Source organism: Myripristis murdjan, chromosome 7 (genome assembly GCF_902150065.1).
Source record: "Myripristis murdjan chromosome 7, fMyrMur1.1, whole genome shotgun sequence".
NCBI lineage: Eukaryota > Metazoa > Chordata > Actinopteri > Holocentriformes > Holocentridae > Myripristis > Myripristis murdjan.
The window spans coordinates 24,982,224-25,104,119 of record NC_043986.1 but is presented as its reverse complement, the minus strand read 5'-3'; the positions used below and the strand labels follow the sequence as shown (position 1 = coordinate 25,104,119).

Genomic DNA, 121,896 nt, shown 5'->3' with positions numbered 1-121,896 from the left:
CAGCCAACCCTGTTGATGTGGTTACGTTGGCCCTAAAGGTTGGATATGGATCCCACATGATTCCATAGTATCATTTGTATCACCCACTCAAGTCAGGACCCCGTGACAGTTTGCGGTGTATTCTGTTGCACATTAGCGAGTCTCCCTCTCTTTCTCTTGCACTGTTCCACTGGGAGCAGCGTGCTAGTTGTTTCCAAGCTGGAAACAAATTCTTGTCTTGAAGTGCCAACGATAAAATGCACTGACCTTGGGATCATTAGGCAGCATATGTTATGCAAGTCCCAGCTGTGATCTGCTTTATTTTAAAGTTTAAAAAACCAAAACCTAGTAAAATGCACAGTAAAATTCAAAATTTACTCAGACTTGCGCTCTCGCCCTTTGAATGATTGGATTGTGGATTTGGCAGTGAACCAGCGGGGGCTCCAGGAGACGATTCAAAGCAGGGAAGAAAGACCACGGAAGCGAAGGTTAGGAGGCAGGTCTGTTGATTCTGGAGTGGAATTTCACTTTTCATGGGACTGTTTAAGTTAAATGGTTTCTTTTAATGGTATAACCTACGCACTTGGGCAATGGAACAAGAGAAAAAAAAAAAACTTGCATGCAGAGTTTTAATGTGAACATCCAGAAGTGTGATGCTTGACTACATTTTTTTTTCTTAAAATGATTTTATGACTGCAAAGCAAGTCCAACTAAAACCACCTCTGGCATGAATAGACCATCTGAGATTCAACACTTTTCCAAAGTTGTGTACGGGCAGTTAACAAACTTCCTTCCTTTAAATGAAACTATCTGTGACTATTTATTAAAAAAAAAAAAAAAAAAAAAAAAGAGAGAGAGAGAAGAAAAATGCTGCTTTCCATACAAATGAAGTACATGGTGTTATATTATTCAGCTCTGTTGATTTCTAATGATATCATTTCACTGTGCTTGATACTGTGGATATCTTGAACCACAGAAAGTGAGATTTGTTGGCCTGGGGAGATGTGATTGCAACGGAGGCGTCTCCAAGCATCAGGGACTCCCTCATCTGGTGAGAGAGTGCCAAACACTGCCTTTCAAACCCAGATATGCAGCTCACTCGCAGAGGACTGAGGTCTTATTTTAATAAACAGCATAACTCACACCATATTAGCAACTTAAGATCTCAAAAACAACCATAACAATAGTTTTTGCCCTTCAAGTTGAAGTTGAAGTTGAATAGTTTTTACCCATACTCAAACTGTGGATAATAATTTCAGCCCATACACATTATCCGTTTTTGAGGAGGCAAGGAAAAATGGCACCGGAAAAGAAAACAACATGAAATTTATTCATCATTTTCATCATCATCACAATATTAACAATGACACAATCCTCCCTTTGTTCTGCTAATCCAAGTGCAATTAATACCATAAAATGAAAAGGTTAATAAATTAAAAAATAAAAGGTTATTTACAAGCAACCAAATGATCAACATTTTTTTTTTTTTTTTTTTTTTTTTGCAACCGCCATTTTTGTTTTGCAATTCCACAATGTGACAAAAAAGAGAAACTCATTGGTTGTACAAAAGAAAATTCTGTGCAAAAAGCTTGTTAAATTCCATAATTAAGACTTCAATTGAAACATGTGAACCATGATTACTTATGGCACCCTGCACACTCAGTCTGACACGTTAGAATTCACCGAGTCACATCAACACAGCGACCTTTTCAAGATGTCATGACCCAAAAAAACAAAAACAAAACAACCAAAAAAAAACAAAAACAAAACAGGGACATTGTTACTAGTAACTCCTACTTATTTACAGCATCGCCATCATTGCACCAATATTGAAGTGAATTATGAGGAATGGAGTTTTTTTTTCTCTTTCAAATGTGCAGTAATACTTGCTGACAGTATTCACATTGTATCTGAGCTGTGATTTGATCTCTTTTTCTCTCACAGTTGGTTCTGTGGGGGTTAGTAGTCGCAGAGGTGGGTTAGAGAACAAGACAGTGGGAATCTGGACATCGGTCAGTGGGATATTTTCAGTTATGGCTTTAGGTCACTACAACGGTGAGTCATCATGCAATGCTAAAGTGCGGTCAGTGCTGGCCTCCGGAGCGGCCACATGAGAGGGCGCACATTCTCCTGTGAGCACACAGCCTGTCAGGAGACCCGGTGGAAGGATTGGCTGCAAATAACCAATACTCCTTGGTGGCTGGCTTGACCAAACACTAACAACTTGACCATTCAGGGTTCATACAAAAAGACAAAGACGGATTTAACTTCAGAGAGCATGGGTCATGCTAAAACAAACAACCACACCACCTCCGTCATGTTGGGCTGCAGCACTGGAGTGACGCATAAACAAGTACACAATTTACAGACATGTGTTTTATGCAAAGTCTGGCCAGTAAACTGTTTCACCATATAATTCTCAAACTCCATTTAGAAATTGCTGTTTAAGGAGAGTGTGAATCAAGTCCTGAGAAAATGCTACGCCGATTTAGGTCTTAAGATAAAATAATAAAAAAGAAAAAAAAAAAAAGAAAAAGGTTTTGCTATTTAAGAACTTGAGAAAAGTAAGAAAATGTAATGTTTCAAGCCCAAAGACTGATTACACATTTGCTTTACCGGGTGAGAAACAAGTCAAATCAACCCGACTTTTCCAGTTACTTTTCTTAGTGTTTAAATTACAAAAAACCCTGAAGGATTTATTTAATCCGGTTAGTGGCTTTCTTCAGTAAAACAGGCCAAAACAGCCACGTGTCACTCCATTATGGCACCTACATGTTTACATCCCACTGCTGAAATGGTGAAATGCCCATAATGTCAACACAATACAGACTTTTTGCTTATCCAACCCACAGTCCTCATTCCAGAGCAGCCATCAGCCATTGCATCAAACACATGTAGCAAGAAACACTGATTTTAAACTAATGGAAAACACTCCCTGTTAACATACAAACTCTCTCCTCCGACAAAATGCACCTTTGCCTTTGAGTTTTGCAAGTGGAATCTTTCAGAATAAATTAAAGGGGAAGCGCTCCCACGGGAAACAAGGCCGAGGGTCTGTCCTCTCGCTTCCTAAGAGGTCAGCTTGGAGTAGTTGGGGGGAGAAAAGCGTCTCCGCAGGTACTTGAGGATGTAGAGGGGCAGACAGCTCACCAAGGTGATGACAGTCACCTTCCACAGGAATGATACTGTGGTGATGAAGTAGACATCTGGCACAGACACAGAATCAGGGTCAGAGTCAGGTTGTGGGACACAGACATGCACTTACAAGCATCATTAAACTGCTGAACTGTCTGCCTTCTGAAGTTACTGACGTCAAAGAAGGAATAACGTCATTCCTTGTCAGGCGACAGTTTTGTTATTGTGGCAGTTCATGTAATTTCAAGTTTTTTTCAGATGTTGCTGCAGGCGTCTTGTCTCTCATGTGGTATGGACAAGTACGATCGGATATTTGAAAGCTTTCAGATACAAAAACCGATGCAACAAATTTTTGATGTCTTTGATTGTTTGCCTGGTCATGCTCGACATATTTGCTAAAATTTGTAGCCCACAAAATGGGTCATAACTTCATGGTAGTTTACATTTTACATTTATCACATTTGGCACATATATATGACGGTGTACTACAAGATGATAATGCATGTTAAGTGTCATCTGCTGTTACAGGGAGCCACAAATGCAAAAAATAGATTTTGCAGAATCTGACTAACCAAATGTTGGGAATTTTTTTGTATGTGGCCAAGTTTTGTTTGATTTGATTTGTTGAAGGTTACTTGTGGGGTTCCACAAAGGTCAGTGCTGGGCCTGTTTTATTTGTTTTATTTACTGATGACACAAGTTTATTTTGTTCCAGGAAAGATTTGAAGCGTCTTCTGGATACAGCTGAGAAGGAATTGAAAACCCTAAAGAAATGGTTTGATATTAATAAGTTAAGCAAAATTAAATTTATAACATTTAGTTAACTGGAAAATCAATAACCAAGTAAAAATTATGACAAGTAATGTAATAGAAAACCGTGTATGAAAAACTTATGGGTGTGATTACAGATCATAAACTATGCTGGAAACCACACACAAATTATGTAAAATCCAAAGTAAATGCATTTCAATACTGCACAAAACTCAAGATATCTCCAGTCAGAACTCAGTGTGTGTATTGTTTCATAGATTAGCCGCTGTGTGGAGGCACGAGGAAGCACCAAGAAAACCAACACAAATACAGTTTTCATACCACAGCAGAGAGCTACACAAACTGCAGTAGAAACCAACCAACACACTATTAACTATTAACAATTAACTATGATCACATGCTTTAAAATTTAGAGATGTGGTTGACTTTAAAATTTCACAAATACTGTACTAAGTGAAATTCGAGTATGAATTTAGGGGAAATATGTTTGTTGAAAAAAAAAACAAGGGTTAGGATTAATGTAAAAAGAGTATATACATAGTACATAGAGTATATAAGCATTTACAGTAGTTTATAGGTGTAGAATTAGGTGATAAGGTTTATAAATCAGGACTTACATATACCATTACTATACCTTTTCGATCAATATTGAGTTTCCCTTTTAATTCATTTTACTTTAATTTAATGCCTTATTGTTCTTTAATAATTTATATATGCATTCATTCTCTGGAAAATTGTTTTTGTGGTTAGTAAGGAGTACAATAAATGACTACCACTACTGCTACATGTATCTCTGCGATACTGATGCAACAATTCATGTACTTTCAGCTAGCCCACACAGTTTCATGTTAGTCATGTATGTCTGCAGTTAATATGATATTGCACAGCATTGTCTGAACTGTCAAGCATATTATCCCTCTCAGGACTTGCTGACAGACATTCATGTCTACGGTTGAAACCTTAACAATTTACAGGACTCTGAATATAGGATGTAGGCTGGATGAATGAACCTCAACTACTTTGATATAAATTTACTTGGGGAAAATGCTGAAATGTGTGTGTGAGAATTACATGCCCAGGAATAGTGGTGTTAAAAATATACTGTAGTCCAAAAAAGAGTACATTTGACCACATTCCAGCCATGACACTCAGTGGTCTAGATTGCAGGCTGAAAATGGAACTCCACACCCCGTATAAAGCCAAAAATACACGTTTTGGAAAGCTCCAGTTGAAAATTGTGTGTGTCACAAGTCTCAATATGGCGAAACTAAAGTTGGTTTTTTTTTTTTTTTTTTTTTTAGCCAGGTCAAGTAAATAAATGGTCGATAGCCTGGTAACAAGCAGACTACAGTGGAATATTATGAACACCATGAACATTATGCTCAACTGTTTTGGACTTTTAATGGCTGTATTCCTATCCAGTTTGTGTTACCTTGGCGGTTGGTGGCAGGCACAGGGAATGAACAGGGGCCACTGGCATTTCCTCTTTGATACTATGGTATGCCTGTGCCTGCTCCACGCCAGGATAAATTGTCACTGTGCTCACCTTTAGACTTCCTAATGCCCAGCATGCCAGGGCTTACTGTACACAAGAGGCACAATGTGAATGAACAAATCCTCATTATTGCTGAGTGCTGACGTAGTATCTCAAGGTCAGGAAAAGAACAATGTCATCAATCAGGCAAAGGCCACACTGAAACACATTCAGGCCGCATTTGTTTCCTCGTCTCTATGAAACACACCGCAGCGAACTCAGTTTCAGGACACCAAAGCCCCACCTTCTGTGAGGGTGGAGCCTCTGTGAGTGCATGTGCATGTGTGTTTGTTTCCTCACCTATGAACTCGTGCAGGAACACCAGGGAGGCGATGTAACAAGCCAAGCTCAGGAGCTCGGCCACTATCATGAGCCAGTGCCAGGTCTGAATGGTCAGAGCCACCATGAGCAGCTCCGTGAGGATCAGGGAGGTGAAGGAAATGGCAACGATGTGGACGAATTCTGACTCGAAGAGCAGCAGCGCCCCGTACATGATGATACTCCCTGCAGAGCAAAGAGAGAGCACAACGTGGAAATAAAAATATCTCCTGCGGTTCACAAGTTTGAACATTTAAAGCTGCCGTCTGTAGCGTGATTTGGGCTTTACACTCAAACTGAACTTTCCCCTGCTCACTGTGTTATGCCGCTTTTCGCCAGTGTCAGCGAAATCCGAACAAAGCATAAGGGAGTGAATGAAATACAATATTGCATGTCAACAAATTAGAAATAGATCCACGTCTTTTGGATGTAAAAAAAGTAATAAGATCCACGTCCAGTTTTCCCTCAGAGGAAGGGGAAGTTTTTCCACTTTCGCACATTTGTGATTTTTTTCCCCCCTCACCACGTCTTTCAGATTGTTATTGTGACCTTTTTAAGCCAGTGCACGCAACACTTCCTCAAACTGTTCGTGTATTTGATAACAGAGTATGTTATTTTTTAAAAAAAGAAAAAAAAAACAAGTATTATCTCTATGTAGTTATGGGGAAGTATATTATTTAGTCACCACAAATGCACTTCCAAGAATGCAAAAAGAAGGTAGAGGGAATTGTTATGGAACTGATACCAACAAACACATTAGTGGTCTGGAAACCAGGCCCAGTGATTTGGAAATAGAGCCAAGGATCAGACATAAAGTGGAATATCCATGCTTTGATGGAAACGGGCTGGGAGCGAGCTATACACAAAAGGCTGAGGGGTGGAGCTTTGGATGCCCCTGGAAACGCCTTTCCACTACAAATGGCCCATGTCGGCAAGCTACCTCAAGTTTTTGAATATACACAATCCCCACAGACGCAAATAAACAATTAAGAAGAAAGTGTGTGGGCTGTTAGGGAGTGTTGCATGTCACGAAGCAGAGAGGGATAGCTTCTGTCTATACTTTGGTGAGGGCGGTTTAGGACACCATTTGTCTTTCTGCATAAATAAAACATATATTCATCTTAACATCTTGTAAGTTATGCATTTATATATCTATATCTATATCTATATCTATATCTATAGTTATCTATCTATGCACTGAATGTGATGTCTTGTTGTCCTTTAAATGTGTTGTGATGTTAAATAAGTCCTGCAAACAATGGTTTGTACTTGAAGAAAATTATGACTCTGATCAGTGTTTTGTATAAATTATCTCTTACCTTGGTAAATACTTATTAAGACCCATATTAGAAATGTCTTGAAAGACAGCGGACGGCCCTGTGAGGACAAAAAACAGATGTTTGAGGTAAAAAAAAAAAAAAAAAAATCCATGTTTCTTAACTATACAGCTCTTGCAGATGCTGCAGAGATTACATTATGTGGACATATTCAGTGCTGCGCTGCAACATTCAGGACACGGCGGTTAAATGTATACCTTCAAGAGATCTTTGTATAATTCTGGGTACAGCATGGCAACCTCTGACTTAACATCTTTGTCCAGGACCAGGGAGAACACAGGGAACATGGTGTAGATGGTGGAGTAGCTGAAAGACATGATTCTCAGTGAGCTGAACTGTCCTAAACACAGGCTTCAAATAAATGGCACAAGGGGAAGGAGTTTCACACATTTCATTGTCGAGTGCAGCACTTAAGTGAATTACTGCAGTTGATAAATACTTTCATATTTTCCACATCTCACAATTCAACAGCGTTTTAACACAAGGGGAATGCCAGAGCAACAAGGCAGCCAAATACTATCTTGATAAGTCATCGCTATTCAGTAGCGGCTCACCCGATAATCAGGAATCCTTGGTAGAGCGGGACTGAAGCAAAGTAGAAAACAGAGGAGAAAACAGCCTGAGGGGGGGAGAGGAACAGAAGAACAGAGAAAATAAATGAGTCATCATTTTTTCAGCTCATATCAATCCTCTGATGGCATATGAGATAGTAATGGGAAAGTGGCAAAAGTGTGGGTCATGCTTAAAATAAGAAATCAAAAATCAGAGAAATAGAAGCAATGCCACTCATCTGCACAGTAACATTGATTCACTCTGCAGAAGTCAACCGCACTTGACTAATCAATTAGTGAAATGCCACGTACATAAAAGTTAAAGCATTACAATAACCATTATTCTACCACAACACCGCTACTGCAGGGAGGCAAACCTCACTGACCGATACAAGCATGATCCCTCGACATATGGACAGTGCAAACAGTGAGCTGTCGAACTCGTCAGCCGAGCAGCCAGGCGGCCCCATACCAGACAGGTCGCAGCTGTGGTTGTGGTCGGTGTTAATGCAAGACATGTGGAGGAGGGCCTCCCTAAACCCCAAGGTCCACGGCCAAGTGAGTCACAGGCTCTCTGCGGCGGGGGCTGAGGCTGGACTCGGACATGGGACTTAGACAAGGACTGGGGGTGGGGATGGGTCACCCAGAAGGGCACCAGAAGCCCACTCCTCTGACTCACCATGGACCCCACCCTTCCATGACCCTCCCCAAAACGTCTCCCTGTCTTACCCCTGTCATTTCCTCCTTGTATTCAGCTCTCTTGCGTCTCCATCACCTTATTGTTCTGTGTCTGGAATACACCGTTTTGCTTGTACAGACCCTGACCCTCTTGACCCCTGCTGACCTGTCCCACCTCGGCCCTGCCTACCTGCATGGTGCTGATGCACAGGCTCCTGTGGATGACGAACTGGCTGAGGGCCGCAGACCTCTTGTAGCTGTTCCGCCCATGGACCATGAGGAGACGGCCCAAGTGTTTGAACTGAGTCACAGAGAAGTCGGCGGCCAAGGAGGCCTGCTTTCCTTCCTGTCGAACACACAGCAGAGAGGAAAGTGAGCAAATGTTACAAAAGGTCTTTGCTAACCTTAAACGACCTGTTATTGTGTGTGGACATAATGAATAGGTTGAAACACTTATTGTCTTAGGGTGACAGAAATGTAGCTCAATTATTTTGGAAATAAAAAAGTAAAAGGCAAACACTCTATTTAGCTCTTGTGAAATATATAAAATTCATGAAACCTCCAAGTATTACACATAATTTTTTTTTTGGTGCAATAATAATAAAAAATAAAATAATCATAATTATGACAACTGAAATCACAAAACTGACTTCGATTCAACTTAGAAAAACATGCAATAAGCACATAATTAAAAAGCTATTTATATTCGAGCTTCTCACCAACACACTGTGTGTGTGTCCTTGAGGCCTAATAAACATATCAAGTGCTTTTCAAAAGGCATTAGCCAAGATTTATTTTGGAAAATTTTGAAAGCTGCATTGTTTATGTGTGTAATATGTCACCCCCTTGCTTATGATGCATTGGAGGAACATAAACAAAACAGCAAACCATGTCAACTCAACCATTAAATACATAATTATTACATGTTTTTTTGTCAGATGAGTCTAGGTGGCCCTCACTTAAATTGGCCCACAGTAATTTTCATTACAGCAGCTTTAAATAAATCAGTCAAATACAAAAACTCTGTTACAGCACCTTATTGACTTGATTATACCCACACAAACTAGGGATGTCAGCTGCCATCACTGCAGCTCTTCTACCAAGATCTCCATTTCATTTCCACAACATAAACAATAAGTCGCAGAGATACTACATGTGCCGATGCAGCCATCTTGATGGGAAACTCCCAGACAGAACTGTGAGAAGCGCAAGAAGCCGACTGGTGAGAGACTCTTACTTTTTACTGAGGCACAATACCATTCTGTCATCTTTGCTTCCTCTGTGCGCACGACAGACTGTCACAGAAGGAAAGAGGGATCATCTGTGTGCAAGTCCCTCTACATCTCTGTGAACGTGACAACCATCTTGACAGGAAACGCGAGGCAACAACTGTGAGAGAGACACTGCAATGTGAGGCGGTGAGATGGAGAGAGTCTTACTTTGCCCTCCACTCCCACGCCACAGTCGGCTTCCTGGATCATGCTGACATCGTTTCCTCCGTCCCCTAAGAGAAAACAAAAGCCATGGAAGTGTCAGGATTCACATCACTGACTCACCATGCAGGCTGTCAGAGAGTGTGTTGTTGTGTATTGTGAGTGTGTGTGCTTGGCAACAGTCCCTTAATGTGCTCTGAACAAGAGACCGATAACAGACAAATTGCAATGTGCCAGACAAAAAAAGAATTGCATCCTCTAACAGATATACAGCACGTTAGCATTAATACACAATTAATTATCAGTAGGGCTGTCAGATATATGGCCAAATCAAATTATCACATCGATATTGTACTGATATTGCAGGGATGACTTGTGGGTCTTTTCATAACATGTTTACACACAAGAGATTTTTCATAAACAGTCATAAGTAATGTGGATATATTGACCTAGCAAAATCCCTTTACTGTAATGTAGCCTTTAAAATCATGAAAAGAAAACAGTTATGCTGTATCATTATATTATGATATCTAAAATCACAGATGATAACTGTGTTTTGGTATTAGTAAGGACCTCATTGTGCAATATATATCAAGAGACAGGGTCACAATGCAATCTGTATCACGATACATTGCAACACTATACTGAATTGACTGAAAATGAATACATAGGGCTTTTAATATAACCTCTTGCATTACACCTGGGTAGAAAGTAGATGAAATATTTTATAATAAATCTGGTGTCAAAACAGTTTGACTCAAAATTATCATTCCCATTTATTAAAATTAAAACAGAATTACCACAATGTACTTAACACCGTGCACTAAAATGTAGATGTCATAACATCCTATTAAAATGTAGTGTGTACACAATACATATTCATACAAGGGGCTAGAGAATTTGCAAAAAAATAATATCTAATCTATGTAATATCAATATGTGACCCAGCCATTGCAATTATATATTAGCAATTATTATTCTCGAGATTGTCATCATCACGATATATCGGCTTATACTAGATTATGGTATATATCATATAATAATGGATTACTATGTTATGTCATATTATATCATATGATGCTATACTATATTGCTATATTGTGCTATATCACGTCATAATGTGTTGTATCAGCTTGGATTATATTACATTATCTTATAATATTATGCCGCATTATATTAAGCTAAAGTACATTACATTATATTACATTAAGATATGCCATATTATATTGCATTCATGTATGTATGTTTAAGTATGTATATATATACTTTTTTTTCTTCCTCTTTTCTCTTTTTTTTTTTATTAATTAATTAATTAATTAATTTATTTATTCTTTATACTTTATTTATTCATCTATTTTCATTATATTAGCTATACCATATTGGACGCAATAATACCATACCCTCTGTCTTTTCATGAAGCACATGCACACACACACACACACACACACACTCACACACACCTATATACACACCAATACAACTCTATGTTGTTGTCTGTTGTGGTTTGTATTGTATGTCCATCGTCTGTACCTTACGTTCATTTGGTGCAATTTATTTGTCCCCCATTGTCCCCTTGCTTATGTCACCTTGTCTGTTGTCACTAAATTTCACCAATAAAAAAAAAAAAAAATAAAATAAAAATAAAATATGTGACCCAGCCGTGCAGGTGAACCATAGAGATTAGTGGGTGACAAAATGTAATGTTTTGGTGTGTTCCTACAGGCTGTGGAGGGGGAAAGAGATCCTCAAAATAGTAAACACCCTGCACAAAGCGAGAGAGCGGAAACATTTGAAGCCTCAGGTGGTACGGGGGAAATCCTTCCTTTAAAAAAAAAAAAAAAAAAGATGTTGCACAGGTGAGATGCACCGTTTGCGGTTGTTTCGATACTACGCACCTACAGCACAGGTGAGTTTGCCCGTGCGCTCCTGCAGCAGCCGGACGATCTGAGCCTTCTGAGTGGGAGCGCATCTGCAGCACACCACGGCAGGACACTGGCACGCCAGCTCCATGAACTCATACTCATAGAACTTCAGACAAACCTACAAGAGAATCGTATGTGGGTGAGCAATGTGGGATGCACCACGCAACTTATCTCAGCTGTGTATCTTCATCAACGCGACTTACAGTTAAACTCCTACTGCGGTTTACTCAGTAATGCTAACCACTGATACCACTTCCAGAGATCTTTGAGTGGCAGCCACATTATCGTAGTTCACAGAGAAGAGATGTCAGAGTTTCATAAGGAGGAAGAAGTGGGAGGGGAAAGGGTTTAGACACGCTAACACTTTTTTTTCAATACCTCAAGTGAGTCCCCGGATATCACCAGCGCACAGTCGTGTTTTCTCCTGAAAGCGTTGAGCTCCAGGTGGGCTTCTCCTCGTGTTGTCACCTATGGCGATGCAACCGCATTTTTGCAAATGCGCGCAGACATGCAAGCAGACGCACACAGACACACACACACAAATCCTCAGGGTTACAATCAGTCAGTCTGGCCTGCTGATAGCTATCAAACCCACACTGTTAAAAAAAGCCTGCACAATTCTCTTTCGATTGCGGTGCAGTGAAAAGAAGAGTTAGACGGAGGCCTACAGTAACTGTCAATTACTTTAGAGTGCAAAATCAGCTACTGAATATTTGAGCTGAGTTATTCTTTTGAAATCCTTGAGTGGGAAGCTTCAGAAAAATATACAATATAGACCAACTGAGGGTTTCAACAACCGCGTCAGCTTCAAATATAGACTTAAAAATTCTCCAAATATGTGGTTCTGACATGGCACATCATTAATCTGTCAACATGTGTTATGCTCTGGTATGAATATCCTTCAACCATTGACTATTCATACGTCAATCTAGATCGTGCCATTGGTGGCAACCAGGAAACTAATCCAGATGTATGTGTTGCAGGCCCAGTCAGCACTCCCCCTGTCCACTGGGACAGAGGTTTTCAAGCCGTGCCAACCATTGTTATCCTCTTCCAGTAACCACAGTTGTACGCAAGTTGTAACCTTCCTATATGGCAGGCTCTCCTTCTGCTCTGGCGCAGATCCAGAGGGGAAGGCGAAGGGGACTATCAAAGCAGTCAGAGAACCCAAAACCTGCAAAACAAATTAGGAAGTGAGCCCTCTGCGTGTTCCCTCTGGGAGTGGTTCAGCTGGTTTCTCCTCTGTGTTTGAGCGAAGGCCTGTTTGTTCTCTTTGACAGTGGCTTGGATGCTTGCGCTGGTGGGAGGTGATTTATTCAGCTGTGGATCCTGGCTGGACTGCCTGCGTAGTTGTGTGGGGCCGTATGACCACTAGTAAATGGGCCTTGGCCGCGCAGAGGATGGATGCCCGTGGGTCGACACAGTCAGGAAACTGTGAGTGCCCTGTTGAACTGGGATGAACCTTGCGGCACTAAAATCAACTATTAGCCACTTCATATGCGTGTAAAAGGAAGAGGGGGTCTCCTGCTGCACTTACGGGTCTGAAGATGTGGATGTCCTGGTTGCGGGTGACCAGATGCGCATTTTTGGCAGTGCAGGTGGCCGTCTCAAGCTTGTCTCCTGTCAGCATCCACACCTGAGTGGAAATCAGAGAATAATATTTAGATTTATAGCTTGGAAGCCATTGGGTTTTTGCCATGTGCATGCATCTTTAGAGGGGAATTCCAACCTGGAACAGAAAGCACACGTGCTGTTTCCAGTGTGGCAAATAATCAGTTAATAACAAGATAAAATGCAGAGACTTTTACTCATCAGTGATGTTGTCAAGACTCTTACTGGAACCACATTTTAGAATTCAGTGAGCTTTATTTTGTAAACGGGTTCATGCTTCAACCAGGGAATGCACCAAAAATCTCAAGATAAATCAAATAGTGCGCCATCATTATCCAAAGTCTGTCTCCCATTTAGTATCTCCAGATGTTGCCTGGCTAAGTCACACGATTAGAGCGCAGAACTAATGTGAGCAGAAACTGCATACCATCTTTTTACATGGTGATTAATCAGCTTTGTTTAGTCTCCTGCACAAAATTACTGCTCAGTTCATTTCAAAACAGCAGTTCATTACAGGTATCACAAATTAAATTCAATGCTTTTGAAGATAATTTTTTAAAATGAAATTCAAGACTATTTTTGAAATGATCTTTTTCGTATTCAAATAAGCACTTCAGGTAAGTAAATTTTAGGTAGGAATATGGAAGGTTATTCAGTAGATGATTCTATGAACTGTTGTTATACGTTTCTTTTTTCTGCAGAGTTTGGGGGAGGTTAGTACAAGAAATATCTTGAATTCTTGGATGTTGACTCTGATGAAATAGAACTCAATTAATTCTGACAAAAAGAAATTTAAGACTGTTTAATGACTTCACAGGCCTTTATCAAGTTGAATGTGACGTATTTAATGAGGTGCAGACACCCTGTTACATCAGTCGTCCATGATTTGAATGAGCATGCCCATTCTGTCCAGTCGAATTATGTGTCCAACAGTCTGGGCTTCTGCACCGCGCTTTCAGAGAGACTTATTCATGAATGCAAATCTGGACTACGCTGTTCAAGTTAAGACGAAAAACATATGTGAATCGTATTTATTTATTTTTTTTCTCATTTGCTTTGACATCTTGTTCATATTTTTTGTTTATTAGTTTGTTGCTGCTGTACGCTGTGAGGCCGTCTGCCCCCCAGACCTTGATGCCTGCATTGCGGAGGATCTCCAGGGTGGGCCTGACATCAGCCTGGAGCTGGTCCTCCACCCCGGTCAGACACAGCAGCTCCATCTCCATCTCCAGACTCTCAATCACCGTGGCCACCTTCAGAGAGCGGTCATGGACACTTAGCTTGGCCTGGACGTACCGCGCCTGGGGAGCAGAGGGGGGTGGGTGGTTGGCAAAGGCAGGGGCGGGGAAGGTTGGCGAGGGAGGAGATGAAATAAATATAAATAATGTAAAACCATTAAACGACCACACAAGGAAAACAAGGAGGAATAGAGGGAGAAAATATCAATATGGCCACCAGCTATGGAGGACAAGACCTGTGTGTGTGTGTGTGTGTGTGTGTGTGTGCGAGAGAGGGTGGTAGCAAGTTACATAACTTCACGAGTTACATAATAATATTATTATTCAACTGAGTAATGGAGTAATGTAATGAGTTACTGTTTTAAATGGAGTAATACATCATTGTAGTTACTGCTGTAGGTAACATGCATTACTGGTAATATTTAACCAGTAATTCAAAGCATGGAAGATTCAAAGAGTGACAAAAACATTCTTTGATCATTAAAATCAGATTTTTAAATATTTGGTTCCATTTTTAAATCATTTTAAAGACAGATATAGAAATTAGTTTATGTCTGTATCTATGATTTTCAGTTGCCTGCCATTTGAACTGGACTTTTGCCATTAATAAAAGTATTATTTAAGTAATATAATGCGTAATATAACAAGTTACTCTGCGCAGAAAGTAATAATGCTACACAATAACACAGTAATGTGCAATACATTACATTTTTTTAATGATCTCAACTGAGTTACTCTGAAATGAGTAAATGAGTAATCCAAAGTCCCTGTCAATGACCTTCTCAATATATGAAACTACTTGTGTCAGTTCTGATATAGAAATCATGATCTCATTATATTACATATGCATGTGCTGTATATTTGTACTGTGCATTAATATGCAAGTATACAATATGCAGGGCCATTTTGTTTCTGATTTATAATATATGATGTATTGCATTCTGTATATAGAATGCAATACATCATATATTAATACTATATGGTGGTATTGTTTATATGTTATGAAATGTATACATCTAATTTTTCTCTCTGTCTCTTTTTTATGTTTTTTTTCTCACACTACAGATAAAAACATAGAGGATTTTTTTCCATCTCCAGTTAGGAAATACAACTAAACTGTCACTGAGGAAGGGAAAAAGTAAGTATAATCCCAAAGAGGTTAAATGTTTTGATTGGGTTTTTCACCTAAAAATCCCAATAACACATACAACAGTAATACTACATTTTGAAAGTAACTTCCTCAACAATAGACATAACACAAACATTACACTGAGCACAACATGAATGAATGCCCTTATTTGGCACTGGGTAAGGCACACTAACCCTTCAGTGTTATGTTTTTGATAGTTGCTTGGGTGCAAAACGTAAAAGGTAGCATGTTTTAGAAAACTGGAAACACACCACAGACGTGATCAGTGGGTTAACGCCCATCTCCAGCGCTCCAGCTCCAGGGCAATTTTCGAGTGAGATAAAGCGAAAACAATCTGAGCGTGAGTCATACAGGAACACAAACTCTGTGTGTGACTCAGTGGGTGAGTCACTGCTGCCCACCAGTTCAGCTCAGCCCAACTCGGCTCACACAATCATACACTTCAGTAATGGCCCTGGGACTGAGGACTGCAGGGGAGACGCTGCCTTGCCCTGCCCCAACAATGGGAGGCAATATGTGTGTGCGAGTCGAGCAGCTGTGGGGTATGGGTGTGTGCGTGGGAGGGTGGGGTGCATGGGGTAAATCCAATTACTGAACAGCGCACTTTGACATTTTAAAACGCTGAAAATATGTGCAAGAAAAAAACATTTTATCTTTCTGCAAGTTTTGCTGCAAGGCAGATTTTCAGCAGAATTCGGGCATAAACCAGATATTGCATTGCAAGTGCTTAAACATAACTCCAATCATAATGGCTTCACCAAACAGTCAAAAGCAGGAGAATCTTCAAGGCTGCTTATTGACTCAGCCAGTGATAAGGGAGTCAAGCTATACTTCATGAAGACTGCCTTGTAGCCTTGTAGGATGTATCCCTCGACTCGGTCTCAGATCCCTGGGGATCGACCAGATGAAAGTGCGCTCACCTCAAAGTCCTGGTACTGCTCCTCTGTCAGGGATTTTTTGGAGACCACAAGGACTCTCAGGCCTTCCCTCGCCATATTCCCACACTAGGAAAAAGAGTCAGTGACATCAGCATTCAGTGTTAGCAGTGAGGTTTGTGTAGCCTGTCATTTAAACCAGAGATTTTCAAAGTGGGGACAAGGGATTCTTGAGGGGCTTCCGGAGGGTTCCTCAAAGTGAGAAATAGTTTAATTTCACTATAACTTAATTGAATAGAAATTGTTGTGATACAAAAACAAATGTATGACTGATTATTTAAGCATAATGTGTCAATTTTGCCACTTCAATTTTAAAGGAAGCACAAACTACAATCTCTTTTCATATCACTTCTAATGGGGGCCCACAGCTTAATAAAATTCAACTTGGGGGTCAAATGTTACAAATCCATAGTAAGATAATAGAGGATTTCTGTTCAGATTGAGAAAAGATAGTTACATATGGTAACTGTAGGTCTATGCTCATGTTCTTATTGGATATAAAAACAAACCATCCCCCAAATACACAGACGATAGATCAACAATTTGATGAATAATCAATTAATCAATTAAATAAAAGAAAATGAGCTATGCCCAACAAATCTACCTCTTCTTCCAGCCAGTCATTATACTGGACAATGCCGGCCATCACCACATCAGCGCCTTTCATGTAGAACGTGATTTCTCCAGTAGATTCGTCCTGGAGAACAATGACCCGTTACAGATTTCAGTTCATATATGGGTTATACAAACCAAACACATCATGCATCAAACGCCACCGCAGCCTGTGCTTTACCCAGAAGGGATTTCCAGTCTGAGCCCACGTGAGCCAAGGTGCACATGCACTATTTTGTGATTGTCTGTTGCCTAGAAAAGAATAACTTATTTTGGTATTCACATGGGATCTAAAGAGAGTCTGAAAATATTATTATGAGGAAGCCAAGTTTCAGTCCCAGGCTTCCTGAGTTCCAGCAGAGTCTAGCAAAGCCAACAGAAATATTGTTAGTCATCAGACTTAGTCAGAGTTCATTACCGGGTGACATTTTTCCTCAGATAACTGTTATAGATTATTTATTTATTTGTCTTTTGTGAAAGGTGATATCCTGAAGTGATTCCCAGAGTCTATGGTGGCAACAGCTAATGATCCCCAACAATCAAAAATAAGGAAAAACATTCTCAGCTGTCAGTAAGTGAGGCGGGTCTGAAACCTAAAGCGTATAAAAATATTATGCAGCAGTCAGAAGACGACGATCAATATCATCTCATCACTCACTCGAACGATGATGCCCATCCTCTTGCTCTCATAGGTGAAGGGGAACATCTGCAGGATGGTGAAGTTCAGGATTTGGCCACTAGGTGTCCGCAGCTGCATGGAGGACTGGTCCCTTCCCACCAGCGTCAGTCCAACACTCTCAGTCCACTGCACCAGCGACACCTATCAGACCCAAACAGTAAAAGGCTTAGCGGGTGCTCACTGAAATACATAACTGAATATACCAACAAAAAAGGTGAACAGGCTGCAGTGTTGATCTAATAGCATATTTGTTTCTTTTCAACATCAGCAAAAATCAATAATCATCAAAGCCCATTACCATTAGGCACACACAGCAAAATAGGCCATTAAAATACAGATAATTGGATTGCTTGGGTTCTGCTTTGTTTTGTTTTTTTATTCTGATGGTAAGCCATCATGTCAACATGATGTACCATTCTATGAATTCACAAGCAAAACACTGAAGGACACTTTGGATAAAGCAGCTTGTCAAAGAGCACAGTAACCATTCAGCCTTAATCAATAGCTAAAGCATTTTCAGCACTCAAGATTATTGATTGAAATGCGAGGGAGATGCACATTTTTAAATTTCCATTGAATTTTCCCATTTTCTGCCCGATCCTTTCTGAAGGACACAACAGAAGACATCAATTAATGTATTGTTAATAGTGTGTGTGTGTGTCTGTGTCTGTGTGTCTGTGTGTCTGTGTGTGGAGAGAGAGAGCAATAAACAGAGGACATGACATTGCCCAATAACTTCCAGACCAGAGATTAGAACAAGATCACAAACGCAATCCATCATTCATTCTCTGACATGAGACTAATGACAGATGTCAGAGCAGACAGATGGATGTAAAAGGGGGAAGGGAGGGGGGGGTTTGTGGCAAAAAAGACTGCCACACTCCAACCAGACCAACTCCAAACCAAAACTTTCATGGTTCCAAAATGACTTATTTTGGCACTACATGACTGTGTAGTCTGGCAATGCCTGGCCAGGAGCACTTCAACGTCAGCAAAGCTCTGACTACCATCATGTTTGTCATCCAGGTTGGGAAATATGAAGATTGTGCCTTAGTCACAGTCTAGAAATATTCACAGAGGAGGCACGCTTGTTACTGGCGTCCACACCACAACAGCACCAAACTATAATGGCAGCGTCTGGCTCTGCTGCTGATCGCTGCTGGACCGAATAATCCTGGGACCAGGTGGCTTGACTCACAGCCGCCACATGGCCGGTACATTTTTATGTTTTATGAGAAATGGTTGAAAAGTCAACTGATTCAGATATCAAAAATCTTTGGTGAATCAGTCGCAATCAATATGATTCATCCTACAATTTTTTTTTTTTAAATCACATGTGATTGAAATTATCTTAACATTGTGAGTAAAATGTAGAAATACACTCTAATTGACATGTGGCTACAATTAACCAAGCTGTTAGACCAAACTGTGTTTCACAGCAATCACACCGATCAACAAACACCATTACAAAAAACAGCTCTTACAGCAGTGCATCCCATACTAAAACCATGCATGCAACAGTCACTGGCACTGTGACCATGGCACTCACAACCAAAACCATATCTATATTGAGACTTCCTGAAAAGCCGTAGAAAAGCAAACTGAATTTTGGCCTAGACTGCATCCATCTGATAAGATGCAGCTTTTACAGCAGAGCAACTCACAACAAAGAGGAAATTGCAAACCCAACATCTAAGTAAAGAATCTGCATTATTGCAAAGAGGAAAGACTCAACAATTGTTTGTTGTGTTAGATTTTCACATAATCCTCCTGGCTAAAAAGTAAAGTTTCTACTGCATGAAACCACAAATTTAGATTATCTTTTAGGTGTTTAGCTAAAGAGCAACTTACAATGTGCAACAGAATAACCTTCAATCCCCAAAAACAATGCAAGCAACCAGTCAGTTCTATATCACAATAAAGTGACAGCTGTAGTGGTGTGCATTAAAATATGTATTATCAAGGAGGAAATTCAAAGGGGGATTAGTGCTGTGAGCTGGGGAGCACATTAAGGAAATCCGTATTTACACCGCAGGAAATGGATCAAGTCAAATTCCGCAGCCCTTTTCCTGACGTTCAAAGGATTCATACTGATCAAGGACATAAATGTGGAATGCCGTTTGTCTTCTCAAGGTTCCCCTTTAAGGAGGAAAGCAGTGATGACACTCAAGATAATGGCCGTTTGCTGACAAAAACCAAGAACTCTCCATCTGAAAAAAGGAAATCTGCACTTCTGTCAAACTTGCAGTGTTTGGCCTTGAGAAAATTACCTTACAGTAGATTGAGGGTCAAGTTCCTGACAGGTCAATCTGAAATATACTGTACTGGTATTTGTGTGCATGCTGGATGCAGCTTTTTGTATACAATCAGAGTAAAGTAAATGTGGGAACCGGAAACATATGCTTGCATGTACACAATACATCAGATTTAAAATAAATAAATAAATAAATAAATAAATAAAAAACAGGACAATTTGTCACTGTTGTCAGGTAAAAATCTCATATCTCCAAAATGTCAGCCCTCCAGGGAGTTAAAGACAGAACAGATGATCGTGTCTTTTACTTACTTTATCTACTTGGTTTTGAGAAGTCTTCATAAACCTGAAGGTTATGGAATCTTTTCACCCCATAAAGAAGCATCACTCAAAAAAAAACTCCAAAAACTCTCTAAAAAGGATGAAATCTCATGTGAGTATAGATAAAAAGATCCAGATGATGACCGAATATGATACCTTTATTAAAGCACGGCTCCGTCCTATCCTTCCACATTCAATGCCAATCCAGTAGCAGGCCAGGATTTGGCAAGAAACAGGGTCCTGCCCAGCGGCCAGGGCCCATTCCGGCTCCCTCCCCTCACCCAATAAAAATAAAAAATAAACAAATCCAGCCATCAAATAATCCCTGAGCATAATTTCCATATCCTACAAGGTTCATTCTGGTTGTGCCATGTTCTGTCTCTCCATTGTCCTGCAGATACACACCTGGACACACTGTAAATACTCTTCACTTGTGGCGTAATAAAGGGTGTAAAAATGTTTAAAAAGCACAGCCAGATCACCAAATTTGGATCCCCATGGTTTTCACCTGTACATGGTCCTGCATACCTCATCTGGGCTGGCAGCCTGGTACACTCTGCAGGTGTCTTCATAATGCTGCTCTGCCTCGGCCTGGTCCGTCACACCGTTGGCCTCGTACACCGGCGTCACGTTGTGCACCAGGGCGATGGCCTTTACTGCCTCGTGCACTCTGCTGCTGATGGTCTTACGTACCTTGGTGGCTGCAGGAGCTCTGGAGGCTGGAAGGTCGTGTGTGGGCTGTGGGCGATTATGAAAAGGGAACTGATCAGAAAAAGGACAACGCGAATCTGAAAAAAAAAAAACTGTATCAGACATTTTCCTCTATGGTCAAGGTTTTTCTCGGGAGGGCAGCCATTGTTCCAGCTAAATGGAAATGAAAATCTATACTGTCTCATAGAAAACTGTATTCGTGTGTGTGTGTGTGTGTATATATATATATAAATATATATATATATATATATATATACACACACACATAAAGACAACAAAACAAGGATAAAACATACAAAGACACATGACCAATTTGGGAAAAAAAGAGTAAAAGCTGGAGATGTGCAGATTTGTGAAATAAGCAGCCGTTTTTCTAGTCACTATTTATGTGTTAGTGGCATGTAAGCATAACCAGATGTCTAAAGAAAATATGAATGATTAGCTTTTGCATTGTGGCCCTGCTATTTTTGGAGTCGGTGCGTTCCAGGGGTTAATGGTAGCGTCATTAAAGAAGTCCGGTCAGTGCTTCGCTAGTGGGCTAATCCTGTTTCCTGCTTCACTAACCTCTGGTGTCAAAGGGACAAAGAGTGTCATCTGAGGTCAGGAAGCATTCAACCAAACAATAATCACAAACTGATACGATTCTTAAAACAATGCCCCGGACTGTTTGCTTTAGCCTTTCCCAAGCGTTTGGAATTTGAATCTTTTCTTTTTCAGTTCTTTTATTAGCCATTCTGATTTTTTCCTCAGTCCGCACTGATTTCTTCTCTCGCCCGTGACAGACACAGAGCAGCGCGTGCTTTCAGGTGTGTACTATACCTGTGTGTAGGCACTGAACACATGGCTTTGTACTTCATCCATCGAGTCCATCCCGTATGCCACAGTCCCAAGATGGAGCCGCCTGAACACCATTTCATTTTGTGTGAGAGTCCCTGAAAAAAAAAAAAAATGTAATAAATAAATATCTATATCTATCTATCTATACATGTCTCAACATCCTGTCAACCATCTGCTATATAAAACATAATAAACCAGGATGTTTAATAGTCAAATTAAACAAGAATAAACAAAAGAATAACAGTCAAATTTTGTTTTGGTTGACAAAAAATGATTTTTCCAAATTGAATAAACAATTTGGAAATTAACTTCCAGTGTAAAAGGTCATATGTATTTTAAGTGAATGTGTGCTTTTGTGGGTTTGGACTCATAAACATCAATCATTGTTGAAACCAGATTTAAATGTCTCATTAAGGTCTCATTTGATGATTGCCAAAAAAATACTGGCCACATTATACATGCCCGCTATAACCTCACACTCACTTTAAAAGCAGCTTCCGCCAGTATATCAAAATGACCTCAGGGGCCCCACACATACATTAGCCTGACCTACAACCCCGCACTGCCCTTGCGACGCTCTGGATGGGAGAGCGGCTTATCATTTATTGGCCATGAGGGCTGTAAATCTGACGGGTGACACTTTGCTCCCGGGGAAGTGCACGACTGAAGGTGTTGTACTCTGAGGGTGCGTATTGATGGGAGGCTTTGGGGCTTTTTTTTGATTTAGGGGAGCAATAAGTAGCTGCAGCATGTCTCCAGGAGTGGCACAAAGTACCCCCCCACCTCCACCCTCAGGGAAGGAAAAGACTTAACTCAGTCCTACAGGATACTTCCCTGGCAAATCCTAAATGCCAACAGCTCTTATTATAGCAGTACACGTTTATCTCACTGCTTCTCTGGAAATGCAGCCAAATATGAGAACATGTATAAATATAAAACTCATTTGCGATGGATAAAGAAATGGGAATCCAGGATATGAACATATGATATCCAGACTCTCAGGACACCGAGACATGGAGCCCATTCCTGGACCGTATTGCTCATATATGTACATTATTTATTTGTTTATTTATTTATTTATTTGTGTGTAAGAACGCTACAAAATCTTTTTCGTACTGCTGCTTATTATCAATATTGTTGGTATCATTTAGCAAATAGAGTGTGGTCGTTGTGGGGGGTTGACAGTATGAAAATTATTTGGGCAATGTCTTATATTGTTCATATTACAATAAAGTGTAGGATACAAATATCAACATAAAGAAAAGGAAATCCACTAGTTACATCATGTAAGTTTACTCTTCTGTAATTTCCTCAAGTCTCACCTGTTTTGTCGGTCAGCAGGTAAGAGATGCGTCCAAGCTGCTCGGGTATGGTGCTCGCCCTCACCACGGTCCCGGGGATCTTTGAGTCTTTTCTGATCATCCAACTGAAAACCATCTTCCCCATGTCGAGATTAACACGCAAACTGGATCAGAGAAAACAGGACACAAATGTTTTTTTGGGTGGAATTTAGAGTGGATATTCTAACTATTTACATGCATTTCACTTTAAAATGTGCTATCTGAAAATGTCTGCGGACAGGAGTGAGAGCGTCTCGTGTCCCACCTGATGGGCACGATGTTAGAGAAGAGCAGCAGGAAGCGGAAGATCTGCAGGTACCAACGCCCGGCAAAGTGCTGCAGGGCCACCATGACCAGCGACACCACCACCAGCGCCCCAAACAGGATCTTGGTCAAACAGTTCACTTCCAGGTCAAACAACCCCACCTGGCATGAGCCACAAAGGACATTTTTTTTTTTTTTTTTTCAGTAAAAAGGTCACTGTTTTCAGAGAGGAAAACTCTTAATGTCAAACTTTTGAAACTTCTGAATAATGAGAAGCAGATTTTCAGGCTCTGGTTCAGACTACTGTACCTTGTGCTTTGGATTGGAGGTGTTCATGACACTGCGCAGCTCCTTGCCTGTGTAAATCACAACCCCCACCACAGTGCCTAGAGAGGGAGGGAGAGAGAGAGAGAGAGAGAGAGAGATTAAATTGATTAAGGATAACATCATAAAGAAACAGTATAAAGCATAGTATGTCAAGAAGATGTTTCCCAGACTTATAATCTTCACATGAAAAGACTTTTTTCAAATGCAGAATGACAGTTGAAATATAAGATGCAGATTGCCAATTACTTAATAGCTAACATCTGCTACACAGGTTAAAGTGCATTCACTCTACTATGGAAGAAGGACGCTTTCTTCACCATTGTGGTTCGCTGCCCCAGAGCTATTTATAAATGCCCGAATGTCTGATTGCCTCTTTCTGTTCATGTGTGTGTGTGTGTGTGTGTTTAAAAAGACGAGGCATCAGCAGATCAATTGTGAAGGAAGTAATGCTTCATCGCAGCCCCGTGAGCTGAGAGAGAAGTCTGGTCCTGGTTACTTCCTGGTTATTAGCTGCTTCACCGGCGGAGCTGCACCACCGCGTCAGCCACATATTTACCAGAGGCGATGACAGTGCTGGCCCACAGCGTGTTCTCAATGCTCAGACTTTCGTTGACTGGAGGGTCTCCATCTTCCTGTAAGAGATAACAACATGCAAATATACTGAGTGGCACAGTATTAAAATGTAATTAAAACCTATGAAACAATAGAAAATAGCTATTATTCTCTGAGGGATCCAAAAAAATAAAGCAGGGGCACAAAATGATGTAAAGACTCACCCGGGTGAAAGTTCCAATAAAGTTATGGATGTCAATGTTTGGTTCCTCTGCGTACACATATGACCTGATTTGGAGAAGGTCCTGAAAGGCAGCAACAATAAAGCTTCGAGATAATTGCACAGGAAAAAGCAATAAAGGCAGTCTGTCATAAAAGTTAAAAAAAAAAAAAAAAAAAAAGGCATACAAACAAACTGCTGCTAAACCTGTCTTTGCTCATCAGACATCACACATTTTTTTTCCACAAACCAATTCTTCATTTACATTCCCAATATTTCATTTTCACAACATATCAAAACTGTCCCTAGCTCTGAAATAAATTTCATTGGTTTTGGTTTCAATGCCACATGATGTTCTAACTGCTTTTTAAGGGCTTGTAATGTCTTTGTATGAAAAGCTAAATATTAGTATTAATACTGGCCTTCAAAAACCATATGCATAACAGTGGACTATTTTTTTTTTTTTCTCAAGGCCACTTCTAAAGGGTTTGGGGATGTTGCGACCCTCTAGTCAGAAAATCCATTTAAATGGTTACACTGCCCTTACAACTGATTAGTGTTTATTTTTTATTCTTAAGTAACTGCACTGCAAAATGTCATTTTCAGTGCTGTGCTGGCTGCTCCTCAGCCCTGTGACTCACAGCAGCTGTGGGCAGCCTCTGTGTGCAGGCCACTGGGAGGCGCAGTTTCCAGTCAGTCTCTCCATCCAGCTGGTCAGTCCGCAGGAAACAGGAGCCTGGGAGAGGAGGAGAAGAGTGGGCGACTGATGTGAGACGGAGATGCATTTGCCTCTAGGGGGCACCACTAGACAGGCTTTTCAGCTGAGTAAAAGGACAACACCATCTCTCTCCTATACAGGATAGAAATAATTCTGTGCATGATTCAACACATCAAACACAGAAGATAACTTCTACTGTTGCTTGTTTCAACTTTTGTCATCTGTTCTGATGCTCATTCATTTTCAAATTTTCACTTTGAATAAATCCATAAAATGAGATTGTTCATCCACCAAATTTCAGCAAGCAGCTACACATGTTACAGCAGCTTTTCTAAAAAGGGTCTCAGACCAAGCAGGGATAAAAGTAGAGCCATCCACCCTCGCCCATCCCCCCTCGGCCTGCATGCGTCATCCTGCCCACTCCTGGCCTAGGCTCTTCATAACTGACCTAATGGCCTCCACATGGAAGGGAGATAACCGAGCTCTATTTCCAGTAAAACAAACCTGTTGTTTTTCTTCCCCTAACAGGAAGACGCAACAACAACATGCATCTAGTTTCTCTTACAGCTCCTGATTGGGTTTCTAGAAGCCTTCAACAAAACATTATGTCTCTGTGATGACCACCTTTTCATGTGCTGTCCCTCAATCTTGTTGTCAAAGGCTGTTATTTCAAAAGGTCTCGTGTGTCTTTTGTTTCTGTGTAAATAAACAATGCAGTGCAGTTCAATAGGTTTGTGTGATCGCTGACAAATCTTGCACTGCGCATTTGACTATTCAGATCAGGCATCTTCATGGTCTCCTGTTTTCTCTTTGCATTTTATATTTTGTTTTCATGCGCCTCGATTGTCCTTTTCATTATCTTATTTGAAAGACAAAATTAGGCTGAGGGGGATGTCATAGACAAAGACAAAGAAAGGACACGTCTTTTCCCCTGCCATCATCAGAATGAAATAAAACAGCAGCTTGCCTGCACGCTGCACTGAGAGCGATAGTTTTAGTACTGGACCCAATTACAATTTAGACATTGTAGGACTTCCTGTCCTGGCTCAGGGCTAATCCATGCACCTCAGCGCCTTTTTAAACAAGCCATTTCCCCAGCCAGCCCACTAGCCTGTTGTGGAGCACTGGATGAATGACCAGCAGATGTTTACCATTTCTTTCAGAGGTCCTTAAAAAGATCATGTCAGCAGGAACACGCTGGTTCTACAAAGAAAGACAGAAAAGAAAAACATGACTTCAACATCACTTCCTGATACTGCACCTCTCCTCCTCCTCCTGTGCTCCTTAAGTGTAGGAAAAGTAAGACTGCTGCTTTTCATGTGCCACGTTACCGGCAGTCAGTCAGTCAGTCAAAATAATAAGCCCTCCAGCAAATCATCCTGCCTTGGCCTGAACAGGACCCTGAGCAGATTTTACACTCTGCTTGACCCGCCGCTATACTACAGTTACTGCAAGATGAATTCCCCACTCGATTCACCTTGACAGATTTTCAAATACTGAACTGTGCGTGGACTATTGTTAAGTGATGGTCTAATAAAGACGCATTACAGCCCTTTACATTAGTTAACATCCAAATTCCAGCGTTTCTTTTTGCCAAGCTTTTGTTTGAGCTCTACAGGAGGAGTTTGGATTTTATCATCTTTATATGCCAAGCTTTAAATCACTCAGTCATATTACGTAGAACAACATGTGTGACCTTTCCTTCAGCTGTCTTGAAGTGAGTGATTCAAAAAGAAGCCCCCAGTTGGAAACTGAAGACAGGAGTCACTTCTCATATTTCATGTACAAAGACTTTAGACTTTAAAGAATCCACTCTGTCCACAAGAAGAGCAAAAGACAGATCGCTCAAACCAACTGCCCAAGAAATGGAACTCACTTGGATATTTAAACTACATACCATTAATGGCGTTTCAAGATAAAAAAAAAAAAAAAAAAAAGTATCAATAAATAGTACTTCATTCAATTTGTGTTTGAGATCAAATTAAGGGCATTTTAAGTTCATGTCTGTCATGTGTGCATTGAGTTTGACAGGCTGAAGCTCAGCATTGATCACAAGATTACAAAATCTTTACTAACCCCTTTCACCTCAGTCACCAGTCTGGCATAGAAGATTAACAACCCGCTCATTATTCTTTGTCATCTAAATGGAAACTTGACAATCTGAAAAAGCAAGCCTATACACAGATGCACAAGAGACAATATTTAATACATTTCTGCTAGACAATGTACAAACCTTTTCCACAATTATAAGGTCGCCGACTTGAATTCCACTGCTTTTAACCTTCACTGTGCCTGAAAAGATAAAATGAATGCTTATGAGCCATTCACTATCCCCGAGCTACATTCTGTGCATTAAAGAGGGAAAGAGAATTGAAATGTAAAGGTGCCAATCATTGCCTGATCTTGACTGAATGCAGCCAAACAAAGTAAAAATCTGACCTGTCCATGTAAACATTCAGCAGGGATTTTACAGGATTTATGGCAGTGAGACATCCTGTTACCATTAATGCCATTGAAAGATACAATTTTAAAAAAAACACACCCTATCTATACTTCTCAGTTCTTTTGGCTATACAAATAAATCAACAAAAATGCCTTCTTTGTATCTATGCAAGAGGTGAACTGTTGATCTGCGTGCCCCACCAGTCACCCCACTGAATTTGGGAAAGTAATTTTCCGTGCAGATCTGAAAGAATGCTGGGGGAGTTGAGCCTTTTCTCTCATTCCTTTTGGAATGAACAGGCAAAATTGTTTGGAGGGGGTCGCTGACCCATGACCTCTGCCGTGACCTCTGGGTTTTGCATATGTAAGACATTAAAGCACATTAATATTGCTATGCATTAGGTTCATGGGACTTCACATTGTGCTCTGTTCCATTTACACAATAAAATGCTAGGGGGTACTTTACAAGAGACAGGAGGCAACAGTTTGACGTCTTTCAGAGACAAAATATGAGAAAGGTCCCGCTTGGTGTAAAATGATAGGACACCAAGACTTGGTGCATATTTGCTGCTCTGTTCCAACTGATCTAACAAATCGTCATCACGACTTTAACAAAAACAAAGGATAATAAGTTTCTTCCTGCGCTCAAAACACAGCATCTCACACCATTAAGTTTCCATAAACCACAGCTCCCCGTGCACTGAGATATGCACTGGGGCTGCTATCATGGAGGCAAGCAGTCACTGTGTTTATGGGAAAAGCAAGCTGCCACATCAAAGGGGAAAAGTGATGGAAACCACAAGAGGTCTCCTGCATTTTATTGCTGGTAGCACTTTATTCCAAGGCCTCTTATGTACACTTTTACATCTCTGCTTTGAATTAAACCACCATTTCCCCTAGCCCCAATAAGTTTTAATAGGACCAACCTCCTACAGTTAATAGACGCTGATGCTGAAAAATAAACAGCACCGTTCAGATATCGGCTCAAACAAAGTGTAACTAACGCAGCCCAAGCTTCAGATTCTTACCTCTTGTTGAAAGCTTGCTATAAATCTGCGAGTTAACTTCTTTGTCCCGGAGGTAACATCTAATCTCTTCAACTGCCTCTCTAATCATGGTAATAATCAGCACGATGCCCTGGAGGGAGAAATGTGACAATTAGCAGCTTCATTTCTCAAAGTAAATTATTCTACATTTCCAACGATATGAAATGAACACAGATTTGATACAGGGTGTGCAATTTATTAATCAGTATAATGAACAGTCACAGGGACCAAAGCTTTGTCAAATGCTGCTTACCAAAGGCACCCAGTAGGTGTAGAGGGCACCTAACCGCAGCTCATTCACAAACTGAGAGCAGGCCAGGAGCAGAAAGTACAAGTTGAAGAAGTACTTGAACTGATTGAACAGCACCTGTGAACACAAACAGTCACATCTAGAAATGGAGCACAGTGAACACCGACGTTTTTGTTTTTTTTTTTTTCACCTCAATAAACTACTGTGCTAATCAATTTCCATTTATTATGAGGGATGACTTCCAAAGACAGAATTTATAGAGAATGTGTAGATTATAATATTGCTCTTCCTACAACCGGACAGTTTTACCTATGATCAAAATTACACAGAAGATGCATAATCTAATACCATGCATTCCATATGTATATGTAAAACACTGCGTGGTGCAGTGTGTTCATAACTGAGCTGTTAGTGTCAGAGCCGGCTGATTTCAGCACAAAATAAATACACTTAGAGATCTGGCAAAGTGTGCAAACACATAGCTTTTCTTGCACCACTGTCAAGTTTAGATGTAACACTTATGCTCAATTTCATTACCACCAATGTGCAACATTACCATGAAGGAAAACATGTGCCCTCTTACAGCTACAGTGTGTTATTTCCCAAACTATTAAAAACAGAAGTTAAGCACAGGCAAACACACACACACACACACACACACACACACACACAGTCCAATAGGATGTAGAGACCTTGTCCGCAGAGCTTCTTGTCGTTGTGAGGATAAGAAAATCAAAAGCATTACCACTTTGCAATGCAAAAATGCTATAGACTTGTCTTTGGCTTTCTAAACAAATATGGCCTACTTTTAATGTCTGATTTCATATACAAAAAAGGCACTAGATCTTAAGACGACTGAATGTCTGGAAACAAATGCACATGTAAATCAGGCCTGGAAATACGAGAGCCGAAAACGCACCACCGAGTAACCACTGTCAGTACTGTCAGTATAAACCTGAAGCTGAGTCTGCAACCTCAGCTGCATCCGCTGCTGCCAAGCTCTTCTTAGATTGTGATTATAATAATCTGATATTATGAGACCACAATAGCTTGAAAAAGTCTCTTATGTGCCTCTTGTCACTGCCTTTCAACATCTTCATTTCAATACAGATAAAGAAAAAGGGGACACCACCACTGCTGACATTACAGTAAAACTTACTATTGAATATTACTGATGTTAACAGGGCTCTATCTTGAGTTTGTTACCTGCAAAATTTAATATTTCAAAAGGATGTCATCAAGTGTTGTTTAAATATAGGGCAATCATGTCAACATCAGGTCACACTGCATTTACCAAATTTGCTGTGGTGGTTGGAGATCAGACCTGCAGCAGTCCCAACAAAAATGTCTTCTGGTATGTCATTTCAGTGACAAGTGCAACCAAAATCTGTGTGTCCAGAGTAAAGGTCTGCAAGCCAGCCTGAGCCTGATGTGCCCCAAGGAAAAATGCTGGGCTCTGGTCATGTACGACTTTTTTCCACCTGTGGCATCGGGCCTAGACGGCCATGGGCCTTATTTATTTATTTTTGCCTTTTTTAGTTTATTTATTTGTCACATGAATAGCCCCATAAACTACAGTATTAATTCTTAGTATGTAAATTACTTCTGTGCTAATCTGTGTCTCTGTGTGTTTGTGTTTGCATCTGTGTGTGTAGTTGTACCCTTATAAAAATTTTAATTCAGGTTTGGGTCTCAAAATTCATGGGACCTGCTGGGCCTGATTGGGTAGGACCTTAAAGCGGACAGGTACAGTAAGGACTGGGCCAAAGCTCCAGCTCGATGCTGACCTCTCGACCATAGGTATGTTAACAAACTCTCATAGCATACTCTGGTTATAAACAAACAAGACTTGAGCATTTACAGGCTAATTTATGGAGAGGTAAAACTAAAATGTCAGGCATTTATCTGATCCTCTTGCTTAGAGCAGATTTAAATGAGGGGAATGGTACCATGAAATTAAATTCCATAATTACCAAATTACACACAATCTTTCAAGGTGAAAGCCATTTTGTCCAGAGAGTTCCCATGTTATGAATCTTTGCCTGGATAAACCAGGCCTCTAAGGTGGCAGTGAATGAGGATCAGGCTGCAAGAGGTGAGTGGTAGTGACGGTGGCAGTGGTGACCTCTGACACTCACCCCAGGCAGGAAGGTGAAGAAGTTGTACTTCTGGTTGTTAATGACATTCCTGGGGTACCTCTGCTCCCTCTTTTCTGGGTGGCCGAGCCACACCGTGCGGGGACGGAAGTCACCCATGCCACAGCACCGCGACCACGGACAGCACCTGTGCAAAAACAAGCAGAGGAAGTGAAATAAATTCACAGAATCTCAGAATGTATTTCCTAGTAAGACATTCTTGGAAACTGTTATGTGAATATCAAATTTAAATCCAACCGAGATGTATGATAAATTGATAACATAATTGCTGATTTGTCTGTTTTAGTCACAACTCTATGTTGAGTTGAGTGAAAAAGCTCTAAAGATATTTCCTCTATTTCTGCACAGTTTCCTGAGACATCTCTCGGTTAATGTGTTCCTCACAGCAACTATAAGCCTGAGCACAGGGGCCATGACAACACACTGAACAGATTAGGCCTTACAAAATAAATATTAACTTCATCTGCAGTGCAATAGACTGGCCACTCCCTTTGACCAAACAACGCATTCCAGTCAGTTAACCAAGAGGCCAGTGACTGCATATGATCGATAACTGCCCTACTTCATAAGTAAACAAAATAAAGACATAAGTAGGTCTACTTTCATAGTTTGCCATTTGTAATGCTATCACTCAAGCTGATGGAGGCGGCTGGTTTAGGCCATTACCGGTTGCCAACTAAATGTTTCTATTCAGCGATATGCATGCAGTTTTTTAATGATGGAAACGTCACATTTGAAAGAGATGAGTCATTGTGTCTGTATTCCATTATCATGACTAATACAGAAGCTAATTCTTGCAGTTTGTTTCTCACTGCTCAAGAAACTGCATGCCAGGCCCATGAAATGGTTATCGATGGCATCTGATTTTTAAAACATGCTGTATGACTGCCTCATGCTCTGTTCGCATACTCCAGATCAGGACTGCCTATATGTGCTCATGTCAAGGACACCCACATACAGTATAGACACATCAGGCCACAGATCCCCATTTAACAAAATTTTATTCCAGGAACCCCCATCTGAGATGATTATGGGAATAGGGAGCCATCTCAGAATATCCATGCTTGTATTCTGTAATCTCACTGGATTACCTCTAGTAAACAAACCAATAACAAAAAAAAAAATAATAATAATAATCATATTTCAGTGTGTGATGCCTGATAGCCTCTCAGGCACGTGTAAGATCTAGTGCAAACCATGTGTATTCATTTATTAAATTAAAGCTAGAGCCTAAACTATATCGCACAGAACAGCATGTCATTGTTTCTCTAGCAGGGCTACTGCACCATTAGCTGAGACCAGCCCTGGACAGGTGAACAGGATGAAGGCCTATCGCACCAACACCTAGCATCAGACTTTAACTGTTGTCTTATTCACTGCAGAAAAAACAGTCATCCTATATTAATGTGTGCACACTGTGTGTTATTTTGCAGTTTGGAGCGCTTTGCGTGAGAACAAGCGTAGGCCTTTAATATTAGAGGTGACATCATCTGTGATGCCTGTGACAGCCCGCCGAGCCCCACAGGCTTCTGCAGGCTAGCGATGCCCATCATCTCTCAAGAGGATGAGGCCTGCCCCTGTGCTCGTGTAATGCTACAACACAACATTTAGCCTTAACGTGAATTGTGGATGCACTGCTGGAAATCACAGCCACCGTTTCTGTGTGCTTTCGGTGCTTGGACAGTGTAGTCAGCGGAGTTAATATGACTATGGGCGTCATATGCACTTGCTACAGCAGCACCCGGAACAAGGATGTGTCCTGCCCGGCGCCCCCGCTCTTTCTCCAATACATACTGGATGGTCACATCACTCCTATATCACCAGGCCTATGCAATTCTCTCCAAACCGAGCATCTTATTTTACACCTGCAAAAAAAAAACAAAGAGACCTAACTAACGCCTCCGCTCCGAGCCAGAGACGATGTCGACTAATACGCCGCGATTCTGTAAACAATTAGCACTGACATCAGCAGCAGCCGCCGAGCCGACAACATAAAGAAACTGCTTGGTTTTTAGATTTCGGTGCCGTTCAACGCCCTTACCCATTCTTGTGTTTATTGTCGTGTCTTTTCTGGCGTCGCACGGGTTGTAGGGGGATATTGTCCGTCATTCCGGCAGCCTCTGCTCGGAGCTGTAGGCAGTCAGCCGGGCTGTCTCCGTGTGTCCTGGGCGGAGGCTTCCCAGCTGCCACTCATGGGACCGCTCAGCTCCAGTCAGTGGGACAGCGCTGCGCTCAGCTGGACTACATCAGGGCCAGGGTCCCTAGTGTTATCATGGCAAGCGTCCCAAATAAACCATGGATCCCAATTTGACTGTATTTCCTCCCAACCACAGACATCTAGTACAGAAACATAATGAGATAAACTACTCAACACCACTCTTTGTCCTATTTTCAAGTGAAGTAAAAATGAAATTATATAGGTTTTTTATTTTGCTGGAGATCCCACAGTACCCCTTTGGGTTTCATCCTCACACTTAAAGAACCCCCCGTGCAAGACCCATCACTGGTTTTATGATATTTTATGACTGGACACAGATCACCAGCAATTATCCTATCCTCAGTTTAGAATAGGCGCTACTGCTTTTCCAGTACCTCCAGCCTCCTATGGATCTATATTTCTTGTTTTGTGCACCTATACCCTGCATGTAGAGTCTGCAAAGGCATGCATTATCTTGTAATTGTGGTGAAAGAAAGGGCCACTAGAGTTGACCTCAACTGGAATTGTAGAAAGAGATGAATGGAGAGCATGCTTTAATTGTGGATGCAAATCTTTTTTTGTTGAGGATGCAAAATGATGATGGTGTAATGGTCTGAGTGGGTCATTAGAGGAGCTACTGCTGGTTCAAGAGGCCACAAAAGATGTATGGTCATCTGAAGGTGACTGTATGGAAATTAGAGATTTTGATGCAAATTAGAAGCAATGTAATATTTCAATAAGATACACATCAGTGGCCAGGGCAACTCTCCAGCTCGTCTCTCAAGACTAGTGAACCAGCCTATGAGGTGTGGAACAGGGTTCTCATCTTTTGAGTGTAAACTTGAAATTACACTAGGAATCAAGTTCTGCAACTATTTCCTCTGTAGTGGAATAACAGACCAAAAATCTTGAAAAGTCACCCTGATTTTATTTTTCAAAATATCAGAAATCAACATTTAGGTGAAGGAAACAACTGAAAACAAGAAAACATTTACATTGTAAACAGGCCAAATTGGCACAACATTGAATTGTAGAGACAACTTCAAAGCAGTTTTGACATGGTTTGCTTTTCGTAAAGGAAGGCACAACTTGGCAAATGCATATCAATGGGGAATGTACAGCAGGAGCCTACAACCATTCTGACCATTCTGAGTTGTGTAAAGTGTCCACTCATACATTCATTACTGTTCAACTCAGCAGGTTGAGAATGAAAGAATATAGCATACTCAAGAATGTATCGGAAAATGTACAGAGCACTGCATTGAGATTAGGGGGACATGGAGGAAAACTAAAATCTAAACGAGGTAGAAATTAACCCCTAAGCTCAAGCATTATGTAGTATAAATTATATTTTAAAAAGTAACAGTTGATACAAGAACACACACACAAAAAAAAAAAAAAAAAAAAAAAAATCAAAGTCTGAGAAGTATGCAACTAGGAGAGCTCAAGAAGGAAAAAAACAAATATTGAACAAAATGGTTTCTTGGGATATAGTAGGAGCAGATGACAATTGTTGATTTGCCTTTTGCCAGTATAACCATTATGGTTATGCCAAGCCATGACTTGAAATGTAACCATTAAATGTAACAAAGTTTGAAATATAAAGTGCAGGCATGAGAGCATGAAGAATTTCACAGCCTTCAGGTCTCAGCCAACTAAAATAAGTTTGCAGATCTACAAGTGGAATATGAAGACAAGAACACTTCTACATTTTTGTAAACTGATGAAAACTTAGTAACAACATACTGGTGTTATCAGTCTAACTGGGCCTTCATTACAACCTTATGGTGCATTAAAACTACATCTAGCCAACAAGTACAATTCAGGTTAGGCACTTGGCAAAAAGTTTGAGTCACACTAACTATTGTATGTCAGCGTCCATTAAACACTTGCAAAACCAGTTTTAACCTACAGGGATCAAAAATTGATGACTGAATAAGCAGACCTTGACTTAAAGTGACAGGATGCTGGAACAACTTGTCAACACTTTAAGTCTCCAAACTGATCAAAAGCCTTTCTTCAAAAAGAAACATGCCAATGACACTTACCACTACAAAACTGTACAATTTCATAAAATCTATGGCACACAAGAGGAAAGAAAGTAGTCATGTAGGAATATGGTTGAGCACACCAATTAGTCCCGAGAACACCAAGATGCAGTGTCCATAATCAGTCATGCCCTGAAACTTGTCCAACTATCATCACAATCCTTCAAAAATGTGTCAGGGAGACATTTTAAATAAAGCAGTTTCAAGTAATTCATACATTCAACATCTGGATACACCAAAAAAAGGTCAGAAAAAAATACCCGCATATGTATAAAAAAAATTAACAGTAAATACAACTACAGTAGTTACATCAAGTTCAACTAAAAATAACACTTGTGAATTGTTCAGATCAGGAGAAGAAGAGAACTAATGAAGTTACTGGGGAAAAAACAAACAATTTAAGCAGAATTATACTCAATAAGGTTTACTTGAAATATTGATTGTACCTGTAATTGAGGAAAAGGTGAGCAGTTAACGCTGTCACCTTTAACATTCAAAAACAATTTAGACAAGACAAGCTGATTGACGCTCGGAAGCTTAATTAACTGCAATTTTACCCTCCTCCATGAAATGTGGGAATTGTGATTTTGGCACGCTGTCGGAGCTGTTCTTCTCAATTTCAGCCATGGTAGCAGGCAACCCTGAGTGAGACCCATCCATCTTCATGAGGCCTCCAGTTGATCCAACCAGAGGCCCACCAGCAAGGCTCCCAGGGAGTGGGATCCCACCACCCTGGATGACAGAAATTTCATTGGTCTTCATGGTCAGGCCACCACTGAAGGCAGCAGCATACTGGTTCCACAGGGAGGGGTCAAAGTTCATTGGTGGAGCACCCAGTTCTTTGGAGGCCTGCATCATCTCCGGCAACATTTTAGCTTCTGAGCTCATTGCCATCAGTGCCATGGGGTTATCCAGAGACAGACGCTGGCCACGCCTCGAGTTGTTGTTCCACATGTGGGTTCCAACATGCACCTAAAACAAACATGCACACAATCAATTAGAATACCATCAAAAGGCTTTAGTTGCTGAACACTTTAAACACTAACAGAAACCAGCATGAGTCAAAATTACACAATAAAATGATCAATATGGGCCTATATTAACAACTTTGCAAGTCATCTTCAAATGGATGTGAATCACACTGAGATGATGTACCTTCAGATTTCCCTTGGTGGTGAAAGCCCTGCCACAGATAGTGCAGGCAAAAGGCTTCTCCCCTGTGTGAGTGCGCTCATGGATCTGCAAGGCACTGGCAGAGGAGAAGTTCTTGCCACAGACATTACAAAGATGCTGCTTGGTTGATCGGCGTGGTGCACTGGTGGTGGATGAGGACATGCCTGTTCCCTGAGGCATCTGGGAGCTAAACAAACCATGCTGGCCCAAGGGATTCTCTGGAGGAATCTTCATTTCCAGACTGGCCAGACTTGGAGGTATCCTCATGAAAGGCATGTGACTAGGAGCTGTAGACACAGATGAGCAACTAATTAGCTATAAGCACTCAACATGACAAGACTTGTAATAATTAATTAATAATTAACTCACCATAGTCTCCATTACTGAAGGGCAAACCAGGTTCTTCCTTAATTGCTTTAGGGGTAAAGCTGCTGGGTGCTGTAAGGTCAAGGGCTCCGCTTGACTCATTGCCATCTTGAGTGCCACTATCAGAGTCTGGCCTTGATCCACTGCGGGCATAATCATCAGCCATGGCAGATTCAGGAGACTTGCTACTGCCCATATGGTTGTTCAAAGGGGAAGAGGAGTGGAATGACATGGCTGAATCAGAGATGGCAGGACTACGGCCATTCTGATATTCCTGCTCCCGAGGAACTGAGGGGGATTCTTTGGGTGTTCCCTCACTCTCTGAAGCTGTGCTACTCTGGCGTTTCAATGCAAGAGCTGAGGTGAGATTCTTCAAAACATCTAGGCTGGAAAACATGGCGGGGGGACCATGCTGCTGTGGCTGTTCCTCAGAGGTAGATGGGAGAGAATCTGACGTGTCATTTGGCTTCTCCTGGGAGTCAAGCTCTGTTTCATGGTCTTCCATGCTTGCATCAAAACCATTGGTATCCACAGACTTCTCATCTGGTAAAGAGGAGTCCATTGCCTCAGCAGCTTCAAACTGGTTTTCTGGCATGGGGGTGTTTGGGATCTGCCCTCCCATGTGCATGCGAATGTGCTGCTGCAGAACCACAGCATTTGTGAACTTCTTCTGACAGATGGGACATGAGTGCTGCATTTTAAGAGGGGTGTTTGCCCTGTGCACTCCATAATGGGCCTTGAGGTTGCCCTTTGTGGAGAAAGCACGACCACAGATTTTGCACTTGTAGGGCCTCTCACCTGTGTGTGTACGATAATGCATCTTGAGAGAGCTCTGGCAGCTGAGCACCCTATGGCAGATGACACACTCGTTGGGGTCATTGGTCCTCTTCTCCAAACCATCTACCATCTGCTGAAGTTTGGCTGTTCCAGAGCTTTGCTCTCCTGAGATAGCATTACCATTCATATGATGCAGAGCTCCAATCAATTCCTTAGAATCCTGGTTCTGATCCAACCCTGTTTCTTGGCCAAACACATTTGAGGAAACTGATGCAACATCACTTGCTGATGGGGAAGGTCTCTGGGAAAATGTGTCCCCTCCAAACCCCTCAAATGTTGTCTTGAACCCTGGTATGGATGATGGGTGAAAACCAGCAGCTGAATGGCCTAACATAGGTTTCATTTCAGCCATGCTGGACTCTTCAATGGGCATGGACATGCCATAGGGAATGCCACTACTGGTGGGAACATTGTCGAGGTGCTCTGGCACAGGATGAGGATTCATCTTGATGTTGGGATACTTGTCTTTATGCCTTTGGAAATGTACTTTGAGGTTTCCTTTGGTTGTGAAACGGTTTCCACAGATGTTACATTTGAAGGGCCTCTCTCCAGTGTGAGAACGCAAGTGAATCTGAAGAGCACTGTCATTCCCAAAGGTCTTCCCGCAGTACTTACACTTGTGCTTGTATAATGAATCACCATTCTTTGATTCAGGTGGAAGGTTCAGTATCTTGCCTTTCCCTTTTTTAGAGGGGTCAATCCCTGCTTGGATTCCAGTGAAGGCGCCGGGGAAAGCCATGACCCCTGAGGACTGTGGCAGTAATGCTGGCAGTCGGCTAGCCAGGTCTGGAATGCCCTTCAAAATGTCTGTTTTAGAAGCCATTGTCCCAAGTCCTCCAGCCAGAGAGGTGGCCATGCCAGTGGTATGAGGTAGTTTACCTTGCTTCATGGTTTCCATGGAAAGGCTTTGACTTCCTGTTCTTTTGCCTATCAGAGCTGCTGCAGCAGAAAGCTGCTGAGAGAGGTGAGCACCGAGGGCTTTCAGAGGGTCCACTGCTGCTCCTACTGATGACTGAAGACCCTGTGGTGCCATCATGGCTACTTGGATTCTAATTTGTTCAGTCAACTGGATTTGCTGTAGCTGCTGTTGCTGGAGGCACACCAACTGTTCCAGGATCATCGGGATAGCCTGCAGGGCATCCTGAGGTGAGGGAGAAGATGTATTGTTTGAAGACTGAGTGACAGCCACATTAGTGGCAGCCATGGATTCCAGAGTGACATTTGTATCTGGCATTTTGGGTGAGGCCTGGAAAGACATCTCCGGGCTAGCAGACATCTCTGCCTGTTCCTGCTGACCCATGTCCTCTGCATTCATTTTGGTCTCTTCCTCTGTTCTGTCCAGCGATTCTATATTGACATTTGATGGGGAATGACTGCTGGACCGGCCGTCATCATGGTCACTATTGAGGCCATCAGGAGAACCTTGTGAATATTCCTCAGGCACCTCATTGCCGTCACCATGTTTCATGATGACAACCTGGTGATTTTTAGTGCAGTTCTTCTCATGTTCAATAAATTCAGCTTCATCAAAGAACTCAGCACAACACTTGTTGCAGACCCTTGTCTTCTCCATTCTGAACCGCTTCACTTCATTCCCAGTCTCATCAGCTTGACCATCTGGAATAATTCCTAAAACAAAATTAACAGACGTTTAAAACCTACAACATTCATACTGTAATGAGGGCATTATTAACACACACAAAAATATTGCTTGATATACACCTTCACTTGGATGACAGAAAGAAGCCAACAGTGTTGGTGTTGTTGTAGAGAATGATATTGATGTTGTGTCAAAACCTGTTCATACACTCATTTGATTGTCAAAGGATCTTGGATTTGTCTTTTGTCCACAGGGCCAGCAGAGGGCAACCATCTACCTTAACATTACCAAAAAGCAAACATCCAGAGAGACAATAGAACCAAGGATATTAAATTGCTTCCCCACTCCAAAATGTAAAACCCTTCCTGGCTTAGTGATTTACTCTGCTCTTTAAGAGCATAACTTGTGTGTGATAATATTTTTACAGTAAGGGACTAAAGCCATATTGAAATCCTACAAAACTTAAGTTGGATAATGAATGTGAATACAATGTGAGAGCATGTAACAATCTGTGTGGAAGAAAAAAAAGCAGAACTACAAAAACACTAAACTGTCAAACACTTGGACAAAAAAAAAAAAAAAAAAAAAAAAAAAACACACATCTGGCATGAGGAAAAGTAACTTTTAATATTTTGTAACAACACGTGAAATCCTGATAAGTGCTCCAAGTGGGGGGTTTAATTTGTCTGCTAACCAAGAGGCCATTTCACAAGTGGGTGCATTGTCAAATGCTAATGCATCACAGAGAGGGGGTAGACCACCTGTTTGCATTCGCCCAGCGAAACTGTTGAGACTTGTTAATTGCTCAGCAGGCAACATGAAGCGGCGCCAAAAAGTTGCAAATTGCACTGTATTCAGAGTCATCTCATTGTCAAACAAGTCAGCGATGGGTGCATTGGTGTGAAAGAGAAGGCATGCTCTATTATAGCGCAATCGAGGGAAATTTTTGTCCTGTTGGTCCTCGGTGAAGCTGATACGATTTGCCCATGAATCGGCAAATGGAGTCCAGCTCAAACTCCCAAATATAAGATGCGCACCGGCCTCTGTCGACCATCAGGTGAATATTGAAAAGGCAACGCGACTAGTGCAGACCACCACTTGATGGCGCCTGACCTGAATCTGATCACCTTTCCTAAGGTTCATGACACGAGGCGAGACTAAACATTCAATTCACTAAACGGGCACAAGTCTGGAGAAACAAATTAGCCATTTTTCAGAAATCAGACACTCTACTATAGCAAGTCCGAATTAACAACCCCCTGCGTCTCACTGAAAATGTGCCCTGGCTTCACAATCATTAGGTGAGGGCCATGGCACTGCTGGGGTTTGCATTTGGTAACGCCAAAACGCACCCCCACCCAGTCTCCACAAAAAGACCACTGCTCCATCCCCCACCTCTCCACATATGTACGAAAGGAAACAGTCATGCATTAAACTGGGGGATTTATTGCCTTTAGGTCAGCTTACTCCCGAGTCACATTTCATACACAGTTGTTGGGCACCTTTGTTTAAAAGTCCATCAATTACGCACGACTTTTTACTAATAAACTTGTGAAAACTTAACAGACCACAGCAAATCTCTGAAAAAAAGTTAGAAACAGTCAAATAGTGATAATCGAAATTATGCAAAAAAGGACAATACCCAGACGTAACATCAAGTTTAAAAAAAAAAAAAAAAACAGCCTCACAATCAAGAGAATTATGTTTGAAAGAAGTACAGATGAATCTTTGTTTGAATGAAAACTTGTACACGGGAAAGACGTCTAACTCAACCATATCGATCTCAGATTATATACAGTTTAGTTTTCCCCAAAACAACAGACAACTCCGTAAACTACAATGTAAATTCACCAAAATCCAACAGGTAGGAGGCACACCGCTCAAAAAGCCACTGAAGTTGAATGGGAGTAACGTTCAATACTTTAACAAAAGCCAAAAAGAGAAAACACAGTATCTAATAAAATTAATTACTTGGAGTTAGACCACTTGAAAATATTCGAGTTAAAGTTGTGGGTCGGTCGTAATTTCGTTTGGCAAAACGTGAGAAAAGTAACAGTGGAAAAAGTTCACAGTGATATGTTGGATAAAGCAGAGCTCACGAAACACCTGTATTGGAGTTTTTTTTTTTTTTCCAACAGCATGAGTGAATATGAATTTATCGTTTAACGCGAAAGTTAAGTTTTATCCCTGTCCAGTTCCAAGGGTCAGCAAACAGGTCAAAGTGTGAGCAGGGCGATACGAAGCTTAGTCTCTAACTTTGTGATAAAGTCCCAGCAGTTTGCAACATGCTACGGCGAGCTTAAAACCGTGGAGTTTCTCCTGTCGTGTCCGTGTAAACTTACCATTTTCTGCCGAGCCGGGCTCGTCGGAGTTGATGTGCTGCGGCTTGGCTTGCTTGCGCCTCGACATGGTGCAAACATCAGCAGCAAATAGTTACCGACAATTTCCTCCCCTTCTTTTACAAATTCTTCGGCTTGAAAAATTAGCCCCTCAAGTAGAAATGCGCATGTCAACGTAATTATTATTATCAATAATGCATTGCGATTTATCACGGTGCTCTGACAGCTGATTGGCTCCAGTCCAAGAGCTCACACATTATTCAAATGGGCTCCCTATTGATGAGCGGAGCGCAGTGCCAGGAGGGGGCGGGAGGAGCCCTGCGAGTGGATGGACTGCCGGATGGAGGGAGGGTTAATAACACCCAACTCATCGCTCCTTCCTTGTTCATGAAAAATATTGTCCGCACCAGAGACAAGCTCGGAGGAGATTCTCACAGACTCCAGGCTACACCATGGCCTAGGAAGAAGAAGAAGAAAAAAAATCACTGCAATATTGTGCTAATATTCCTGTAGGGACTTACAGTTGTAATCTACAGTGAAGTTATGGTGACCTTGTCTTTCTTTGTGGTGTTTATTTTATTTTATTTCCTGTGGGATGACCATAATATTCCAATAGAGACTTTATGGTAGTTATGTTATTTTTTAGATCTTATATGGCATCACTAAAATATTCTGATATTCCTACTAGGTTTGTATTGTGTTTGTGGTGGGAGTTTATAGATACCTTATCTTATTGTATGGTATCTTTATGTCCTATGGCTTCTTTAAGATATACTTGGTTACAATAAGGAATGACATTGTGTCTGTGGTAAAGAAAAGTGAGTGTACAGTAATTGTGTAGCACTGTATGTTTTTTTTTTTGTTTGTTTGTTTTGTCTCCCACAGCATCACTATAATGTTCTTATAATATCCCAACACAGATTTATAGACTCACAGTGATATGTTATACTTGGCTATACTAAGATGTATTATAGGATTACAATAATTTTTTCAGGTAAGAGTGTAACCACGAGCTTCACTGTTTATTAAACATCTCATAGATTCAACAATCAGAGCATAAGACCGGGGATATAGGAGAGGATACGCACACCTTGACTCCATGAGGATATTATAAGAAGAGAAAAAATAGCGTAATGAATGCTTCTCTAAAAATTTCTTGCCTTATGGCTGACTGGAGGTAAAATTGTATCCACCTATTTACTGCATAAATCTGTCTGTGCCTAATAATTTATGCACCTGCTCAGTAGATGAGGATTTTGAAGACAGAGATCAACAAGACTTTTGAGAAAATATATAAAGGTCTGTGCACAAAGTAACGGGAGAGGCACAACATAATATCCCCTCATGGTGATGGCCTGTGGGATCTTTGCTTGTGTGAGGGGAATTTTATGCAACAGCTTTGGTCCACCCCAGACTTAAAAGTCAAGAGATTCAGATGATCAGCATGACCTCTGGCTAAAGTCACACTTTTGAACACACTTGTTTAAGGCTATTTTCACTCTTGACCAGCCGGCTTCAGCACTGAAAAAAACGCATTATGAGATGAAAATAGTGAAATTAGTTTTGTTATGATGACAATGATTGGCTTTAACATTCACCTTTTAGCTATAGATGTACCAAAGCATACCAGGAAGTACACTACCCACTACTGCAAAGACTTCACATTGAACATGGGAAGAATTTATACTAATTTATTGACTATTGTCCATAACCTTTTGTGACTTCATACTGATCCTCCCTGGAATGTTTACAGTAAAACCTGTGATCAAAGCAAAGTGATGGAGACAGGTATATATACACTAAAATTTTGAATTCATAAAATGATTTAATGAATTATCACTCACAAAACAACCAATAATCACAGCTCTTGCCAATAATAAAATGACTCTGAAAAATTATGTTTTATTTGTCAATTCTGTTTACATGAATGAAAGGTCTGTTTAATATAATCCTTGAAGGTCAAGACCCTCACATGTTCAGTAAATGCACAAGTTGTGTATGATCCTGACGTAAATAATTCATCTGGGGCTTTTAAAACTTGTAATCCAAGGGGCTTGTGATCATATGATTGAACAGGGGGTAAATCTATTATGTCTTTTTGAAGCTGTGTACAGTATAAGTCATTTGACCAGGAGTCAAGCCCATGCCTCCAACTATAACAACATAGGTGTTCGGAGTAACCCGATATTAAATTTGCCTATAGTTATGTTGTAAATATAAACTGCTTTGCTTGTAACTCTCACATTCTCTCAGATTACCATTTGCAGACAAGAATTTATTTTTGGACGCTGACATGCCGATGACATACCAAGCTGTATACAACTGTACCGGCTCTGAGGGGGGCATTAGAGGTCGTAAATCTTAAAGAATAGATGCCCAGTCACACAGTAAATTAAGAGCTTGCCAAATGTCAGCTGTAAAAGAAATCTCTATTTGTATGTGAAAAGATATGTTTGTCTGAAATATGAAATATAGAAGAAGACGGAGAGGGGCAGAATTCCCCAAAAGTGCAAAGACTTGAGGGACAAGGCTCCTTTCAGTGTTTATTAACAGCTCAATGCACTGATTCTTGTGAACAGATGTTCTCTTGAATACAGTGCATTTTGGAGTGAATTCTGGTAATATTTTAAGAAGGATCAGAAAAGAAAGGAAAGAGTACAAAGATACCAAGAGCAAGAAATAATTTTCAGTCACCACAGGCCTCCATAAAGTAAGACATTATGAAAAAGCAAACAAAGCAGAGTCAAAAGATCACAGTGAAGTATTTATAGGGGTCTGTGGCAATTTAAGCTGTCACAGAGGGATTAATTTTTGTATCTATTGTATAGATGAACCAAGGACAAGTCTACACACTGACATACATAGTTCAGTAACCCTTTTTTTCATATGTGTGATATTTGGTCTTTCTATCATTCACTCTGCCGTGTTTCAGTGTGAAAGAGTGGAGCTTTATGATGCCACAGCTGATAATTGTGAGACAAAGACGAGCCAATATATTCAGAAAAACAAATGCCCTTTAAGGGGCTGGCTGAAGGTGAAAAAGAAGGGAGTGTTGTCTAGACGGTTTATTGCCCCAATAAGAAACTATGCTTGAATACACTGTTTCTGCTGCGTTCAATCTAAACAATTCAAACTGTGTGCAGTCGTGCCATAAAACCGTCCTTGTGGGAACCAGGGGGGACATCACCTACATGGCCTTTGCTTTTGACAATTAAGTAATGTGCCTCATACAATACGTGTAAAGCAATAGGGAAATATAGCTGTTCAGTAAAAAAAAAAAAAAAAAAAAAAAAAAAAAAAAAATGAATTGAGAACAATTTTCACATTAATTGGTGCACATTTTCCATAGAGGCAGGACACTTGCAAATGAATAGAATTCAAACTCGCTGCTCCATAAGAAGTGCCGCTCGGTAGAGACAGCTTGATCCTCGTCTTTTTCCTGTGTTTTGTTGAAGTGATGGGTGTTTGTTGCCACGGTCTATTGTAATATTTTGTATTGGTCAATGTCACTTATGTTATTTTGATAAAAAAAAAAAGGAGACTGTTTAAGAGCTGCAATGTTCTGTGGCAACAAAGAAAGCAAAGAAAACATAATAAAAATGAGTTGAGGAACCTTGACCTCGTCCTGTGTGTAACAATAGTTAGTCTACATAGCTCACTGATGAAAGACTTCATCAATGGTCAACTCTGCAGTCTGAAAACAGCCTTTTGACAGTTGCTATTCAATAAATATTTTCTATATCCCGACCTTTTCTGATGCCCTTTTGAGTCGAATCTCAGGATGGAACAAGAAGAGTCGCGCGCATTTCACACAAGTGGCAAGAAAATGTTCCACGATGGGAGCGAGGGGAAGTTTCTCAGCTGTGTTATTCAACAAACCTTTACGATGACCTTGTAGTGGACAAACAATAACAGTCTAACACTTGCTGAGGAGTTGTGAACCAAACATGTGTCTTTTAGGGCTCAGTAAAAGATGAAAGGCAGAAAAACAGCTTAGGAAGGATGAGATATTTCACGTCGGTGTGATAATCCTTAAAAACTCACCGGGAATCAGCACCATAATAAATGTTGTCAAAAAAAAACAACAACTATTGTTAAGAAATAATCTCTTTTTCTTTGTCGTTATATTTGTGTTAAAATACACTTAAATAAGTATCTTCCTTCATCACATGGCCTTTTATTTCATCATGGAGTTGGGATGACCATGTTTCTCTTAGAATAAAACAAAAAAAAAACATTGATATGAACTCAACTGGATTACAATCAAAACACATTGGGGAACACATTTCTAACTTAATCCCCTTTACAAAGAGTGACATTTGGGAAGGTTCAGTCGCTTCATCCTGTCATTCTCCGTGATATTCCCGGAGTGACACTGACAATGGCATTTGTGGCATTTCAGAAATCCCACCTTTATGATCAGGCTACCTAGAATTTCATCCCAGCTCCTTGCACTGAGCTGTGTGTGTTTCAGTGGCCGTAGCGATGAGTTCAATCACACACTTTGCTGAGTGATTGATTACAGAGAATAACCTGCAAGAGGAGAGGGCATGTTCCTGAAGAGGGACCCGAGCCAGCCATGACTTGCCTCATTTCTGACCATGTTCAACTTTGTCAAGTTTTTTTTTTTCTTCCTGTTTGAGAGCAGGAGGATGCCCTACAACTCCACTCTATAGGCCTTTTAATGGTTGCCTAGGCACTTACTCCTCGACTTCAGGATTTTGTGCCATAGCCTGGATCCCCTTTTTATTATTTTCTCCTCTTTGTAGGTTGTCTTCAGGTGCCCCTGGAACGTTTCCTCTCTTGTAGCCATAAATAACGTCATTAAACCCACACAAAGGACAAAGGGAGAAGTTTTTCATGCAAGAGTTGATTCCCATGGAAAGAGCAAGGCAGTGGCGCGAACACGCAGGCGCAAACAGAGCATTTTGAGTCACTTGGACTTCCTTCCTCACATTTTCTTCGATTATATCGGACAAATCACATTACAAGGCGTGATTGTAAGTGATCAATGCATTTTTTTTCACCCTCCCGTCAAAGCAGGCTATGTGCAAGTAATTTTCCTTTCAGTTTGACTCCCACACTTTGTTTTCTGTGATAGTACAATCATCTAAGCACAGCATTATCTAGCAAATACAAGTGCCGAGGCTCAAAGCAATCACTGCCATAGTGTTAGACTGTTTTCATTATTGATCAGCAAACACCCCTTTCAAATGTTCTCCTTTTCATGAACACATGTATTTAGTGCTTTTGTTTGGTAACATCAGCCTAGAATGGAGATGGAGGGCATTGAGGTGAAAGGTATTGGATGTTTTTTTGTAGTTCTGATATTGTGACCCCCCCACCCTCACCCACCCCCACCCCCCACCCCTCACCCCACCATCCCCCCTCTCCATTGAATGATGTTACTGTTTTGAAAAGCATTACACAAATATGAATCATACAGCATGTCACTGCCACACACTGCACACCAGCCAACTAGGCATAGGTGTAAACAGGTATAAATATACTCAACCTCCGTATGCCAAGATAAATATTTCAAAATAAAATCCGACATAGACGAAATAACATTGACTGGGTCTGTTTGCATGTTGCCGCTGGAGTGCAGGCCCGCCATCTTGCAGAATACAGAAATGCTCGTAACACCTGGGTGAAACAAAGTCAGTTGAGGACACAGGAAGTATAAATGACTCTGGTCTTCAAACCAGAGATGTGAGCCTTTAGAGATAACAAGACGACTGCTTATTTGTCTCACGCCGTTGAGTGGGGGGCCGGGGGTTGGGCTGGGGGAAATTATGTGGCACAGCATTCCACAAACAACTGAACCTTTTTCGCTCTGGTCATGGGCTCTTTGAATTTAGCTATGGGTAATAATTCTGATGTGCAAAGAAAAAAGTTTTGAAAAAGCAGAACTGCTGTTGGTTTGGCATGTTTTTTTTTTTTTTTTTTTTTTTTGCAGTTGTACTTCATTTAGAAAGTTGTGATATCACAAAAGAAAGTCCTTGTAATTCTCACTCCCTTGATGGTAAGAATCAACAAATATCCTGCCTGGCCATGGGCGTGTGATAGTGTGTGTGTGTGTGTGTGTGTGTATGTGTATGTGTTACAGAGGGGGCTAGCGGGTGAGGGGAGAGATCAGTGGCCCACACATGGCTGTAATTTAATGGAGAATTGCCCAACGGTTCCTGTGCAGAGGTAAACACACCAATAGTCAGGCTTTTGTTATTTCATGACGATGACAACTGCTTCTATCAACAAACAATAAAGAGTTGGGGGAACAAGGACTCACTGTATGGAGAGAACCCCACTGTGTCCACTTCTCACTCCCAGTCAGCCACACACTGGCAAGAGGTCGTGTATGATGAGCCTGCGTGACCCACCGGCAAAGCATGACACCAACTAAAACTCTCTCAGAGATGATCCATACAGTCCCTTCGCTGCTGAGCTGAAAAGACATTGATCAACACGTTTCTGAGATGTAATAATCAGTGGTACTTTTGGGAATGAGGGAAATGAGGAAAAAAATCAAGCTTATAGGAGCTCTGAGATACAAGCAACGGAAAAAAGAGAGCTTGGCAGTCACCATCAAACTGAGAGTCGACAGGGGGCCGATCCTTCAATCCTTCAAATCTTAAACTCGTTATCAGTCTCGGGTGAGTCTGTCACAAGTGGACAGAGCTAAGTACGAGCGGAAACGGGGTCCAGTTGTGTTCGAGTTGCTTTGTAGAAGGAAGGATCATTTCATAGAGTGGACCGATGAAATATAAATATAGATGAAGTTTGTTTAGTTGATGGCATCGCAGAGATTTGGCACATCTCTGAGAGGGTGGGTTGTCAAGTCTGCCCAACAATAAATAAAAGTCTCTCATGATTTGTCATTGTGTTTTGAGTAGATCAGAAATATGAAACAGGGCTGGGAACAGTGTGGAGATATAGTGATGACATGGAAAATCTCTCACAAAATGTGGTAGATACACATATGCTGGAAATGTATTGAGATGCACGACGATGCCAGCAGTGAGGAGCAGTTTGACTGGGCTGTCCATTTGTGACTGCGTGTTTATGCCAGGATGCAGCCTGGGTGGGCAGAGCTGGGAAGAGTGACTGTCCCACCTCTAATTATCTAACGAGAGCCCAGCAAGTACACAACAGCAGTAACAATTGATTTACAGGCATCCCTTTTTGATTTTCACAAGCATGCTTGCTTTAGCCAGGTTGTAGTGTGTATATAATGTTTTTTTTTTTTTTCTTTTCTTTTGTTGTGGACATTCTGAAAGTTCTTTGACACATAAAATACTGACAATTTCAATTTTGGAACTGATTAAATCTTGTCTCATCATTTTGTTTTTTAAACAAATGTAACCTAGTTAGTTTATGATCCAGGCCACATGTTAAGATCATTTTCACTGATGGATTAAGTTATGGGAAGTGTGGGCAGATGGCAAAATGACCAAAGTAAAGTACAGTGAGAATGAAGTACTGATGATTGTAACACACCCTGTGTTAATATGGTCTCATGCTGACACGTTCATACATGTAAGTGCACACACACACACATACACACACAAAGCAAAGCAAAAAATATTTCTGGAATATTGACTCTTCATATGTCCATTCTGATTTTTGGGCTACAAATATTTGTGCTGGTTAATTGCCTCTGAAATAAATACAAATGTAACCTAAACAGCAATGGAGTCCAGGGTTTTTTTGGGGGGGGGGGGGGGGGGGGGGGGGGGGTGAAATCAGTCTGCCTGACCCTCATAAGCAAAATAAGTTTATACTGAAATTAAAATGAACATAAAAACATAAATTGTGCCATACAATAGCATTCTGTCATGTTTCAGCTATGCACTAATAAATTAGGTGCTTTGAAAACATTTGTTTGCCTGGTTTAAATTCAAACTATTGTTTTATTGTCCAGTTGAGAGACAGAAGACATTATATATTAAAGACACACACCTGCATCATATAGATAATTTTTGAACAGATGCTATGGATTCGGACACGCGACAATTTCATCGTTCTTTTCATGACTAAAGTGACAGACCCCCCCCCCCCCCAAAACCGGATGATTAAAATAATGTTAATGCCATTTTTGAATGCTGTATTTAGGATAAAGAGGAGTGCCATTGGGTGGAGATGGGGGGGAAAGCTGTGCTGAGCACAAAAGAAACACACAGCATAAAGCACTTGACAATGAATGTGGTCGTTCTTGTGGCGCTCAGAGACTATAAGACACCTGGTGGGTTTTCAGGGTCTTCAATGTAGTTTTACAACGGCCATTGAGAGAGACACCCCTGAACTCTGGAGGTACGGCCTGCCTTCTGCGGCCGCTGAATAGAAACCCGAGGCCCCGCGGTCACTCACTACTGTATTGAACATTATTCCCTCTCAGGCACTTCAAACGTATTTAGATTTCCTATAAATTGAGTTAAAGATCATGGGGTACTAGATGGTCTTGAGAAAAATTTGCTTTATTGTCCCAAAATGAATAGTAAAATGTGAGTAGTAAAATATGTGTAAAATGCTTTTTTGCTGCAGACACGTATATTCTTCATTTGAAAAAGAAAAAAAAATGAAGTCAGAAAAGAAGTTATTTGTGTTTGTCATTTGGCCTCTTGCCACGTCAGTAAGTTCAAAGCGTCAGAGCTCATATTCTCATGTGCCCTGCACGGGGACATAGATAAAAGTGTATTATTGTTGTCATAGCAACCACAGAAATGGCTCCTGTGCTGAACAATGGTCAGATGGGCCTTGGGGAGGCCCGGTGGCAACCCCCCTCCACATCCACATCTGCTGCTCCCCATTCAGACTTATGGGATGTTCTGCTGATTATTTTCTGTCCTGCTTCCCCCTTTCAAAACTGACAGGCTGAGAGAATAAGAATGAAATTAGGAATTCTGCCAACATCTGTCTCAGAGCTGTGATTCAATTCGCTCTGCTCGCACAGTTTGGAGAGGGACTGAGGGGGGAAAAAAAGGAGAGAGAGAGAGAGAGAGAGAGAGAGAGAGAAATTCAAGGGCCTGTGAAAGTTATTCAGCTCAACAGGCCAAAGAGTGTGTGACAAAAGTACTTATATGCTTTCATGGGTTTATATTGACAAAAACCGTGCTGGAGGAAGCGCCGGAACCATCCACGTGTGTAAGCTTTAAATCAAAACAGGACGTAGCAACCAGAAAGGTATGCAGAGGTGGGATATGGATGCTGTGATCTGTACCACATTAATGCCTCACTGCTTTGGCTTGTGACACAGCCTGGTTCTCAAAGCGGGGTGCGCGGACCTACAGGGGCCATTGGAAGACTTCCTGAAGGTTAAATTATTAAATTAAACTAAATTATTTCACGTCAACTTGTTATGATTTTTTTCCTCACCATTTTAAATCTCTTTGTCAATCCTCAAACAAAATATTGTTTCATATCAAACTCCTGAGAGCAAAATCACTTCATTTGGGGGATCTGTCGCCCAATGAAAGTCAACTTGGGGATCTGGAACAAGAAGTCGAAGTTGATTTTTCTTTTTAGTTTCAGTAAACATAGCAATTAAATCAATGTCAAGGGTTGTAAAGAGCATGACAATAACTTTACTCAAAGGTTAGTTCCTCTCCTCAGCTGGACAAAAACTGAGACAAAGAGAGAGAGAAAGAGAGATGTGTTTGTGTATGTGTGTGTGAGGTTTACTTTATGACACACCAAACTGAAAAGTGCAAGTTACACACACAAAAGCCATCATGCACACTACTACCGCTTTCATGACAGAGAAACAGTTTTATTTCTTTTTTCTTTTTATTTATGCATTTATTGTGTGAAGCTGAGTGTGTCTAATACATTTCCACATAAGACATTAAATGTGAATGATTTTTACAGTACATTTTCCCCACACAAACCAATGCCAGATCAGTAAAAAGCCCAAATTTGTTAATATTAACTGGGAAAACATTTGTCTCACTGATCGCTTTAACAAAAGAGTTTTCAGTGAAAGAGAGGACAGCGACCTCATGGAAGGCGTTGTTCCCTTCATTTTTTAAAAGTTAAGTTTAAGTTGGTCAAACTTGTCTTACTTGTTTGAATCCCAGTGCTTGTTTGGCAAGTCTTCTGCTGATCGATAACTTTTTTCCTCTCAGGTATACACACACACACAATCTCACATACACACACACACACACACAAACCAAATCTGAGTTTGACTAATCTGTAGTGACCGCTGATGCATACACAGACAAAAAAAGAGATAAAGCAAGAAAGAAAACAGTGCACAGGAGGTATCCAAACCCCCACATCCATATTGATTAAACAAATTTGCCACAAATCATTTTACAAATGCCTGGTGGGGGGCTTTAGAGGCTGGTGGAAATGCCCCATTCAGGCGCCGTCCTCCCCCGCAGGGCCGTAGCCCCGACTCTTGGCTCGTTTAAGCGTGCTGACAGCCTCTGATCCTCCAGCCATCTGCAGGGTGGGCTGGCCTGCAATGAGTGGCCTTTGTGTCCCAAATGTTAGGAGATGTTAGTGGGCAAGAGAAAAAAGTCCCAGAGTCTCATATCTGTGGCTGTAGCTCACAAATCAAAGTCTGCAGTTTAGTCAACAGGTGTAAAAGGCCAGGGCCACAGGGCAAAAGAGCCTCCTCACATCATACAGATAAACATTTTTATTATAAATATCTTCAGTCAGGAGCATCTATCAGACACATATCAGAGTAAGTGGAGAGAGCACTGGATCTTTACTCTGCACAGTGACAATATCATGACACGGCGTCGTGACTTTCACTGCGGCACAGTTGCCTGATGTGCTCTTTTCAGTGACACATACAAATTTGGGTCAGCATTAGCTCCACCCCCCCGACCATGCTTCTCTTTGTGAATGAAAGTGGGAGGAGACAGCTATCTTATGTGTGTGTGAGAGAGTGTTTTTGGAAGCGGGCGCGTGTGTGCATGTGTGTGTACATGTGCTGAGCCTCAGCAGTAGCCCCACTGGGGGAAAGTAAACAGGAAGGCTGGACTGACTTTAGCACGTACATGCGCTCAGCAGCCTCAGCCTCAGCAAAATGGCTATTGCTATACATAATATATCTATATCTATCTATCTATATCTATATCTACATACTGATTAATAATTTCAAAATTTCATATGTTGTACTGTCTTTAGTTGCCCTACTTTCAGTTTTATTTTACACTTTACTGTGCATTATCCAGTTTTTGTCATTCACTGACTGTTAACTGACAGTTTTGGAGTTAGTTAATCATAATATGTTTTTGCATATGTCCACATACAAACTCATGCAGAATACACACACACACACCCACATGTATGTTGATACACGTTTTGTGACCACCCCCATGTAAAACTCAAATTCCATGAATGCAAAGACAATATTTCTTACCTGTCACTCCCAGAAATGGAGTAGCCTACCATGTTGTGTTTATCTTCTCCAGTGTAACCTGTTTAGTTCCACTTTACAATAACACTACCCTTTTAAAAGGTTTATGAATAGTTACGTTATTAATTGGGCTCTAAATACTTAGCCATGAATAAACAATTAGAGACAAATTATAATGAAGTTTTCACACATCAAATGTAGGTTCACTATTTGGCATGATCAAGTAAAGCAAGCTAAGCAGCTAGTAACATCTGAGAAGAACAGATGCTGTGCAGCAGTAACTTGATCTTGCCAAATAGTTAGCCTTCATCTATTTATGAAAACTGTGTCATGACTTGATTATAACTGTTTAGCACTGACTTAGAACCTAACTAATTATAAACCATTCAAAAAACCTTAATAATGTCAGTCTTACTGTAACAGTGTATCCTGTTTAATAAAATGTCCATGACACAATGGAGGTCAATAGATGGAATACAGTCAAAACAAAAACAGTAAGACCATATTTTGAGACGCATATTGCCCACTGTAACTGATGGCATGTATTATTAATCATTCATGTATTTTATCATATAATCTCCATGTTCTTAAAATGTGAAAGTAAACTGCAGTAGTTGCCATTGTGGCTGTTTGGGCTCTGTGCAAAGGGGGGCCATCCCTCCCCTTCTTATAACCTCAAACACATGGTCAGCTCCTATTATTTTAACTGCTTCCAGTAACTTCAGATCTCGCTCGACCTTTGAGTGCAATCAAGAGAAGGAATGGCCACATTAAAACAACTAGGCCGGGGACAGCTTAGGTTACCCCAGTTATGATGAGTGCAGAAAACAAGCTAAATATAACCTGAACAGCCACAAAAGCTCATGAGTAATTTATCTGTGTGCTTTCATTATCACAGAGTCGCTCTTGAATGGTTATGAATAAAAAAATAAGTTTTGTTATTGAGCTTAATTTTTTTTTTTTTTTTACTCAAATGCTACTTTCACAACTGAAAGTCAAAAATGTGATGGATTCCTCTCCTTTCTTTTGATTTCTTTCACACATGCACATGATGAATCCGGTGCTAGAGAAACCTTAAACTCTCCCTTCACTCACACTGGAAGACATGTCTGGAAATTATCTTGTTCTTGTTCATACAGAAGTCAAAAAGGATGATGAGTGGGCTCCCAGGGAGCAGCTGAGCCGCTTTCTGAGGAGAACAGCAAACGGTTAATGCTTACAGCAGCTGTATGTGTATGCATGTGTGTGTGTGTGTGTGTGTATTAGAAGGCAGCTACTTCCTGCTGAGCGGGGCGTTCACCAACATGACTTCACAGATAAAGTCACTTTGTTGTCATTAGCTCATAACATGTGCACAAAGGCAGAATCAAGCATGCGGCACAATGTAAATATATGTGACTTATATGCACAAGAAATGTGCATTGAAGCTCCATCCACACTTAAAATAACAGTGTCTGGGATCTTTCACTTATTCATGTGTTGCTGTGTTTATAGACTGGGCCAGGAATGAATGCTTCCCCAGAAACCTAATCCAACAAAACAGCCCATCGCTCATAAAGACGCCACATGAGTGATGTGAGCAGAGCGAGTTATAGTGACCCTGGGACATACAACTCTTCCCTTTCCCAAACACACGCAAATTCCACTGATTTGCGCTCATCTGCAATCTCGGGCTCGACTGTCACCTCAGTTTAAGGGTGGCGTTTATTCATCTTTTCCGTAAACCGGGTTTATGCCGCTCATAAAAACGGCAGGGTTTGTTTGCAGACAGAGAAGGAAGAGCCTCGTTCAAGCAAGGCACTGTAAAAGTCGCTCATTTCATTCCATCTTCAAATTGCAACTATTGATGAGCAGCGCTTCTTGAGTTGAAAAGACATAAGATCAATATCCTTACTTGTTTGCTGATGCTTTCAGTGTCAACTGGGAAAGCAAGACAGAGTCAATAGCAAGCTGCAGATAATGGAGACACAATGTGAATTTTTTTCTCTGAAGATAGCCTACTAATACAGAGCATAATGCAAAATATCTTGCACTTTTGTTATACTGTAATATCTGGTCGTGTTTATGGTGAAGATGAAGAAAAATAAGAGCAAAAGATGAAACGTTGTGATCAGTATATTGCATAAAGCGCCTGTTTTGCCTGTAATGTTAGACTGAAGCTGTAACTGTTTATGAAAAAATTGTTACTTTTAGGCAACATTTGGTAGCAGTGAGCACGTGGAGACACACACACACACACTCACACCCATTTATGTTTCCAATTCTCTTTCTCCCCACTGAGTCGGAAGTTACAGAGGCTTCGTCCTCCACACAATGAGATAAATATACTACTCCACTCTTGCCTGCAGATTTTTCTCATAAAAAACCCTTTGATAGTTTAGCCATCTGGCCGGAGCCGAAAAAAGTCCTCATAAAAGAGGCCCAAATAAGGTCAGGGGTCACTCCCTCCCTAGGTCAGGGGCCCTGGAAGGTTGTTATAGTGGACTTTACTAAAGTTGTCAGCTCAGATCCCCTTGACAAATTAAAGCACATTCTTCTCTTTTTAACAAGTATTCCATTACAGTCAGCCATCTCTAATGGAAATGTTGTTCATTCTTACTGGATTGTGTGGAAAGTAGTAGAGTAGAGTGCGAGGTGATACTGATAGGTGCTTTCTATGGTGGAGTCAGATGGAAGAATAAATTAATTTCAAGCCAAGAGCACTAATAAACATTTTTCCTGTAGTTTCCTGTAGTTTTGCCTTGTACTCACTTATCATATTCCTTTAAGAATGTAATCTTTGATGTATCTTTTTTTGCTTCACCATATAAAGCCATTATCCATACGGGTGAGTGGTAAATGGCCTTTAATCAACACATAGTACATTAAAGGTGCAATGACAGGCTGTCATTAACCCTGACCTGTCTGTGTCTCTGTCCAAACATCCAGAGGATGAAAGGCCTGGGCTGGACTTATCACACAGACACATTTAGCTGCTCGCTCCCTGTGTCAGTGCATAGAAACGGCCTCCTAACACAATACAGACACTGTGACGTTTGTTATGAAACACAGGCATGTGTATTTTGTGTAAAGTCACATGTTTAAAACTCATCTCTCATATTTCACTCTTTGAAATGGCGAACAGGTCCACATTGTGAGCTCTCCAGGGATCTAATCAATGAGTCCAATCAATGGTTCCTTACATTAAATGACCTGAATGGATTACTCTGCTAACGCTTTAGGTTGAAGCCAAATAACGTAAAGGATTAAAAGAGAAAACATCTTTTATAAACCAGTTTCACATTGTGCCAGGGCAGAACACTACTTGGCCCTTTCTTACAATGGAATTAAACACAATCACATTGATTACACTACTAATTTTAGTGTTTTAATTGTTTTATTTAACTGTTGTTAATGTGATTTATTAGTGTGTTGTATTGCTTAGATACATTTTTATTGCGTTTTATTGTTTTTCTTACTTTATTATTAATTTTTTTGTTGTATTTTCTTGTTTTTTGTATCTTCTTTTGTATTATGTGATGCTCTGTGTATCCAGGGTGTCCTTGCTCTCAAGGGCCATCCCTGATTAAATAAAGGTCAGAATGAATGAAAGAATGAATGAGTGAATGAATGAATGAAGAAAGGAAGGGAAAAGGGTTGCATGGGAACCAGTGATTTTGATTACAATACCACAACTCTATGTAGAAACTTCTAGTCGATGCCCTCCGACACAGTCAGAGTTAGAGAGGAAAATGGGAAATGGGAGCTGAGTAATGCTACAGTTGTCTTCATACCCTGCCTGCTCTTTTCGACTGACTGTCCACACATGTAAGAATGTGTTTTGTTCCACCCTACATGCTCTCAAAAACCCATCTAAAACAGTCAAACAAACGCTCGGCGCATGACAGCCCCTATAACACTGCGGGAAGGATGGGACAAAGGCGAGTGTTTTCCACCACACAGCTGGTCAGTTGGAAATTTGTCTTGGGCTCATTGTCTTACTCTTAAAGGAGGTGTTAAAGCCCTCGCTCCATGCTCCAGTCACTTCCTAAGAAAAGGTGCCGCTGGATGATACATGGGCAGAAGTGTCCAGTTTCAGGGGAAATGGTGAGAGAATTGGCAGAGGACGATGAGCTTCATTAAACACCACTGAAGAAGTGGACCCCACGCGACTCCTGAGAGCAATCAATAGTGCACAGGCTACAGGTGGGCTATGAAAAGTGAGGCCACACAGTGTTAAAGTTGCATATCTTTTGTCATACCAGAGTGGTGTGGTGGATATTATTTCCCCCACATATGCCTCTAGGAGGAAGTGATGCTGGGTGGAGTCGGATGGTGTTAAATCACCAGAAATATCTATGATATCACACAGAAGATCAACTCAATCACTATGCCGTTTAATGCAGTCAATAAGAATGGCCAGCTTTTAAGAAATTATAAAACCAAATATTTCATCCAGTCAGTTTTGAAAAAAAAATAAAAATAAAAATAAAAATAATTTAATCTTAAAAATCTTTTACAAAATTCTTAAAACAAGTGAAAAAATTGGCACTGGATGTTAATCTTATCATCTATCCCAAAGGAGGTTGCTGTTACTGGAACTTTTTTAGGAACAGCTATAAATATGTTGAAAAAATGCAGATCAGGTCATTATCAGGAAAAAAAACACTTGCTTATCATTGGAAACTAGTGAAAACCAGTTGATTTGTTCACTCCTTAAGAGAAAAAACATGATTTTAACATTGAATCTGAGACTAAATGATTTGTTAAGATGATGATTTTTTTGCAGTGAGTATTTTTTTTTTTTTAGCATGAAACATACATAAGTAGCAGGCAATCATTCTTGTCTAAACCTACACATGTGCCTTCTTTTGTTCTATTTCCAATGAATTGATGATGAAAAGTGATGGAGGGAAAAAAAAAAAAACTCCATACAGGGAAGAATGCAACGTCTCCAGTTTCATATAATCAGCATGACTATGAAGGCCGAAAACAAACAAACACTTTTTTTTCTCACAGAACTTTGCCTGGGGGGAGGCTGTACGAGGAGGGGCTTCATCACAGCACACCGTTATTAATCTTTGTTAATTGCAGGCTTCTCCATTCAAACATCCCACAGCTGTATTTTTCATCATTAAGCTTGTGTTTATGGTGCCAGGAAACTGAGTAATAACATAAATGACCAATAAGCAAATCACTAAAACGTCGAGGAACATCCTGACCATGGAACACACACATTTGCTTTTGCTAAACGGTAATAGAGTGTGTGGTCAGCCATTTGTTTATAATAGTAAACATGTGTCTCTTATGATATAGTACATTCTGTATCTAGACCAACAACCTCTGATTACACTATATATCATGCAAACTAGGAAAATATACTCTGCCTATATAATATTATAAGTATATGTAAGATATAAGTTTATACTATATAAAACTGTTGCTTTTCCCTGGTAATTTGTGAATATGTGCAGCAGGAAGTATCTAAAGTGCAATTTAGACTTTACAGAAAGTTTTGACATGCTTGCACATGTATTTTTTCATAATTTGGTTTTGAGCAATGGCATACATAATGTCGCTGTGGACACCTGTTTTGGCCTTTTGATGCGTATCTTCACTTTTTGTGCGCACTATCGGGATGTTGACATGCCTCGAACGCCCATAACACAGCTTGCATTCCATGTGTTGCACAGTGATGGTATCCTCTTTTGAAAAGGAATGCATCATGGTGGAATAATTGCCCTTACTGCTAGCTGGCCACTTAGTTAAAAGGGATTCAGATGGTTTGCGATGGTTTGCGATCTCTCTGCAGCACCCCTTCTCCCCCGATCTCCCTGCCCCCCCGATCTCCCTGCCCCCATGGGGCAGGGAGAGGAGGAGAGAACACGAGGGGGAAGGGTGTATTTGACTTGGGAAAGCTGAATTTGGAAGGGGGTGGGGGCATCTACATAAAAGACCAAACTAAAAAAAGTTTTTTTTTTCAGTCTCTGCTCATGGTGTATCCATAGTGAGTCACTGTTTGGCAAACATTGTTCTAAAATACAGCTTGGTGTGGTCCCTGATCAAAACTAGAGCCTTATCAGACATGGAGGAACCTCAGGTTTGGGTGGCATTCCACAGAGACTCCCTGAATGGAGTTTAGAAAAGAGACCTGCAGAAGAGACATGGATATTGGATTATAGTGGCATTTTAGAGGTCACATGATCCTCTTGGATCACATAACGACTCGGCTTCTTGTCACCTCTTGTTGGCAGGGCTGGCTGGCTGTTGGGAGGTCCAAGTGGTCCGTGCTAGATGTTTGGTGGAGAGGCAAGCAATTGCTTGCAGCTATGGCTTATCTACCAGCACACATGCATGTTCACACACAGATAGAAACACATGCATAAACAGCTACACACAAAAACACACACACACCTCAGCACAGTACTCCCAGTCCTGTTTTTCAGTGTGGCCAAACTCTGGCTTTGCCCATGGGATTTTAAGTTGAACCAAAAATGCAGTGCAAAGAAATGTGTCACATTGCATTTGTTTAGTGAGGGAGAATGGGCCAGCCAGAATAACAGGTTTCAAAGTTTTGCAATCAGTGCTACAAGTGACAGATGGGGGGGAAATGAGTATTTTTGGATTCATTGTCTAGTTATGTGTTTTATGGCAGGTATGTCAGTGATGAAATATTTACTATTGACCCCATACATTCCTTGCTGGCAGAGGATTCAATTCCACTGCAACAGCACTGCTGCTGGAATGAGATGCACACTACAATCCTCTGCATCAAACTTTTACACCTTCTGGCTAATCAAAGGCTAATCAAAACGATGTTCAGGAGAATTCCTTTCGTATGATGACATAAATTAATATTTGAAAGTGTTTGCTCTTGTGGTGTTAAAAATGGCAATATTTTAGCTCTGATTTTAAAAAGTATTCATAATGTTGATCTTGCATGACATCTGAGGACCAAGTTTGGACCAACTCATTCAAAATGAGTTAAAAAAGGCTTCACTGAATCTGGATCTATTTTAATGTGATGCATTTTGCGTTTGAAACGCGTGTCTCCCACCTCCAGGCCTGTGGTATCATGCCCCTGTGATTTTGACAATCCTATTGAGGCAGTCTTATGTTTGCAACCCCACCCCCGCTGTGGGGCTAATTAAAACAATTTCAAGGACAAAGGAGGGGAGCCCATTGTATCACGCTACCAGCAGTGCAACGGATATGGTGCCAGAGGGGCACAGTTGTCAAGGATTAGCGCCCCTTGATAGGCGCAGATGGATATATCAGCCTCCCACCACCACTGATTGTGTCTGAGTGGGACAACAGCCTCCAATGAGCTTTTAACAGGAGTGCAGATGTAGTTTAAGCACGGTATTCCAGTTAGGTAGAGCATGTTGGCCGGATGATAGTAGAGGCCCTGATGCAATACACACCTACAGAGATTTCTGTCAGGGTCAGTTTATGGTGCGCTTGTTGCTGTGTTATTGCTGGGATTAGACGTTGCATAAGAATTGTTGAACAACAGGTATTTTCAAATGCAAAGCTAATCAAACAAACCTTGGGAACTTCATCTAAACCTTATTAAATTAACTAAGATTAAAGGCCAATATTTGCATGCTAGGTTGTACCACTTCCCAGAATCCACATGATCAACTGGTGTTATCCATGAAAAAAAAAAAAAAAAAAAAAAAAGGTTCCCAACACTCAGGTCTTTTTTTAACATTCCTGAGTTGTGTAGAGACAACCCCCCTCCCAAAAGAGGCAGATCTGCTGGTGACAAATCTTCCTCCCAACTTCCTCTCTTTCCTTTCAACTCAAGTAATGGACCAATGAACTGGATTCTCCATGTCCTGACTCACATCCTCCCATGCCATAATATTTATGCTGCCCATTCAAGGCCTGCCCTCATCAGATTGCTGCTTGAATCAGCCCATAGTAGTCCTGCCAGCAGTTCATCACACCCTGACTAACAGTCTGAGCATTAGTCAGCGATAAAACTGATTTTGGAAACAATGTTTTGCCTGCTGGGGCGGTCCAGGTGCAATGAGACAATATACAGCACTAATTTCATTTTTTTTTTTTTTTTTTAATCCAAAAGTATAGGCTTTTACAATCCTGTTCCTTAACAATCTTGGTATTTATGATGCCATCATCTAAATTTAAGCAAGTAACCTTCATTTTCTTCCACTAAGATGACCACAGCTGCTTAAGGCTAAAATGAGCTGGCACATTAATCTAGTGGGAATCCTCCAAACCGAGGTGTTGACACTGTATGTCTCATCTGTGCTTTTAAGGCATTGTTGTTATCTCTGTGACCAGGGCCATACTTATCTAACAGAAAGGAACTGTATGTGACCAGAAACAATAGGCATGATTGAGTGCATTCCCCCATAGGTGTTAGGTTACGCTGGACAGGCCTATTTAATAGATTATATCTGTTGAAGAGGCTCTTTATCAGTTCGAGCTTTGGCAAAATGGTGCATCCCTCATAAACTAATTAATTATCTCATGAGAAGTTGTGCTGGCAGGAAGCACCCTAAGGCCAATATTGGAGAGGAGCAGTTTAAGATTATCATTTTTTGATAATTCCTTTTTCAACTGTTTTTTCCCAGGTAAAATTTTTAATGAAACTGGAAAAAAAAAAAAAATCAGTCAAAAACATGCTGTGTGTCCACAATGAATACTACTTCATTTCAATACAAAAAAAACCCCTCATTCTTAACTGATTGTACATTCATACATGCATCCCTCCTATGGGATTTTAAAGGACCACAATAATGTCATTAGCCTAACAAAGAAAATGGTAATCCATGAGCCAGTATGAGTGTATGGGTGGGATGCATTTGTAATGAGCTGAGGATGACTCTGAGGAATTTTCACACCAATAAGCTCCAGGAGAGCCAGACCAAAAGTTTGCAGAGTCACACACACACACACACACACACACACACTCGTACACCTCTAACCTCCATGCATTGCAACTGAAAATCCTTGCTTGTGCTTAACCAAATCCTCTGCCTCACTTTGTTCACTTTGTTACATATTATTTTAAACTTTCACCTATGCTCGATCTAATTATGGACCACTAGCGCTTCAGTGAGCTCTGCAAAAATTTTAAGACCAATTACCAAAGTCTCTTTGAATTTACAGATGCCGGTTTCAGTATGAAACATAATCAGACCACCAGCAGATTCATAGCTGGGGGTGGAATCACATATGCTAATAAAGCAGATGTCCACAGTCCTCAACACATTCCAGGCAGCCTATAAAAACAAAGCCTCTTTCTTCCCCAAGGAGCAGACCTCCTTCTCCGACTGTCTCAAAAAGGCCCACAAAGCTTCATACAAACATTTAGTGGTATAACCTGATGATATCTCAGTTTAGTCAATATAATCCAGAGCTGAGCTGGAGTGGTCAGTCCCTCCCTGCCGCTACTGCAGCCATTTGATCCCCCCTGACCCGGGCAAAGTTCCCTTCGATTTGGGCGCTCTCTGTGTGTTTGGTCAAGGTGTGGGTTCTTGTCGGAAACTTTCCATGACACTGGAAGTTTCAGGCCACGTCTCCATGTCTGCTGTCCACTGTGCCTGACTCCCGCTGAATTCATCAGCCATTGTTTTCTCTGCACAGGCATTTATGATGTCACTGCAAACATAAGCTTTGTCCTCAGATGAAGGATCAGCTAGGGTCCGTGGCCTTATGGGGTCAAACAAACAGCAAATATGGGCAGGCTATGGCTTAAATCATGGGGTTGGGTGGACATTATGGTGGCAAAAAAAGAACCTGGGTTAAGGAACTGTGAAATGCTTAATGCTGGGATGAGCCATTTTATACTTAAAAAAGAGTAATGACTGCTTTCGGAATGATTTTGTTTTTGTAATAATAATACATAATAAAAACACAATCTTGTCTTCTCTCTGCCCCCATCACCACATCCTCTACTTTGACATTGTGCCATATCAAAATAAAGATAAGAGCATTTCCTGAAATGTTCATCAGCCTCATGATGGAGGGGTGAGAGGGAAAACACAAGGAGTGGAGAAACTGATAGTGCCTCAGGCTACACTGACGAATCAAAAGTGTTATTAAGCTAAGGCAAAATTCTGAATCATTTGTCTGAGAAAACTATCTCTTCAGCTGTCTCCCTCATGCATGGAAAACAAATAGGAACAGGAACAAGGGTTTAAGAAAAAAAAAAAAAAAAAAAAAACAGCCCACTGGTATCCATGTCAGCAGTTGGGACAAAAGTGTTTCTCCAAACCTTCCAGTTGACTCACAGAAAAACATAAGTACACACAATAAAACACACTGACAGAGTGTTATCCTATTAAATTTCAAAGTTAATTCAAAAAGACTCAACTTGCAACACTTTTCTAATTGCCTCAAGTCATTCCCAAATTTTTTTTCTCAGGTTGCCTAAGAATGCATTTGGCAGCAGTAAAATGAGTGTGCATTAAGTGCATTGAAAGCAGGCAAGGTAAACACATTCTTAAGTGCATACACATGCATGTGGACACACACACACACACACACACAGACACACACACACAACAATGGCTTGAATGTGTAAAGCTCAGATTTCCATCATGTTTGTTTTCTTAGGATAAGGCATGTGTGAACAAAGAAAATATTTTGCTTGCTCAGCCATCTGGTGAAACCAGTGGAATTTGTAAAATTGTAAATAGGTTTGTTGTTTGGTGATGCAATGGAATTAATTAGGATACTGCCTTGATACATTGGCTACAAAACGATAAATGTCAAAAACGTCAACCATAAAAACATGTCTAAAGGCGTTTACTTCTTTACCAATGGTGAAAATTTTGAATGTTACTAAAATTAAACTGATAGTGAGTATACATCTATCACAAATGCCACAGGCCATCGCTCTCCAACAGAAGAGCATGTATATGTGTGGTTATTATCAGCCTTCCTATTCCAGTTTGTCATGAGGGCAATTGAACATATTGAGTGCATGAAGACAAACTAATCGCTCTTTGTAAATCACAGGCTGGCAATGAAAACAAATGTTGAAGCACACAAAACTGACTGTCCTATCCCTGCAAACTATGAGAATGCGCACAGAGAAAACACAAAGCAACATGCTGACATGTGAGAATGATCAGAGGTTGTCACAAAACCAAGCATGAAAAAACAACCTGTATCTGTGTGGAGCTTCAGCGTGGAACTGATAGCACAAGACCGGCGCTCTAAATACACTCCAACTTATATCGCACACACACACACACACACAAAAAAAAAAAAAAAAAAAAAAAAAAAAAACAAATAAAAAGAAAACAATTGAGGGATTGTTTGTCCGTCATTACATGGCACCATATGCACCGTCAGAACCATGAAAACATTCATTTGTTTAGGGTTAGTGGCACAGAAACGACAATACAATAAAACAATGGCTAAATGTCTTTGTTTCTGTATCACAAAAGCTTATAGCTGGTTATTTGCATTCACATGATCACTTCAGTGGTCATTTCTAAATGGTGAAGCCCACCACTTTGTTATAAAAGTACATTGTTATAAATGTGCTTGAAAGCAGGAGATACTGTAGCATTCCTTTGTCCATTAAAGGACTTTTATGGGCTTTAGCCAGCTCACTCCAGCCATGCCTATTGGCTCAAAATTATACTTATTTTTCTGCCCCCTGAGGACTGGTTTTAAACTGCTGCTTTCAATCTTAAAGAAACAACAACAAAAGAGCCTGTCAGGATAATGCTTCCTGACAGCCCAAGATAGACAAAAAGACAAAAACAACACCCTAAACACTCAAATGTCAAATGAATATCACAAAGTAGGTGACAATGCTTTCAGGCCAAAGCAGTGCGGAAATAAACTGACTGATTAACAAGGAGCAAGTATTGTCTACAGTGTGTATTTTCATATTAAGTATAGATTTGTGTAGACACTCACTAGCATTCATCAGACAAAATTAAATCATGCTTCTTTTCATTCAAGAAAAGGATGTAAATGTAACATACTGGCATAAGCCATCATGGGGAAATAACATTACAAACCAGTATCTATAAAGTTTTAAATGGTGCACTGGTGTTTATAGCACAGGCAGACAATGTTACAGCATAATAATGTCTTGGCAAATAATCACAGTGCATTCAGAAAGGCAAATGAAGATGTCTTTCAGTCACTTGGTTGTAAACTGCTAATCAAATACCTCTATCTTCTGTATTTCTACCACAAAGATAAAAAAAAAAAAAAAAAATTGAATGGACACCGTGATAAAAGCCTCCAGTGTCCTGAAAAAAATCAAAAGTCACTTAAAATGTCAATAGCGTCAGAGCGAAAAGATGCTTGCATTGGAAAACAAATCCATATCAATAGGGGACCGACCGGTTAATTTCATTATGGCATTCAATGCCATCTGCTGATGGGATAGCAAATTGTGTGCAAACAAACCAAAGGTCAAAAATGTGTTGTTAATTCAGCACAAACCGTGGGAGAATGTAAGAGAATGTACCTAGGATGGTGTAGGCAAAAAAAAAAAAAAAAAAGATTTATAACCATTTCTCACAAGAGAAATTAACCGTAATACTATATTCATTAAATTTTATTTTACAACCCTTTGACATTTCCACATGGTTAAAGTGTCTGCCATCTTTGGCTGATGACCATGTGCCGCCCGGTTCTGGTCATCGTCCCTCCATCGCCTGGTCCTCTCTGGATCTGTTTATGTCCAGAAGGAATGCATCACAACTTACTATTTCTTTAAGCAGCTGTGAGTGGAAATTGCTTTTTGGGGAGACTTTTACGACCCCATTCAAAGGCTGACATCTCAAACACAGGAAGGAAGGAACTGAGAAGTGCCATACAGTATCAGGAGGTCCATTTAAAATTCCTTCTACCTTTCTGACAAAGCCCTCAGAACGTATGACACCTTGAACCAAAGTGCAACTTGAGGATTTCATGATTAAAAAATGGGCACCAGGTTTGTGCAGAAAATCAACTGGTGTGCATGTGTTCACAAATTTGCAAGGTGTTAGTTAAGCCTCTCATCATTTCACTCAGAACCCACCCAGCATACCCAAATCTAATGATTGTAACATTTCAATCTCTGTGGCACCTCGCAGTTTAAACTCTCCCTCCAAGCAAAGCTCTGGGAGGGAGTACTTATTTGTTTCAGGCCATAGAAAAAGCACTTAACCCAGCTGTGATGTCACATGTAGAATGAGAGAGGGGGGAAAAAATGGGCCCTCCTCCTCAAGGGTGCTTGGGATTAGGGCCTGGAAGTCTGTCAGATAATAGATCAAAGAGATGCACCAGGGAACACTTCTTGCTTCTCTCCCATAATGCTCATCTCAACACATAGAGGAATTTTAGAGGGCTTTAGTAATCTCCCCTGAAGATCTGGCAACAGTGTTCAGTTGTGAAATCACACACACACACACACAACGTCCAAAATGTCATCATTGACACTGCTGACGACTTGTGTGATTATAACATAATGCAATCCAGTTTCTTACAGTTACAGCTGCAAGTAGATAATTTACCCAATCAATCCATACAAAGTTAAAGACCTGATCCTGGATCAGGGTATAGTGCTATCTATAAACTGATGACATTTTTTTTTTCCACTCAAAATTGATTAATTGAAAACAGGGCGCAACTGAACAGTTTTGAATGTGGGCTGTTTATAAGTTGAAAATGATTTGTTTGTTTACTATATTTGAAAATGAATGTGTAAGGATGTGTAGCTCAAGTTAAAATGATAATCTCAGTTAATCTAAATTAGATTATCTGTTTACCTTCAGGAAGTCCAACAACTGCTTCAAGGCTGTATATCTTAAATGCAACTGGACTTAACTGAAAGTTGAAGACCATATTGGTAATAGTAAATGGTACAGATTCCTCATAGATAAAGTGATGAGGAGTTTGGTGTGGAGAGAATGATTAAAACCAGGATATTTTCTGACTCTTGCAGGAAATTAAGATATAGAACAGCACAAATGGGATCAATGTATAAAAAATATTGTGTGTTATAAATGGCTTATAAAATAAATTAGAAAACATATCTTAAACATATTTGATTGCAAGAGGGATTGGAACATCATATTCTCTAGATATTTGTTGGGAATAAATTATGACCTTTTCCAGAAGAGGATTAGCTCATCTCTCCTTTATAAACACAAATCAAACTTTGCCTCTTAGTTGAACTTCACTACTGGCAGAAAGTCATTCGTCAAAACAATTTCATTTAAGTTTCTGGTCAAGCTGAGCCAGAAAAAGCAGGGGTCTGAGGCAAAAAAACAGCTATTAGTGCTGAAGGGGAGAAAAAAATCAATGGTCAGCTGTTCCTAGGAGACTCCTATTCAGGTGCAACCTTCACTTTCTGGCAAATGCTAAAAGCTGAGGTCCTGAGTGTAAAAATGGCCACAGTGATAAAGAGCAACAAGCTAAACAGGCACTTTATTGAAAAATCTATTGGAGGACACACGAGGCTTTTAGAGCCCAAGGTCCTTGATATGTAGTCTAAATGTCTTCAGCGGCTGTCATGTTTTCCTACATTCAGAATAAGCAGGACTTATTGCAGTAGAAAATGTTCATTTATCAGCATATATATAATCTCAGTCTCTGAGGACTGATACATTGCACAGTCAAATAGAGGTATAGCCTGCTGTCCTTCATTGCTCTACTGCCATCTTGTGGACAAACTGAAGGAGTCACAGCACACACTCTTAGAAAACAGGAATTTATTATTAAGCGTCGTCCACTTGTTTCAGACTTGATTAGCTGATTAACACTTCCCTCTATTTACCTAGGATGTTGGCTGAAAATAAACCATATTCTTATTTTGATGCCACCAAAATAATGGAAAAAATGGAAAGCAGATACAGTATGTATGAATCTACGCCAAAAATGGTGTGTACACCCTGACTAACCCGCATTAATTGACTTTCAAAATTAATGGGTGTTAAAAATGAAGGTGCTTAGGATTGGACTACCGAGGTATGACAATTCCCTATTCTAAACACTGAAAATTAAAAACAATGATGTCTCTAAAATCATGACACAAAAGCATTGCCACTTTGGTGACTAACGAGCATCTTTTTGAAAAAAAAGCTGTGTTGTATGTGTCTAAGACCTGCACAGATGTAAGAGTTCATACAGGCAAAGAAATAGCTTATGATGCAGCTATATGTTGTATATAGCTAAGGGTTAGAGCTTGCAATTTGTCCCATCCATAGTCCCGAGTCACTGTGGGATACCTTCTAGGGTGTGTGAATCTGAGTAAAGGCTATGAGGGGAGAGCTGTTCGATTGCATTCTGCTGCGGTTGGGTGGACATTATCAGTGGCAGGCTGTGGATGACTACACCCTGTCTGCCCAAGGTGATGTTTGGCACCAGTAAACCGCTGTCCTCGCAGGGTAAGGCACTGTCCTCAGCTGGAACAGGCCCTGCCTGTTTGGACACGTCCTCCGGCCCACACACCATGTCAGGAGGCGTCGCTGTGGCCACCATGGAAGTGTTCCCTTCTGTCACCACTGTAACCTCGGTTCCACCCTCTTGGATCAAGGTGTTGAGGCCCTCTAGGTCGGAGCAGGTGGTGATGAAGGTCTGCGTGCCGCTGCCCGAGTCCTGAGAAGTGATGGCTCTCTGGAGCAGGGCCTGGTGGAGTGGGTTGTTGTTGGTATGCTCTCGGCTGAGCTGCGTCAGGAGGACTGCCTGGGGTTCGAGGGTGCCCTCTGTGGTGTGGGACGTCCCAAGGGATTGCATAGGTGCTAGAAGGTTAACCTGTTGGATCATGGAGTTGACCACCATGTCCTGGTTGTCCGAGCTTAGCAGGACCATGTTGGTCTTACTTTGTTGGCTATCCACGCCAGCTGGAATTAAGGAGTTCTCCTGGCCTAGAGGGTGTGATACGATGATTTTGAGCTGTGTATTACCGTAAGGAGCGAGGGTGTCTGATGGGACAGAGGGGACTTCAAGCTGGGTGTTGCTCTGCGTGGGCATGGCAGAGCCCAGGTTGACTGCACCAGGCTGGGCAGAGAGCTGAAGTTTCAGGACATTCTGTGTGTCTCGATGTTGCTTTCTGTGGCTCCGCAGAGAGTCTTCCCTCACAAAGGAAGCATCACACGAATCACAGCGGAAGGCTCGTGCCGCATCCAGTTTGGCCCGATACCGAGAGCTCACGGGCTTCGGAGAATCCGCCCCTCCACCCTTTCCTCCGTTCCTGCCACCTTTCCCCCCGCCGCCTTTCTCAGGCTTATCCGAGTGGCACTTCTTTTTGTGGATGACAAGGTTGCTGCGCTGCTTGGAGGCAAAGTTGCAGAAGTCACATTTGAAAGGGCGCTCCTCTGAATGGATCCTCTCGTGGACTTTGAGCGCCCCCTTGCTGGAGCAGGAGTAAGTGCACTTGGAACACTGAATGGGCTGAGTGGGCTGGTGTTCCCGGGAGTGTTGTCGCAGAGCAGTTTTATTGGCACACTGGAACTCACAGTGCGGGCAATGGAAGGAGTTCTCAGTGCCATGTTTGATCTGAACGTGAGATTTAAGGTTGCCTTTCATGGCACAGCGGTATTCACAGAAGTCACATTTGTAGGGCTTCTCGCCGGAGTGAATCCGAATGTGCCGCTTCAGGTCCGAGTTGATCTTAAACTTTGCGTCACACTGTTGGCACTGGAAAGGAGCATCCCCTACAGGAAACAGAGGAGATAAAATAACTAGATGAAAATATAAAGTTATTTATTTTCAGTGGAATCTACAGAACATGAGCTGACAGTGGCTGACAGTGCAGAGCCATTTGGGATGTTTGACCTCCTACCAGTGTGAGAGCGGAGGTGCACGGTGAGCTGGCTGGAGTTGCGGCTGGCGTAAGGGCAAATCTGGCATTTAAAGGGCCGCTCATCATAGTGGATGCGGAGGTGCTTCTTTAAGCTGCTGCTGTCAGCTGCTGCGTAGGGACAGTGTTTACACTTGTGCGGCTTCTCGCCCGTGTGCGAGCGGCTGTGCATATTGAGCTTGTCCCGCCGACTGAAACGCTTGTGGCATAGCTCACATTCAAAGGGCTTCTCACCTGGACACGTGGCAGATGGAAAAACATGCGTCAATAATGGATTCTGAAGGTGTCCCAGGACTGAGAAATGCACCTGGAGGTCAACGACATACCAGTATGGGTTTTGAGATGCCGCTCCATATCTTTTTGGCCATATTGCGTCTTAAACGTGCAACCTGGAAATAAGGAGAAATTATGCTATTTTTATTTATTTATTTTATTTTTTTTACAAGGTGTGTGAAGCCTTCTTTCACATAAATGCAACCTAACAGGGCTGCAACTGGACTGGCAGGAAGTACAGTTCTCCCCGCATGGCCACTGAAAGGCAGGAATGTGTTACAGTCATAAACGGCAAGAGGCACCGACCTGAGAAACAGCAGCTGTGCCTCTTTGAAGTCAGGGCAGGTTTTAATTTTTTGGAAGGTGTTTTCTGTGCTTTGGTCAGGATCTTTTTGACACCTCTCATAACACACGTCTGGTAGGTTTCCTCGAACACAAATTCTGCACTGGAATCTGCGCAGGAAAAGAAGAAGATGGCGTCAGCTGCAGGCTTCTGTAAACTGATAGATTTGCTTGTTTCAGTTGGATTTTTTTCCAGGCCGGCGTTGCAGTACTGTCCTACCTGTGAGGGTGGATGCTGCAGCGGTGGCCGATGCATCAGAGGTGGGTATGGAACAGCCATTTTGCTTGTGAGCCAGGAAAACTTCAAAGTTATTGTACTGCTGCTTGCAGAAACCACAGATGTGGATATCTGGGCCAACCTCCACCACGACCGAGTGTCCTGCTGCAAGTCACAACAATGCACAAAGAAAACAAAAGCCCATTATGTGGAAATGAAGTTGTCTGGTGCGTTGAAGGAAAGTTTACACGCATCACGTTAAAAACAGACATTATAAACTGGACTGGGAGATTTTGACCAGACTGGGTTAAGCTGCTGGCTGGGTCGTGTTAATGAGGACACGGTGGTTGCAATAATAACACTAAAGAAATCAATACAGAGGTGTCACTGATAGTTTCACTGCTATGATCAGGTGTACTCCTTACCTTCGGCGTTATATGTTGCCATTTTGCACGCTTGTTTTGGTAGACATCAACTCATTTTCTGGCTCTCCCGCAGCCGAACACACAACCGTGATGAGTGCGAGTGATACCGGCTGGAGACGAGGCCGAGCCAGCGCCTTTATAACACATCTCCGAAGCTCAGACCTAAAACAATTCAAACGCCAGTTGCAGTGGCACTTTACTTCTCTCACAACATTGTATGCAAAGCGGCTTTGCGACAAGCTGGCAGGGGTTTGCGGCAGGGAAAGAGGTGGGCGTTTCGTCCAGTGACGTCTTACGTGGCCTTCAAAGCCATCGGAAATAATGCAGTTGCGACCAGATAACACAATAACGTGTCAACAACTGATGGATATTTTTTTTTTTAAGTATTATGTGTTGTTATAGGTTTAAATGTTTGGTATGTTCAAGTGATTTATTTCCACAACTTTTGAAAACACGGAACTACATACCTGATATACATACATCCTCTTCGTTCTTCAGGTGCAGCACAAGTTATCATTATTCTGTTTGATTCCTGTTTGATATCTCAACGGTATTTACCACAAGACTTTTTTTTGGTATTATTATTTACGAAAAGCACTTGAATGCCAAACAAGTCCCGTTTACGAGCACCACGTGAAGGCAGCATTACCGTCCAGCATGTAGTACCGTCCAGGGCTGGCACCTTAAACGCGGACCATGGATTTTTACCTGTAAAATAAAACCAGATAATTTAACTTAATTATGAAAACTGTAAGCGAGCAAGCTGTACATAAACTGAGCATCTTTTTTAGCCTTTTTCTTCTCGTCCAAAAAGTTGATAAATAACGTTACCGAGGATGGTGCTGCCATCTATCGTCCGGGATGTCATGAGAAATGCAGGACATATTGAAAAAAGAAAAGATTTGCAAGTCTCCTGTTGGCACCACAGAGATTGTACCCAGTTTTAACAAAGATATACGCCTCCTGTCGATGATTCACTCTGTATTAATGGTTAACTACACTACACTCTGCTCGCTAAAGTGCTTGCAGTTGTAGCTGTAAGGACCTTTTGAAAGCTAATAAGAGCTCCTGGAGCAAGTTGTGTGCAAGGTAGGTTTTCATATTTAGCATGTTCAGTTAATTGTGGTGGTCCAGAGGCTTTCAAGTCAGGGGTATCCAGTGGGGTTTTGTGATGAGGGAGTGAGAGTGCCTTTCTTTTACTCCAGAACAGTGGTGCTGCTGTGAATAAGCCATGAAAGTGAGTGACACACAGCTCCATTTTCAGTGGCAGGTCCTTAACTGCCTGATTGCCACTGTGAAGCTCAGGAATTTCCTTACGCTGACTTTCCTGCATGGCAAAGGCACAGCACTGATTCCTTCCCTGCTGAACCAGCAAATCCTTGGGAGACAGACAGGAGGTGCGGCACACACACACACACACACACACACACACACACACACACACACACACACACGCACAAAACAAACAGGCACTCACACACACACACACACACACACACAATACAGGGCCTTTCCCCAGCCTACACGCATGAATCTGACTAGTTGATTACCAGTGTCTTTGAATCCAACTCTGTCAGGTTTCTGCCTGTAGCTCCATGACAAAATCGTCCTTGATAAGCTGGTCAGTCATTCATCTGGATCATCTTCAGATAAATCTGTAACAACTGTTCGTTTTACATTAATAAGAAAGTTTCACTGATTTACCCGACGCTTCACGGTAAAGGGGGGGGAAAAAATGAGGACATTTCACAGTGGCGTGGTTGAAATTTGATGACACGGTTCAGCAGAAGAAAGAAATGAAAAAGGAGATAATTAAATAAATAATGAAATCTGCTTGACCGAAGAGCGTGCAAATCATATGCACATAAATCCCCCACAAACTCATACAGTTAAATGTACATCAAAAGACCGCATTTACATGTGACAGACAAATGACTCAGAGATGGGGTAATTAAAGAAAGACTTATTTCATCCCCCAAGCAGTGGAGAACAGGCCAGTATGTTCACTACTTTGATCTAGACTTCATTTTTACAATCAAGCCGGAGAATTGCAAATCTTTTTTTTTTTTTCCTCTCTCCTTTTTTTCCAATCAAGGACACTTAGAGCTTAGGGTGCTCCTCACTCCTCAGTGAGGATGAGTCTTTCATGACTGAAGAGTGGGGTCGCTTGATATTACTTTATTAGCAAACACCAGCACCAACACAAGTGTTTATCATTATAGTGCCTCCCAATAATACCAGTACCAATACTGGAAATAAGTACAGTATGTAATCTAATATATATTTACAGTGTACATATAATAGATTTAATATAATGTCTGAAATCCGTGATATTAAGCTGGGTGTTGATAACACAATACAATACAAACCACAATACATCAATCACAACATAATTTGTATCACAGTACATAAGGGCTGTTGGATTATGGCAAAAATCACAATCATCATTATTCTGGTCGATATTGACTAGAGATTAATTGAACTTTTTATTTATTTTGTCTGTTTTACAGTGGATTTTGTTGAAATTTACGTATAAACATGCCACATCCCTGCTGAGAGTGAGTTTGGCCTTTTAGAGAGGGGCAAAAGCACACCACTGTAAAGGAAAGGGCTGCGTTGGATTTACAACACAAGACAAAACAAGGCAGGCAAAATCATGATTGAAAATAAAATTCAATTAATCGCTGAGCCCTGAAATACATTGCAGTACTCTACAGAATTGACTGAAAGTGTATAAAAGAGCTTAGAGTACAACCTACTGCATAACACCAAGGTAAAATAATAAAATAGACGCCATAAATCTGGTGAGAAAAACGACTCAAAACAATTTAACCAGAAATTGCCATTACAGTTAATTAAAACCTATTGTGACAAACAGTGTTCCCATAGTCTGTTGTATGGACGCATTTGCAGAGATATCCTGTGCACTTCTGGTTTCTCATGTCCTTTCACAGCAATGAATGATCCACTTATTCAGTGATTTGCGCTCACAACCAAAATATCAGTTGGGCATCCAGCTGTGCCAATTCTAATTTGTAGATGCTTCCCTTTCCCATTCATTGAGACACCCCAGTATTCATTGAGTGATGTAATGTCCCTCTTTTCCCCTGTGAGACAAGGGCAACAATAGGGGGGAGTGCCTCTGTCACATTATTTTCCCCCACCGAGGCACGCCAGCTGCTTACAGTTGCTTAATGGCTACGAGCTGTCACAAGGCATCACAGCCCGCTGCCACACAGGAGCGGCAGATGCTTTAATTGCACAATGACTTGTAGGTTGTCAGCAGCAATTATAGCAGGCTTCCACCTGAGGGCACCCAAGGAACACCATTTACTCAGTTTGCCGGCAACAGACGAGCCTCAGAAGCTGGTTGCTGCACACAAACCTGAGTCTGTCCAGACCAGAGCCACAAACAAATCCCAAGACTACTTTTTGCTCGGTGGTTCAACCGTGTGTTGCAAAGACCCGGGTAGCATCGTCAGACAGCAACACAGGACCCCAAAATCATATTTAGACATAAAATATTTACCTAGCGTTGTCACCTCAGGGCCCACTGCTCACTGTGCTGCGGCAGGTCGTGGTGTGCAGAGTTTGAGTAATTTTACTCATTACTAATTCATGCCGTATTTTTTTTTCTTCTGTGCGATTCAGGGGAGGCTCATTTGCCGTTTCGAGTCCTAAGATTATTATCATTAAGAGGAGGCAAATAAGATGGTGAGTTCAAAGCTATGCTGCAAAGTATACCTCTGCCTGGCTTGCTTCAAGTGTGTGGATGCTTTGTTATACATACCTAACAAAAGACTCCGTAAAGTGCATAGATTTTTAGGTGCATTCTATTTATAGGCACCCTGAAATCATAATCAAGCAAGACAGGATCCAAACATACGTGGTGACCTTTTGTTTGTTTCGTCAAATTGAATGAGTAAAAGATGTCCCAGAGTTCCCATGTTTGTTTTGATCCACAAGACAAATTATACACACATGTATGAATTCCTTTGGTCAACAGCTGCCATCTCAGCATCAGATAAAACAGAGCCAAAGTCTGGGAACCATCAGATGCCTCCGACACTCCACTTTATCATACAAAAAGACAGTGTACACAAGCGCAGAGCGTGCACGCGCGCGCGCACAAACACACGCACACATCTACGTATGCACGCACAGCCATACTACACACAAAAGGCACACATGCTCGCACACAAATCAGCACTATGCTCTTTGTATCTGCCAACTGATGCAGATGATAGGGCTGCAGATGAGGGCAAGCTAACTAGAGACTAGAGGGTACATGTGCCTTCACACACACAATAGTAGGCCATAGCATCAGAAGGAAAGCTCTCCACTCTAAGAAAGTTCTGCAAATTAGCACAGAAATCGTACCCTTTTTTAAGTCAGTTTCTATATAGTGTACATAATTAGTGAAGTTTTTGCTCATGTGGTGGTATATGCAAACGTCGACGGCACCTTAAGGATGTGTGCAGGTGTGCAAAATAAAATGCAAATGTTACAAAGAGGAGGAAACTTGCGCCTCGTCTGTATCGGTCTTATTTAAAAGTGAATCCAAAGTAAGTGAGTGCAGTCCTCTTTGGAAGGGAGTCGCCTTGTATTTTAGTCTAGTGTCAGTAGGGGGTGTCCAAAATCAGGCTAGAGAACGACACCCCGTGCTTGTTTGAACCAGCTTACAAGGCACTGCTCCAGTTTGTAGCAGCTGACATTTTGGAACCAGTGGGTCAGCAAAATGGTGAAGCTGTGGAGATGAATCAAAGCCAGTCTTTTGATCACAAGACAAACGCATGTAATTTGTTGTTGCGCGTGTTTTTAATAGCGTGTCCTAATTATCGTAGCTCTGCACTGACCATTAACATTATTGCACATGTGGGTCTCGAAGCATTGCCTTGTGTTCAGCAGCAGGAATCCAAAGTAGAGCAGAGTAAATAAAGGAAGTGTAAAGACTGTGGTTTAGACAGACCTGCAGAGCTGAATCTAAACAAAGGATGTGTGCGTGCAAGGGTGCATGCCTGAGTGTGTGTGTGTGTGTGTGTGCGCATCCGTGCATGTGTGAGAGAGAAATTGTCAATGATGTCATGATATGGAGAAAATCTTGATAGTTAGACAGATAACAACTAGGCGGGCTCATTCATGCCCTGCACACACGCGCTCGCGCACACACCCACATGCACACACACACACACACATACATAGCATCATCATCGTCACAGAGGGAGCAAGGCTCATAATTGGACAGAGGTGTCTGTAGATAATGAAGCCAGACCTCACACCTGCCAAACCTTGGGGATTTCACTTGACTGGCCACTTAAATCTTCCTCACTCTGCGGGTCTGGAGGGCAAGAGAGTGAGTAAGGAACTAATGGAAAAAAAAGCATGCGCTACAGGGAGGATCCCTGTCAGCATGAGTGTAGTGTGGACCCCCCCCCACCACCCCACCCCACACGCATCCCACCCACGCCCCCTTCCCCTGCTAGCTCTCCCCCCCCTTTGCACAGCCCGTTCCATACAGCACCCACCTCACTTCACTTCACTGTAAATCCTCTGGTGTCAAGGATTTCAGACAGAAATGGGGAAATGCTGCACCAGCTATTTTGTTTCAAACTCTCAAAACACTCGCTTCTCCCAAGTTGTCTTTGGTGACAGCGTTGTGTGCGGGAAAGCGTATTGTGCCAGCTTTTAGTGGGGTGTCATTCGAGGTGCTGAAAGGAAAATCAGATAGATGCTTCAACCGGGGAAACACTTCTATATAGAAAGTTTACCTGACAGTCATCAGTGAAGGTGTGACACTGTATCAGCGGTAGCAAAAGCTACACCAATTAGGGATTTAGTGTACCTTGGCAAAATCTTAACAATTTATGAGTAACAAAATGGAGTTCACTGAGTGTTTTTCAGCCTTTCCTTATGACTTGATGTACACTGTGATCCAAATGAGGCTTGGCGATCATGTCTGAAATCACTCTTCTGTCTAGGCATTCTGGCTATGATAATGCCAGACATTACACCGTTGCAGAGAAAGCTGTATTCTATTGTATTCTATTCTATAGATACACAGTGAGAAGGCAGCGCAATACCACTGTTGTATTATTGTTAGCTTGTCATGTTGTCAGCCACGTCAATTTTTACTTGCTGCACTTGGTCGTCTCTGCTGTCAAAAGACCGCAATGGTAAATGGTGAGAATCAATAACCTTGTAATGCTAACAGGTACAAATAGGTAGCATTGCTTGTGAGTTAGCTGTGTTCAGATGGCCTGTGTGTATCCATTATTTTTTTTTTCTATTTTATTCTCCTACTTTATTTTGTTTATTTTCATTCTCCATTTCATTCTCTATTCTGCAAATACGGCATAAAAAAAAGGATAAATATGCACTTGTCAGAGTTGGATGTCTTGTCAAAGTTATTTTGTGCCTCTCACTCCCACCTGAAGCGCTGCGTTAAGCCCCGACGCTGATGCTTCGACTTCAGGGCTAAAGCAAGGTTACATGCACAACCTCAGTCATATTCCTCAAGACTGAAGCTCACTGATGGCGATTTACATTTAGATCTATACACGCCACAGCAGCACACGGTGTCACTCATAAAAGTTGTTAGGCCCGCTGGAAACTGCATACGATGCATATGGGGTGGCAGATTCATAGCAGCATAATGACAGAACTGCAAAATATTTCATCGGGCGCAAAGTCTGAATAGGTTTTGAAAACATTCCTATTTGATTGGGGCGCTGCATTTGACATAGGAGCGGCCTGAAAAAGAAGCCCGTGCTCGCCGTGTTAGATACTTTCTGTTTATTTTTTCCAATGTCCAGACCAGGTGGAGAGGCAAATTAGCCCAGGTGGTTTGCTTGGCCTGAAATACACCGGGGAAAACCTTGCAATCAACAACAATAAAAAAAAAATGCCCCAATCCATGGTCATTTATAGTGTCACATTTCCACTGAGTGTTAATGCTCTAAGTGCTGCACGTAGTGAGGTGATATCTCGCCTCATCCCCCACCGTGATAGATTATAGATAGGCAAAAAGCTGCGCGAGCAAGGACAGTTTTGGGAAATGCGCTGTAATTGTAGACGCCAGATCATCATCATCCCATCTTTTACCAGCTTAAACTGCCACACAAAGACACTTTTAGAAGTTGGCCAACATTTGCTAATGTGGATCTTCTTTCCAAATTGCAATGATAAGCAACGCTGAAATGCGCCCTGAAATGAAATCACGCGGAAACCGAAAGCTTATCAAGATGAAACTGTGCAATAATACAAGAATTATCCATCACCATCCATCATGTATTTGTTTGCAGGAAACAGATTACATGGATCTTAATTGAAATATTATTTTACCTTCATTTGAATTATTTATGGGGTTGCTGACTAGATTCATACCTCAGAGAAAAACATGAACACATTATGTGATGCAAGAATGTGTGTGTGTGTTTGAGTATCTCTCATATATTATTCAAAGTGGAGAGTCAGAATAGTCTTATGTAGCCATATGAAGGATATCAAAGGGCCTGTCTTTGATACAATTTACTTGAATTCTACCGGCCAAAGCTGAGCTGTCCATTGGCCTGCTATTGCTAATGAGATCGGGGGGTAAAATTGAGAGTGGTGGGCTGGCTGTCATCTGCTAGGTGATGGTTTTAAGACTAAGCAGTGATACTTCATTAATTAACCTTCACATTCTATGTAGATCTGCTCATCAAGATGCAGTTAATTAAAGAAAGGTCATTCCAAGGGCTGCCGGGAAGCGGCATTATTACAATGGAAGGATGGCACTGCTTTGAGCGAGATAACACAGGGGAGGGGGCAGAGAGGAGGAGATCACCCAATCACTGCTCAAATGGCAGACGACTTGCCAAAGCCTCCTACCTTTGGACCACCTCAGTTTAGACCCGAGCCAGAAAAATGTCTTTTTTGTTGTTTGTGCTTTTCATTTCTTACCATTTCCTCCCCCCCTTTTTTTTTCATCGAAAGATACTGTCAAAAAGCTCTAGTGGAGAAAGCCTCGGTAAAATATTCATTACACTCAATTGACAGCATCTATCTTTTAGCATCTTGGTATAGTTTTTTTATGCTCCCTTTTTACAGCCCTGTGTCTTCCCTGCCAATTTCTGGGGTGAATTCCACTTTCTTTGGCCTCTCTTGGTGTCCGGAAAAATGCCATCTTGAGTAAATAAAAGGGCAGAAATTCGACAAGACATGAAATAGTTATGCTTCATCTGTAAGTGAAATCCACTTCTAGGTTCTGACTTATTCATTTTGATTCCTGTCTATCTATCTATATATCTGTCTTTCCCCCCTAAAGTACTGGCCATAATATGTATCCTTATTTTGAAAAGTGGATATGTCATTTAGGTGCTCTCTTATGCATTAAATACACCCGTATTCAAAAATGTCCCTGTTAGGCTCTTGCCGGTCATTGTTTTTGTGTAGGCCTGCATATTGATATGAGCACAGGGGCAAAAACTCGGTGGTAGCTATGGCTTATCATGAAATAATGTCTCTGTAGAATTACCTCTCGGCCAATCATAAAGTGTGGCTGAGGCTTGCTGTTTTACAAATGGGTTTGTCTACTGTTTTTGCAGAGGTTTATTTTTTTGATAATGGCAGCCCCCTTTCGGTGCCGTCTTCTCTGGAACCTTGGTGTCAGTTTTTCAAAATGTTGCTATCCTGTGCAGGATTGTGGCTCGGCACCGGAGCCTCCCCTGTGTCCATTCAGCCCTCCCATAGTCATCCCTGAGTGTCTTTTGGCATTGCTTTCAATGGCAGGTGTAGAGACAAACGACAATAGGTGTTTAAGTGCATGCGCGTGCGTGTGTTTGTGTGTATGTACAGCCCCCCCCCCCCTCTCAGCCCCCAACCCTGTTACGATACAGTAACTGCTGACCCCGGACACAGTGCCATTATGGCAGACGAGGCTGGGCTCCCCTGGCAGCGGCTGGGGCGGCCGGTTGCTAGGTGGAGAGACATTACCGCGGGCCTCTGCAATAATTTATCCTAAGAGCGCGGCGAGCCGTCATGTAGCCCCTGACAGAGAGCTGCAGTACTTTATCAGCCTGCCTGTAAATCAGCCATGTGTGGGTGCAGACGGCAACATTGTTTGATCTCTTTCAGACACTCTAATAATCTGCTCCCCTCTGATTGATACCTTCACACAACAAAGCACATTACACCAGCAAACCACAGCAGCCATCAGTGTGTGAGAGTGCGCGTACGGGTGTGTGTGTGTGCACATGCGCGTATGTGTATGCTTGCAAATGTGTGTGAGTACGTGCGCGCGTGTGAGTGTGTGTGTGTGTATGTGTGTCTTGTGGTCATCAGTATTGCCAGTGGCCTGGGGAGGGAGAGGGAGGGGATGAATGAGTCTTCTGCAGAGACACAGGGTCATTTGGAGTCTCTAAACCAATGACAGGCTAACGGGTTCACAAAACGATCATTGGTTGAAGGGAGGGGCAGGGAAAAAAGGAGAGAAAGGCAGTGCGACCGACCTCAACGCAAGAAATACACCAAACAGATAGAGGAGAGCTATTGAAGCCGTTATTGCTTTGTTAAATGGGGGCATTTTTGTAAATGTTGACCATTTAAAGAGGCCTGTAACGTTTCTGCCAAACCAACAGGAACATATTGTGACTCTTTCTATTGACATTCGTAGACAAGATCTATCTTAACAATAACAAGCCGTCAGTTTCTGATTTTTATGCTTGCAGATTGTCCAAAAAATATTTCCATTCTTTATCCTAAAGCCGGAGAGACCAGCGCTATTCCTTTAGGAAGAGGAATTCTATCATTTGTTCAATTTGCAGGAGGCTGTATTTTGGAAATTAATACATACTCCTTGCTTTGACAGAAAGAGCAAATGTAACTACTTAACTGAGCGCTTGTGTCTTTTCTCTAAAATGCTGTTTTTTTTTTTTTTCTTTTTTTATCCCATTCATGGCCTTCTATCAAATCAAAGTGAAATGCATCCTTCCAAATTGCCTTCCAACTCTTTGCTTGATATGGCTCATATACAAAGGAGAGCAATGTCCCGTCCAACAATACCCATACCATTTGTGCCGCTCAGCTTCAGAATGTCATTGGTTTGAGTGTGACAGTAAACCATAACTCTACCTTTTCCGGCGGTTATATTGGAACATGGCTTCCAATTATTCAGCTCCAAATTCAATAGCAATTTTCTGCTCAATGAAATAGTGGTTTCAATCTCTGGAGTGATGTCACTTTAGAGAGATTTTCAAAATGGCATGTCTGTAAGTGAATAGATGGACGCAGGAGGATTCATTTTGCTTGAGAAAATGACACTTGTCTGCTCAAGCTTGTCATTTATTGATGGAGAGAATACCTCTTCAGATGTTATGGAATCTATATATAAAGGTTCATAGTGTTTGGCCTTGCTTTCCTTGATTCCTTATTAAATAAGTGTATTTTTTTAAGCTCTCAGTCAGAATTCATAAAATCGCTGATAGAGAATGTGTACCAGATGCAAAACCTTATGACTGTGTTTGGTCAGATGGACCCCATTTTGCTTCAGTGCAGCATTAAAAGTAGCATTGAACAATAAAAAAATGCAATTATAAGTGTGTTTGTGTGTAATGTATCAGTAGCCCATCCAGGGCCCCATAATGAATGCAATGCAACGTGCGATCACTGAGCCGTGTGTATGCCCCGCTCAATGCATCTCTGAAAATAAACAGAGCAATGGAAATGGTTCTCATTAGTGTTGTTTTCATATTAAGTCCCTCAGACAAGGTTGACAAACCCAGCTCCCTGTGCCAGGCTCCTTAGGGACCATCGCTTCAATACAGCGAGGGCAAACAACACCAACCGATACCAACACCATTACCACCTCCTATAGTTACTTATCCTCCCCTCCCTCCCTGTGGAGCGCTATGTCTACACAGACCAGAGGAAAATGCATTAAGATCTTCCAGCAGCATAGAGAAAGAGTCCTGCTTTCATTTATCACCATTGCTATTGGCCCTAAAAGGGACAAATGTCTGTTCTGCATCTCTGTGCTATTAGAATTCGAGGGAATGTTTGTTGTGTGTGAGATGGAAGTTATTTTGTGCTCCAGAGACGATCCGATCCACTATGAGGCTGTTTAGCAGGAAGGGAACAGGTGCGCCGGGCTTCTGGCTTACACCATGTGTTCCAGTTGTTTCATCTGCACCTGTTTCCCAAGTACTATATCTGATGATCAAAACACTTTATTAACCATAACAGGAGGATAGACTGCTCATATGTTAGACTATCTCTGGCTCTAAAGATATCTAGTCTCATATCGCTGTGAATCAATTAAATGATGCTGCAGAGTTCATGTGAATTAAAAAGAGACATTATGTCCAATTTAAAATAATAATCCTTGTAAACATCTGTTGTGCGACTCTGTATCACTGAATGCTATTACACAGTATCAATTTACCTACTGAGACTGACTATAGTCATAAGAAATTTTGTGAAATGAGCATTAATAAAGCACTCTGTGCATTAGAAGTGAAATAATTACATTTTCCAAAGGCAGCAAGGGTGTGGACTGGAGTGTACATTTGCCTTCCATCCTGACGAACAGGGTTGAATTCCCGACTCATGAGGAAGTTTCCTACTCCTCTACTTTTCTACTTTACATTTTCAGCAGAAGTGTATCTTATTTAATTATGAGCAAACTTTACCCTTAACTTAAAAAAGCTATTTTATTAACCTTAACCTGTTTTATTTGCCTTAACTCTAAAATCAGCCCTACCCAAAGTTGTTTCATTTGCTGAAACTTTATTTTTAGCTCAATGTGAAAATAGCATGCATGATTTATACTATTGGAACATAATGTTTTCATGGTAGATGGAACGCCATTATTATTCATGTTCAGAACATGTAATCTGCATTTCAGAGGTGTACCCATTTCACAAAATGTTCTGACATCGTACTCCATTTTCTGTTCTAAATATCCAGGGCCAGGAAAATCTTTCCAGGGAAAAATCCTCTGGCACACAGGAAGTGATGTGCCAGAGGATGGCACATCACTTCTTTTATGTTTCCGGCAGCAGTAAGCAGTTTGTTTAGAATAAGCAGAAGAAGACCGGGGTAGTTAGGATGTGCGGTGTTGGCCACAAACAAAAGACAAAGAAAAGACATGCATTCAACAACAGAAAAAATCTAAAGACAAAGGCATCACAACAAAAAAATCTAAAGACAAAGGCATCACAAAAAAAAAAAAAAAAAAAAAAAAAAAAATCTAAAGGCATCTCATTACTGGTCACAATGTCTGACTGATAGGTGAATTCTGGGAAATGCGGCAGAAACACCACAGCAATGGCCACTCAGATGTGTTTTTAAATCTAAAAAAGTGAGAATCTTGCAGATTACCGCTTTAATCATCACCACAAGCTGCTGATCTATGTGCACAATTATTTGAACACCTCTTTACAGCGCGTTGGTCTGAATGTGCTGGCTCTTCGATGCATCTTCTCTATGTGTCTCTTGGCACGGCGAGCACAACTCCGTTCTTCTTCCCCCCTAAAACACAGAGGAGCGCCTCGGCCCACCTGAGCTGTGATTTGGCAGGGCGCATCACACTGCTGCAGGCTACTGTAAATATCACCTTTCTTGTTATCTCCAAGACCTGCTTTTCCAGTAAATAGGGGAACATGTAACTCAATACACTGTGTCGGGCCATTTGCTTTCAGAGGACATTGTAGGTGACATGACTTAGTGGCCCCGGAATGAACATAAAGATTAATAAGTAATGGCGATATAAAGATGATATTTGCACTCAGATATCCCATCTTTTTGAGATTAATGCTTCTGATCACAGTGGAGGTGGTAACACAAAACGAGTATCATGCAGCAGACGGTTCGGCATCGCAACACAAACTAACACATTAGACGATTTTTGATGTTTCCATAGTGCCTTTAGTTGTTTCAATTCAGACAAAACTTGCAAGATGTTTTTTTTTTTTTTGTACTATAATCAGTTTTGCTGACCTTTCATAGTATTTCTCATAATGCAAAATTGTGAATTCTGAAGTCTGATGAATGAGTGTTATATGATTGGGGGAGTTAACCACACAGCTACTTCATAATTTAATATACAACACTGGCAGAGGTAGTGATGATTCCAACTAGCTTGCATGTTACAATTTATAGACAATAACAGTAATATTGAGCAGAATGTCCCACACTCTGAAATGAAATGGTATTTTGTCTTTCTCTATAATACTGTTGTTGGTCCCCCTGGCATTTTGTTATTTGTTGCAGTGTTTGTGTTCTCTTTCACACTTTAATATCATGGTATTGCTTCAATTTGAGAAGCAAGATAAAGTTCTATTTCATTTTGTGGGATTAACTTACTGGGTAGCACACGTCTCAAGGTATTTGTTGTGTTTTGTTTTATCTATGAATTATTTAGAAGCTTCAAAAATAGAGAATGGGTTAGAAGCCGGTATGTCCTGTCTCTCTCAGCAATCTCAGTCAGATGTTTAATTTGGTCTGCTACCGTGGAATAGCATTCACCGCGACTGGGATTAGGTGGTTGGCTATGTAATTTCCCTGAAGGAGGAGCATGTTGAATTGGAGCATAATGACAAAGAACGATCTGAACATTTGAAGCAAGGAAATATGAACTCCTGATTGCTGCGTGTGGTTGACGTTGTCATGGATTTTAGCTTTAATGTGACGCATTGTGCAAAAGAGACCCTCTTATTGTTGTAAAATAAAACTATACAATTAACTAATTAGCCACTAGAAAAAAAAACAGTAGAGACTTGTAACAACGCTATAATCATCCTTCATCAGGTCATTTTTCATAATTTACCTTACGCATTAAAGTTCACAAGGACTATTAATGGAAGATTCCCTGTTTTTCTTTATACTCCATAACACTTTTTTAAAAATGCTAATAGACTTCAACAAGCACCTGAGCAAGGATGAAAGTGCCCTAATTCCTGCTCAAAAGGTCACTGAGATGAGTTATAGTGGTATAAGCACCTGAAAGCTATTCCCTTGTTAGATTTGACAAAGGGAGGCTGCCATTTTCCCCTTTAAAAATAGTGTTGGGTAATAAATGATCATTTGTGGAATGTGGTTGCTACCGGCAGTGACTTTTCCTCTGACATAACTTTACTGCTGGCTGATTTACATCCTGAAAGTTGTCCCCAAAATGTTTAAAATGAGCATTTTATTCATGATCCGCAGCAGACGGCAGTGACAAACACAAGAGCTCATATTATGCTTCTTGGGGGAAATGGCTAATTAGTTGGCCATGAAAAATGCAGCCGTGCCTTTTTTTTTTTTTTTTTTTTTTTTTTTTTTTTTACTATCATCCCCTATTTGACTCAACAACACTTGGGCTTTTGTAACAGATTTGCAGTTATCCACCCAGAATCAGCACAATATGAAATAATCTGCATGCCCACGCTTTGCTTGCACATCATCATCATCATCAACAGTTACCCGCAGATGCATGCTACTATCAATTATGAAACATACTAGCCTCTGGATATCCATGCCTATTGTACAGCATCTGCTGTGTGCACCTCAACATATGTGATAGTCCTTCTCAGCAGCCCTTCACAGGTCCCTGTAAGGTGCTCCTGGTGTGGATGCGGGGCCGTAGAGCAGGGATCACAGTGACAGTTTCAGGTGGAGGAGTCTATTAATAGTTTACCTCTCAGCCAAAGCATTTCATCATTTTTGGTGTCCGAGGGCTTCCTGCTTCAAAAAAAGGGGGTGAAGTTATGCATCTCAATCTACCCCTTCATATTTCATGCTGTTGAGGATTATAAATAAAAGGACAGACATTGACCTGGGCTATTAGTTACCCAGGATCCTGTGGGTGGATGGTGCTTTGTCTTCTGTCAGGTGCTAGTGTTTATCCTTCCAAAAGCAACAGGATTGCAATCAAAGTCCGTGGGATACAATATGGGATATGACCCTCAGTGCCTAGAAGTGAAAAGGGGGGAAGATGGAGAAACAAAAGGAAAGAGCAAACAAAACCAATCAGTCAAAATTCGCCAGGAGGGAACATCCGAATGGAACAAGGTGGCGAATCTGACAGTGGGTCAAGCTATGGGTCAGTCTAAAGTACCACTCTGGTGCTTGTGGTTTCCCCCCCGTGTGACTCTCTTTGGCCACACAAACGGGCCAAAACTCTCTGGAGAAAAGCCTCTCTGAGAAAGTGATGAGGAAAATAGTAAGCTAGAAAGCTCTCACTGTCTCCCCTTCCCTGTGGTCCAATAGATAGGCCCAACATATGCCAAAGCAGCCTGTCAGTGCTTCTTGTTGTTGGATAGACCTTTGATCTTGAACAAATAGAGAGACGAGTCTCAGAGCTGCTGCCTCAGGGCATTGGGAAATATGGGCATCGCAAAGGGTCAAATTCTGGAAGAAGGCAGTAAAATTAAAACCTTTATTGCCATCTTTATGGCTCCATTCCCTATGGCAATTACATTATCTATGGAAAATGACAGAGCTTTGTTCCTATCATCAGAGAAATCTCTACCAAGGAGTGGCTGATACTCTGAAAATGAAAGTGATGTATGTCAGTCTGAATAAATTACGCAGGATGTGGACCTATCATGCTGTGTCAAGGTGGCTACTTTCAGCAATTTAAACACGCTGAAATTCAATCACTTTTTGCAAATAAAGACAAGTGCTGAGACTTAGCAAGAATAATAAGAAAAGTTTTTGCACTTCAGAGTGTTTGTATCAAATCTAGATTGACAACCCTCACTTGAAATTAATGATTTTATTTTTCTGAGACCACTCAGTTGCTAACCAGCCGAAACCCCACACATTGACTTTTCTCCACAGATTGCAACTCATCCATTTTTTAATTGTGTTCATTTTTACCTGGGTCCCACTGGGCCTGCAGCGGCGGTGGTCGTTGTCATCCGTCTGCTCTGACAGGAAGAGAGAGCGAGAGAGTGGCGCCACGCCACTTTCCACCCCAAGCTGATGTGTCAGGCTTATCACACAGCCGAGCGATCCTGAGGTGACATCCTCCACTGAATCAGTGACATTTCACGGACGGTGCAAATCTATCCATCTTTGTCAAGCATCCACCTCGATTTTAGCATTCCTCGAGTTAGCATATTGATCACCAGGAAACGCTTGAGTGAGGACTTCTTGTTTTCTGCTCCTTAAAATGGGCATTGTGAGTCCACTGGACTCCTCTGTCAAAGTCCACTGCTGTGGGCCTTAATGCGGCCTCCTCAAAGTGCCATGAAATATGGAGGGCTTTTGGCATTCAGGACCATGAGTGGCCCAGGATTTCTTTACCAGGTCTTTTTTTTCTTTGAAAAAGTACTTACGCTTGAGTTAAGTGCCAGCAAAGTTTATTCCTACAACATAATGTTGTGTTTCACCTGATCTGTTATGTGGTGTTCCTGGTGTCAGGAAACTCACAGTTAAACTCCTCATGATACAAATTTTAAATCCATGGGAAACTGGAATTGAATAGCTTTTATTTCCCCCTGGTGTCACAGTTGTTTTTTTTTTTTTTTTTTTTTTTTTTTTAAATATATATTTTAAAAATACACCAAGGTTTGAAAGACCAGACAGGTCACTCACTGGATCTTGTCTCTGACTAATCACTTTGGAGAGGTTGCTGAAGCCCCCAAAGCTGCAGCTGCAACCACAGAGGGCATGGATTTCCAATTTGATCTAAAATGTCTTGTTTGGGCATTAACATACATCACATGCAGACAACTCCTCATGTATATTCTTATTTGTAAAGTACTACTACTCCTACTACTACTACTACTGTGTCTAATAATAATAATAATAATAATAAGGTAAAACTTTTAGTAGTGATTTGGTAATATGGAAACCATTACGGTGTTCTGGTGCATGTACTGGTTTTAGACCTAGTGTACGTGGTTTCCATTCCATTAAAAACACACACACACACACACACACACACACACAGACATATATGCTGTGCATGCCGGGAGAGATGCCACTTGTTGAGTGATTATTTGTTTATTTGGATGCCTAGCTGACAGTAACCTGTTTGTTACTGCAGGTCTTCTCCTCCCTTAGCAGTACAAAATGAGCAGCACAGCAGCTCTCTGTAATGGACCCCGGGGCTCATGGAGGAGCAGGTAGAAAAGAGCGGACACACACGTCTGATGAGCCTGAAGATGTTACACCGTCCACTCTCCACGCAACATTTGAGTGAATGGTGAGTAAGTCAAGTTCACCATGAAGGTGTCTGTGTCTTTTTATCATATTTGCTATTAGCTATAGCTTTTAACTTATGTTACCAAACTATAGCTACTCATATTTTGAGTAAGGCTAGTAAAGCGTAGTCTAACCAGTGATGTTGCAGCTCAATTATGCTTGTATATTAATACAACTGCTCATACTAAAAGTCACAGGAAGGTATAAAATGGACATCTAATCAACAGAGGAGGCAGCATACAAAAAGAAATGGGCAGCAACTGGATTCAATATATAATTTAAGTAAAATATTTTGGTTTGCTTTCTGGGCCTTATTATATGTGCTCATGCCAGGGTGATCCAGTGTGGGGTTTTGGGGGGAAAGAGATCCAATTATGTGACAAAGTTTTTTTTTTTTTTTTCCCCACATAGGAAGACTGCTTGTTTTTCAAACCTTGGTGGTCCTTATTAAATTCCAAAAGGAAATTAAACAACACATCTGAGGAGAAATTACAGATTTCAGTTTCCTGTGGCTTTAAACTTCGGTGAAGTTAAGTTGCTTGAAGATTTTTCTGCATGCTCCTTTTTTTTTTTTTTTTTTTTGTAACTTTCCTTTAACAGCTTCATTATGGAATGATCAGCTCACCGGCAACAATTGTGCAACCATATCAAAGGATGGTTTGCTAACTTGTCAAATGGTGTGGGCATTTTAGCACATATGTGTTCAATAAACCAAGGAGCCATGCTTCCCTGAGCTGCCTTCCCCAACAACAATGGAGCACTGTTTCCATCAGTGAAATTGCTGTAAGTGACGCATTACCAACAAACATTTCCTAAACACCAAATAAAAAAAAAAAAAAAGTCTGTTTATGATAGAAAAAAGTTCTGACCACCTGGGTCCGGTAGTGAGTGTACTGTTGCAGAATCTGTTGTTTGTGTAACGGCGTGCAGTGTAGTAATTGATTAATAATGTGAAGCTTTGGGGAAAACTATAACCCCTAAAATGAGGGCGATGATTGTGCTTGCGCAGAAGCAAATCAACAGCGACAGAATGGCACCAGGGATTACAACATCTGCAGTCTGTGGTGTCGAGGTTAACTTGTCCTGTGATTACAAAACGCATTTCCCGGGAGCAGGTGTTGCATTGACACCGTTGCGATCATGTGCAAATGCAAGCGCAAAGTCGAGCGCACACACACGCGCGCACACACACACAAACACACACACACACACAGTGGTTCACCCAATCACACAAAGAGGGCGAGAGAGCAGAAAGGAAAGAATGGCTGCCTCCTCAACCATATGCTTTTGGCCCCTATGCCTGTGAGACCCGTGTGAAAACATGAATGAGCAGCCTGCAAATCGATAGGGACAAGAGATCTGGTGTCTAGCAAATCCAGTGCAGACTGACATGTTCTCCATGTAATCTCCTGCATTGTGCTGCGAGGGGAAAGATTATCCTCTTCTGACTGGCTGGTAAAAGGTTGCTTTGCTGTAGTTCATGTCTGTGTGAAGGGAGGGAGCATATGCCTCTCTGTAAACGATGCTGGCTCCCCCTCCTCCTCTGTCAGAGGCTGGATTACGTCCGACATTATCCCCCCCCGACTCTCCAATAAAGGGCTTTCTCTCTCCTCTTCTCCTTTCAAAAATCATCGGATTTATGACACTGGATTCGGAAAAGTTCTGCGCCAATTTTGACGCCTGACTAAGTATCCCAGCAGGATTAGAAGAGGCCTCTTGATGTGTGCACTCCACTGTGTTGAGTGGTGCATTGTGGTCAGGGTTATCAACTGAGGAAAAAGCAGTAGTACATAGTGCATAATGATTAGGCTTGTTATACATATCAAGTGCCGAAAGCAGAGAGTGAGCGGGAGTGTGCGTGTGTTTGTTTAGAATCAATAGGGAACACTATCACATTTGATTTGCCTTGTGCTGCCTTTTCCATCCCTTTGCTTTACATTCATAAACTGCAGATTGGAGGAGATGGCTGGCTCCTCTGTTGCAGGACCATTACGGCAGACGCAGAGGAAATGGTTTAGGACCTGGCCTTCTATTGCCTGAAAGAAATGACCGCTTACATTGACAGTAAATTGAAACTTAACACTGCGGCACAATTTACAAAGGCATAATAAAAGGCAGCGACTGGCTCAGGATAGACTTGTAAAAATGCAGTATACATGTTGTAAATTGTAATGAAATACAGCAATGACTTTGCTCTGATCTAGAAATAAACAGAAAAAAAAAGTTGTCTGATATCTGATGCGAGATTTATTGTTTTGCGCCTGTGTCGGCATGTGTGTCGGCGTGTATGTGCTCTTCAAGTCTAGACACTGGAGGCAGACAGTCACCTTCACAGCCAGCTATCCTTTGAGAAGAGTCCGCCTGCGTTTCTGTCTACGCTGCCGGGTGGCCTGTATGTGCAGCTGTAAATCCTGAATTGCTGAAGCAGGTTTGACTAGGCGCCTGCAGTCTGACTGTCTGACAGAACGTCTGGCTTTGGGCAGGTGTGAGAATAGGAAGAGCCAGGTTAGACTCAGTTAATAAAGCCTCAACCAGTTCCTCAGTCTGCCCTTGGAGATCGCTTACATCAAAGCACCAATCAAAAACTGGTGCAGATATAATTTGTCATCAGGGATTTCCTGCTAGAGAATTATAGAGAAGATACAGGCCGATCAATACTATGGATTTTCACTGCAGTGGCTGATTGTCCAATTGCCGTGAAACATGTGCCGAGATAAAAGGGCACGCCTGCCATTTTGTAACAGACTGCCGAGTCAGCATAGGGCTTGTCAGATACTTATAGGCGGCTGTGATAGAAAATTATCATGCTGCAGTGTCCAAGTACTATTTAACACATTCTCCTTACATGGGACGTGATTCATCACTGATCCCCTCTCTCTGTTTTTGAGCGGGCATCACTCTGTGTCATTGTCAAATGCAGCTTTGGCCACACATCCGTGGTGTCTCAAACGAGCAGACACACATGGATGACAGTACAATACAATCCCTCCTCTCAAAGATGTCGGCTAGAATTAGTGAAGACGTAGGCTGAATCGGTTAAATCCCCCGCTCACTCATCCATGCTGACCTCCCAGTGCATTCACCACTAGCTTCTAATAATCCCTTATCATTTTAGCTTTAATGCCCAAAATACATTTATCATAATAGCGGTATTTTGATGCTGAATAGTGTCAAGAGTCCATGTGTTTGACGACCTGTTCTGCTCACTGGAGTTATAACTGAGTTTCCCTTCCAAACAGGCCTCAGAAGTCAGATGTAACGTTGACTGCAGACGTTTGCCCAAATATGGACTTCCAGATCCAGTGCATTTTCTTTATGGGGAAGATACATGAGGTTTTCATATAAACATCCCTGTCGCTGTCTGTGAGCACATTTCCCTTTTAAATGGGACTGGATCCACGTCCATTTTATGAATAATTACTTTACTAACAACAAGCTAACACTTTGGCGCATGTTAAATACGTAACTGGCTGTTCTGTGATTATGTTTTTTCTAGAAATTTGCTTGCTTGCTGCTGAGCCATAACAATAGCTAGCTAATTACTTCTTATGTCATTTTTTTCATATATAAACAAACATCCAAATACCAAAATTGTTTTGAAGGAATTAGAAAAAACTCATTCATTTCTCACATAGTCTAGTTTTTGATCCAAAAGGCCAACAAATCAGAGACTTCTGTGGCTTATGCAGGGTCTATACTGCACAACTACACCCATGGTGTGCCCTTGGTATGCCATGTACCATGTTGATCAAGTCCTTGATATGATATGCATGTTTTACCACAAACAAATTATGGTCTTGTGTAGATGAAGCTATGGAAGCCGCAGGTTCAAGGCTCCATGACAGAAATCATCTCAAGACAGTCAATCCTAGCCGCATGGACGCTTTCCTAAAGCTGATCGTACACTATGACCTCTCTGTAGAGGAGGATCAGTCAAAAGACAGATTTCTTCTTCAGGGATCAATAGAGTATCACAAGAAGCTGTAGGACCTGTGCTGTAACCTTGGCTTTAATTTATGGCAATGTTGGGCGGTCATGGATAACCTGGATGTATGAAATATTTACCACAACAAACATAAAAACAGAAAGCAAAAAAAAACAGATTAAACCCTTGAGGACCAAACGGCTAAAGCTCCTAGTTCATGTCACAGAGGGAAAGTAACCATTCCAGGGTGGGTGGGCTTTGACCTTGGAGCACTGAATGGAGCCCAAACATGTCTGTCTTTGTTGTATATGCCAAGCCAGTCTCCATACCGAGGGCAACGACTTCTGGGGCCGGATGCCAAGTAGGGAAAATGAGAAGCTACAGCTCAGTGACAGAAGCAATGACCCTCAACTCAACCATCTTTTACTGTTTGTGAATGTACTGTTACTATAATGACCCACTTTTCTTGCTTGTCTGCCAGTATACACCAGTATATTTTTCATATATTAAAGGAGAGCTGGCAGTCTACCCTATATGGGTGACCGAGGGATTGAGGTAAAGTCCTTTAGTGGCCGGCATCCAGCAGTTACTAGGTGTTTTATTCACTGTGCAAGACCGGAGTGAGTCAAGAGTCCCAGTTTAGTACAAAAATAAAAGTAGAAACATCCAAATTAACGAAAATACAAGAAAACAATTTGTTTGCGCCCTTGGGCTTCTTGTCCACCAACTCCCTTGTAAGTACTTGTTTAAGAACAGGACAAACCATCCTCCACAACAGTTATGTAAAGATACCCCTTTATATACCCTTTATTACCCAGAGGTCACGCGATGTGACATCAGTTATCTGTGCTTACTTAAATCGTCTGCTCTTATTGGCTGGTAGGGGTGGAGATGGTGAAAAATGGTTCCACCATTGTTGGTGAGTGAGTCAATAACATTTATTTGCAACCTTTTTGATGCTAGACCTTCATCAGGCCGGATGAAGAATATTGCTTGTGTTAGCCAGTAAACTAACGCACTAACAGTTCCACAGAGGCAGGAGAGGTCATGTAGGTCGTAGGTTAGGGGTGTATGCATGCCCACTAGAGACACATACTGTGTGTTGTTGAGTGGATCAATGTGGAAGGTAGACAACGGCACTGCACAAAAATCTGTCCCCTTCTTCTGGTGTCCCCCCGGCATCTTTCACTCCATCCCCACTCCATTCATACTTACAGTTTCGGTTTCTAGTCCAAGTAGTTGTGATTTGCAGTCTGAGTGGTTTTATGCAGGTAAGGAGTGTGTGTTTGGCGTGAAGGAGGAGGAAAGCATTGGACAAGATATCGTCGTCGACCTAAAACACCTACAAAAAGTATCAGTGTTTGTGTGTTGTGTGGAGAAACATTATACCGATACACTGGAAGCCCCGAAAAATTGTCTGGTGGCCCCCAGAGAAGAAAGCTTTACCTTATGGTTTTAAGTACTGCCCATACTCCATACTTTGAACGTCTATTGATTCCCACCCACATTTCAGCCCACTCCGACATAAGTCTCCAGTCATTCCAAGTAAAGCGAAGAGTCTCAAGTCAAGTCTTCACTATCCCATCATGGCCTCCATGACCTCCCTGTATGCCTGCACAGCATCTTCACTGCTTATCTGCTCGCTGTTCCTCCATTAGGCCTTATATAAAGACATATCCCCTACTGACCTACTTATTTTATTCTTGTGTGCAGCTAGTTTGTGTGTAACTACTGTAACAAATCAAATTTTTCAGGTCAGATTTTATTTGTAGAGCTATAGGATGTCCGAGATATATGTGGCAGCACTTCAACACAAAACAAAAGCTGGTTTTCTCTATGTTGACATACGGGTGGCAGGAGTAGTAGCAGTCACGTTTTATTAACTCTTGCTTCTCCAGTCATTTAGCTCAAAATCTAGGTGATTCGTTTTTCGTCTGATTTGAGATTGTGTGTCTGCTTTCTCTGTGAGTGAATGACTTTATTGCGAGCCAATCCACACCACACTAGGTGATGGTGAATTCACAACAATAATTGATACTGCTTCCTGTGGTGTTCATGCATATATCAAAACTGTTCCGGTGAAAATAATATAAAGCCAACTCCGATCCCTGCTGTTCCTGTGGTCATATTTTTTAAATGTATCTCCATTCCCACATATTGCCATGGGAATTGGTGGTATTACCGCTGTCCCCATTCCTGTGCAGCTCTCTAGTGGACGAGAAACTTTTTGAAAATGGCCCAGTGTGGACGGAAAGCCAAAGACTCAGCTTTTACCCGGCTTAGCGTGGACACAGCCTTAATGGAGAAGGAACACTTCTCTGTGTAGGCATAGTGGCTGCACTTAATTTAGAAGGGCAAGATGGATGTATTTTTACATGAAAATCTTGCCTAACACAGCTTTAAACCATGATATTTATATGCATGCACAGAAAGACTTGCTTAAAGATTAATCAATACTTAAACTAGTCACAAAACTTTGCATACATCATATGCAAAACAAAAAGGGGTGCATCTGCAGGCTTTTCCTCCACTGCTTTTTAGCTCTCCTTCATACTGACACACTGACTTACTCTAAAACCCAGAGAGATTCCCACTATAAAGGCACATGCTTTCAGTTTTTAGTCTGTTTCATGAATTTTGGTTGTACAGAAATAGGTAAAAAACACATATTTTTTTTGTCAAGGTCTACAACAGATGATCTTATTGCTTCACATATCTCTGAAACTACAAACAAAGAAAACATCTTGCCAGGCAGGACCACACGAGTATCTAGTTGTTCCATATATCAACACTAAACTAGAGGAAAGCCTGCATTTAGCTTTTATGCACTCACCAAATGCAACAAACACCAGCAATCTGTCACATTAGATTCACTCATTCTCTTTTCATAATTCAAATTAGCACCAATTGTAGAGAAAGACAGAAGACTTCTTTGTTCCACTGTTTAATTCAGTGTGTTGTTTTATTTTTGGATTCAATATTCTTTGCTTTTTTAACTCTTGTGTTTTATGTGCTGTATTATATTTCATTATTGCGGTCTTTTTGGTACTTCAGCAACACTTGTAAATGAGAGTTTAACTGCGAGTGTCTCCCTGTAGACATGGATGTTATTGAATTGAATAGAAGTATGAACCTGGCATCACTGGAGCGCTGGAGAGATGCCAAACTAGAGGTCTTTGTTCAGGTTTTTTTTTTTTTTTTTCCCAAAAATGATAGGATTTTCCATAACCGGTTGGGCAATCTTTGTCTTTGAACAGCTGGGAGCTGTTTTTTCCCATGTGACTTTACACAATCATTTTTTTTCAGGATTCAGATTGGTGGCCAGAGCAGAATGGCAGCTATCTCCTCAGACCCTGAGTCGCTGTGTTCGAAGTGGCCAAAGTCGGTCCCAGCCCAAGGACTGATTATTTAAAAAAAAAAAAATCTAAAGCAAAGTTAAAGGTCAACTAAAAGAAAGTTTGCCATTTTGTTTTTTTTGTTTTTTTTTCCTTTCTCTGTCGTCCTACCTGCTGCCTGTCTCAGATGACGGGCACAGAGATGAGTGTTTTGGGAAATATGCACGGGAAAATGAATTCATACTGTAAGGTAATGAGGACTTGCATGAGCTGTAATTGTTATTATTGCCAGACACAAATTGAAAAGCATAACCTGTCTGACACCAGCTATCAGTTGTCATTATGTGGGAAAACATGCCCTCGTTGCAGATAGCTGTCTGTTGACACCCAAAGTAATTGAGGAGGTAGTCGAGCTGTTGAAGGCTCTCAAAGGGGAGGACGAACACTTGATCAGAGCATTTTTATGTCTTTGGAGATGATTTGATTTCACATAATGTCTATTTTACAGCCAGATATGCCATTAATTTGCATGATAGCGAGCCAAAATGTGACATTTTTATTTAGACGTACCCACAATGTTTGGAGAACAATTGGGTGGTGTTTTTTCTTCTGTCAGTCTTTCAGAGCGGTGGCGTCTCATTATATCATATCTAACAGAGCAGTGAATAGCTGCCTCTCTCCTCACATTGCTGTGTCAGGTCAATGTGCCATTTTTTAAGTGGTGACGGGAGGGAGGAGGTGGGGGTATATTGTTGACAGCAAGATGATGATTTCACATTTAACTCTTTGTTGTTGTTTACCAACAGTAAAAACAAATACAAGAAACAAAGAAAATTACCTTAGCCTGGGCATTATCTTACACACTATATTGTTTGGCCAAACAGTTGGTATGAACAATTTTACCGTGAACGTGCCACAAACCCTCTGGGAATTACTTACATTTAGATTGTCAGCATGCGGTTTTGGGGCAAATTAAGCAGTAATTTGAAAATTATATTTTGCTACATTTAATTATAGCCTCTTGCTTTCAGTGCTTGCTGACATAATAGTCCACCACAAGCACGTTTGTGTGCTCGCTGTGCAGTTACGGAGCATATAGCGGCTGTTTATCTGGAAGTGCATCTGTAGGTGCAATGTAAAGACGCAGCTCAGCTATATATCTAAAGCACAGGCCCGAGCGCTCCCGTTAGCTCAGGCTGGCAAACAGGGCAAGTCTGTGCTTGGTGCCTGAAGCGCTGAAGCGGGAACAGGGGGCTTCTTTCCCATGAACTGGAGCCAAGTGCCAGCACTTAAGGTGAAGGGCCGAGGCGCTGGAGAAGTAATTTAATCTGAGGCTCTGCCCAATTCCCTGGGCGGCCCGAGTTTAAGAAAGGTCACATAGAGAAACAGGCACTGGTGACCCCTTCCCAATTACGGGCGCTACAGCAGAACATATCACAGCACCGTCCAAAGTGACAGTCATTTAGCAGCAACTCATCTGAGGGGAGGAAGTGGGAGATGGATGATAAGGAAATAAAAAATGATTTGCCAGGACCTGTTAGCCACTTCTCTACGCGGGCCTGCTGCCCCCCCCTCCCCAACTCCTCCCTGTCTTATTCACACACTCATACACTCTCTCTCCCTCTCTCTCCTTCTCTCTCCCTCTGTCTCTTCCCACCCCCTGCCACCCCTGCTGCCCATCTCCCTCCTGCTCCACAGACACGTGACGACTCCGCATGATTATTGGCGCAATCACTCATGTAACAGCCTGCCCAGCTTTCCGTGGGGGCTCCAGTATTTGTCACTGTCACTTCCCCAAGTGCTCCGCCATTGTCTTGGAAATTGTATGTGTAAGGCAAGAGATGCCTGTGACCCACTTCGACAAGGGAGCCAGCGATGTGAGGGCGCTCATCACACAAAAAAACAGCAGTTTGATGTGTCCTATTATGTGTCCCAGCAAGAGCCATAAATAATTGTGACAAGTTTTTTGTTGCGCGTGAAAGTCCTTGACTCTGCCTCCTGTTCCAGCACCTCCTCTCTCGTATGGAGACGCTGCCAAGCACCCCCGATGATAGATGGCACGGTGCAGCAAATGACAACGGGATAGATTTTTAGTTTGTGCTTTGGAAGGGATCAGTAATGGTGCTTTGCTGTACAAAGCAATAAAAGAGAAGGACAAGAGACAGAGGGGGGAGAAAGAGGGGAAAACAAAAAAAAAAAAGATTCATCGATGCTGGAGAGGGAGGAATGATGGTCAGTGACGCATGATTTCTGGGCATTTGAGCACTTAGGTATATGAAATCAAGGTTTGTCAAAACCGAATGGGTGCATGGTATTTGGCTGCTGACCGCAAAAAAAAAAAAAAAAAATAGATACGGAAAAATGCATGAAATACCCTTAATTAAATTATATTGTCCACTGCAACAGAAAGGGCAAATAAAAGAATTAGTCAACATACCCAAGTAGAATAGCATGCTTTCTGCAGTATTTTTCTTTACCTTTGACAAATTGCAGGAGTATGCAGTTGTTCAGCTGCTCATTTGAGTCGATCTTTTCGCTCTCTCCTAACTTGAGATTTCTGAGTGCTTAGCAGAGAAGATTCCCTGTGAATAATCGACATGGACGTTAGATAAAGTACCACCTGCAGGTCCTGGGTGCCAGGCGGGCAGGATACTGGTAGACAGTATGATCAGTCATGGTAATGAGCACGGGGCTGACATACATGCTTTGAATTATATGACTTTGAGGCCGAGGCACCCTCAAACCAGGCCTCCGCCATTAGTTTAACCACTCTCTCCTTATCTCAGAGTCAAGCTGTGAAGTTTTAACACTGCCATCATTCCCCCTTTTTTTCCCACTCTCAGCTGTAGCAAACTCTACGGCAGTGCAAAGAAGGAAGGAAATGGTGAAGGTTTTCTGTGTGCTAATGTGATCCGTGAATGCGATAACACATTTGCGCAAAATCAACACGCCCAATCCTTAGTGCATCTTTTTTTCTTAGATATGACCATGTTTATATCGACGGTATAACATACAGGCGACACAACACTATGTAAGCATGTTTGCATTCATGTTTGTGCTCTTTCGTTGACCGCAGATGTTTTTGCTAATGTATTCCGCTTCCTCAATCACAATTATTAATTTATCTCTGAAGACCACTGCAGCGGTAATGATCTTTCATGTCGTTGCATCCGATAGTTAAGAAGTCCGCTTCCGTAAAAATCCATCATGTACATCAACGCACATTACTGAGGTAATTAAACAGGAGGTAATACCTCCAGATATCATAAAATATCAAGTGGTGATCAAATGCCCCTTAACAGTGTACAGCCTCAGCACACTGAAGCGATGCAGCAGATGAGAGCTCAACAGAAAAAAAAAAAATCCCCCTAACATACAAATGCAAATGCAATTTGTCTATTTTAGAGTATCTGTATCTTACACTATGAAAATCACTAATTATTTGAAATATACTGATTACAAGTAGCTGAGAAAGTGGCATTAAAATAATTACTCGTGAGCCCTCTCAGAGTTTGTACATTTAGCACTGTGCCACCATTAGGAATAATCTGTCCAATTAAAGGTTGTGTAATTAATTAAGTGCACATTCTGTGAAGAGGAGAGGGGAGAAAATTTATCAACCTGCTGAAATATGACCTATCTTGTCCAAAAGACTAATATGTTTAAACAAAAGATGAAAATTGATGACAACATTATTTGTAACAAAATGCTCACTGTGCAACTATGATGCATCTGTACTTGGATTCGGCTTCGTAGCATTGTCCTCACAAAAGCTGTGATGTATTACCCCCGGCTGCCTGGCAATAACTTTCAATGAAGGGCGCTTTGCCTATCTAGTGAAACAGTCTGTTACTTTATCCCACTTCAAATCTAGGGCCTTCACTGTGAGCAGCACTGTCCGGCAGATAAAGATACGTCCTAATAAGTGCTATAAACATAAATACCGAACGACGAGATGCGGTGGCCTAGTATGTTGCGGAGAGGAATCGAGGTGATGTTGGCATCGAGTGGACATCCTGATACCACCACCCAAAAGTGTAGTAGAGCAGAAAACATCTCGCTGCGCAAACCTGTCGGGTCATTTCTGTTGTAGCAAGAAAATCGGAGCCAATGTCCTCTGTGCGTGTCTGTGCGTGGGTGTGTGTGTGTGTGTGTGTGTGTGGCTGTATGTGCGTATGCATCCGAGAGAGTGAGCAAGATGCCAAGTGCACATTTTTTCACCTGCCATTCCAGTTTGTTGCCAACACTACATATGGCCTAGATCAACACTTCAGGGAACAGGCATCATATCCCAACATTTAGTAAAGTACAAACTACAAACACATGTCTAACGCTAGCATGACCAAGACATGTATACACTGTGGACATATTGCAGCAGCACATTTATTTAGGAGGGTCCTCTGACTCCTCCGACAACCACCAGGAAGAAAAGGGTAATTACAGAATAGTGATACAGGGAGGCTACTGACGTTTTAATAACAGCAAATAACGTAAATGAGAATGTCACCCAATTTCGACATTCAAAAACGTTACGCCTAAGATAGTTTGGTCTGCACTGGTAAACATCACCGCCGCTTCCCCACACCTAGACCAAGAGAGAACAATTTGTCTCATCCTCTAATCTGTGAAGTCACACGGCTCCTCAGAGAATGAATTTTGAAAAGTTGGACAAGGTGACTTTGAAAGCACCCTGGGTAGTTTTCCTGGGAATCAGGGTACATTTTCTGGTTCATAAAAAGAAAGAGCCGCAATGAAGTTAAGCTCATTTTGATGTCAAATTTTTCTGACGGAGATTGTATGAATCCAAAAAAGTCAGTCACCCGTTCATCATCAGCTGCGCAGGTCTAGGCTGTCACTGGGATGTCTTCACAGATAACAGTCTCAGATTTCCACCTTAAAGAGAGAATTGCTTTCAAGTAATAATATGTGACATTTTCAAATAAATAAATGTCTGTTTTGCTACTCTGTGTGCCTGATTTATACAGGCATAACAGTGGTTCTACCAATACCCAGTATACAAAAGCTTACTTTTTTTTTATGCTGTTGGGTAGCTCTTTCCTTGGAAAAATATTTTGCTGCACATGAAGTTAGACGAACGTAAAATTCCAGTCAATGAAACCATCAAATACTTCCTATTACCTCTCCCATTATATAAAACCTGCAACTTTACAACTCCCAAAGTGACACGAGTGGCAGCGTTGTACGTGCGGGGAAAATCCGCTTTTTCTTAAGGCACCCTGGTAACTGGAAATTACTCATTCTGAAGAATCCCAATCTTCCCGGTTGAAGATTACATACAAAGCATCTGACGGCCATTTTTTTTTTTTTTTTACCTGCTACACAGATAAGAATCTCATTTTGAGTCACTTTCACTTTCATGTTTATTATTCCAACATTATGTCATGCCTCAACATCATGTTGCAACCAGCAGTCTGTCAAATTACAGAAGCAAGACACCATCAAAATGCAGTTTCCTTTTGACTTTAAGAGAAAATGTCGACACTTGCTAATTGGAGTCTAGAGTTTGACATGCATAGGTAAGTTTTTAAATTAAGGCAGCATCTTCCAGATAAAGTAGTTAGCGTAGAAACGATCCGGGCCCGTTTATAATAGGTATTGAAAAAAAGGCAACGTGGTGACATCTAAAGTGAAAACATCTCCCTTGTTTCATATTCTTTGCTGATGCACCTGGTGACACCGGAGTACAGTGCGTACGGAAGAGCAGGGGCACATAATGGGCAGATTTTCTGTTGTGTAAGTGAATTCACAGAGACAGGTTATAGTTTGAGCCTGTGAGCCCCGTGGCCCGAGTGTGCAGGGTGTGGAGGGGGGGCGGGAGGGGCTCGAGGGGAGGAGGGGGCGGGGGGTTGGCAGGCCACAGTGGCACCACACCCCCCAAACTGCCATCACAAGGAGCCCAGCTGACAGCTCCCTGCTAAGGGAGAGAGGAAGAGAGGCTGAGAGGAGAGGGAGACATAAATCCTATGTCCTATATAAAAAGAAATACTATCCATGTCAAGGAAAGGTGGGATGCCCTAAAATGAATGATAACAGACTCATTAAAAATAACGGCCGCCTAAATGATGAATGGCTTGCCTCCTGAAAAGAGCACAGGACAATGGCCTCAACAAATTAAGACTGCGGTGCTCTGTTTAAAGGTGTTATTGCCCCCTCTCCTCTCTCACCAAAATATCAACCAGTAATGACACTGTGTTCAGTTCATTATTATAGTCTGCACGGTCCCTTATATACATATATAACTTACGCCAATAACATACGTAGTATCGAGCCCTCCGTCGTATTTTAATTCTACAAGCTGAATTTGAATATGTAGTTGCAGAGAAATATAGAACAATATGCTTTGAGAAAGCTATTCAAATGTGAAATAAAAACCAATAAAGCACCTAATTTATTCCACATCAGCTGGCATTTGCAAATAAGATCCTAACAAGGATGCTGCTGGGGTTGGCACTACAAACCAACATTAAACATGTAAACTTGGCGCCATGTGTTAAAACCAATAGCCGGTGTCTGAGACAGATCTCCCATACCTAATGATGACGGTAAATTAAGCTAAACTATCTCAACACTTTGGGAGCTGCACACATCTTTTTGGACTGTAAAAACTCAGCTAGCGTTCATCAAGTATAAACATTTACATCTGCGTGACATAAACAGATTCCACCACTGTAAATACTGCGGAGAAGAGACAGAGCCTGGGCCTGTCAGAGGGAAGGAAAATGAGGAATGGATGACTGGTGTGAGTCCCTGACTTCTGAACTGATAGACGTCCACTCCGGAGCGGGCTTGACGGGGGGAGACGTGTCCGTGAGCGCTCCCGCCGCCTGTCTCTTCTGTAAACACTGGCATTCCAGACGCATGAGGACATCATCTGGCAAAACCTTAGTCAAGAATTCAAAGACCTGCAATGACAAGAGTTATGGAGCTCACCCAGAATGGTGTGTTTTAGGCTACGACATGAATCATGAGCCCCTCTCTGTTTAGAATAGTGATGCATGGGGCTGCTGTTGGAGGAGGCGGGGGGGCCAACATGGACAGCTTTTTTCCCAGGTTTGGAATGGAGGTGGAATAAAATCCCAGGTAGTCCAGTGGTGAGGGTTTGAAGTTATAACATTTCAGCTTTTTCTTTTGAGAGTTCAGAATTTTACTTAAAAAAAAAGGAAAACAGTTGGAAAGTTTCTACATTCATGGACTTTAGAACAGTTAAAGGAGCAGTTCACCCAAAATAGGAACTGTATCTACAAATTAGAGTTGGACAGATACAGTTTGCTGGTGTTCTCCAGCAGGAATTGGTATCCAGTGAAACTGTTCGTCCCCAAGGGCTGCGGCTGATGTCGGGTCAGGCCTGCTGTAAACGGGTGCCAGGAGACAGATCACACAGAAATGGACAGACTGTACTGGGAAAATGTATTCTTTGTGTGTTATGGGTGAACTGTGCAAACACTGATTAGCTTTTAGTTAAGGCCACCTAGTACCACCAAACTCTGTGTTCACCAGCCTGCCCCAGTGGTTACTGGAAACTAAATAGTAAAAGTCAGAACTACCGTAATACAGCCTGCAATTTGTCTTTGTGGTTGTATCTGCCCTGGCAAATTAAACCACACACATGCATTCAAGTACTTCTGTTTTCATGTTCTGATTTTAATCTTCAGCAAGTTCAGCTTTGCTCAGCCTCTTATGTTTATTTGCGGGAAGACCTTTGAATTGTTCCAGCTCGACTGATTTGGGGTAGTGCGTACGCTGTCAGACTGAGGTAACATCTATATCTTGATACAGGCATGAATATAATCTTTCCTTCAGGAATTCACTCCTTTCTCAGGCAGAGGAGTGGACAGAGGAGCGGTACTCCCACTAAAAAAAAGCAAAACAACATACAGCTAAAATAGGTCATCACCTCAGAGCTTGAACATGTATGATTTATATATACATCGATCTGAGATACATATACACTATATGTGAGTGTGGTATGTATCTGAGAAATTTTTGCAGACACAAAGCTGTCCTTAATGTAGCTCCATCAGCATACAGTGTATTTTCAGGTAAATTAGTGCAGCATTTCATTGTTTAGTGCTCATTCGAGGCTGGAATGTCATCACTAAGTTGACACTGTGAGTGTTTAACATCCTCATTTGAACATAAACTTTGCTATGTGTCAGATATTATGTACTGCACAGTGTGCATGTAAATGTGCTTGCTTAGCCAACAAACAATGACCCTGTAATCTTTGTAATGATTTGAAACAAAGCTGTTTAGAGGAAATGGCACTTTCAGTGAAGTTGTGGACAAGAGAGTTGCAGGGGAAGATGATGGGGGTTTCTAGGTAATTCAAGCACTTGTACTGCTTGATTATACGTAGCAACGCTGTGATAAGACTTCATTGAAATTTACAACAAGCAATCTCTACCATATGGACTCACCAAATGGAGATCACAGACTGGCAAAAGCAATCAGCTTTTTAATTAACAGAATTAACAGTGCGATGTTAAACCATAATGACAGCAATAAAAACAGTTGATGTGACAATCAAAGTGCACAAAAAACATTCATAATCATTATTTTCATTAGTCTAAGAGAAAGACAATACCAGTGAGTGGGGTTATATTGGAGAGGGATCTCAGACCCCCCTGTAATCACACTTGAATTAGCTGCAGATGCTGAGATTACTCCAATAGGCTATAAAACATGGGGTCACAGAGAATAGTCATTTGGGTTTATCTTGGACGCTTCATGTGATGTTTGCCGTTCTTCGAAGGAAATGGCGGGATGCTGTCAGAATCAATAAGCGTTCAGCATTTTGGAACGATTTTGAATGTGAGACAAGGACCAAATCTACAAACTTGGCTGATCCACCAAGCTCCATCTTCCAAACTGCCATTGCTGGATTACAACAAGAGATCTGATCAGCAGCAAAAAGACATTGGCAGAAAATAGCTGTTTATTGACCATAAAACACATGTGTGTGTACACACAGAAAAGCACAACTACACCCACATACACCCACGCACAGAGAGATAAACTACAGCACCATAGCTAGGGCCATACCCCTGGCAACAGCACACAAAAGAAAGTCAAATTATTAGAAATAATGAAAAGCCATCAATAAGAATTCTGCAGAGACTCATTTCATTCTGTTTTCAGCAGCGCTTTTCAGCCCATTATTTTCTGTAAATGTTAACATCGCCAAGCCTGCCTATTGATTCTATTATTTTTGACCTTGCATTAGTGTCGGCTAATCTCGCATGCTATAAAATTTCATTTCATAGTGAAAAATACTCCAAGGCCCTAAGGGTGAGTTATACACAGGTTGCAGCACCCCTGGGATTCATAAGTGCACATGCGGGTAAACAAACCGTACATTTAATGTTTCTTAGATGAGTGAGCAGCGCTGGGGGTTTCATTTCTTCCTAAAACCTTAGGGTTTTTTCTCTCTCTTTTTTTTTGTGCGGTGGCTCAAAGTGAGGGTTAGGTAGAGGCTCATTCAAAGATGAATGCTAGCATCTTCCAAACGGATATTGTATTTTCACTCCCATGCAGAGACTTGAGGAGAATGCTGATCCAGTGAAGTCAAATAACTTTACCAGTGCATGTATGAGGCATCATTTGAAGACTGTTACATTTTTCAGATCACACTCAGGACCCGGGCTTGACCTGGATGGAGGAGCAATGAAGTAGCCCTCATTCTGCATGGGCTATTATTCAGCTGATATACACAAGGCAGTAATGGTCAAATAAATAAGAGAATTACAGGAAATAAAACCAAAATTAGTACCTGTAACTGAGAATAGTCACAGCCGTCAGGAGGGGCCTCAGTATTTAAAATAAAAATAACAGGAATCTGTATCAAGAAAAAAAAAAAAAAAACTTGAATAAGCCTATTTGCAAAATGTCTTTGAATTCATGGAAAACATACTAAATTTTGTGGCTCTTTTTGTGTTTTTTTGAACCATATTTAGCAAACAGGAGAGAACTGTAGTTTTTTATTGGTTGCATACACAGTCCATAGTATTTGGGAAGCCACTACGAAGTTACTAATTAAGGAAGCAAAGCTGCCCACAAATTTAGCTAAAGCAGCACTAGCTTTTAAGTTTTAATTAGTCAGTACTTAATAATATTAGTTAATAGTAGTTATTTTGTAACAAAAAAGAAATATCTGTGAAAAATGATATCTATTTGCAGTGTCATGTTACACAAAATCACATGACAGCAAAAAATAGCACTGAAGAATTTCAACAAAAACTGTGCTTGAAATAAACAAGTGGCACTGTAAATGAGTAAATGAGTAAATCAAATTATTTTCTTTAATAACCAAAAGTAGCGGGTAGTTGCAGTTGTCTGCTATGCTTCAAAATAACAAAATAAAATAAAACAATGAAAACACTATCCAAATTTGAACTGAATCAAGCTTCTCAAATGTAGCTGAATACTAACTACAGTAGTAGACAGTGAGGCAGCTCCACAACACTGCATATCCATGGAGGCCAGACGTGGCCAGATGGACGGGTAAATATGAACCCGTTATGAGTTATTTAGAAGTCAAAGTGTGCTCATGACAAAATCCGCTGGCCCCATCACACAGCTGTAGTCTGATCTGTCCTTTTGTTATTGAGTCATTTGATAAACAGGGCTATAATTATCATTCCACTTTGTGCATTTTTTTTTTTTCAGGTTACACCACAGATGTATTTTTTATGTTTCCCCTACCTTATCACACTTTTCAATTTAAAACTTTTGACACAAACATGCTGGAGTGCTCTGCCGCTGCTCCAAAATTAGTGGGAGAGAATGAGAGAAAGAGAGAGAGAGAGAGAAAGAGAGAGAGACCCAGTGATTTTCCAACTGTGGATGCCTGTGTTCTGGGTGTCACTTTGGTTAATAATCTCCTACCAATCCTTCAACTTGGGTGCACGTACAGGACGCTTCAAACCATGAAAACAGCTGGCTTTGTGCAGCCCAACTGTCAGAGTCTCCTTTGCTGTCGATGATGGAAATATCAAACCAGTGAGCCGTGAGTGGACATCTCAATCTGAATCTCTTCAGCTCAGCTAAACCACAGCCGTCCTCCCACTGATAATTCATGCAACATACACCCACATTAGGAACACAGTGACTGACTCTGAATCATTTTCCTGCTCAAAGCGTAGGGAGTGCGGTCAGAGAGTCTCTATACAGTACTTGGCTGAATCCATCTCGCAATAATACACAGACTGTATCAAGCTGTGTAATTCTGTTAAACTTGTAATGAAATGGATTTTTGACATTACCGAGACTTGGCTTCACTTTGAAATACAATTGTCCAATGAGCATCAATTCAGTGTCCATTCAGGGCCCGGTGCTGGCTTTGTGCTCTTTTCAAATATTGACTAAATTGTGAATCTAATGGAAAAGCCTGAGTACAGTGGTGTACAGAAGAAAAAAGCATTTCATCACAAAGCACCGGGTTTCAGAAATGATGTCCATTTAGGGGATGCGCAACTGTCGTTGATACCATCAGGCAACCGCAGCATCATTCCTTTTTCAGGCGTTTCTAGATTATCATGTTGCTCTCAGTCGCTTTTCCCGCATGCACTCAAAATCATCACTGCAAACAAAACCCAAGGCACAATGAGTGTGTTTTTCCGTTAGTCCATCAACATTGTTCAGATATTTCCTTGTGATTCATGAAAAATTAACAAACAAGTAAATGTTATTTTTACAGTTAAACTATCTGGATCTTAGATGTGTTCAAGAGTAGATATGGTGGAAATTAAACTGTTTGAGTGATCCGGTGACTTCATTTTTCCTCAGAGAACAGATTATATTCAACTTTCAGAAGGGAGATGGAAGGAATGCTGTGTTTGTTTTTCTTCTCCAGACCACCATATTGTGTTTTCAATATGATGCAAGTTGGAGATAGAATTATAGAAGTCCCTGGGGCTCATCCAAGTTTAACAAAGCACCTCATAAGGACAGACAACCTTAAGCCTACACGGCGCTACAATGCCTCTCTCATGGAGAATGTAATAAATAAATGAGCAGATGAGTTTGGTTTTGACAAGTGAGGGACATGGTGTTCCCTGTGCATTTTTGATAGTGATCTAATTCATCTGGCAGGCGTGGATGTTGATTAAATCAGAATGTCAGCCACTTGACAAGACAAGACACACACCGACGTGGAACCTGTTTGAACAGTGTGAGTGGTGCAAGATGGCCAGGGAGATTTGCAACGCCGCGTGGCCGCTGAACTCTGCGCCGCCCTGTTATCGTCACTTTCTGCAACATGTCCAGAGAGACAGGAAGAGACAGACAGACAGAGAGAGACAGGAATCCGCGGAGGCCCACCTCTTCTGTTCTCTCTCAGGGTGACATCAGCCCTCTGACACTCCTGGTAAACAGGAGGGTGTGATGGCACGGCCATGTTCCCCTTCACTCACATGTGCTCGATGCCTCCGTCAAATTTCCGTGACAATCACAGAGCTGCAGGCAAGACATACGTATGTGTGGAAATCACAGGCCCTGTAATTACGAGGAACAAAGGCTCTCTGAGCAGAGTCACTAAGTGAAAGACCATCAACTGGAAATCAGAGCAAAGAATGCTTGGGGTTGGCCCGTTGGTAGCGGCGCACAATAGGACTTTGATAAAGGGGGAGTTTCAGAGACAGAAATCATTGAGGCAGGTTGTTATTTAACTGATGAGTGCCTCTTCAGAACCACTATATCTGTGGAAAAACTATTGCTTTCCCCCAAATTCAGCACAATGCCCTCACCAGTGTCAAAATATGACAACAGAGTGATGTAAACACAGTATTAGAAATGATACACATCTTTTTTTTCGTGAGACTTCTTACATGCAGTGTGAGGTGTGAATGCCATTTTGCAAGTTCATTGACATCAGATCATTGATGTGTAATCACCGCATCAATGTATTTTAATGAAAAGTAATGAAAGGTAGCTTAAATAACTCAAGCTATTCAAAACAAGCCACGATTCTCCTGAATCTGACACATGAAGTAAAATGAAATGAAACGCACACATGCGGGTCCTCGGGTAGTGGCAGCTCCTCTCCTCGCCCCCCCCCCTCCGCCTCCTGTTCACCTTCCTGCATGCACAGCTCCAAGGAGGTCAAAGTTACATGTACAAAGTCACTCCACTAATCTCCTTTGTCACTCATAAAATTTACACTACATCTCCCTCTTGGAGGCCTGTCAGTTTGCTCCTGCCTGTGGCTGTCAGAGAACACAGATAATTACTCGGAGGGATCGGAGAAGGCCTTGATTATTTATAGGGCTGGATGTCTGAAAAGAAGAAAAAAATAATACTATATGCTGCTTTGAATTATTTCCTATTAGTATAAGAATGTGAAAACTCATGACAATTATCATTACTTTGTTAGAAAAAAATTCCCAATCCAACAGGGTTGATCCCAGGGGTTATTTTGTATGTTTTAATATTCTGAAGGCCTCATTACCCACAAAATGAACATTATTTTGTGTGGGAGAAGTGTGAAATAAAAGTTTTCTAGAATTTCAGGAGGACACATGACTATAAAAAAATATAATGAACCATCAGAGAAATAAGTGTTTTCTATGTTAGTGTGTTCTTGTTGTTTCTTATATTATTCCACAATACAACATGCTGGTTTGTACCAGCAGAGGCCTGCCCAGCCCACGTCATGTACGTGATTAACCTCCTGGTCAGATGAATGAGGTCTGAATTTAGTCAGTGTTTCAGTGTGTTTTCGCTCGCATTATTGTTGTGACCTCATCTCCTGTTTGTGAGTAATTCGCTGCCACAACAACACAAAGAGCCCACGTGCTATGCTCAGCCTTGTATTAGGAGGGAAGAGGGAAAACAAACACTTCTTCAAGGACGGATGATGATCACGTTACAGTGATGAGTCGCTTTGATTCATGTCAGCCAGGTCATGTGCGATTAATATTGCTTTGTAAACAAGAAAGTTGAATAATGTACTATAAAGTATTATAATATTTTACACTTTGCTGTCTTTATCCACATGATCCACCTCAGCATGCCAAATACTTTTTTATCAGCCAGTATCAAAAAATAAAATATATATATATATATCTGATTCGCATGCTGCAAAAACTCACACATGGTTATATATTCCTTCCAAATCCGTGTGCACATTTACATCTAATACATCTTAAATGCCAGCTTAATAAGAGGTGGCAATTCCATGTGCAAATCAATTTGATATCTATGGGGACTGAAAAGTGCACATCAGACAATATGAGCCAGGATCAAGCTGGGGCAGGTGCCTCTCTTCTCAGAATTACAAGGAGAGTTTGCAGACAGATATGAATTTACAATTAGTCTCATCCTGGCGACTTCTTAAGGTTTGTGACAGTGTCTGGGGTTCCACTAAAGGCCATGTGTGTGAAGCCATGAATTTCTTGCGACAGGCTAAGATACCAGAGAGGCTATATTTAGGGAGGATAACTAGTACTGCACGGTATAATCTGACATTTGTACCACAAGGGAGTCATACTGCATTGCTCACAAATGACAGTGTCACTGTTGGTTTGTGTCCCCGGTGGAATAGGTTAAAGAGAACAAAACATGTTTTTGCAGTGGAGTGCCGCTCTGCAAGACAGATCTAATAAAACTGTATTTGATTGTGGGGGTATGATCTGACTGTGCCTGTCACTGGTGAGTGAGCCCCCTGAGCGCGGAGACAGCAGCAGTCTGGTTGAAAAGGAACAAAGAGTCCCTGGGAGCGGTCTCAGTAGACTCAGAAACAGGAGTCTGCATGACTGGCCTGCTTTTGATGGCTGACTTCAGCAGGGCATTTCAACTTCCCCTCTCCTTCCCTGGCCCTCAAACCAGGGACAAAAGAGAAAAAGCATAGGCCATCATTCTACTAATATTAGCAGCTGTAGATTTGGCTGAGATCAAAAAGTCAGGCATGTCAAGAGTAAAGAGAATAATATGTATCTCTTTATATGAGCTACGCATGAATAAACATGCTGCATCTTCCCTTTTTAGCGAAAACTGGCAACGGTATAACATTTTATCAATCTACTGTACAACATCCAGCTCTTCCCCCCGTGTGGTATCGTGGCTTAAATTATAACATCAACCAGCATATTTGAGTGCCTGTCAAATCCTTTTACAGAAAACAAGCATGATGTAATTCTATTCAACCAGGCAATTCATTAGCCCAAGTCAAACACCGGTCCTGCTGCAGTTGGTTGCTGCTGCCCTCCCTGTAGGCACACAGAGGCCACTTAGGTCCACATTCACCAAGGTGATCAAACCTGCGTCAGCCGACACCTGCCTCCCCTCTCAGGAGGAACCAGGACAGGTTGCACAACAAAGCTCCAGTGGCACAGTCGGGGAGTTCAGCTAACTGCGTCCTCAATCACTGCATCTCAGTGCCATCAAAGGCACTTAGGAGAGCAGGATTGCAGGCATGCACTGCAAAAAAAAAAAAAAAAAAAAGAATCTCTATCTTAACAAGTCATTTAGACTAATATTCCATCTTTAAATTTTGTTTTTTCTTAAAGTAGGTGAACAAAAACCCGCCAGTGGGATGAGATAATCCCACTTGTTTCCAGTGCGAATCAACTTTCCAGGATTTCATTGGATCAGGTGTCATTTTCTTTATACTATTGGGCTGATCTGCCTTATTCTGCCTTGGTTTAACATGTTTGTACTTGGAAAAAAATCTGAATCTGCAGCCGAAATAACCGGGATTATGCCATCCAGCTGGCAGATTTAATCACTTGTTTTACAAAAACCAGGATTTAATGAATATGAGATATAAGCGTATGAGGCTAAATGACTTGTTAAGATGGAGATTTTTTTTTTTGCAGTGCACACATACCAGTATGCATATGACAACAGCTTATTGATACACAAGGAATATTCTAACCATTTACCTGTTCTCATAAACACCACAGTTAGGCATATGCGCTACATTGTTATTTTATATTGGCATTTTCTTATACGCTTTACATGCTCCCCCAAAGCACCTCACAAAACAAGAAATACTATAGCCAATAAATGATATAGAATATGAGATAGTGAATATGGATTTTTGAGACATCTATTTCATTATGTAAAGTCAGTAAACACAGTAACGCCATGTTAGCAGAAGTTATTGAATATTATACCAGCTAGATGCTCAGCTGAGATTTGGGGATCAGCAGTGGGCAGGCTGTTTTTTTCAATGATATGTTTGAATTATTTCTTATGGGTGTGCATAATGGCAATATAAATCTTTCTGGGTGTGCAATTACAAAGACTGGCATGGTCTATTCCCCGCTGGGTGATCGCCTGCGAACAATGACATATTACCGGCTGGCCGGCAGTGGTCATTAAGAACTGATATGGGATTTATGGCCAGTCTTTAAACATGAGATGGCATTAAAGAGATTTGAATACAGTCAAAATGGCACAAAGAATCCTGCCTGAGCAAGATGGAGCTAATGAACTGTGGTTGAAAAGCAGGGGGATATAAAGTTATTTTGGGTAAAGCCAATTCCTCATCAAGCAAAATGAGTCTGATTATAATCGTGGGTTGTCATCGTCCGTAACATGCTGGCTGCTATTATCGTTTTGTATTGGTGAGGTTTTATATGGTTGTAATGAGCAAAAGTTTTACAGTGAATATATTAAAACCTTGGTTAATTTATGTTAAGTTTTATGCATGTTCAAAAGCAGGTGACAAAATATTGAGTCCTGATCTGAAATATAAAATGTATAGTATGCGCTTTATTAGGAGAATTCCAAATAATACAGGGGAAATGCAATGTGACAATTTCACAGCTTATCACTCAGTGTTTCAGCGTCAAGACAAAAGCTCCCTATGCAACCATCGTACTAATTTCCAGTGGCAATTAAGGAGTCTTACATTCCATACGATACCTGCTGAGTGAATATAAGGAGCTTAAACATCAGATGTGTTCATTGGAAAAGTGAGAAATAAAGCCTTTGCCTCATCATATTAGTGCCAACCCTTAAAGTGACTGTTTATCATGAGGTAGTGCTCAAGGTTTTAATGAGCTCCCTGCCTGTTCTAGTATAATTCCAATTAGTCCCTTCGTCTCATATAATGGCATGATTACCTTGTGAAGCCTCCATTGTTTTCTGTACAAGCCTTGAAAGGAACCCTGACTATTTTAATCTGTTTCCCAGTGGCAGCACACCTGCCAAGCCAGTTACACCTCCTGCAGAATGATCACAGGTATTGGTTCATTAATACAGAGAATGGCAGTGTATGAATCCCCCCTCGGTCACACCTGAAGAAAAAAAAAAAAAAAAAATGTTAAAATCAAATGTTGACTGCTCTCCCCCTCTGGAAATTGTATTCACACTATAACAATTTTAAAATATATTGAGAAAAGAGTGGGAGGAGTTCATCAGCTTCGCATGACGTGATAGATGCAACGAAAATAAACAACAGCAGTGTGTGTACTTCTAATGCTTCACTCAACATATCTGTGTAACGATGCTATACCCGTGTCCAGGACGATTCAGGTCACTTGATATAAATAATAAAGTGAGACTGATCTCATAGAGAGCGGTAACAAACCTCTGCTGCTGTGTCGGTCTGTTAAGCAAGGGGTCATTACCACAATTTTGGTCACTGCCATTTCTGAAGGAGGAAATCGTGAGCTATTTTTGATCAAAATCCAGGCAAGAGGAGAATCAGTCATTAGCAGCAGCCATTTGCACTGTCATCTTGTTTGGACAGCCTGTGGCTTCCACTTGAAGACAGTTCTGGTTCTCAGTGAAACGCACCCGCTTCATCCTTCACATCTCCAACAGTCTCATCTCTCTCCCTGTGAAGGCTGATTTACCAAGAAACCCGCCGCACAACCGTAATGACTCCTGCTGATATCTTTTGTCATAAGGGAATGTTGTGAAAATATATAATGCGAAATAAATATATATATACAGTGCCTTCATCTGAGCCAATAATGGAGCTAATGCTGTTGATTCAATAACTTTTGCAACCGCCCTAACCACACCATATTGTCCCAATCCTGGTAATTGATTCAGAGCTCTGAGGACACCGTTACAATATTGCACAAGAAATGTTTCATTCAAATCATAATTTAACAGAGTATCAGCAGCAATGAGCACAATAGGAGAGGATGGTAATAGCCAGAACCTAAAACTGAATTTAGATTTACTCTCAGATTTGACACTCGTGCAGCATAAAAGACAGGAGGGAAGAAATGGTAATCTGCAAGAAAGCCCTTAAAAGAATCAATTTGGCAAGGTGTCTGCGAATGTGACTTTATCCGGCACTGTGATTCCGACTGTCTCCTGTAAGAGTGGGATGACTGTCTTTCTTCCCTGCTGACAGGCAGACCCAGGCCAAATTGACAGTTCTTTAAAGCGCCTGACAGAAAGCCGCATTAATTAAGTCATTGCTGGACTTTAATTGTGTTAAGAAGTTAAAAAAAAAATCTAATATGAGAAAAGGTTACCAAGTCCTCTGTGGTGTCAGATTTTCTACTTTCTATGAATATTAATGTGCCTAATGAAGACAATCTTCGCTTCATCTCCCCATTGTTCTGTATTCAGGTGCCAAGCTTTCACAGCCATTGATTTGTTGTTAAAGAACAAATATGTCATGGGAGAAAATGACTGCCACGTCTTTTATCTCAAATTTATCAAGAAAAACGCCTCTCTTTTCAGATGAAGTGTGGATCTTTCTTTTTCCCCTTCTTCTTCTTCTTATTTTTTTTTTCTTGTTATTCTAAAAAGATTTTAGCTGAGTGAGTGTCATGCAAAAGTTGTCAAGGTGTGTTAGGGTGTTAATTAGATCTGGTAGGCTAGTTTTGCTCGTCTGTGATGAATTTGGTACAAAAAGAAATTCAAATCGCATACAGTGCAAGTAAATAGGAATCCAGCAAAGCAAACCATGCCACTGCATCTGGCCGATTAGCATGGGGTTATTGTGATTATTTTGCATTTATTTATTCTTAATTATAATTCAGTCGTATTCATTGAAAAACATGTTAGTCCACAAACCGTGCATTTTGCAGATGAAGGCTGTAGCAGTAGAAACAATAAAAAAATATATTGACAATCACTAGCCTTTCTAGGTGGAGAGAAGCTGAGGTGCAACTGCCTGCGTTTGTTGCCAAATAAAGTCATGTGATAAGATGTTTGATGACAAGTTGCATGTTCTTTCCGCGTGCCACGGACCCCGAGGGAGGGGGACAACACCGAGCGTTCCCCAAACTTCAATATTAACCGGCCATCATGATTGCCAGGCATATTGAAGAGACAGAAATTCAAATGAACCTCTCTCCTCGTGATAAGACGACCTGAGTCCTTGTGAAAGATGAGCTATGGCTATTTCTGGAGAACGAAGTGCTCGGTCTCGCCACAGGGCAAACCCTGAATAGCCAGGGTTGGAATTACTTGAAAAGAAGGACTGGCTGATGTACTTGGCACTTGTCATTGAGGGAGTGTCTTTTGTTCACATTGCCATAGATCTCCATCAGAGGAAACTGTACAAAAGGACTGATGTATTTGTGAATCCTTTTGTGTGAACAATGAAGGGATGCAAGTTTCTGCAGGGAACGAGATACTGTCATAAAATTAATTTTGCAATATCTCATCTGAATTTACTGTTCAAATTTTGGGGAAACTCACCACCCCCCCGAAGCGCACCACCCACCCACTCATACACAGATGTCCTTGTGTTGGATGGTTAATAAATAGAGATTAGTCACCTTAGCTAATTTATGTCATGGGTTGGGTGTACACAAAGCATGAAAGTTGGGAAAGTCTGCGCCTGTGGACGTCCCTTTATTGCGTCTGACAGAGATGACTTTTTGAAGTCGTCCCTCTGCACTGTGCACGTGGGAGTTTGCAGTTCACATTCTTTCCCACCAGAGGAGAGATAACACATAGGAGGAATCAGTCAAAGCTGCCATGAGAACAAATCTCCGACATCATCAATTCAGCACTTCCTTCAGCTGGAACTGTGGTCTTATGTGTTAAAAGAGTGTATGGTAATTCAGGCCAAGATAGTCTTACGCTCTGAGTGTGATAAATGTGTGAGTATTCAGATTAAAACTTTTCAGCTCGAGCATCCGCAGAGTTTACTTTGTGTCACTTAATGCCCCACCCCTTAACAATTTATGTTCCATAAAGCAGTTTTCTCAAAGGTAACTAGTCATGGGGAAGTTCCTGCACAAATCCGACTTTAGTTCCCATGTGTTGTCAATGATTTTCTCACACTGGCTTTCTTTTAAGGAGAAAGTTTAACTTCTGGTGTTTTGCAACAATGACTTTAGTGTTCATAATGAGGCACTGAACAATAATCCAGTGTTGAAATGAACCGATTGGATACATTTCTTTCACGTAAGGTTTGCAGGGGTGTGTTTTTCTTTTTTCTTTTTTTTTTTGTTCTTTCATTCTTAAACGTGACCACAAGACTGACCCAAAAAGACAGAGGAGAACAAATGAAGAGTCGGATCAGAGGAGAAGTAATGAAACGTCTTTCAACAACGCTTTGTCTCCCTTCCTTTGGCCAAGTCTGGGATACCTATTAACACTCCCCTTAAATTATTCATTCAGATGGATAAAACACCTCCACAATTAATTGCATATGAGCCACCCATCCCCCTTAAATCTATTGAAGAGGCTGAAATTCACTGCATGCACTCGTTAATTGTATAATTTTGGAAATTGGATTTCTTGAAATTTAAATACAGCACTCAAACCAGCCATTCTGCAGAATAATGTTGGGCCTGAACATAAAAATAATCATTTACAGGTAAATACCTTGAAACAGATGGCTACTTATTAATGGGCATATCATTAAACGCAATTTCTTCATCAAGCCTCCTTCTATAATAATACATCTCGAAGAGAAAGAAAGAGAGACAGCCTTATGATACGAAACTTTCTTACCGTTTGTGCATTCTGTTTCATGGACATGACTTCAGAGCAAATGAGCACCACACGTCTGGCACACTCATGTAAATTACATCAGAATCCCAACCTTGCACCATCCACTGTGCAAACGACATTCAATTTTATATATTAATCATAAACATTCAATGTATGCAGTATTAATTGCCCTACTTCTTTAAGAAACTGCCATTTAAATATGATCTGTTAGACATTTGGGAATCACTCCTCTTATATGCAAGTGTGGTCTTAAGTCGCTGCCACTGGAAGGTCTTTCCTGTACTTTACTGCAACGTGTACGTGGCTGTGCTCTGTGCTGTGGACACTAATTGACTTGTCCTGTAATGTGCTGTGTGCAAGCTGACTCCATATTCACATTCACATGTAGGTGTTTAGCCGTATAGCCCTACTTTTCGCTTCATGTGGTTTCTACCATTCAGCTCCAGATGCTGCAGTACTTATGCAGGATAAATGCATAATGGCAGACTTCTGATGGCCACCACTGAATTGGTGTCAGAGTAACCCTTCATGCTTTTGGGCAACACCATTTGAAAAATGCAAACTCAGAGGTTAAACATATATACCGTGTAGTATATTGCATTAAAAAAAGAAAAAAAAAATCTCATGCGGTAAGCAAAGATGGGAAATAAGCATCGTTTTTTTTTTCTTTGTAAAAGTCTGTTGTGCAGCAGCTCATCCAAGAGGAGGAAGAGTGTCCTGCCCAGCTATTTATTGCTATGCTGCTGAATGCAACGCCAGCTCAAAAGGCTTCAAATCATTGGGGAGATTGTTAGGCTTCTGTGGAAATTACGGAAATGCAGGGGAAATGGATGAGCAACACTTCATAACAATTAATCAGAGGCCGCTGATTAATAAAGTTCATTTTTTATTCTCGATGATTCAGGGGATTATCAAAAGGACACTGTCCTTGTCATTTTGATTAACAAACCCATCCTCGCTCTGGAGGAGGACGCGCTGAAGGGAGACGCTTTCTCTCGCCCATAAAATAAATATTGAATGAGAATATTAACTCGTTAACCTTGACAAGTATTTGTAATTTTCATAAGGGGGTAAACTAGCAGATTCAGCACAAAAAATGCTGTGGGGGTTTGAGAAAAGGCATGGGAAGAGGGGCGGGGGGACGACAACACACAACAAATTAGAGAGAATGAAGAATGCTACTGCATGAATCCTGTCATTTTTATGGGCTGCAATGATTAATTTGTTTGTTCAAATTCTCAATTAAGCCAGGAGGAACTGGCAGAATTAGAAAACGAGAGCAGTGCAGTGTTGTCTTGGCTTTGCAAGCGCCCTAGGGAGATATAGCCTACCTGATCCAGGCCTCGGGTCATCAGGCTATTCTGCAGACAGCTCACATCGTCTGGAGCAGGGGTGTGGTGCAAGTCTCGGAGATTCATTTCAAACACATTACAGCACAGAAAAAATGTAAATCAAAATATTTCCTCAGCCCTCCCTGATAAATCACTCTGCCTATTGTGTTCATTTGTCCAGGTCGCCTTGTCAAGGGTAATGCCCTTAAAATGTCAATTGTCAATGTGAGCATGTATTGCATTAAATATAAAGTACAGTTCACCACACACGAAAAAAGCAGTCAGTCACAGCGTCATACAGAAAAAAATAAAATATGGTGCTTGCACTTCCCTTTTCCCTGGAGGCCCTATGCTCTTATTATTTGTCAGAGTGACAGATGTTTTTCAAATGATGGTGTCTCATGTGTGCTGAACTTCTAGCAAAGCCCTACCGTGAGAGACTGCGGGACATTATACACCATCTGATGGTGGAAGCCTCCACGGAATGAGGAGGCAGAAGAAGTCCCTGGGCTAGCGAGGCTGTCTGCAGGGAAGTTCAGGTTGTCAGGGTGGTCTGCTGAAACGATCGCAGCACTGCTGAGCTACAGTGAGAAACACTAGGCCTCCAGATTCACCGCGGTAAGAAGTGCCAGTGCTGCGCAGAGCCACAAACTTGGATCCAAAGTTAGATTTGCTGATCAGAATCAGAACTGAATTTGCCAAGTACCAGGAATTTGTTTTGGTGGTTGCTGGAAATATTACTTTGCAGACATAAATATTCATATAGACAAAAAATAAATTTGCAAGTGAATCTGTGCACGCTCAGCTACACAAACTGTGCAGGAGGAAAGAGGTCGCTCTCCCTCCCTGTCTCTCTGTTGCCATGTGTGGATGGCTTCGTATGGAACTGATGGTTTCATGGCAGAGGCCACCGCGCGTGGGAAGCAAACGCTCAGGTACTGTAGCATGATGGTTTTGTCTTGATCGAACTGAAAAAAAAAAAAAAAGTTTTTCAGAGAAAGGCTTTGGAAATATGCAGTTTCTACCGTGGAGAGGGGCGATGATAATTTCTTTCTCTGCACTCTTCCTCAGCTTCAATTCAAGTCTTTCAATTGAAGTCTCAACAGGATTCAGCTGATTACTCTCTGTGCAGCGTGGATGGGCAGCAGTTTGGCCCTGTCACTGGCAGATGCTGCTGCGAGCCCGACAGGCTGAATTTGAACTCAGAGCTGCACATGAAAACATAAGGCGCTTCATTGAGATTGCATAGAAACTTTGCCCTGGACAGTTTTACTACGAATGTCATTACTTTGAGATCTTTCCTGATCATTCAGTGTGACTTTATTTAGAAGCGCTAACATTTGTTGCTCAGCACAAATTCAGATATTATCCTCAAGGAAAGCACCTTGTATTCAAGCTCTGATGTTTTCAGTGGCATGTATTTGTGTGAGGATTAAATGTGCTATTTTTATTTCTCAGCAGCGTCTTGTCCACCAAATGTAATTAAACTAGTCAAATTAGAAAAGCCTACTCTTTTTGACCCTGACCCAACCAACTTAAAGAAGTAATCAGAGCAAGAATAGACAGATCAGTGTTTTAATCACAGTATTGAGCATGTGCCTTGACACATACTGTAAGTACATTTAAAATCAAACAGTTGACAGCTTTTATTTTGGTGTTTTCTGCTGGGATGTTCCAGTAAATGGTTTGTTTACATCTTCCAGCACCATTCTGTAATATTGAAATCTAACAAAACGATATATCTCATGCAAGTCTTACTTGTCAGAAAAAATATCTCGAGAGTGTTATTTCTGTTCTACATACGTTGCAAATTCTCCAAGCGAAAGTGCAACTTTGTTATTGTGTTTACAACCATTATATGATTTTTGTAATGAAATCACAGTGTGTTTTCCGGACCAGTGGGTGCTTTTAATAGCATTGGCCACCTTTCTTTTTTTTCCAATTCAAGGTGTCCTCTATGCAGTATGTATATCCAGAGCAGCAGCATTGACTAGAGCCAGCACTTGTGAAGTGAAAATGCTTATTAGTCAAACAGTCCCCATCGGAATAATGCCACGGTCAGCCAGTGGTGAGGGATAACTCTATGTGGATGACACTCTGGAGCCTATTCTGTAGGGGATCTGCTTTAGTACAGCACTCACAAACATGATGTATGGACACACATGCAGTCCAGCATCATGGGACCACACAATGGAAGAGCGCGGGATGAGTTACTGTAGCAGGAGCGCGGCTCGCATCGAACGTGTACCTCAAAACAATGACAGTATGTTCTATTTTCTGTTTAACGATCCATTTGCCCCCGCAACCTTGATTAAAACCTGTAGGCCGAAATGAAGCAGTTAGAGCTGAATATGTAATGACGATAGCCACACCATATGTGTCTGCATGTGAAAGCCTTCGACGTACCTTCTCTGAATCTCTTAGTGTGGCAGCCCCGGTCAAATAAAACATCCCGTGGCGATGTGGCTTTGTCATCGCGTGTCCAGCTAGCCACAGCATGGCTTTCAGTGCCAGGGCTGTTCGTGTTTAAAATAAAGAGGTATGTCAAAGCAGCATGTATTTATGGAGAACATTTGCTGCGCATGGGAAAGGGGAGAATCAATTTCCTGCCTCTGTTGATAATTGATTGCTTTTCTGAGTGTACTCCTGAAGGCAAAGATGACAAGTCAGGTCTATCATATTTAGAATAAAGCAGCCAATGCCTAATTTTCTAGCAACTTCTGACCCCTCAGCATCTATCTATCTATCTATCTATCTATCTATCTATCTATCTATCTATCTATCTATCTAAGATAGATCTATCTGTCTGTCTATCTGTCTGTCTGTCTGTCTGTCTGTCTGTCTGTCTAAACTTTATTTAACCAAGAAATACCTCTGTGAGGAGTGTCCTGACCAAGATAGGCAGCAGCACATATAATCAATAAAAAGAACTACAAAACACTAAAACACATACCATATGTAAATCTCAGAGCAATGAATACAGTTAGAGGAGAGTGATTAAAATGAGGAAAATCAGCAGATATTTTGCTTTTGTCAAGAGAGGGTAGCTAAAAGAATAAAACAAGATGATAGTATACAGTGCATACAGTTATGCAATTGTTTGTCTGTCTATCTAATCTATCTATCTATCTATCTATCTATCTAGATAGATTATAGGAAAAAAAATAAAAATAGTCTCTTTGTCCATGTCATTTGGTCAATCTGGCTGCTTTCCCCCCTCCTGACACTGAAATACAGTCGCATATAAAACAATACGCTGGGCCATAAGTTGCACACTGATTTAATTTCTTGTCTCCACCAAGCATTCTCCGAGACACCTCATCAGCCGCTGCTAAACCCTCTCAAAATAATTCCAATCCCATAAATCTACCTCTGAAGGAATCTGATACTTTTAAAAAGTGACAGCGACTGACCTTGAGATTTATTTTTGTCACACCAGAAACTGTCTCCCTCAGCAACGAGAGATGTGCCTGTCCAGATGGTTTTGTGTGGCATCGTCTTGCTAATTGTCAGTGATGCCATCAAAGGGATGTAGCAGACCTGACAACTTAGCTGATGAGCAATGAGATGAGTATGAGAGGGGAAATTAGAGCCAAAAACATGTGACAGTTATTTTGTGCACCCTACCTATGCTTTTAAACACTTTAAATCAGCTCGCTTCCTTTGTTTCCTGCATTTGTTGCAGAATAGAATAGAATAGAATAGAAAGCCATTATTGTTAACCTTAGGTTCAAAATAGTCATTACTGTGTAATTATAATGTCTAATTACATTATGCAGGCTATAAATAACTCAGTGCCTATGATATTGCAGCAGGAATAAGTCTTTAATAGCATGTTGTATTGAATAGGTGCTCTGAAAGCTGGCTCTATTGTAATAACACTGTAGCGTGTTTAAAGCTATCACCTGTCCAAGTTCACTTTAAAGCTGAATAGGTAGCAGCACAAAACCAC

At 41.3% G+C, this 121,896-nt stretch overlaps 4 protein-coding genes across 12 annotated transcripts in view; 1 reads left to right on the top strand and 3 right to left on the bottom strand.

The window, feature by feature from the left end:
- Positions 1-1,288: 1,288 nt before the first annotated feature.
- Positions 1,289-33,467, bottom strand: atp9a (ATPase phospholipid transporting 9A). The gene is made up of 28 exons (XM_030055478.1): positions 33,363-33,467; positions 31,304-31,448; positions 29,169-29,282; positions 28,898-29,006; positions 27,661-27,719; positions 26,579-26,630; positions 25,351-25,445; positions 24,714-24,794; positions 24,494-24,569; positions 23,920-23,996; positions 23,612-23,772; positions 23,329-23,471; positions 21,989-22,101; positions 20,987-21,196; positions 17,863-18,024; positions 17,197-17,289; positions 16,578-16,661; positions 14,400-14,570; positions 13,196-13,294; positions 12,037-12,126; positions 11,632-11,776; positions 9,743-9,807; positions 8,494-8,649; positions 7,629-7,693; positions 7,272-7,380; positions 7,057-7,114; positions 5,720-5,923; positions 1,289-3,185 (listed from the first exon to the last, which is right to left on the bottom strand). The coding sequence occupies exons 1-28, from the start codon at positions 33,428-33,430 to the stop codon at positions 3,049-3,051; spliced, it is 3,141 nt and encodes a 1,046-aa protein (XP_029911338.1). The 5' UTR covers positions 33,431-33,467; the 3' UTR covers positions 1,289-3,048.
- Positions 33,468-34,424: 957 nt separating this feature from the next.
- sall4 (spalt-like transcription factor 4) lies at positions 34,425-42,042 on the bottom strand. The gene is made up of 4 exons (XM_030055476.1): positions 41,885-42,042; positions 37,109-39,571; positions 36,722-37,026; positions 34,425-36,538 (listed from the first exon to the last, which is right to left on the bottom strand). The coding sequence occupies exons 1-4, from the start codon at positions 41,949-41,951 to the stop codon at positions 36,104-36,106; spliced, it is 3,270 nt and encodes a 1,089-aa protein (XP_029911336.1). The 5' UTR covers positions 41,952-42,042; the 3' UTR covers positions 34,425-36,103.
- A 25,874-nt stretch (positions 42,043-67,916) lies between these two features.
- zfp64 (zinc finger protein 64 homolog (mouse)) lies at positions 67,917-71,505 on the bottom strand. Of its 2 annotated transcripts, none has more exons than XM_030055487.1 (6): positions 71,281-71,505; positions 70,859-71,020; positions 70,603-70,749; positions 70,350-70,412; positions 70,006-70,257; positions 67,917-69,877 (listed from the first exon to the last, which is right to left on the bottom strand). In XM_030055487.1, exons 1-6 carry the CDS (start codon positions 71,300-71,302, stop codon positions 68,436-68,438), a joined length of 2,088 nt encoding a protein of 695 aa, XP_029911347.1. In that variant the 5' UTR covers positions 71,303-71,505; the 3' UTR covers positions 67,917-68,435. The 2 variants fall into 2 exon arrangements, with proteins under 2 accessions (XP_029911347.1, XP_029911348.1); XM_030055488.1 differs by having other exon boundaries at positions 70,859-71,017.
- Positions 71,506-72,144: 639 nt separating this feature from the next.
- tshz2 (teashirt zinc finger homeobox 2) overlaps positions 72,145-121,896 on the top strand; it is a 98,686-nt gene continuing 48,934 nt past the window's right edge. For 3 of the 8 annotated variants that reach the window (XR_003928455.1, XM_030055482.1, XM_030055480.1), the window contains exons 1-3: positions 72,145-72,369; positions 72,486-72,677; positions 88,295-88,453. The gene's annotated coding sequence lies outside the window, so the exon portion shown is untranslated. Of the gene's footprint in view, positions 72,370-72,485; positions 72,678-74,931; positions 74,995-88,294; positions 88,454-88,863; positions 89,182-97,410; positions 97,544-121,896 lie in introns of those variants that run through there. The other 5 variants (XR_003928456.1, XR_003928454.1, XM_030055483.1 and 2 more) reach the window with 5 other exon arrangements.

What these genes read in the sequence shown, in the direction of transcription:
- atp9a (XM_030055478.1), bottom strand. Translation starts at nt 33,430, where the DNA reads ATGACGGACAATATCCCCCTACAACCCGTGCGACGCCAGAAAAGACAC. An exon ending in TCCGCAATGCAGGCATCAAG is followed by an intron (nt 13,295 to 14,399) that starts GTCTGGGGGGCA and finishes ATTTCCACTCAG; the next exon opens with GTGTGGATGCTGACAGGAGA. An exon ending in TATACAAAGATCTCTTGAAG is followed by an intron (nt 7,115 to 7,271) that starts GTATACATTTAA and finishes TTGTCCTCACAG; the next exon opens with GGCCGTCCGCTGTCTTTCAA.
- zfp64 (XM_030055487.1), bottom strand. Translation starts at nt 71,302, where the DNA reads ATGGCAACATATAACGCCGAAG. An exon ending in GCATCTCAAAACCCATACTG is followed by an intron (nt 70,258 to 70,349) that starts GTATGTCGTTGA and finishes CCACGTGTCCAG; the next exon opens with GTGAGAAGCCCTTTGAATGT. An exon ending in GCACCTCCGCTCTCACACTG is followed by an intron (nt 69,878 to 70,005) that starts GTAGGAGGTCAA and finishes TGTTTCCTGTAG; the next exon opens with GGGATGCTCCTTTCCAGTGC.
- sall4 (XM_030055476.1), bottom strand. Translation starts at nt 41,951, where the DNA reads ATGTCGAGGCGCAAGCAAGCCAAGCCGCAGCACATCAACTCCGACGAG. An exon ending in GCCCGGCTCGGCAGAAAATG is followed by an intron (nt 39,572 to 41,884) that starts GTAAGTTTACAC and finishes ATTTTGTTTTAG; the next exon opens with GAATTATTCCAGATGGTCAA. An exon ending in CCACCAAGGGAAATCTGAAG is followed by an intron (nt 36,539 to 36,721) that starts GTACATCATCTC and finishes TGTTTGTTTTAG; the next exon opens with GTGCATGTTGGAACCCACAT.